Here is a 141,629-nt window from a genome sequence, read left to right on the forward strand (position 1 = left end):
AGAACATTGCGTGCAGATGTGCGTGCACACGGCTTTATAAATCAGGATTTTTTTTGTGCGCACGCCATTTTCGGCTTTTGAGCGCACGTACACTTTTAGTATGAATCCTACACACACTTTTATAAATGAGGCCCCTGGTTAATTAAAGGCTAAATAAGTAAACTGCTCACATTTTTGTTTGTGAGCAGTCACATGTCACATGTTTGTTTTTGTCTATTAGGACCTGGAAACAGAGATGGGATGCAATAAAAGGAAAAAGTTGTCCTTTTTTTTTTTTTAATAAGTAACAGGTAGTGATCTCTTTACATATTTTAAGAACACAAGCAATTAACAGCGTTTAGGTCACGAAGACCACATGAACATATTATTTACATTTAATCATACGTAGAAAGGAAAAAAAAAATGTAAAAAAAAAATTAAAATCAAATCCTAATGATTCCCACTAAGACATCCTAGAGCCTAAATAGTTCTGTTCCATGATGTTAGACATTTCCAACTCCACTGAAACGCACACATTGTAATTATAATGTTAAATAACTGAATTATGCTGAATCAAAAAACCCCCACAAAAATTAGGTCTAACATGAGCGTGTATACAGTTAAATTTATGTCCTGATTGTTTGTGCAACTTTACAAATCACAGAGTTAAAATAGGCTCAGGGTTTTCTGCATTCTCGATCAGTTTATTGGTGTCGACCACATCCGGCTGAGGCTGATCGCTGTTGAAGTAGAGTGGATTTTCAATGGTGGTTAAGAGTTGCGGAGACTTCTTGTACAGTAACAATCCAGCGACTATCAGTGTGGAGGTGATGGCAACGAGTAGTACCACTACCACACTTGTGTGGACACGACTGCGACTGTCCGGATGTGGAGGTTCTACACATTTAACAGACAGACAACCATCAGTTACAGTTTTTCAAAATAAAATTCAAAACTTTAGTAATCACTGATATATATAAATGCTTTCTTTTTGGCAATACTAAATTGATTTAGATAGTGATTAAATGCTGCTTTAAATGTAAAATATAACGATAAATAAATAAACAAACAAACATACAATTTGTTAAGTTGCAAAGGTTTTTAAACTTACCAGGATTAACAACTGAATCTGTGCCCAACACTAGTGGGAAGACAAAAGAAAAAAAAGGTCAGGCAACAAAATCTCTTTCAAAGGATCGAATTGTGTAATTTTACTAGCTCTTTCTTCACAACTTTACAGTGTCCAGGTCAAATTTTCAGTCTGCAAGATTCCAATATCAACGTTTTTACATTTATAAAGAAAAGCTGTAAAATAAGAGTAACAGCAAATGATCTGAGGCCAGAAGTTGTTGCAAGGGAGCTAATGAAGGATGAAGGATGATATTTTCAATGTCAACAAGTTACTTGTTTGGATATTTATGTAGAACTAACTGTTGTACATCTACTATTAATCATGCACATTTATACTTAATTAGTGTTGGAAGGATTTCTACTTCCTCTTTCTATTTGTTCTATCTCTTCGTTCTATCAAAGACAAACTTTGCTGGTTAAACACCTAAAACACTGACTTAAGATAGAAAAAAGAACATTTGAAAAGCTACTCAAAAAGTTATTAAGCATCCTACTTAATATTTATTTGTTGTCCAGAGTTAGATGGACACTGGTTTTTGGCTTTAAAAGATTGCTTAAAAAGAAGGGAAGTTTGTCACATTCATTTTGTTGAGTAAAGTAACATTCCTGAGTTAAACAACTCTAGGTGTATCTTCAGATGGTAATAAAAGTAAACTTTTCCTTTGGGACCAAAACAATATTGAAATATTTGAGTTAGAAGTGTGTAAATCCCCTGGATAATCCCCTCACGGTGACTTCTTCTTTTTCACTAATAAGCCAAACTCATGTCAACTGCTCAGGGAACAAAACAAGTCTAGACAGATTATTTAACATACTGTAACTTCCTCAAAGGCACAAGTGTGAGGAATGCTCGTGAAGTATTTTACCTTTGGGGGTTTTACAAATGTATGAGCGGTCGTGCCATCTGCGACCTGAATTCCAAGCCCCACTCACGGTCGTGATGGCACCGTAGTCAGACTCAGGCTCGTCTACGTCCCAGTTAACGTAGTCCATGACCGTTTGGTCCAACCACAACCACGTCCCTAGAGCCCAACAGAAATCCGTTATGACTTTTAGCATTTTGAAGTCTCATTATCAAGTATCTTGGTGTATTGCTATACCTTTGTGTGTTTTGTACAGGCCGATCCAGAAGGACGTGTGGCTGTCTTGGAATATCTCTATATTGCTTTGGATGAATTGTTGCTCAAGAGGATCTTCAATGCTTGCGAGGGTTCCACCTTTACAACAGAAAGTCATCAAACTGTTGCTAAACGGAACAGACATTCATCACACCGCTATACGCTGACCATAAAGTCAGTCTACAGCAGTTTCTTACCGTGCCTTACACAGCTGGTTGCTGCATCTGCCCATTCAATTTCATCCGTGATAAACAGATAGCAGTGACCCTTGTATGGCAGCCAGGTGTAGCTCTGTTGGGACTCCAGATTCGTATCTTCGGGACAGCGTCCAGGAAAGGTGGTGGAGAGTGTTGGTGGCACATCTGCAACGAGTAGGGACAGTGTTGATTAATTAATTAAAAAATAAAATGAGGCCATCGCTGGTGTGTGAATGTTCCTGCCGTGGTCGGGGAGGCCGTTGGCGTGGATTGGCGGCCACGTTTCTGTCAGTCTGCCCCAGGGCAGCTGTGGCTACACTTGTAGTTTACCATCACCAAGTATGAATTAATAATGTCGCCATAATGAGCACTTTCAGTGTCCAAGAAAATCCTAATATAAATCAAAACCATTATTATTGTTATTATTATTATCAGCTCTGAGCCTATTTCTAAAGGTCAGCATTGGATGTTACTGTTGGTATTTTATATATATCTAATAGGAAAAAAAATAAAGTTGTTCATTTTCAAGACAAAAATTAAAAAAATCAATATTCGGTCACCTGAAACCATTTTGTTTATGATAAATATTTTTCTGCACAGGACTCACATCACATCAATTTGCAGTTATGGCGCCCAGCTGGCCAACGTTGTCAACATTTGGACATAGTTTTATATGAGCGGCGGGTAACTGACTGTAATCAATAATGTTTTGTTTTGCTCTATGCTCATGATTTTATTCCACAATCGCCCCTCTGATATTTGGCTGGAAAATCCATTCCTCTGCAGATTACGAGGCCATTTCAGGTTTCTGTAAACCCCAGCTGTGAAAGTCTCACAATTCTTAAATATGCTACTGTTACGCTCAGTAAGACTCAGACTTCTGAAAGAATAGGTTCATATTTTCAGCATTATGCTTTATAATTTTGTACTGAATGCTTGGCTGGGCCTGTTTTAGCCGTATGGAACAACTGAGCATGAACAACTACTTTGACGGCTGTGAAGCAAGTTGCAACCATTTTTTCATGGCTTGCTAAGAGTCGTACTGTACCTGTGGACTGCATACAGACACTCTTCATGGACTGGTTGCAGAACGCCGTTCTCCATGCTCCGTCCTCATCTATGTAAACACAAGGTCTGTCTCTTTGTGGTTCTGATTCAGCCCAGTTGGCAGAGCTCATGTGCCAGCCATCAATATACCGAAAGTAGCCTCCGGTCTGAAAGCAAGAGTGGATCAGATTTTTTTTAATGCTCATTCTTCTGTCTTTTGAATGTCAGAACTTTCATCTACAGTCACTCACTAATTTTAGAATATCTCATTTGAATATGACTAAAGGCTTCTTTACCTGCGCTTTGTTGAGTCCGATCCACAGAGGAGCTCTGAGGTTTATAGCCAGGAGCTCGACATATGCCCGTGTCCATTCGTTTCGTAGGCTGGCCAGGTTGGCCTTGTCACCTGTGCAGCGCTTCATGGCATCTTCCCACGTGAGATTTTGAGTCACGGCTTTTATGCTGTCGTTTCCCAGACGGACGTAGATGTTGGGGTCTATTGGTTCTGGTTGATCCGGGATAGATGAGTCTGTTCACAACAATAAAAAAAAGGCATGGTATTTTTCCATCACTGTTGTAGCTCTTTATTCACAAAACCTTATTGTATTACTGTGGTAGACTATAATGACTTGCAGCCCTGAATGGAGCTTTGCACCGGTTTCATCACCGTTCTTCTACATCGTTAACACGCGTGAACTCACCCAGATTTTTATGACAGACAAATCCGTTGACGTCCGTGCAGGACTTAATCCACCATTTACCGATCCCGAAAGCAGAATTGCTGGTCATCGCTACACAATCTTCCTGGTAAAGAGTGACGATATTTTCAGGATAACGTCTGAATTCATAATTTACAGTTATTTTTGCCTGTTCAAGATAATAACAAAAGTGAGGAATTTTGAATGTGTTTACCTCGTTCCATCTTTGATAAAATGTTCCAGGTCGACGTTGATTTGTCTAAAGAGGAAAGCCAGATTTAAACAAAAATAATAATTAAAAAAAAAGTGATGCACTTTACTCAAAGTTCACAGATGAAACACTGAACAAGGGGACTTTGCAATTAATGTTTTCCATGTAAAAATATACACTAAACTTGAAATTATATTGTGTCTACTCACAGAATAACCCCAGTTGGTGTATTTCCGCACTCTTCCATCCGTCCAGTAAAATCCATCTTGTCTTAAACTATTTAAGCCAATCCACAAGTCTGTTGCTCCCACGTCAGCCATTCTGATGGTCAAAAATGCTGAAACAGCGTAAGAAAACAAAGAATAATATTGCAGTTATGCAAACAGGTAATCATAGTGGTTTAACTTACAGTGTATACATCATTTTGTGTCAAATCATGATGGATATACTTTCCTCTATGCCAGGGGTCGGCAACCCAAAATGTTGAAAGAGCCATATTGGACCAAAAACACAAAAAACAAATCTGTCTGGAGCCGCAAAAAATGAAAAGTCTTGTATAAGAATGAAGGCAACAAATGCTGCATGTATCTATATCAGTTATAACTGGGGGAAGATTTCTTTTTCATTATGCACTTCGAGAAAAAGTCGAAATGTCGAGAAAAAATTTAAATGTCGAGATTAAAAAGGAAAGGAAAAAGGAAGAAAAAATAGAAAAAAAGGAAAAAAGAAGAAAAAAGTTTTAAAAAAAATTAGAAAAAAAAGAGAAAAAGGGAAAAAAAGAAAAAAAGACAAAAAAAAAAGGTCAAACATTTTTGAAAACGCTCCAGGGAGCCACTAGGGCGGCAGTAAAGAGCTCTACTCTAGAGCTGCGGTTGCCGACCCCTGCTCTATGCCATTTACAATGAACACGGCCAAAATCGACCAACAAAGAAAAACAAAGCAAACCTTGCACTTGTCTCGAGGGAATGGAGACCAGATTTCCTCGCATCATGACACACTGTTTCCGCGCATCTTCCCAGGTGATCTTGCGTTCAGTAACAATGTTGTAACACTGTTATTGGGAGATTAGATTGTAAAGTTTAGATGTTAAAACCTGGATCGATTCTCTTCGCCCAGCTTAGCTGCTATCGCCAACAACCTCATCAAACAACAAAACAACCACACACAGATTCCTCAATTTAGAGGCAGCTTTACTTACTTTACTTGACTTAACCTTGACGATGCCTATTGGCCACATATCCCACTACAACCCAGTCACACTAGGGATGGGCGGTATGGACAAAAAACATTTATCACGATAATTTCTGGCATTTATCCCGATAACGATAAAAACAATATCAATACAAAAACGTCATCAACGGGAATTTATCTTTCTTTCTTTCTTTCTTTCTTTCTTTCTTTCTTTCTTTCTTTCTTTCTTTCTTTCTTTCTTTCTTTCTTTCTTTCTTTCTTTCTTTCTTTCTTTCTTTCTTTCTTTCTTTCTTTCTTGGCTTATTTCTTTCTTTTCTTTCTTTCTTTCTAGGCTCATTTCTTTCTCTTTCTTTCTTTCTTTCTTTCTTTCTTTCTTTCTTTCTTTCTTTCTTTCTTTCTTTCTTTTTAGGCTCATTTCTTTCTTTCTTTCTTTCATTCTTTCTTTCTAGGCTCCTTCCTTCCTTCCTTCCTTCCTTCCTTCCTTCCTTCCTTCCTTCCTTCCTTCCTTCCTTCCTTCCTTCCTTCCTTCACGTACATTGTGCGTGGATTTAACACAGAACAATAAATCAGCTTTACACAAAAACATCATCAACAGGAATTTATCATTTTTACCGCGAGATGACAAATTCTCACCGTGGGGAATTTTTTTGATGGTTTATCGTGAACGGTAAAATATCGCCCATTCCTAAGTCACACACACACAAACATGTATCCGCCATAAAAAGAAGGCCATGTCAACTTCTGCAGGTTCGGGGGAAATGGAAAACTATTTAAGGACTTTATTAATTTATTTATTTATCATACAGTTTAACGCTCAAAAGAAATATATATTGCATGTGGTTGACGGTCATTCAACAAAAGAAAATTTGATTATCATCAGATTAAAAAAGAAACTGCAGGCCTTACATCGACTTAAGAATGTTGATGAATGTTGATCTACATGTGATGAATTGCTTGTTTATTTCTTTACTGAATTATTTTCTATTTACACTTAAATTGTGGAGTCGTCATTGCCTTTAAAGCAGCCCAAACAAACTTTTGTCATTCACTTTTATGCAACTAAAACTACTCTCTTTTGGTCTCCTAGTCATTCTCTCTTTCTGTCTTCTCCATATTATGTGATTTTGATACCTATTTATATTGATGACACACCTCTCTGTACAAATGAGCTAAATCACATCCCAATGGGGGCAGGGGAGGACTGCACATGTGGATGGATCATGGGCGGGGTTAGTTTAGACTCTAGAGGACCTGCACATGCAGCTCAGTAAAGAGAGTTGTTTTGAAAAATGTATAAAAGTAGAAGTCCCTGTTACGCCTGCCCTTTCAAAAGTTTTATGTCGAATTGAACTAATCATGCATCTCTCAAAATGACAGCTGACAAGCTGAAAATTAAATATGTTACGGTTAAAGTATATTTCAAACATTTAAAAACGGCAGGGAAAGCATGATATAAAGCATGAGACCTGTTAGTAATTGTCGTAATTGTGAGTTTGTGAGACTGTGAGTTAAAAGAAAAAATTCAATGAACTACAATAATTACATTCCCAGCCATAAGAATGAATTTAGGAGCTGAACAAATGTGTGTAATGAAAATAAAGTGCTCAGCAGACAGTGATTTCTGACCTTTTTGCCAAATTTTCTCCATGGGGGTGTGCAGCCGCCTTTAGGAGGAGGCGTCGGGGCTGCGGTCGAGTTGACAGGAGGTGAGATTACTCGTTTACAGATGGACTGGATCTCTCTTCCACAGTTAGTAGTTCCCCAGTACCCTGTTTGGAACAGTAAATATTCTGTAACTCAAGGGCATCAAGGGATCAAATGAACCTTATCCACAGATCTTACGCGGTTTGAGTTTAATCTGCGGGCAGCAGATTGCACTTTTACTCACCCATGTGATAAGTCAGAATGACACAGTTCTCATCAAAGGTTTCAGAATTCGGCTGATTCTCGTCCCATCTTTGAAATGTCTGTGGCGTACCATCCATCCACCTTCAAGCACAGAGGTCAAATTATAGACTCAAATTATAATGACTGGTTATACTAGCTCAATCAGCTAGAACTCTGCTCCCATTGTGCCTCTCCTGTAGTTGATCCAGGTGGGGATGCTGAGTAGTACTCACCAAAATGACCCATCGAGATCCACCGACATACCGATATAAAATGACCCATAGCTTCTGGACACCTGTAAACACCCAGATGTGGAAAAACATAGTTTTAACCTGGTAAACGGTGCGTATCTAATTCAAATGCGTTTTAGGTAAACTGAGAAGTTCCTACCTGTTTCCATATGAAATTATTTTCATCTTTGCTCTCTATCGACACTAAGTCCCCGTGTCTTTGCTGGCAGAAGTAGCGAGCTTCCTCCATGGACTTTGAGACTCTGTTAATGAAATACTGCTTCCCTCTCCATATAAGCCAACCATCCGCTGTGGTGTTATATTCTGTAAAAGTGGAGAGATGAACTGATTATCCTAATTTGAAAATGTTAGTTGTTACAGAAAACAAATGAATGCCTTCAACTTTATAGATAATCTATTTATGTTTTGTGTCATTTTAAAGCAAAAACAATAGGATTTACTGTTTACATTTTCGCTGTGTGATCCACTAAATGTGGATTTATTGCACTTTTGCACGGCACAATCAACACAATTTAACAGCTTTGCAACTTTGTATTTTAAAATAAGACATTTTTTTTTGTTTTTTTTTGCTGTGGCCATCAGAAAAACCTAATTCCATCCATCCATCCTTCAACTTCTGCTCGTCCAGTTTGGATCACAGCAGCAGGCTAAGCTGTGAGGGCCAGACCTGTCTTTTCCCAGCCAACTCCTCCAGCTCTTCCAGGATGACACCAAGGTCATCCCAGGCCTGCCGAGGAATATAATCTCCCCACTGCATCCTCGGTCTGCCTCAAGATCTTCTACCTCTCAATTTATCTCTAAAGGAAGACCTGCCACCCTGCTGAGATATCTAGTTTCAGCTGTTTCCATTTCACTGCACACAGTTTATGATTTTAGGTGAGGGTAGGAACATAAACTAAATAATAAGCACAGAGTCTTTAATTTATGTTAAACTCCACAGCTGACTGGTACAGAATCCACATTACTGCAGATGTCGTATCAGTCCACCTTTCACTGTCCTGACTCAAGAAAACGCGGTGTCAGATTCTGAGGTGCTGATTCTCCTTTTCATTGCTTTATACACTCAGTTAAACTAGTTGGCAGTTGTTAGATCTTAATATCATCAATAGAATTGGCTCAACTGTAGAAATGTTATTAACGTAATTATTTGTCACCTTGAACCTGTGAACTTACCGACCACTGTGTCATTCGGAGGTGGTTTTGGCGTCACTCCTGTAAGAGGACAAACAGGTGTTAGGTTTTTAAAGAAAGAGAAGTAAGTAAAAAATAAACTGTCATTTTCTCGGCTCTGTTTGTTAATGTCAGTCTAGTCTGATCTCATACTCTCATACTTTTGGGTCACTGAAGGAGAATCTGGTCCAAATACACTTCTTTTGTCTGTTGTAAAGCGGGATCCGAAAGAAGACATTTTGACATAAAAATGCTGTAACCAACATTCATATGCTTTCAATAACTTTGCTGAACATTGGTATTAGTCTCAAATGAGCTTTGAAATGGATCTTCTCGGAGGGGGGACTGTGCGGCACATCACTAAGACTCAAATGATATCAAACAGGGTTGATTAATTCATGTTAGTGCTATTTGACATGTTGTGGATAAGCTGATTTTTTGTCTCAGTCCAGGCCTGTGCTCTGTTTTATATATATATATATATATATATATATATATATATATATATATATATATATATATATATATATATATATATACACACACACACACACTACAGACTTGGACACACCCTCTCATTCAAACAAATGGGGAAGTGTGTCCAAACTTTTGGTCTCTACTGTGTGTGTGTGTATATATATATATATATATTACTACTTCATACACTACAATATACTTTAAGAAAAGGCATAGAGCTCATTTTCTCCACTATACCTGCGCGGATCTGACACAGCCAGTCATTGTAACTTTCACAGTTCAGATCATTCCACGAGCCTTGCTCATCCCAATTGTGTATGACAAATTCAACACAAGATTCGTCATTATTAAAATTGTTTGGCTCCCCATCCTGCCAGTGCTGGAAATTAAACTGTCAGGGCACAAAAAGAGAAAAGGAAAAACAGCAAGATTATGTTTTCTTTCATAGTTATTAACTAAAATAAGAAATGATATATGATATGAAACGCATCAACCAACCGGGGTTCCATCAGTCCATGCATAACCAATGTTTGTATCAGAGATATGAAGGCCAATCCAACCTTTTCCACCCCTGAAGTAAATAAAAAGAAAAATTTAAAAATGTCACACAAATATAGAGCCTTTCACACTTGCTTACAGGAGTAGTGTCCAGGATGTAGTTGTGTCAGAAGCTCTTGTTTAAGCTTCAGCTGTAAAGTTTTAGCTTTAACCTACATTATCCAGAACTAAAACAAAACAAAATCCTTATTTGGCTTGCCCTATTGGTGCCAACACTGGAACATGACTGCAGTATAGATTCATCCTTAATGTATCACCCATAAGGTGGCTTATACTTCTACGTTGAACCGATGATGTATGTTCGCTGTAAGGAGGCTTAGGAAGTATACAGTTGAATAGACACAACCACATGGTGCATCAGATTAAAAATAAATCCATAGATAATTAGGTTATTAAAAGAGCTCGGTCACAACTTCAGTACTTTTGGAAGCTACATATGTGTGGACAAGTGTCTTGAAAGATCAGTAGATACAGACTTTGTTGCCACAGTTATTCGTAGACCATCATCCATCCATTTTCTATAACCGCTTTATTCTTTGCCAGTCCATCGCAGGGCCCAATATATACAAAAAACCAGACATACTCACACTCACACACCTACGGGTAATTTAGAATCATCAATTAACCTACTATGCATGTTTTTGGACTGTGGGAGGAAGCCGCTGAACCTACATTAGTGTGTACAAATGTCTTGTCTTTCCTGTAGTTTTAAAATGTCATATATTATAACTTAAAATCATTCTTTATGAATTCATGATTATCTGATTTCCCTCTAATGCCTCTATTTCTGTAAAGCAGCCAAAAATCTGCTTTAATGGCCCATTCAGAAAGGGAGTGGCGTCATCATTTGTGTGCAAGGTACGTACACAAAAAGTCTTAAAAGGTATGAGTGTGGTCACAGTCATGTCCGTTTCATATTCAGTATATTTGTCATGTGACCATGAAGAATACACGGCTTGTTCTCTTATTATAACTTCCTTCTTCTTATCTTACCTTATGTTGGACTATATGCTCTTTGATTCTCAACAACAACAAAGATCCACGCATTACGCACTATTTCTTTTCAAACATAAAATGGTGTTTTGATTATCAGGCAGTGTTTCACTGGTACTTACCGTCCCAAACGCAGCTCAGCAGCGTTGTGGATGCTCAACAGATCTCCCCCAATGGCCTTGCAGTAATCTCTGGCCTCAAACCACGTTTTCTCCTGTGAGCGAGGCCCTGTGAAAAACTTTAGACAAGAGGAGATGCTTCTGTTGAAACATAAAGATGTACTGTATGACTAACGAGCTGTGTGAAAGCAAGCGGGCACCGGAAAGTATTTATACAATATATGTGCTCATCTACACAGTAAACCCCAACCAACCAACCACCACCGGTATTCATACTAGAGAGAACGGCATAATTGTAACACACTTAATTCCTGCAACTAGAAACACGCTTTTAAAAAGACTATCTCTCAGTAAGGACGTCTCTCTACCTGCAGAAAAGGAGCAGGTCTGCTCCTTTGCAGAAGAAAGTTTCTACAAAAAAGATTGTGTAGATGACAGACAGGTGAGTGACATGTTGACATTTGCTGACAAGGCTATGTTATATTTCCTGTTTACCTCCTGTCACAACTCATGCCTGACTAAATTTTGTTAAATTAATTCTTCTAGTTAGACATCTCACTCTTTACCGCTTTGTACTACTTGTTTTCTGTTTCATCACCTTCCTTTGAATGTTTTGGTGTTTTAAAATGCATTGTTCTTTGTTAGTTTGCTATCATTATAACTCCTGATCTGCCGCTTATAAACACACTTTCTCAGAGTATCCCTTAGAGATAATGGTAAGTGCATTAAAGCAATATTTTTTAGGCAACACAACATACACTTCCCCAGCTATACAGATGATACTCAGTCATAACCATCCATGAAACCAATCAGATAGACCACAAGCCATTCCTAAAGTCACTCTGGATGACATTAGTGTGGCATCTAGTCCTATCTATGACTGGCTTTGTAGATATCTTCCTTTTTTCTTTTCCTTTTTTTAATGTTCTTTAAGCGACACAAACAACAAGTCTTGAGAACTTCGGAAGATTGCCAAAAGTAGGAAAACCTTATAAGGAAAAAAGCTGTGGACTCTGGCCACAGGCTTAGTTGTGGTTCCAAGCACTTCCCACAGGAGGTAGAGCCGTTACTTATCGCACCTCTCTCTGGTCGCGCAGCTTCCCACTTGGATTCATGTGCCAGAAATACTCTCTGCCTTAAGGTTCCCTTTAGCCTCAAGACTTTGAATTTTAGTAAAGTAGTTGGGGTGAGCATGAGCCAGGCCTTGAGTGATGCTGCTAGGCAGCTGGGAGACCTTTGATGATGCATGGGACACTCTCAGTAAGGGACATCATTGCTGATTGTTTTGTGTTTTTTATTTTTCTTTGTATCATAGCAACTATCACCAGCCCTTTTTTTGGCTTGTGTGTTGGTGTCTGTTTCCAGCATTCTCACCCTCTACCTGGTCGATGCAGAGGGTTTCCCTCCCTGAGCTCGCTGTGCTGGAGGGAGACTCTTTTAACTTTAAAATTGACGTTTGATTGTACTGTACCTTCGAGCAGACGCTCCTGGTTCCCACTTGCTTCCAGCCTTCTGGACATTGGGGAGGCTTTTGAGTCGGCGGTGGATTTGTTGAAACTGCGCCCTCTGCTAGGTGCTTGCAGATGTATTTTTCTGTATTGGTGCATGGCAGCAAATCCCAGAGTCCAGCTGATGTCCCAGTTGCCATGGCAACACAGCCTTGTTGGTAACCTTGATGTTTAGGTAAACAATACTCAAATTTAGGCTTTTATGTTTGCCATTTATGCCCCAATTGGAAAGATGAGATTTTGTATATTTGCACACCTGGCATTCCAGAGTTCCAGTGGGTAAATGTCACAATTTGTTTGTTGGTCCAGATGAAAATATCAATGTTTTTCTGATTTGAAAGCCCAAGCCAGAAGTGCTTCTCCGCTCTCAGCCCCACCAGGCTCACAAGGAATGCATTGTCCACCCTGCAGAGATTTTCAAAGTTAAAAGATAACTGGTAAACTTAAACAAAATATACCTATAGCTATAAAATATATCTAGAGTAGATATGGACCTATTAAAACACAAAACATTCATACCCATTTGAGACATCTGCTAAATAGGATTCATAGCTCATGCAGTCTTCTTTAGCTTCATCAAATGTCTTTGTCTGCGTTCCTACAAGATAGCAAAAGGATCCGTGTCTTCTCCAACCCTGAAGGAAATCAAGCACTTATTAGAACAGAGGGGTTGCATTTTAAAACTTGACATATACATTTTGAAAATAAAGAGTCAGTCCCCTGCATCTGTGCAAACAGTACATTAGTAAAGTAAGATGTAGGCCTTAAACAAACATGTCTGACTCTGGGCTGACCAATGGGGAAGCATCCGCCCACTGCGAGATGTTTGTGTCAAAATGATTCAATCAAAAAAAAAAAAAGAATTCAAAACCTTTTTCACTTCAATCAAAAAAGAAATCACTTCAAATCGAAAAAAAATATTTTCAATCCAAAAAAAGTGTTCAGATGCAATTTTTTGGGTCTCAAATATTTTTTTGCATTCAAACACTTTTTTTCTTTGATTGAAAACGTTTTTTTTTAAGTGATTTTTTTTTATTGAAAATATTTTTTTCTTTTTTAAGCAAGTTCTTTTTTGATTAAATGATAAAGACACAAATGTCCTACCCATAATATGGCCTAAACACAAAAAACACTACTTCAATCAAAAAGGTTGCTTCAAAAAAAATTCACTTATATCAAAGAAAAAATTTCCAATCAAAGAAAAACAGTGTTCAAATGCATTTCTAAAATATTTTTTTGCTTTCAAACACTTTTTTTCTTTGATTGAAAAAAATTTTTTTTGATTGAAGTGACCATTTTTTTCTCCATTGAAAATATATTTTTTGATTGAAGCAATCTTTTTTTTGATTGAATAATTAAGACACAAATCTACCTCCATAATCAACAACTGATTAACTCACAGCTTTGCAGCCAAAATCCCTCTCTTCTTCCGGTCCGGTTGCTTCAGCGGCACTTTGTTTCATACATATAGAACCATGTTTGTCATCACACGTGCCATCTGCCCAGTTTCCATTCTGCAAGAAAAAAGGGTGTAAAAGGTTTGCATATTTTTTTATTGCAAGTTTCAACCGGTTAGATATGTTGCAACATTTAAACTCCTCTTGATTAGTGCCTTTCCTTTTTGAAAACAATGTCACAAATAGTTGGAAGAATTGTTGCATAACTTGCATGGCTACTTATTCAGGTTAGTTTTTGCTTATGCAGAGAAAACCATACAATCCCCTATAAGTCATATGTATTATTTAAAAAAGAGACTGTTGCTTCCTTTCATGCGTTGACAATATTTACTTTTTCATGTATTGTATTGAACTTAAATATTGTCAGACAGGTCAAATATGTTGGTAAATCCAACATATGATTTCCACATATACAACTTGTTTAAAAGATTCAATATGCACACTCAAATCCATATGGTGTTTCTTACCTCCCCTCTGATGAAAACGCAGTCTTCTGTCTCTGAGGAGGAGATCGATGGTTCCCCGTACTCCCAGGTAGTAAAGCTGACAGTTGTGTGGTCAGTCCACTCAAACAGTCCCTCTGTCTTCCTGTCATTCAGTCCAATCCAAAGTTCATCACTGGCTCCTGCCAACACAGAGAGTTACAAAAAATGTCAGTCAGTAAACGGTGCATCTGAGTTTTTGGTATCGTGCGTCATAGCAAGGACATCGTGAAATCTGTCAGCATATCTCTTCATCTCACTTCACTCAACTCTTCTGCAACTTTTCTTTCCAATTCTTCTCCAGACACGTGGAGAGAGGAGCTGACATTATATGTATTAAAGAAATTAAATAGCATACTTTCTAACTATTTTCTAACTGGCAATAGATAAATATGACATGGGACTCAAGTGCATCATCTGCTTATTACTTGGTTGCAACATATAGCTATATTTTATTAGTTCTGTCTCATGAGCTCCTCATGTTGATTGTTAGAAGCATATTGTTTTGCAGAGATCGATTTTTGGGCCACACGCAGGAAGAGGAAGGAGAGAGAGCTTGAGCTTTCTGCATAAACTACATAATGCAATTAAAGAAAAATCCAACAGACAGCTGGATTACATTATTAATTGGATTTGGTACTAAATAAATACACATTCATGAACTCATTAATGAACTCATCAAATCGTCAGGAGTTGAATGGTGAGCAACTTTCTCACATGTCTAAAAGCACACTGGAACAAGTATTAGCCTACAGATATGATGACTTAACACAATGTTTGGTTGATCCAGATCCAGTTCTATCTCCTTCTAAACATATTTGCTATCAGAATTGTGTTGTTTTGTTTCAAGGTAATTTGGTTGTCATGTACCATATCCAAGTTGAGAGATGACAAAGCTTTGGTCTTCCACATCACGGATGCTCACAAGGTCAGCTCCTTCCTTTTGGCACTCTGTCCGAGCATCAGACCATGTTTGAGATGTGCGCTTCAGATGGAAGCAGTGGCCATTGTAAGGGATCCAGGGGCTTGAACAAAATCCTTGCTCAACTGAAGATAAAAAAAGCCACACATGGACTGAGTGAATAATATTACACAGTCGATTCTTACTCTAAACAAAACGTTACAGCAGCAAGACAAACGTATCATAATGTGCTATTGTTTTCATACTGTGTGGTGGAGCTGGCGGGGCACCGCCTTTGTAGCAGATGTATCCCAGTTTCTTGGTGCAGGATGAACTTTGCCATTTATGCTGGCCAGTAGAGTCAAGAAAAGCACAGTTGTATCCTGGATTTGGAAGTGGGTTGCCTAAAAACAGATGATGATTTCATGATTTGTGGCATGATTTCCTTCCAAAGAGTTGCATGTCAACAGTATCATGATCAAATATTGCACAAAATCAGTTGGGGAGCTTTTCTAAATCATAAAAGTTGTAAGTATTCTTGAGTGATACATTTAGATCAACTGTATTAAAGATTGATTGACGAAAGAAAAATAACAACCATCTAATCAGTAGTTTTATCAACTGTTGAAACAATCAGCAAAAACATGATACCATTCCCTAAATATTCGTGTAGGGTGAAATATCTTTGTTTGGTATGTTGCTTTCACACACATGCTGCCATGCTCATGAATCATACTAACTGAAGTGTAATTTCTTAATTACTGGTAGACTTTTTTTTCTCCATAAGCTATGTTTGATTAGTTGCTAGATCAAATCATGTTGACACATGAATTAAAATTAGTCACATTTTGGGGCGGTTAAAGTTTCACAGTGAGACCCCCACCCCTCACAACTTTTCTTCCTTTTTAATCTACATCTGTATAGTTCAGATATAAGAAGCAGTGACAGATTCTAATTTGTTCATGTTAATTATGTTTCTTCTGCACATGCAAAGATTTTCTGGTGTCCCACAGGGTTCAATGCTAGGGCCAGGCTTGTTCAGTTTATACATGCAGCCCTTGAGAAGTATTATCCAGCGTCATTTTTTTATTGCTATGCTGATGATACACAGCTGTATTCATCTATGAAGCCAGGTGTAACAGAACAGTTAGCCAACCGTCAGGTATGTCTTGAGGACATTAGATTATATATCTGTATTGTCATTGTACAAGTACAATGAAACACTGTTGGAGCAATCCAATAGATGCCAAGTCAAAATATACAAAAAAACACTGATCAAATTAACAAATAAGAATATGAATATGGATCTCTAATGCAGTGAAATTGAGGTGTGGATCTCTACAAACGTTTTGCTTTGTTAACTCTGATAACACGGAGGTTAAACACCTTAGGAACAGATTACACCATTTTGTAATGGTCTCTAGTACAACTGTGAGAGACCTTGGAGTTTTTTTATCAGGATTTGTCATTTAAACAGTATATGAATCAGGTTTGTACAACAGGCTTTTTTCACCTCTGTAATATTACCAAGATTAGGAGCCTCCTCTCCCAGAGTGATGCTGAAAAACTAATCAACCCATTTTTCATTTCAAAGCTAGATTATTTGTTATTAGTAGGACACCCAAGAAATTCTCTGAATAGCTTCCAGCTGATCCAAAATGCAGCAGCGCGAGTCCTGAGAGGAATCAGCAAGAGATCACGTCTCTCCTGTGTTGGCTTCCCACCATTGGCTCCCCGTAAAATTTAGAATCCAATTCAAGAGCCTCAACCTCTGATCATCCCAGTGTTTACCTCTACTTGTCAATATAAATGTGTCTGTTGGATACCTACTGACATCCTGACCTGCAGTCCCACCCTCTGAACACCCCGGTGTCTGCTGTCTACATCTGTTTATATAGTTGTCTCTGTAGTTCACCAGCTAACGAAGCTTGAAGACTTACCAGCATCCCATCTCAGGTAGCAAAAAGGTTTCCCATCGCTCCACTGCCAACCGTGTTCAGGATTCAAAACTAAGCCGATCCAAAGTTTATTTCTAGCTGGTCCGATTAATGCTGTGCATTTGTTTATTCAAAGAGAGACAAACAAAAAAAAAGAAAAGCAGAAAGTAAATGGTCTATTACTCTTTTCCATTCATCCATTATTTCTACCTTTTATACCTGGTTCTTCCTTTTCAGGGTTAAAACGTTTTTTTTTTTTGCAACATGAATATAAACATACTGTTCTTTTAACCAAATGATGAATACATAGACAAAATACATAATACCTAGGCATTAATGCATAGAGAAAAATAGCTTGTCAGGTATTGTAGTAGTTTGTAGAGCCTTTGAATTTTTAACTAAGATCTGTATCAGATTAAAATTATGTTTTTCTTTTTTAAATGAACCCATTTGAAAGATGTAATACAGTGTAGACAACTGCCATGTTTCTGTTTCAGTGCCTGCAAGCATCCAACAGGTGGCACCATACCTGAGACGAAGGCCTGCTGGTTGGGGCTGGTGATGCTGAGCAGGTAGGCAGACTGCTGTTTGCAGCTGGTTTCAGCCTGTGCCCAAGTCAGAGCAGACTGCGGGTTCATCTGGTAATATGCTCCTGTTACCACGTTTTTGCTCCAGTGCTCTGTGGCTGTGCAGTCACACACAAAAAGATTAAGAAACCTTCATGTCATGTTATGCTGGGTTTGTATCTCCAGAGTAATTTATTTGATGCTATTTTAGGCTTCCAAATCACGGCAGGGAGGTTATAAAAAAAGATTTACTAAAAACTCACAAGAACTTGGGCAGTATCCCCACTTTTCATTTTCATATTTGGTTTCCACTGCACACCAGGCACGTTTCACTGAGGAGTCATATGTAGTGCAGTCTGCAAACCAGCGGTCCTTGTACATGAAGGGAAACATGCAGATCCTCCCGAATGCATTTCCACCAATGCTGTAAAGCACTGGAGGTGGGGAAAAGGAGGTTAATAAATCTAAATTAAAACAAAAAACCTAATTTGACCATCAAAAACAATGGAATACTTCATACACAGACTATTTTAACTATTTGTCTTGGATAAATCCAAATAATGTCCTTTCTTTCTCAACTGGAAACACATTTGTTACACACCCAAAAATGAACCTTACCTTCTTTGTAAAAGTTAATATAACAGCAGGAAACGGAAGCTAACAAACTTTATCAGATTTGGAGATAGGAATTTTGAAGGGCCACTTTGAAGAAGGTGAGTTCTCACCAGAGTACTGCCAGCCTCCTTATGCAGTATTATTAATATTTATTTTTACCTCTGTTTGTTCTTGAACAGGCACCACTAGATGTCCCAGTGATTGTGAGCTGATTATTTGGCCCAACAGTCCTGGAAAGCGCCATCGATCCATCAGCCTTGACTTCAATGAAAAGCTGCTGATCTTTGAGAGCGAGCAGCGTTCCGTTCTTGCATTCCCACTTTTGGAGGTAACTCTTGTTGTCACAGTCGTACTGGTTCACTTCACTGCCCACGCTTTTGCCCTGCGCGCCCAGGCACTTTCTTGTGGTGGTTACAAAAATCCTGTTGCCTGTCGTCCAGCGCATGTCAAGGCAGCGGGACAGTTTTTTCAGCATGCAAACTCCAGAGGCCCTATTAGTGAGTGTAAATGGAGAATCTGCAGGAAAAAAGTAATAACAGACTTATTTCCAAATGTGCTTAGAAATGCATTGATTAACTAAACCCATGCACCTATCACTGCTTTAAATCTTATGTGGGAAGCTTCTAAACCTTTTTGTTGAATAATAAGCCTAACAATCTCCCCCCAAATGCAAACAAATTAAAGCATTAATGTGTTACAGTTGTATTGAATTATGTCATGTAATTGTCCAGGGTCCATTTTTAAACTTTTCTCTTCTGTTTTCTTTTCAAAACATCCCCTCTTCAGTGCACTGTTTCCTGTATAACTCAGAGAAGCTGAAGATGCACTCAAAGCATCCTTAAATCAACTGTTAATGCAATTTTGCTGTATTTAAGCTTTGACAGTTTGTTTGATTCCAAAAGTTGGTTTATGACCTCCAAGACCAAGATTTTATTTGCTTTTTTTTCTTGTAGCCTATGCCATAAAGCTGACATCAGTACATCAGTAAGAATAGTAAAGGGAATATTAATATTGGAAATGTAGGCAATGTCAGGTCAAGGTATGTGCAGTAAAACAAGTAATTATTTTGCCACTACGTTGGCTACAATAACTGAGCCTCAACATATGACAAATATCCATGAAATGCAAGGAAAAACAGTAAGTAACATTAAAAAGCACAAGCTTATACTGTACCATTTGTTACAGAACACCGGTATGCAGGGATGAGGAGCATAAAGGCGGCCAAAGTCAGCATCTCTTTGGTAAGTCTCACAGCAGCAGACATCGTCCACACACTGCAGGCAGAGGACGTATGAGCACGGACGTGAAAAGGACGAAATCTTAAGAGCACACTGACATGATCTTTTTTTTTTCCTTTTATATGAGAAAGAGTCATGTTTCTGATTGGCACACTTCAACAAGTTGTGACTGGTAAAAAAAAAAAAAAAAAACAGAACGCATGGGGTGTTGTAGGCTGGGGGAGGGGAGCCTTTGGAAGGAAGTAGTGGCAGCATTTACACAAACATGCAGACAAGCTTTCATCCTTGCACGAATGTGCGGCTGTCAAAAAGTTCCCTATAGTTCCTTCCCCTCAAATAAAGAAAAAAACATCTAAGAGACAGTAAACACCAATCCTGACAATGCAGTATTCATCCTTGTGGCTTTGGTGCACATTCATTCATAAAGGCACTTTTTTTTTATGTCCAGTCTATCTAAATAAAGACCAGCGGACACGAAAGTCTGATCAATTATTCAGTCCGATTGACGGATGGATAGATGGAAGCAGTGGTAGATGTCAGTCATTATTTGGAGCCATTGATTTGAAGAAGAGAACAACACAAAAACACATTGCTTTGAAAATAAATGACTTACGATGAGCAACAAATGTGCACGGATGGGCAAGATGAAAATAAAAAACAAACAAAACAATAACAAAAAACCAATCGCAGGTTGTTATTAACTACTTCCATAACTTCCCATTTGGGGGCAAACGTTATTCTTTTACAACTTCACAACTCAAAGGCTTTAGAAACTGAAGAAGATTATTGTTGCAACTGGAGCAAAATCTGTGAGATTTGCCCAGGAATATGTCAGAAGTCATCAAACGCTCTGCAAACACCATGAGAACCAGCCGTTAGTTCATGAGTTGTCAACAGTAAATGATCTTGAGCCATATTTCTTCAGCAGCTTTTATAGTTTATATCTTTACAATTGTTGTATTGTATTTTTCTTTGTCACGTCCATAACTGCCTGTACACCAGAAATCCAACAATAAATGCCTTGAGGTGAGATTATAGGCCAGACTAATATTTCACCCTCACAGATGAGGAGAACATTGTGTTCATCCTGAATGTAGCAATACAATATCCTGTGTTGGGGTGGAGACATTTAAATGTCCAACTATTCCTTTACATTTATCATAGCATTTTGTATTTTCACTTCCTCTTTGGCTATTCTCCTTTTTTGAGCTCTACACTGAAATACAAAGCTCTCTGACACATTATCTGTTTTTGAGGCTGCTGTACCAGTAAACATCAAACCGAAAGAAAGGGAAATCATTTTTTTAATTTACAACCCCAGACAGATAAAAGTTGTAAAATGGAAATATCTTAGTTTGACTCGTTTTTTATAGACAGCCTAACCATAATTTAACATGATAATATGCATCAATGTATGCAATAGATTTGAAAAAATAAATACATTAATTAAATGGGACAATAAAGACAATAAAGTAAATTAAAAAGTCAACATTAAAGATGCATTCAGACCATTGAGATTTGTGCAGTTGATGATTTGATACTATTTTCTTGAAAAGTGTGTGAATGCCCCTGAAAACGCAGCAAACGTTTCCCTAAACTCCCAATGTTCTTCTCTGTCTTCCATCACAAAGGTGTAAATCATCTTTAACAAAGGTACTTATGAAACCCTGTGTTGTTTGTGAAGGAAACATGTTGCCCATTTCTTCCAAAAAGGTTTGCTTCATCCCAGAAGCCTCTGAGCCTCATGATGTTTACATCGGCTTTAAACCAGGTTAATGAAGATTTATGAGGAAAATCTGCTATGACTGTCAGATGACAAGTGGGGGGTGAATTTATTAAATACTACAGAGTAAAATGTGTAAAAGGTACATTTAAAATTTAAAGATATGGTATCAATAACATTTTTTTAAGGAATATCTAGAATATGAAAAGATAATAACCTTTTATTTTATTTTATTTTTTAATAACATACTTAAAGAAAACAACCTCGCTGGGTCATTTTTGACCCACTTATACATGTGAGGGCTAATGTAGCTCAATACTTTAGTGCTTGACAACGGTTTCCCAAGTTAATCCGTTGTTCAAGTGGTTACATGAGTTGTCGACCAATGACAGCTTGAGCTTTAGCCCTTCCTCTCTACGCACTGCAATCCCTCCAGATTTCTTGAATCTTTCAGAGACATTATGCACTCTAGAAGGATATTCTGATTTGGGGTTGTACACAACTAAAAGCTACATTACTTCAACCAAATTTTACTAGACAGATGAAACCTTAGACACAAAAGGTTCACCATTGGAGTCTGTTTTAGTTAAACAACAAAGATCTTTAAGAGATTGTGCCTGCTGTAGCCTTTCTGTTGGTGAATTTACCACTGATTCCAAGGACATGCTGCTGTCTTCAAGAGTGTGATGTCATCAGTTTTATTGGACAAATGTCTGGATACAGCCGGTGTAATCGTACAACCTCTGACACAACTCATTTTATATCTCCTTGCAAGGAACGTGTCGGAGATAAAGGTTATTTTGAGCATGTTATAGCCCTGCAAGATCCCGACTGAAACGGTATCACATACAATTTGCAACAGAGAATATGGACGTAACATTTTGGGCCCCTTTTAAAATGTAGTTTTGTTTTTTTTTTTAGAGGATGATTGTGAAGTATGTCTTGTGCAGTGAGAAACATAGAAATGACACATTCTATAGCGAGACTGTGTTAAGCGCATTATATGGAGGTGTTATGTAGTACCACAAAGTAAACGTTGACCTCTGTTTTCTACTTTACCCTCGCTTCTTGTAGGAGTCACATTAGTTCAAGTACAACCTGACCTTTGCAGCATTTACTGCACAGGAAGAGCCAGCCATAAATTGTCTCTGCGCAATTTATGTGATACTTTATAATTAAAACGTGTCAGGTTTAAAAAAAAAAACAACAACAAACAAAACAATCACACAAGCATTTATTCTCAGTTCCTTATGTTTACTGGATGTCAATTTTCTTTCAAATTAACATTTACAATGAAACTCCAATCAGCAAAACAGCTTATATTCAAACATGTATCAGTCATAAGGATTGCTTTTTTTTTCTAATCTGGAGTTCTGCTTAACAAAAATAAAAGAAGTGCGGTAAAGGCAAGTGACGGAAGTGGAAGGTTGCTGAGTGCAAACTGGACTTTAGGCTGGGGTTTGCAGATAAGGACTCGCTGCCTTTGCTTGGTTCTTGTAATAAAACTGTCATTCTGTTAATTCACATACAAGCTACTCAGATAATCAGTGAGTTGACCCGTCTGCTTTCTTTGAGGATCGTGAGGTTCCTTTGGATTGTCTGCTCCGTCTCATGACTCCCCAGACATGAAGCAATTATTCGTGCTGCTGTCAGGTAAGAAGCATTAAAGCAAAAATATCATATGTGTAATGATATTTCATTACAGGTTTTAGCTGCTGTGAGGGTGTAAAGATGAGAGAGATGTCACCAGAGTTGTCACTTAAAGACTGCAGAGTTGTCTTATTGGCGTGTGTTTGTGATAAAACTGTCATTCCAGTATTGTTGGTCCCCGTGTCTTCATGTCCCGATGGGACGTTTAACTGCACATCAGGAGAATGTGTTCCTGCTCAAGTCAGACAGACAGATTGTAAAGATGGTTCAGACGAGGAAAATTGTGGTATGTCTGCATTTATTTATTTTTTTTGCTTTTAAAACACAATAATTGTCATCTATCTTTGTTTTTCCCAACTTTCTGTCACAAGTATTTCATGTAGCATACATTTCTTGACCTTGTGTTGAGGTAAAACAGATTATCCTTTGATTTGAAGGTCAGTGGTTTGACTTTCAGACTTTCTGGGTCAAAATGTGTATATGACTTTAGAGAAAGTGCTTAACAAACTAATTTAAGCCCAAAACACCTGTGTACAGTATGTGCAACATCATCCACGAATCTTTCTTAAAAATACTAAGGTATTTCCTTTTCACTGTTTAATTTGATGTGAAATAGTCTTGATGTGTTTAAGGCCGCGTTCAGACTGCAGGCAAATATCCGATTTTTAGCCCATCCAGATTGAAACTGGATGACTCTTTTGAAGTCTGAACAGTCCCAAACCGCATGATATCCGATTTTTGCAAACCAGATCGAAACCACCTCCGGGAGGTAGTTTCATATCCGATCCATATCGCATTTGGGCAGATGCGTGTCAGTCTGAACAGCTCCAAACACTCAGATCGGATATGACTGTCCCAGACGCTCCAAACCACCCACCCATTTCCAGTTGTGGAGCTACTCATCCTTTCACAGAGAGCATGTACAATCTCTGATGTCACGTCAAAAACTATTATTTGTAGTTTAAGTGTTGCAAATTCACATTACAAATCATGTTTTAATAGCAGAAAAAAAGACCGCATTTCCACGTAGGCGCGCGTCGCCGCGTACCCTACGCCGTAGGCTCTGCGTTGGTGTAACGCAGAACCATAAATCAGCCTTCAGTCGCGCTGTGAGCCTGAACCTGCAGCCCGTCAGCCCCTCTCCTCCTAGGAGGAGAGGTTATGGAGCGGGGCTGCCAGTTATTAATTGCTGGTTCGTTTTGTTAACTCTGAGCTTTGTTGGTTGGTTTGTTAGTTTGCTGGTGGTTTTGTTCTGAACACCTTTCTCTGTTTCTCATTTTGCTGGTACGCCGGGTCCCTCCACCGAGACACAACTTTTGCGGTATGCGTTTATTGTTATGTCTAAAAATGATGCGCAGTGCCCACCCAATCAGGAACGGTACAGATATTTTGAGATTTTTTTATATATAAAGAAAATACATGACTTCACACAATACACGCGCTGGGTGACGCCTCCGCTCCGACGTCGTTGCTAGTACGGCAACCCGTCAGATCAGTCAATGATGTGGCCCAGTCTGAACAGAGCCAGATCCGATATGGACACTTGCTAAAAACAGTGTGGACAGTCAGCCCTGAAAATCGGATATGAGAAGGAATCAGATATATATCAGATTTGCCTGCAGTCTGAACGCGGCCTAAATGTCTTTTTGTTGAACCTTCATGTGAGAACATATGGGTAAAACATATCGACAAATGTAATTTTTCATTGAGGCTCATGCGACTTTGAGGATGGCCCATGCGGCTGGAGAGACAGAAGTGAGTCCTCCTCTTACACCTGGAAGTGGCAGATGGCAAACATCACCTCGGTACCTGGACAGGACCACACCACAGGAAGCCCTTGGGGTAATCGTCATTTTTATCTACAGTGACCTTTTGGAAATCAGTGTTTCACTTGATTATAAGATCCAGCTTGAGATGATGATCTTTTCTGTGGACTTTTTCTTGCCGGACACAGGACACGTCATGCATCTAAACGGTAGTGACAGTGGCTTTATGCGGACGGCCATTTTGGAGTATTCTGTTAACCACACGGCTGCTCTGGGATGCCAGATCAGGTATTGAGAGCAAATATTTAAAAAGAGATACTTCAACATTTTAGAACCTTCCTCATTTGGTCTTGATGAGCTTTTGTCTCACTACGTTGCTTACTCACACTTTTTTTATGATTTGTCTGTTTCTCTGTTCCAGCTTTTGGTACTATCTTTATTACGACGATATATATACATCCTATTTTAAAGTGAAACTTGTCAGAGGCCATTATTCTAACCAATTACTAAGAATTTCTAAACCTACCCAAAATTCCTGGGAGAATGCCACCGCCTTCATCGGTAATCAACCAGGAGGATACAAGGTCAGCAAAAAATCCCAAGTGTCTGTACAGACACAAACATCCAAAACTATTCATGCCGAGGAAGTGGCTAGACTTCACCTTTTGTTAATTATTTTGCAACTGTGCATTAATATGATTCTCTTTCATGTCATGCTATGTCCTACTGGTTTTATCTTTACCTTTATCTTTATCTTGCATCATGTGCTTGTGTAACACCTCATTTCCACTGCACAACTTGATTAAACTATAGGATTTATTCTTTTAGTGCACATTATCTTGTGGTATAAGCTCCCAGTCAGATCAGAGGAGTCATGGTACATCTCCTCCATGCTGGCACAAAATCCACCTGTCCAGAGATCTTAACCACCCTCATTAACTGCTTTCAGTGTGTTACTACACATGCCCGTCACTGGATATTTGTTGAGAATGCAAGCAAACAATTTCACAAATGGTTTTTAAACATTCTTTCTAAATTAAAAAAAACGTGATAAAATAAAACTGCATTATCAACCCCCGCAGACACTGAAAATCCCCAAAACAACTCAAAATGGACCCATGTGACATGTATACTCACCGTCCACTTTATTAGATATACCTGGTACACCAAAAAAAGTGCAAAAACATACTGTACATGTTAGACTAATTTCTGTAGGTAACATGGCCAAGTTGGTGTATGCACGTGCCGTTGTGTCTGCGCGGACAATGGATAGATGGATGAGCAATATTTATGTTTTTCTTTTCTTTTTACAGCTGCAACTGTCATACGAACCTTCCTATTCAGAAAAAAGTGACATTATGCTGGACGATGTCAGCTTTGTGAACTGTAGAGAGGAAGACATACCGGATGGATCAGACCATCTTTCGTGTGATTTTGAGAATGATATCTGCTCGTGGTACAATGACTACACACAAAGTCTTCTGTGGAAAAGAAACAAAGATTCGTATGAAGATTTAAATGGGAATGGTGAGCATCACAGTCTTCCAAACATTGAACAGAAAGAAGGGAGCTATTAAAACTATATTTTTTCAGATCAGGGTTGTTTTTTAAGACTATCAGTGCTTAACCAAAAAAACTACACAACTCAGACACACAGTCGAGCATTTGTATTGGAATATTGAAGTGACCAACTGAATAATATATGCAACCACATCTGCACTTTTATTTAAAGGCATAAGTTTAAGTTAATACCATTTATTTTATGTCACAGCACTGACCACTTTTATTCCTTGTTGAAACTACCTCCACAGGCACCTACATGCTCATAAAAGCTGCATCAAACCTAAACACATCCTCTGCAGCCAGACTCGCCAGCTTCCCTCAACCTGCTGGTCAGGTCATATGCGTGAGCTTCTTCTACTATATATTTGGAAACAGCATCGGTACGAGTTTTGCTTTGAGCAGCTGCAGTCTTGGTCAAAATTAAATAATATTCTCAGCTCTTTTTTGTTTTATCACTACTGCAAATCATGATGATTTTCTCCTCCTGTTAGGCTCTCTAAAGTTCATAACGAAGCGTTCTGGTGAACCAGAGACGGTTGTATGGATGAGAAGTGGCACTCAGGGACACAAATGGCGATTTGCAGATCTTACTTTCAACAGTGACAAACCGATACAGGTAAAGTGGTTTTCTTTGTGTGTATGGGTCTGTTGTTGGGTGTTGGTGAGATTCAGATGTTTAATCTACTGTTAAAAGCCATGTCGTCAAGAATTGCTGAAAAGTAAAAAGCTTTTCTAATTTAGCCGTTTTTATGCACATTTGAGTTATTATCTTGTCTCACCCTGATCTTTTTTCATGATGTGGTCAAAACTGTCCGTGAACAACATCCAACCTGTTTTCCAGTTTATGATAGAAGCTGTGGTGGGTGGTACACAAGGGAGCATAGCCATTGATGACATTGTGGTGTCCAGCAGCGTTAATGGCTCTTGTCCTCCCGAGAGAGAGTGCACCTTTCAGGGCTCCCTCTGCGGCCTGCTGCCTCAGCCATCTGCAGACTTCAGCTGGACCCGGATCACCGGGGCGTCTCAACATGCTAACTCTTCAGGTCCTGTCGCAGATCACACGCTGGGGACGGATCAAGGTTTGTAACTCAGCGTCATAAGATCAAAGCTACGTCATCATCACTGAGCAGTCTGGCTCATTTCAGGTTAGAACAGTAAAGGTTGGACCGGAAAGTACACGGGCAGCAGTTCCATTAAGGGTCTTTCACATAGAACGGGGTTTGCGCAGCGCACACCGCCGGGGTGGTGTCATGGTTGGTCCTCCAGCCTTCAGTGGTTTTCCAATCCACTCTCTCCTGCTCACTCCATCTGCCGGCCACGCCCACCTCGTCACTCACTCCTTTCACCTGCTCTCCCAGCTGCAGCTCCTCAACAATCAGGACAGCATGAAAGCTCCACTCTCCTGCACTCTCGCTGCCAGATCGTCACGCTATGTTTGTAGATGCAAGACCCTACAGCATTCCTTGTCTTGACCCCCCGTTGCCGACCCTGCATGTTCCTGGTCTCTGTCCTCCGGTTCCTCACCTTGTCTTCCGAACCTGACACCGATTGCTGCCTGATCCTTGTCTTGCATTCCTGCCTACTCCTCGTCGCTGTTCAGGGTAATAAAGCAAACCAGACAAACTACCACCGTGTGCTGCATTTGGATCCAAAACCTCACTCCATAACACAGTTGGTCCAAGCCTCAGCAAGACAACTGCAGGCAGCCCATCACTGCAACTGAACGCCTGGTCTCCCTTCCTCTCCTTTATATATCTGTCCCTCAAGTTTTTCAATTTTTTCTTCAAGTCATCCACTGTAAATATTTAAACAGATTTTATTAAAAAACCTTTCTGAACTATGTCATCTAGATTTTTAGATATACTGAGTGAACATGTAAAGTATGTGCTTCAGTTTACAAAAGTATTGACACGTGGTCTTTTCATAACCATATATTGATAAAGGATTCAATTTGATCATGATATGAGGCATGGAAATGCTATTTTATTTTAAACTAACTTTTTATTGTTAAAAGAGCAAAAGAATTTCTACCACTTTTAAACACACCTGGTATGTCCAAATTCTGGGAGATTTCTCTCCACTTTTGTCCCTTTTTATTGATGTCACGATAGGCCTGCAGTCTTGTATTCCACAGCTCCTCACACAGACACACAGACTCACAGCCAAGATCATTTTTTCCTCCATGTTAATCATCTCTGATCTGCAATTTTTTTTTTTCTCCCTCCACCACCTTCTCTCCTATTGGACACCGCCGAGATGTCGTCACAGGGCGCATGTTGAATTCGCAGCGGCAGCCTGCGCCCTCTTGCGCCTTTGCCGCCACGCAAACCCGGCGGCATGCGCCCTCTTGCGCGCCGCCGAGCTCGGCGGCAGCACATACACAATGAATGGGAAAGCCGCCGCCGCTGTGCGCCCTGTATGTGAATCACACTCCAGTGAAACAGGACAGGGGGCCGTGGGTGACTTCACTAATAAAACCAAGTTGAAATTAGTGATTTTCAAATTTGTCATATTATATTGTTTAGCCAAAAATAGATACATTACCTCTTCGCTATCCATCCTGCAAACGACCGCTGAAAACAGAAAAGTAGTTTTGAAAGTCTGTCCCGTCTTATTTCATTCACTATCAAAACAAATGCACGCAACAGGGACAGGAGTTTTCCGGCAGTACGCGCTGGTGCTCATGGGAAATGTAGTGTTCTTTCTGGTAAAGCACTACCGCTTTTGTCCAAAGGAGCCGCCAAACTCAACAAAAGCTGAAAGTTACTTTGTGCTGCTTTAAGTAAATAGAGCTTCAGTATGAGCGACAAGTTGAACTAGGTCGCCGACATTTTAGTAACAAAAACAGGCTCCATCATCAAACCATCTTTTTTTCATGTTTGCATTACACCTGTTATTGTGGGATTTCATTCTTGTAAATGCTCCACAACTTCTTAAATGTATTGTGGCACTCCCCAGCTGTCCTCGGGACCCCTCAGCGGCCGTTCTTCCCTGAATCTGAACCATTGACTGTCAGAAACAATGGGCCCTCTGGTTTGTGAAGAGTGGTTTTGAAGCCCATTTTTCCTTGCACTGACCGCAGGCATGCTGCTCAGGGAGCCCGGAGGGATATGCCAACAAAATGTGAATCAAAGTTTGCTTTGGCTACCAGCACCTTCAGCGGATCCCCACCTATATAGCTTCAGAGTTGCCGGCAGACGTTTACAGCAGAATATATAACGTTTAACGTGTTGATTCGACAGCAAACTCAAAAGTTACTGTCGCGTTTAGCTGATGCTGGGTTAGTAGAAACTGCTGGGTGCTTCGCTTAGCACGGGAGCATGATGATTACAGATGCTTTATTTAAATTCTCCTGGCTTGGCAAAAAATTCATCCCCTTTTCATGGATGCGACATCGAAAGATTCAGACTAAAACGTTTTTTTGAACCAGGCTGTAAATATGTTTTTCTGCTCTTAAAGTTGGACATTTTAACATGGATGTCAGGGGAGATTTGCGTTTGCACCAGCCTCCAGCGGTCAGTCGAGGAGCTACAACCAGTCTCAGTTCCATATGAGCCTCAGCCTGAAAGTTAGATGGTTGGCGTTTGGTCTGAACAGATTCTCGTTTCTCATTGCCCTGCCATCCCCCATTTTGACTTCTTCTTTAATGATCCTAAAAAAAAGCTCTACACCTCTTAGTTCGTCCAATCATCATTACTACATGCTGCCATTGCCGCATTAAAAACAGTCTCAAGCTCAGTAGGACTAGTTGGACTGCAATGATTGCTTATTTTGGTAACTTTAGTAAAACCAAATCATTTCATATCACTCAGTGGAAATGTAGAATCGACACTTCAACCGCAGAGATCATGTAGCAAAACTCCAAATTCTGTGCAGGTTATTACCTGAGTGCTGAGTTGTGGAGGCACCCTGCCGGGTCCAGAGGAGCAATGATGACTGCAGTAATGGGGCCCACTCCTTCTGACGGGGAATGCCTGATGTTTTATTACTACATCGAGGGACAAGGAGCGGGTGAACTCAATATTTACCTTCAAACTGCTGACAGCCATGAAGACTCCACCAAGCTGTGGACCATACAGGGAGATCAAGGGACGCGTTGGAGGCACGGAAGAGTTACGCTTTTCAGCCCTGAAGCTGCCTACCAGGTAATCTCAGAACGGACATGGTACCAAGTTCTCTCACAATGATTTCTGAGTAAGTGCAAAATATAAAAGCATCTTAAAAGGCATGGAAAGAAATATCTGCAGGATGTTAAGTCTACCTTTACTTGTCCCCATGAAAACACGTCATGAACTCTTCTGTAATGGCAGGACAAATAAGAATCAGGCGCTCAGGACGTCTCAAAGGTTTAAATGAAGGTATTTTTTCTTCTTCTGGATGACAGGTCATTTTTGAAGCAGTAGCAGGGGATGGATCAAAGAGGGACATTTCCATTGATGATCTCACCGTCCTGAACGGCGCCTGTCCCCCAGAAGGTTGGTGAACACTGCAAATGTTCAACTTTAAAGTGAGAAAAGCACTTGAAATGCTGAAAGCTGATCACTGGTGTATGCATGTTGTGGCGCCCGTGTTATATCTTGAAGGTTTTTGTGACTTTGAGATGGACTATTGTGGTTGGGTCAACAATCCCCCACCGGGGGGGACTGGAGTGGACTGGGAATGGCTTTCAGGGAAAAGTGGCGGTTACTTCGCTCCAGGAAGGGACCACACCACAGATTCTGCTTTAGGTAAGAGGTCACATACTTACTTAAAGTACTGAAACAGCAGTGTAACTTAACTTTTTAGCACTTACTGTGCTTTATAATGACACTATTTATCAAGTTGGTGTGAATAAATTATAGGGTCAATGAGTGACTACAATACTAATTTTGTCAATAAAAATACTTTTAGATACAAGTTCTGTAAACATTTTTATTAAAGGAGCTACCTGAAGTTTTAATGTTTTATAGTTTGCATTATGTACACTTGTTTTGAGAGAAACTCACTTTAGGCTCGGGAGCAGTCGGCTGTGCAAAAATGAATCACACACACACACACTCGCTTTTGCTATAATGATATATGAACCTTTATTACCAGCCAGAAAAGCAAGCATCTGCATAGAAGACACACACACAATTACTCTTTTGCTAGGACAAGGTGTCAAGTTATCCCCCACAAATGGCAGAGCAATATTACGCACACACAATTACAAAGGGCCAAGGCCTTATACTCTTACCTCGACACAAGAGACTGTGAGAGCCGAAACAGTCCTGATACAGAGTAGGCCAAAGGAACCCCGCTGGGCGTCCGTGCACTAGACCCGCAGCTGACTCTAACCCAGACTTCTGGCTCTCGCGTCTTTATACCTTTTTACTCAGCACCTTGCGGAGGGGGCTGAAAGGGCCCCTCCAACCCCCGCCTGCCAGTTCTCACGCTTCTCAAGCTCTCAAGTCTTGGTTCACACGGGAGCCAAGCGCCTCTCTCACAGTTACATTAAACAACAGGTGCATAGCTGATATGACTGTTTTGAGAATTAAGGACATTTCAGGACACAAAACTTATTTTTTCTTCCTTCAACACTTAAAGATGTGTTTTATGTCTACAGGGCACTTTATTTATTTTGGCTTCAGACGTATTTATGAAAAAAAGGTTGCCCAGCTGGAAAGCGGGCGTATGGAGGCTGTAGACCAAGCTTGCCTTGAGATGTGGCACTTCGCCGAAGACTGGGGTTATATGGGTGAGTACGCTCTTTCATATTTCAAGACCATTTCACATCTAATACACAGGTTTGATCAACCTGCAGCAGCATTAGTGTTACTTGTGTAGTACTGGTAACCACTAGGGATGCAGAGTGCTGGAGTGACCGTAGAAAAAGAAAATATGTTGATATATAAGCATGTCGGAGTACTCGGCCAACTTGCTGATGCAGGATGCTAAACTGACACACCCAAGGAATAATTATACAAAAAACATAAAGAGAATAATGCTTCAGACCAACCTTCCTGCTTCGTTTTCAGCTGAGTCTGGTTATAAAAAAACTTTTGCAAGTCAGGAAAATTAGCAAGAAAAAATATTTTTCCTTGTGAAAAGTATTTAAATAGTGACAGTAGAAACTAATTCTATTGTTTCTCTTGGCAAACGCAGTTTCGCTTGTTTGTTGACCAAGTTTTGATTTGGTCCTTTTCGTTTGCAGCATCAAATGACTGGAACTTATTACAAAGAACAGTGGAGAGTTAGTGGGTTTTTTTCTGTTTCTGCTTTTCACCGCTGGCTAATGGGAATTTTTTATGGAATTTGTAAATATTTTGTTTGACATCGTTTTAATCTACATGATATTCTTTGTATTTTGTTGTTCTATGTGTTGTTTTCCCTTCTCCCTCACTTAGTTTTCATTTTTATTTTATTATGGCCCAACATTTTGAACAAGAACTAGTTCTAAATGTTCTTCCTTGGTTAAATAAACTAATTATGGCATGCATTTGTCATGGCATACTTTCAATGAGTTTCTGCAGTGTCATTATATACATTTCCACAGTGACTTGCATTAGTTTTTCTTCAGGATCTGGATGCTGCGGCACAAAAATATCCTGAACGGGAATAAAATGTGGAGTCTGTGAGCCGATTCACACGTGAACAGGATGTCTCACCATTACCTTTTTCACAATTGCAGCCTGTTAAATCCCAGAAATATCAATTTGGAATATTCTTGTGACGTCAGGAAAAACAAAATTGTAAAGATTAAAAATAAATACTGGTCATTCAGTGTATTCAGGTGGTGAGCTGCCCTTATTTCGCGAAGCAAGACCTGACCAACAGAAGCCCCCCCAGATCATGACACAGACCCCAACAGGCTCTCACATTAGCATTAGTACATAGCAGTAAAACAAAGCATGTTAAAATAAATGGACACGTCCCGACTGGGCTGAAACATGAATATTTTTGTAATTGTTCTGGTAATTGTCGGTATGAATAAGCGTTTTTTCGACTCAAAAAATGTAATTGTCATACATACATATCTGTAAGATGTATTTAATTATTTTTCTCTGCCTGCAGGTCCATCGGTCATTACACTTACAGTGTTTGTCAATGAGACTGCTGGACTACGCCCTGTGTGGGTTACCAACGGCCATACGAACAACTCCTGGATCCAAGGCCGAGTGGATTACAGTGCATCCGGTCCTCACAATGTACATTTTATTTTATACAAAAACCCTTGATTATTTTTTAAATAGTTTCCCACAAACAATTGAAATTCAGGCTTCAAACAAAGTGACATCCTTTATTGCAGATTGTTTTACATGCCAGGCTCCCAGGCTCCGAGAGTGGAGGTGGTTTTTCGTTGGATGACATTCACATCATCAGAGGCAGGTCTTGTAATGACACCATCGTCACCACCACACCGATCCCTGCCACGACCACGGCTGCTCTTCCCTCCGCCATGGACTGCACCTTCCAAGAAGGTTAAACTGGGGATAATGGAGTTTAAGTAGGGTGTCTGCAGCTTCTGCAGGGGCATTTGGAAATGTGGATATGAATACTGATGCTGACTTTTAAAAAAAATGCATTTCTTACAATACAGGTCTGTGTAACTGGGTCCAGGAGATCAGCGATGATTTGAACTGGACTCTCAGTCGTGGACTTCAGGTGGAGGAGCCGTGGAACGGACCTCAGTATGACCATACTCTTGGAAATAATCAAGGTATTGATCATTGCTAAATGCACAAAACTAAAAGAACATTTAAATAAAAGAACATTTATTACAATCAGATGATTTGTGGGTAATCTGACCTAATAAGTGACTATTAAGTTATTCGAGAAAACGTCAGATTTCGATAAATAATTTTTCCTGTTGAAGGGCAAATATGAACATACAGTATATTGCTGTTTAGTCCTGAATGCACAACTATGGAGAGTTTACCTCAAAGACTTGGATAGTTTATTGTTTTGTCTTTGTTTTGTTTTTTCTTTTTTTCAGTGATGTAGCTATATTTTAAGCTATTATAGGCACAGTCTTGTACATGGTGTAAATGACAATGAAAAATCTATGAATCCTTGACATATGTGAGTAATACTGAATAACCTGTTATTTTGGAACATCTGGTTTTTGTTTTTGTTTTGCTATTCTCCTCTTCTGTCAATAACGTTCATCCTCCTTAAAACACCAGCCATTGAATTATTATCATGAGTTTGTTGATTTCTTGTGGTGGTCATGTTTTTGTTTTCTTCCAAGGTTTCTTTTTACTGCTGAATGGATCTGGATCAAAGGATGGCGAGCGAGCAGTTGTCTCTGCCCCCGTCATCAGTCGCCAGTCACAACGCTGCGTCGCATTTTGGTATTACATGCTCGGGCCTTCAGTATCCACTCTGGATCTGCTCGTTGAGACAGTATGTAACTGAGTTTGCGCTGCAACAAACGTTTCGTCAAACACTTTACATTAGAGCATGTCAATGTAGATGTATAATTATTTCCTTTGTTGTAGATATCCTCTGAGAATTTAATGTGGACTCGTCAGGGGACTCAAAATCCAGAGTGGATGAACGCACAAGTTACCGTCAGTCTGAACGATACACTTCGGGTAAACTTCAAAGCACAAATATATAAAAAAACAAACAAAAAAAAGTTTAACCCTATAATATAGCCTTGCTCCGGCTATATTTTAAACCTGATGGAGATATTTGATTGTTTTTTTGCCAACACCCTGCAATGAAATCAACAACAAACAACATAACTTAAACACTTCTGGTCTGGATTGTAAATTATTGTTGATTATGGACGCTGATACATATTTGATAAGCTGAAGTTCATTTAGGATAATAGATGGAACAAAAATAGAAAAGGTTCTTAACTTTCAGATATTTTCCACCTACGGAAAAATGTCTTTATGCTGTTTCTGTGTTCGGTTTGAACTTAATTTCTTCCTCCACAGATACGCTTGACCGGCCATAGAAACATCCGCAGCAGAGGATTCATAGCTGTCGACGATGTTACAGTGAGAGAAGGCGCCTGCAGTTATCAACGTATGTCAACATTAGCGTTAATATGAAGCCAAAAATTAGCAGAGATTGTTTTAACTCTTTTTTTTTTTTTTTGCTCCATATCAGATGTGTGTGGGTTTGACTGGGACATGTGTGGATTTGAGAACAGTGTCAATAACAGGGGTCGCTGGGGTCGCGTGAAGGGAACGAAGCATCATCTGGATCACACCTATGGAACGGAAAATGGTGAGTGAAAAGCCGTGTCACCCGTGTGCAGCTGCAGAAAGTAAGTCGTGTGCACACATGATCTGTTCTGGACAACAAAGTTAATCAGCAGCAAAGTTCAGCAGAAACTGAAACTCAACATTAACCAATCGTGACGGAAAATTTATTTTCAGTCCCTCTGTGGGTTACATTCACTTCAGACCACTATTGTGTCTGCGTAGTTTGGGTAAAAGCCCATGATCTGTTTACTCCACTAAACATTAGGAAGACCCATCCCACAATTTAAGGAGATAGAAAGAAAAAAAAAAACACTCCAAAATCAGTGCCACACCTCAGAGACTTTGTTGTGTCTCTGGAAAGTTCTGAAAAGCGCCAACCACGATGGTCACATGACTAGCTTACATTTGTGCTGTAGCAAATAGGTTTTTACAGTGTTGTACTACGTACAATAAGCCCCGGACGAGTATGCATACTGTATACTACATTACATGTGCAGTACATACAGTTGGATGTGGTGCCTCCTTGTTTTCTGACCATTTTTGTTTCTCCTTTTCCATTTTGTATTTAAAACATAAAAGAGCAGTTCATTTTGTTTCATTGTTTTTCCTTTTATTTTCGTCCATTACAGTAATCCCTCGTTTTTCGCGGGGGTTACGTTCCAAAAAGAACCCGTGATAGGTGAAATCCGTGAAGTAGTAACTTTTATATATTTTTTTTACAATTATTATACAAGGCATCAAATTGCGGAGATCAGCACTGCCCCACCGTGACCCGAGTCATTGGAAATTTAACGGGAGAATCGGTGCAGAATGTTTTGCAAACTTAAATTTGGCAAGCTGTTTTACGTACATGTACAGTTCATATTAAACTGTAACGTTATTGACACACAGGAAGTGAAGAAGCGGGGACACCATTCAGAATGCAGAACACGATGCACAATGCAAATCCGTGAAGCAGCGAGACCGTGAAAGGTGGAGCGAGGGATTACTGTATTGTGCTTAGGTTTTAAAGTAAAAAACTTATTAAAATCATTTTGTGATTTCCCTTTTTCCCAAATAATGTGACACAAATAATTGTCAGTGTCACAACAGATGTTCTCCGCTGGGTGCTGGACTTCATTGTGTGATATCAGCTGCAGTGACGTCTCCGCTCGGTCACCAGGCATAGGCTACGCAGCAGGGATTGCTGCATTAGCATTAGCACATGTTCAGTGTAGAAAAACCTTATTCTGGGGGGTAAATGTTTGAACACATTCAGTTTAGGGTATGACTCTGGTACCCTGCTCGTATGCGAGTACACATATCTCCTTGCATTTAACAGAACCGCCTTAGTTCTGAGCAGATGTTGGCAGGCTAACCTTAGCATGTAGCTCAAATCAATTCAGTCGTAATAATGCCAAGACAAAGTTTGATGGTTGAAAGCAATCAATTTTTATTTTTTTTTGTAGGTTACTACATGACTGTGACGTCTTCAAATTCCGAACAGCCTGAGGTGGCTGAGCTGCTCACACCAGAGTTCACTTTGGCTGCAGAGATGTGTGTGCGCTTCTGGTGAGTCCAGTGATGCTATGACACTCTGGATTTAACGACTGTAAATTTAAAGTTTTTTCATTTTAGTTTCTATTTTCAGGTATTGGTTACCCACAGATCCTTCTGACACCCTTGCAGTCCATGTGCTGAGAAGCGGGGAGCTGGGCAGTGCCCTCTGGCAGCGGCCTGGTTCGCCCTCTACAGGCTGGGAGGTGGCAGAGGTCACCGTGTCCTCACCGGCTAAATTCTATGTAAGTTTGTCGTTTCCTTTCAGGCCGTTCATCACAACATTTCCCACTAAGACACAAACTGTGATTCTCTTTCCTGTAAGACTGCAACCTAAACCAGTCATGTCCTTCCTCAGGTGGTGTTTAAGGCCTTCAGTGTGCCTGGCACCAACGAGTCTGTGAAAATAGATGATTATTCTGTGAGGGATGGGGCCTGCAGTCCTTCAGGCAGCTGTGACTTTGAATCTGGACCGTGTACCTGGGTCAACATTCAGAAGGAAGATCAACATGAGTGGGTCCTGTCCAACGGAGGATCCTACGGTCCACCAACGGACCATACCACTCAGACTCCGGAGGGTATGATCTTGTCTATCGATCCATGTTTGCAGTACCTTGCAGAGGCTATGACAATCATGCTTATTAAATCCAGTTCATTATAATCCATATAAAATCTAATTCATTGCAATTCATGTTTATGTAAGGCCTAGGGGTTCGGTACGGTTCGATCTGGTATTTTGTGTTTTTCCATTATAAAATGGTCCGATCAGACCCAACTATACCATACTATGTTAAGGCCCCTGTTGTTTGTAGGTCCATAGAGAAATGGCAATGTAGCCTACTGTAAGGGCAGAGCTACTGGCGTCACATGATACAAACCATTGACATCACTACCCACGACTAAAAGGGCAAAAACCAGCACAAGCGTTTGTAAACACTTTTCGCCGCCTGTAATCTTCTCTCAAACAACGTGGCATAGATTGTACATATATACGATTGGTAGCATCTCCATGGTAGCTTTGCTTTTGTTGTCGTCGTACTGCTATGATGCCACGCTAAGTTTTGGTCTACACCCCCCATGGACTGTGGCGGTCCAACTTGCAGCGGAAACCCTCGACTGAATTAACTGGATCATTCTAAACCGTACCGAACTGTATCGGACCGTACCGAACTGCTCAGTGGAAACGGGACTTAAGTGATAAATAGTAAACCAAGCACATCTTTGTAGTAATCATGACCTGTAATTAAAGCTAGTGTTTAACTGACACAGCTTCTTAACTTTAATATTTGTCTATGATCTGTTTCCTACTGCCAGCATCACTTCCTAATGCCCCTGCAAACTATTCTATTGTGTCTGCAACTTGCATTGAATTACTCATAAAAACATTGCTGTTTCCAACAAACTTTGAAATATCTGCAGTTTGAAACATTAAAAACCAGCCATAATTGACACCACTGTTAAGCATTAATATCTGACAGCTATTACAGCAAAAAAAGTATAATAAGATAAAGCGCATGATAAAACATATATAAAGCAAAACAGTCTGGTAGGTCAATTTTTATTCAACTCATTCACAATAACTCAGAATATCATTCAGTTTGAACAATAGTACAAAAAAATACACTCACATTTTATATAATTCGTCTTCAACGTATCCACGAATAAAAAGTGGTGAGCGTCGTACTACTTACTGGTACTGTTCTCTGATTGGTTGATCGTTGACAGTGATAGCCGATACCTAAAGTTAGTGTGAGATTGGAACAATGTTGTATTTCAACTTTTTTTTCTTCAATTTATACATTTTTTCCCCTTTCTGTTTTCTTTTTTCTTGTGAAAAGGGTAGGCATCATAAGCTTAGGCTTCAGTCTACACCTTTTGCTCCTTGGTTTTTAGTTAAAATTGTATATATATATATATATATATATATATATATATATATATATAAAGTTAAATAAGTTATATATATATATATATATATATATATATATATATGTTTTATTTTTATTATTTATTTTTTTTGTATTACACTGACGATTTACACCTCTACTTTGGGTTATTTGTGTTGTGGAAATTGAAAGGACCAAATATTTGCTGAACGTCTAATTATAGTAAGATGGACTAGAGGTTGGATGATGGTTGCTTGCCAGCATTACATAATTAGTTTAAAGTTGCAACCGTATTCAACCAAGGACCAACTTTAATGTGTCAGCTGAATGGTCCGACAATCAATCAAGCGGAGCGGCTTCATTCTCACCAAATTTACACTAAAACATTTTGACAGATTTTTGAGCGCAGTGTCCCACATTAAATGGGTTCAAAGTCAGTAAGCACAACTAAATCCATACATGAGGTGCACCTGATTATAGGACACACTGCCGATTTTTGAGAAAAAGTAAGGACTTTAAGTGCGCCTTGTAGTGCGGAAAATATGATAGATGTTTGTTTGTTTGTTGATTTGGTTAAATGTGGTCTTTATTTGTGCATGTAGGTTGGTTCTTATTGAGCTCTTCACCACTCCAAAATCACCACAGTGTAGCACAAGTAGTGTCTGAATGGATCCAAGTGAAAGACACCTCCTCCTGTCTCACCTTATGGTACCATATGGAAAACAGGTCAGCAGAAAAAAACAACAAAGTCATGGCTTTTGTCCCTGCATAAATATGTGACAATGCAGTATATTGATGCACTTTATCCTGTAATTTGGTTTCCTCATTGACTTCCTCAGGAAGTGTGCACAAATGTCATTTAGTCATGAATCACCTCCTGCGCTTTGTGCTAGACTGATCAAATTCTGTGGAAGAGGTCACTTTCTACACCAGACTTGCTATTAATATTAAACTAAATACAAAAATGGGACTTTGGAGAATATCATGCCACACATTTTGCTTAAGTGTAATTAAAAACAATGTGGAGCTTCCAAGTTTTCCATTATTGAGAGGATCATTGTCACAGATTACTGAGTTTTGTGAAATCAATCAATAATGTTCGCGAAACTAACTTGTTTTTACGCACCAGACAAGATCCTGTTACTTATCTGTTGTTGCCAGTGACTCCGGGATCCTGCAGGTGTTCACACGTTCAGCTCCATCCGAGGAGAAGCTGATATTCCAGGGCAACAGCAGCGGGAACAGCTGGACCAGGTTCTCAAAGTCTCTGAACATGACCAAACCTTTCCAGGTACCCAAAGACTTGTAATGAGCATAAAGTATAGAAATACTGGGGAAGTAAAGTGTGCTATAACATAACTAACATCCATTCACCAACAGCTGGTGATCGAGGCAGAAACCAGCAGCAGAGGATTCATTGCCATTGACGACATCAGTCTCACATCTGGCCTTTGCCAAGGTAGTGAGGCCGTCTTGGTTTTTTTTGTCCTTTTCCATTTCTTTATTTGTTTTTCTAAACAGACTTCTAGATGAAAAGTAGACCAAAGTAACTGTGTTTCTTTTAGTTAATGAAACCAGTTCAGGATTTGTGGGCTGCTCGTTTGAAAACGGGACGTGTGAGTGGGAGGACATCAGTGTTGGCCAGTTTCAGTGGGTGAGAGGAAGGAATGCCACTGGGAACGCTGGACCCACTGTGGACAACACACTGGGCACTGAGCTGGGTAAGGAAGTCATTACCCAGTCATGTCAAAACCAACACATATACGCTGATTCAGTTTTTGATAATACAGGAATAGATACAGTAAATGTACAACATCAGACGTTTGTAAATCAAACAAGCTTTGAATCTTTTCATAATTGCAGCTCACCAGTGTGGGAATCAGCAGGGTTACATTTGTAACCTAGCTGTTCTGTTTGTTAACAAGCAAAAAGAAGCTGAGTGTGTAACTGTGATTCCTCCGTTTCCTCTTTTACTCTGTGTATTTTAGCAGCAAGCAGATGAGTGGTTTTAGCCACAGTTTCCTCATCCTTGCTCTTACATCCTAACCCCCGCCTGAGTTTGGATTGCTCCATTTAAAACTCATGCTAAGCAGGAAATATGCGCTCCTTTGATGTAGTTCTGCATGTCCACAGCACATTTCCATCCCCCTGGAGTCACAAAATAAAGTTTAATAATTATCAAAATGTCAAATGGTTAAAAAATCTCGTTATATCCATGATCACATGAAAAGTATTGCTCCTTGCCATCGAGCTGCTGAAACCTCCCACCATCACGGTTAACAGGGTGTCCATGATTTCTGGTTCTTTCAGGTTGGTATGTGGCGGTAGAGGGGGATCGGGGGGAGCACATGAGCCCTGCTGCCCTGCAGAGTCCCACCATGAGCCAGGCCAGCGCAAACTGCACATTATATTTCTATTACAACATGTACGGCGATGGTAAGTTCTGCATTCATACCTGTATGTGTGCAGAACTGTAGAACAAAATCTTGGACGTGGGTCAGCATGTGTTTAACTGTTACAGACACAGAGCTCAATGTGCTGCTGAAGGAGGGCTCCAGGACCACTACGCTGTGGTGGTTATCTGGTAACCATGGTGATTCGTGGCACCGTGGGGAAGTTACGGTTGGCCGGGTCCCTCTTGGCTTCACCATCCTCTTGGAAGCCTCCAGGGATCTGAATAAGCCGGGACACGTCGCCGTTGATGATGTTGACTTCACCAGCTGTTTCCCACCCGGTGGGTTACCAACCTTTTTGGACTCGTGTGCCTTTTGTTTTTTTTACAATATTGAAGCAGCTTTTGGTTTCCCTCTACAGAACCGCAGCCCAAGTGTCCTGAGAGTATGTTCACGTGCAACAACAGCGTCTGCGTCGACCTAAACCGCGTGTGCGACTTCAGTGATGACTGCGGGGATTGGTCTGACGAGAACAGCTGTGGTGAGATGATAAGTGCTGTGTAACTTTTTAAATCAACGTTTATCTGGGATGAATTAAGCTGGTTGTCCTAACTTCTGGATATGTAACAAGTGCCCTCCTCCTCCCAGAGGTGTCAAGTAACAAAGTACAAATACTTTGTTACCTTACTTAAGTAGAAATTTTGGTTATCTATACTTCACTGGAGTAATTATTTTTCAGACGACTTTTTACTTTTACTCCTTACATTTTCACGCAATTATCTGTACTTTTTACTCCTTACATTTTAAAAACAGCCTCGTTACTCTATTTCATTTCGGCCTTTAAATAAAACTATCCAGTTAAATTGCTCCATCCGGATAGAGTGAATTTGGTTGTGGTTGTTTCAGATGTTCTTGTCCAGTTTTGTTCTTACATCCGTTCCCTCAGATTCCTGCAACTAAACTTGGATGTACATTCCAATAAAGGTTAGGATAAATGATAACATGCCTCTGAAGTTTGACTTTTTGCACCATTACAATACTTATAGGCAACTAGTCATCATATCTTCTGCTCTCTGAAACACATGTTAATGCTCAATAGTACACATATATGGTTCTTTAATATATTTGCATTATACTAAGATGCATTCATTTTCAATGGCTTTTGTCCTTAATGGCTTTTTTCCCCATTACATTACTTTTACTTTTATACTTTTAAGTAGTTTTGAAACCAGTACTTTTATACTTTTACTTGAGTAAAAAACTTGAGTTGATACTTCAACTTCTACAGGAGTATTTTTAAACTCTAGTATCTATACTTCTACCTGAGTAATGAATGTGAATACTTTTGACACCTCCGCCTCCTCCTCCCATTTACCTGCCACTGATGCAGATAAACAAGGTGTGACGGAGCGCTGTGACTTCGAGCAAGGCTTGTGCTCCTGGGCGGAGAGCAGCGTGGACACACCTGGACTGGAGTGGACACAAAGCAAAGGGCAGGAGGCCTGGCCGAGCCACGGCCCCCCCAGGGATCACACCCAAAACTCTGATGCAGGTCTGAGACTCTGAGATGCTCAACAATGAAACTAAATTACCGACTCCTGGACTAATTGTGACGCTTCAACTTGAGCCTGCTGGGACGTTTTGTTGCAGGTCACTACATTACACCTGCGGCTCATCTGACTGCAAAGGGCCAGACATCTGAGATCCTGTCTGAAACGTTACTACCCAGTTCAGACTGCACCGTGAGTGTCCTCTATGACCTGAGTCCTGACAAGTCACTAGTTTGCACCGTATGTTTGGTTATGGTTTATAAAAGGATAAACGGAGAAGCAGAAAGACAGAAAACTAGAAACTAATCTTTGTACAAACTATTATTTATAGTATGTGAATGTTGTCTTTACATTAAACATTTACATTAAAAGACATTAAAAGATGATGGCACCACACATTTGCAGAAATTGTGGTCAGTTATAAGTCAGTAATGAAACGTGATGTTTTCCAAAGTAGCATAACTTTGAGAGATCGAAAAAAAAAATATCCCAATGCTATGGTTCAAAACCACTTTTTTTAACTGTCTTTAACTTGTCTTTCTGTTAATGGCACCCAGTAGTGAGCAGTTAAACCCCTCTTCTCTCTGCAGGGGGGTCTCTTTGCCCACTTCTCATGAAGCGCAGTATATTCCACAAAGATGTGAAACTGGGTGGAGATCCAGATGTTTAAGCTGCATAATTGTCCTTTCACCTGGCTTTGCAAATCTGCACCGCTCAACTGATCAGTGACCCAAAACATTGAAAACTTTATGTTATCTCAATGTTTTAATGAGCTTCAGAGATAAAAAAAAAAATGCATTAAGAAAAAAAATCATAATATGTCCCTATTAACTTTATATTTGTTAATTAGTTTTCTAAAGTGGTGTGAATTCAGTTTCCTCAGGTCTTTGGGAAAGTCTGTGACATCCTTTGGACAAATGATCGTACTACTACCGCACTACGGCTCCCTTATCAGTCTTATGTTTTATATGGGGTGTGCCTCTTTTAAAATCAGTGTTAAAGTTTCCTGTTATTGACTTTATAGGTTCATTAAATGCCACTTTATGTGAAGGACTCGCTGTTTAAGTCTGTACTGATGTGGACCTGTGATGTCACAGTACCCGACAAATGTGAAGCATCCATTGAATGTTATGTTGGTGGGTTTTTTTTCATAGTGTTCCTTTTAAGACTTATAAAGATGGCTTAAATATGTGACTCAGTATCATTACAGGCAGTCAGAGTGAAATAAGTATGACGATGACCAGTATTACTGGGGAAATTTTATTCGATTTTTATGTTTTCTCCGCTGCAATTAAAAGATCATTTTCCAGTAACGTCTTGCTGTAAAGTCTCCCTCGTGTGCCGTTGATCACGTTTCTCCTGCTTATCTCTGCCCTTTGAAGGTGTTCATTAACTCGTCCTGCAGCCTTATCACATTTCACAAGATTATTTCAACAAACTTTATCCCCCCTCCCCCCTCCCCCTTCCCGTTCTGTGTCCATTTCACCGTTTAAATCCGTAGGTGAGATTCTTCTACTTCAGCATGGATAATGCTGCAGCCACGCTGACAGCGCAGTCCAGGACACTGACGTCCGGCAGCAACGACAAAGTGTTGTGGAAGAGGGAAACTTCCCCGAGCTACAGCTGGAACCGAGCGGAGGTCTCGTTTTCCTCTTCAGTCAGCAGCAAGGTTTGGGAGTGCACAGCTAACAAAGAGGCCTCATTCATGAAAATCCTGCCAGATTGCAGATTCGGTGACATAATACCGTAGAAAGTGTCAGAAGCAGGTGTTTTAAGTTTGTCTCCTCGTCAGATTGTCTTCAGGTATGAGCTTGGGGACGCTCCCAGGGGCCTGGTTGCGCTTGATGACATCTCCTTTTCCAAAGAATGTGTTTTTGACCCTGACAACAACGATCTGCCCGACACACCACCCACACCTGCCCCCACGTCCCCACCGGTGAACCCCTGTCAGGTAAACCGCAATATCAAACGTTTACCACACTCACAAAAAAAAGTACCTGTATTTTCTGGACTATAAGCCGCACCTGTATATAAGCCGCATCTGCTCTATTTTTAAAAAAACAATAAAAAAAAAGATATACAAGCCGCACCTGTATATAAGCCGCATCCGCTCTATTTAAAAAAAAAGATATGCAAGCCGCAAATATTTATGTTGTTAGATTAGATATTTACTACATGTACAGAACAATTTTGAACTGTAAATGATGTACATGTTTGTACCTAAATAGATCCTTTCCTAACAGTGTCTTTTAACACGGCAGCAACTTTGCTGATTAAAACGGGACAGAACCAAGAGAAAATAACCGCTATTTATTTATCTATTTATCTGTTTGAAATCTGCTTCTACCTACTTCTATCTGCTAAAGAAGAAGTAGTGTATTCTTATTTTGTCTTAGTTTTGATTCTAATTCCGGTTAGAGCGCCCGAGCGGTGGAAGAAAAATCCACAGAATAGCCGCACCTTTGTATAAGCCGCATGGTTCAAAACCTATGAAAAAAGTAGCGGCTTATAGTCCAGAAAATACGGTAGATGAAACAATACTCTGATTCTGTTTCTTTGATGCTTTAGGATGATGAGTTTTTTTGCCACCTGTCAGCGGGGAAGGTGTGTATTCTGGCCACGATGCAGTGTGATTATCTTCCAGACTGCCCCCTCGGAGAGGACGAGGCCGGCTGCGGTGAGAGCTGCATGTTGTATTCACTGTGTTCACTGAGACTGAATTGGGGTGGAAGGGGGTGCTTTCATTAAAAGCAGAGTCTACTATAGCAGTCCTGCCCCGCTCTGGTGTACTGTTAGTAGTTTGTAAGTGATCATCATTGCTGCTTCACGCACTGCAGAAATGGAGACATAAGTTGAGATCAGTTGTGAGATTTTGCAAAACAGTGATGTGACATATATCACAAGTAAAGCTCCACAACAAAAATATGGTTGGTATGTCCAGCATTGTTTTTTTTTTTTTTTTAAGACAGGAAGAAGCGCGAAGCAGAAGCAGAAGGTCTGTTGAAATTTAGAAAGAGTGGCACATTTCATCCACTCAGAGTCGAGCTGCCCTTCAACCCCCTTTCTCCCGGATCAGGGTTTCCTGAGTCGGTATCCATCTCCCTTCTTTCTGCAGCTGTCTCACTCACACGTTTACTTTCATTCTAGGTCCGTGCACGTTTGAGAACAACCAGTGCCAGTGGACTGACATCAGTGATGGGCAGAGCAAGTGGCAGAGGCAGAAAGCTAACAACAACACTGAGCCACCCACAGATCACACGACAGAGACTGGTGATTCTCCTGGTTTATCGGCAGATTCATTGATGTCGTGGATCTAATATAGATCCTATGAAATGCTTCTAACTGGTCTGCTTCCTGTTCATGTGTGGAGGCCAGCTTTGTTCATTCACTCGTCCCTCATTCTCAGGCTACTACATGAGCGTGAATGTCACTGTGGCGTCTGTGCAAAGCGACGCCAGGCTCCAGAGTCCCCAGCTGCACCTTTCATCCCCCTACTGTCAGATTTTGTAAGTCATAATCACCATTGAATTTTTCTGATTATCAGCATAAACGTCTGTTGAAAATATGAATTTTTGATGGAGAGCTGAATGTTTTCGTTTATGAATTGCTCAATGCTCCCTCCCCACCACCCTCCCCCGCCTTTCTGCCATGCAACTCTCTTCCTAATCCTGCATTCTCCGCTTCTTCCTTCCTTCTTTCCTAAACGCAGGTTTCACTTCCACATCAGTGCAGAGAGTGCTGGGTCACTCAGAGTGCTTATGCAGCAAGCTGAGGGAGGTGAAGCAATCCTGTGGTCACGCAGTCACAGCACTGTCTCTCGATGGACTCCAGAACATCTGCCTGTCAGCCTGTACCCAGAGCCTTACAAGGTGTGCTCTACACTTTGCACTAAACTATTTAGTATTAAAACTTAAAGTCATCCAGAAACAGTCAAAATAATGATCAAATTCGATCTCTCTTTAGATTTGCAGAATACTTAACACTTATATACAGCGCAGATTCACAACAAAATTCATCTCAACGCACTTTTGAAAGAAAGCTAACAGTTAATGCAGTTAAAATAAATGAAGGTTAGTTCTGTCCAATTTAATTTTAGTCTAATTTGCTGTTCTCAAAATTTTAACAAAGCAATTTTATTGAGCAAAAGTAGCCGCAGGACCATGCACAAGAAAACACAAAGAGTACATGGCGTGCATATGAGCAGGGTGTGCATGAAGGATGAGGCTGGAGAAAGTCTCTCAAACTCAAACTGTGAATCGGAAATTGCATTTTGCTTTTCAGTATTTGTGTGGAGACAGGAAAAGTGTGTTCTATATAGCCAGTAAAATGCAGCGTTTTCTTTGTTTTTGGTGGGACTGATCATTTAAAAGTGTGTTTGGTCATTTGTCTTGTCAGATTTCGTTCAGTAGCATAAATAGAGCAAACCAGGGAGCTGCCAGAAAACATGTTGTTGCTCTGGACGACATCTCTTTTCTTAACTGTGAAGCATCCTACAAACCACCAGGTAAGTACAGCTTCATCAGATGTCCTTACTGTGCGAGTTCCTGCGGTTTCAGGTGGTGGTTTCATCCATATTTGTACCTCAGCGGTGGACGACATTTGGTTTACTAAGAAACTCTTTCATTATCTAGCTCTGTCCTCCTTTGGCTGTACTTTTGAAGATGGACTCTGTGTTTGGGTTCACGGAGCTGAAGAAAACTTGAACTGGATCAGCGGGTCAGGTCCAACAGAAACCCCCAACACTGGGCCAGCAGGAGACCACACCACCGGCGAAGGTCAAAACCGTCCTTAACTGCCCTTTTGCATGACATTTCCTTTGCAATATACTAATTAGTGCACAATTATGCGGTAATCACACAAAAAAAGTATTTCTTTTAGATAACTACTTCATATTTAAATTCAAATGAACATTATCTTTCATGAAAGATTTTCAATGCCAAGTCTTTATTTGTATATTGTCACAAGTTACCATGGTGACTATTTCTTCTTTGTATTGATGTGATTCTTTTAGTCTTTTATAATTGGCAAAATCAATTAAAAGGACAGCAGTGTGTCTTCTAAAGGAAGACATACTGTCTGACATGTTAGTACTTTCAAATAATTTTGATCAAAATATATAACAATACAAAGGGGAAGATCACTCGTCACAGGTAGATAGAGTCTGTGAACAGAAGATGAAATTAATCTTCTTTTTTTTTAATTATCACTATGATGTCAAAGGCAAGAAAATGGTTTGTGCTTCTTTCACAGGGAAATACCTTTATATCAAGAGCTCCCATCAAAGTGTCGGGGATACGGCCCAGCTGAAGTCATCGCTGCTGCCACCTGCTGGTGAAGGAGGATACTGTTTCAAACTTTGGTACCATATGTTTGGAGCTACTGTGGGTTCCTTGAGAATCTATCTACAAACAGCTGCTCCCTTTGAAAGAACACTGGTAAACCTCGCCTGACATTGATATTATTCTTATGATTTATGTCCAAATAAACAAAAAGATTACAGGTCATTGAACGCTGTGCCTTTTCAGTAATAATGTTTAAATCCGGACAATTTACTTCCTTTTGCTGCACTGTTGGCAAAAACAAAATGTCTCCGTGGCTGATTGGGAAATATTTGTGGCTATTTCCTCTAGATTTTCTCTCTGTTATTATACTTTTGTGATGGTTGTGAAATGCGGATTGCAAAATAACATCAATGCAGAGGAGAAAGGGTAGAAACTGCAGAGTTTCAGTGCATACCGCTGTGTTGCAAAAATCTCCTTACATCCTCATTGTGTCAAGTGAATCAGCCTGCTTTCTTTCCTGTAGGTGTGGCAGAAATCAGGAAATCAGGAGGATGAATGGCTGCTGGTTCAGACCCATGTGACCTTGCAGAAAGTCCACCAAGTGATTCTGGAGGCAACAGTGGGAGGCCAGGCGGGAGACATAGCAATCGATGACGTCTCCTTCATCCCAGGACCATGCCCTGCTTCCGGTAATAGAGCTTACACTGGAGAAATGTCCCCCTTAAGAAAGAAAATGCAACACAAAATGTCTGTTTTCAGTTGTGCAATTCTTTATTGATTCATTTTAAGTGAACATAAATATAAAATAACCCTGATTAATCTGGCGCCTCAGTCTTCAGCTCAAAGGTTTCCAGTCTAAGGTCCAAGAAATATTATAGGTTGTGTGAGGTTCTCAGTGCACAGTGAATTATGAAATATCTCTGTGACACTGCTTACACACTGAGGCGTGTCTATCGTTTTGATTAAATTGCGGCCAAAAGAAAGCAAACTAACTTTTGCACAAGAACCCTGGCAGTTGTGTGAAAATGCAGCTGGATCCTGCATTTACAATCAGAGCAGCAAATGTCACAGACACACAGATTCTCTCTGTGGCAGTAACAACTGGATACATGTTTCTAAATCAAACATCAGTACAAAATTACTATTCATGTGCAAACTGTATCACTTCAACTGTGACGATTAGTTCCATCTTTCAGTCAAAGAATTATTTCCATCCAATAAAAAGTTTGGGATTGTGAGAGGACACGCTATTACACCCAGACTGGCCAAACAAAAAGTTTCAGGGTAATCTCCCGCTCAGCACTTTTGGAACCAGCAGACAGGCCTCTGTGGCAATAAAAACACAGACCTTTACATGCTGCCACTAACACCGTACATGCATTTCTCATCTCCTCTTTGGATGAAGAGCCTGGAGCAAAAATGTAACTGGTGTGCTGAAAAGATTACTGAAATATTTTTAAGGAGGCTGAAAGGGAAAAAAAACAAGGTCACAAATTGTTTCTTTAGCTCTGTTGTAATTAAATGGTGAGCTTAAGAAGGATCTTGTCTCCTTCCATCCTGCTTCTCTAATCTGGTTTTATCTCAGATATTTCCCCTTAACATATCATGAAAAGGCAAAAGGTCTCAAACCAGTTCGGCCAACCTCTGGTTTGTGATTCCACTTGACTCGGCCACACCTCCTTTACAGCTCTGAAAAACACATCATTGAGCCACACCGTAACGCTGACTGATCGTGTTTTTTAATTTCGATTTAAAATTGTGTTACAACAGTGTCTTATACCCCGTTTCCTTCTTTATATGTCCTGTCAAATTTTAATTATTAGCTGTTATAATTGATAGCTTAAAGAAATATATGAAAGACAGTTTCCTGCATAAAAAAAGCAGAACCCATACTTTCTTGATGTTGTCATGTAGATTTCTGTGACTTTGAGGAGGGGTTCTGTAACTGGCAGCAGGAGACCAACCATGACTTTGACTGGATCAGACACTCGGGTCCCACTCAGAACTCCCACACAGGACCAGATAGTGACCACACCACCAACACAGCCACGGGTCACTACGTCTACCTGCCGTCCTCCATCACCGACAGAGCTGGCCAGAAAGCTTTGATGTCCTCACCACTTTACCCCGCAGGTGAAAGTCCTCATTTGATCCTGTATCTGAAGCTCACTGACATCAGCTACTTATTTATTTTTAGGTAATACTGCTCAGATGATAAGCACATCTTGGTGCTGAATAACATGCAGGAATTTCAGAAAGCTTTGTTAATGATCTGCTTTGCAAATGTAAAGATTTTTAATTAAATTCACAGACAGCCCTGGTTGATATGCTCACAGTCTGTATTCTTTGATGGATAGCAGGGGGAAAAAGTTCCAAAAAGAAGGCCAGCAATGAAAAGGTTTTGTGATATTGTGTACCCTCCGTTTTAGTAAAATATAATTTTCTTTTGTGTTCTCAGATAAAGGCTCTTGTGTGCAGCTGTGGTATCACATGTACGGGGATGGAATGGGGGAGCTGAATGTTTACCAGCAGGGTGAGGACGGGAAGGAACTTATTTTCTCGCGGACTGGAGACCAGGGCCGTCGGTGGAGCTTTGCTCAAGCTTCACTCCGTCCCCGAGTTCAGCCTTACAGAGTGAGTCACACAGATTCAAAAGTTCAATTCAAAATATGAGATAAAAGCAAATCCAGAACTATCACTTTTTTGTATTGATGTAACTCAGAATACCATGATGAGAAAATCCCCCACAATCTGTGAACATAGGTGTGTAAACACGCTCTGCAGACATTATGTTATCCCTCCTGGTATGTAGGTTTGACGTTTTATGTACTGTAATTGCTTCTCTCTTTTTTGAGCTCTCTCACTCTGAAGCTTTTGGCTCAACTCCCAGTAAAATAAAGCAGCATTGCTCTGCTAAATCACGCCATGGGGAGTTTTTCTTCCATCAGTAAGACTTTTATGAAAGCTAACTTCTACTGTATGTGGTCTCTAAAGCCAAATACATAAAACTGCATGCCAAGATATAGAGTAGTTGTCATTTACAACTAGGGGTGGGTATTGGGAAGGACCTCACGATACGATACGCATCACGATACTTGAGCCACGATACGATACACATTGCGATATCCCGATTATTATATTCTACATAGTTCACCGAAAAATTTAAAAATGCATTACACATCTTAAAATCCAAGTTGTATATATGTACATCAGATGATAGTGATGGATCTTAAAATCCTAGTTGCACGTTCATCAGATTATAGTGACAATTCATGGGACAAACTGAGTCAAAACAATGTTTTATTATAACTATACAAGCTAAAGTTACAACATATTTGTATATGTTTTTCATATTATTTACATCATATGAAATTAACATTAAATTTAGTATGAGGTTGCTTTAATTATGTGGCAAATGATAATAAACACAAGAAAGATGGGTACTAAAACCAAGGACAGGCACAGTGATCAGTCAGTATAGATATAAATCCATAAATAAATAAACCTCTGTCCATTATTTTTTAAGGACAGGCAATTGTGTTATATAAATTATAAAGTGAAATAAAACCTGAGCTCAGTGCAGGGCCCTCCCAGGGTTGGTAGAGAGTGGCAATGCCCAGGACTGTCACTTAGGTAGGAGCACTGGGTGATATAATGGGAAAAAAATCGGGGATAAAAAAAAAAAAAAAAAAAAAATCGATATTCAAATTTTTAATATCGATATTGAATCGTCTGGAAAAGTATCGCGATATATTGCCATATCGATATTTTTGCCCACCCCTATTTACAACCAACTTTGGTCAAGCTTTGAGTATTATCCTGTCCATTAAATCTGTCAAGGATGTAATTCGACTGATATGATTATAATACATTTTGAAACGCAGTTCCTAATCGGGCTCTGTGTTTCAGATTGTGGTGGAGGGTGTAAAGGCTGGTCCCACTCAGCAGGGAGACATGGCCTTTGATGATGTCCAGCTGTCGGACGCTCGGTGTCCTTCCTTCTGCGACTTTGAGAGCAATCTCTGTAGCTGGAGTAACGTCGGAGGAGGAGTCGATCAGGCAGACTGGCTCCGCGGCTCAGGAGCTTCCCAAAACCCACACTCCGGGCCCGCTGTGGACCACACCACCAACTCTTCTCACGGTAACGGACTATGATATAACTGGTATCACAGATGGAAGTGAGGGGGATTGAATCCCCCCCCGGACACACCTGTTCCTGATTTGAAGTACAGTTACAAAGACCATCAGGTATGGCTGGCTTTATAAGAGCACCATCTCCTGACCGATGATGTCTTATCTCCACTAGGTCACTATGTTTATGTGGATAGCTCAGTGGGTGAGTGGGGAGACACAGCCTTTTTAATCAGTAATGTGTACCAGCCGACCAATGGAGGTACCGCTGTCACATTCTGGTACCACATGAAGGGGAACCACGTCGGAACTCTCAAACTCCACGTGAATGACAGGTCTGAGCATCATCAGCATTAAACACGAGCTTTGTATCGCTCTGGATTTGCAGTCCACTGATTAATACTGGTCTTTTGTCTCAGGAAAATGCATGCTACTGGCTCCAACACGGGACTTGAGAAATGGGTAGAATCTGAATCCGAGGGAGACCTGTGGCAGCCAGCCACTGTGCACATAAAACACGAAGAACCATTCTGGGTAATCATGAAGCTATGATAGACGTCATCAGAATACATGCATAAAGGATCTGAATCATAACCTTACCACGTTTTCTCAAGCATTTTCTGTAATGGTTGAAAATAAAGCTGGAATGAATCTCGTGAATAGAATGTCTGAGCAGGATTTGGAAAAAGACTCATGGGACGTCGTCTTACCAAAGGACAGCACCAGTAATTCACGGAGGGTTTATAAACAAGCATGACGAGTGTTTCGGGTCGGCTGAATTTACTCTCTCTTTCTTCCACAGTTTGTGTTTGTGTATGAGAGGGGGATGAATCCAGGTGGAGACGTTGCTCTAGATGACATCATCGTCATCCAACACGTAATCTGTCCTGTTGAGGAAAGCGGTAACTTTTTTAAATACTTCAAGTAAACATAGATCAGGAATATGTTACCGTGGTTAATATAAGCCCTATTAGCACTGGATTAGTAGCTGGGGGCACGCAATAACTTAAAAATTAGACCCTAAATTAACAATAGCCTGGGTGGTGTAAAATAACACACATATTACGATAAACTTTGAATTACTTAGTTGTGGTAAAGTTTTGGGAGACGTGTTGAATAGGAAGTGTCCGGTCATACAGCACAGTTGTACTTCCTTGACCACAAGTAAAGTTATGCAGGTGAAAACCTGAAAAAAAATATTTAAAAGTAATACTTGAACATTAGTTGCCATGGTAACGATAAACAGAACAGTAACTGGAGCTGTAGTGAAGGCGTTATACTGCCACATACAGTAGATCACATGGTTGCTGATATTTCTGTGATTTATCTCATCATCGCTCTTCTGATGACTTTGATTCTTGTTTTTTTTTTATAGTCTCTGTGCTGAAAAAAATTATTGTTTTTAACAAAATGTAATGGATTATTATTATCACCACATTTGCTACCATTATGCCAGGGAAGAGGCAGAAAAGGCAGCAAGAGGCAATTAAAAAAACACACACACACACATCCCACCCATATATCACTGAATAACTGAGATTGAAATCATCCCATGACCTCTGTGTTTGAAATAGAGTAGGTCATTTTGTCATGAATTGGTAGAGCTGGAGCCAGATGCAGGAGAGAGAAGGAAGCAGGAGTTCCCGAAAAGGTGATTTATTAACTTAAACAAAACCAAAAGCACTGCTTAGCAGGATTGCAATAAAAAAAAAACCCAGACCTTAAACATGACCAGAACTGCAGAACCTGACCTGGCACATGGAGGGAGGAAACAGTAGGGACCAAGGCAGAGACAAGACAAGATATACACAAAAGGCTTGACAAGAAACAGGTGCTCAGGATCAGGGCAGATGGGAACAGGAGAAGTCAAGACATAACTGAAACACAAGGACTTGGGGTTTCAAAATAAAACAGGAACTTTAAATACCAAAATTGTGAAAAACCGTGAGCTTAACTCAAAAAACGTTTCTGGTGAAGGTTTTACTTTCAAATCACAGACATGTTGCACTTGCACTTTTTATCATTTATACAATTATCACAGGTACCTGTGATAAATAACCTATTAGTCAGTTCATTCCTTCCACAAATGTCAAAAGTTCCTTCTCAGTTATTGGTGTGAACATGAATGTGTTTCCCTGTGATTTTAGACTCGCTGTCCGTCGGCCTCGGGGTTGGTCTGACTCTGCTGGCCGCACTTGTCATCGCCGTCTTCTTCTATATGTTCAACCGGCATCGTAAAAACAAGTACATGAAGATTCAGTCCATAAACAGAGAAAACAATGCACAAAACAACACTCAGGAGTACTCACTTATGTTACTGATTTTATATTTGTGCTTTTGTGTTTTAGGAACCGGTCGATTCTGAACGATGACGGGAATGACCAGAACTCTGTGCTGGACCTCTTTGACCGCAGAACAGCTGTAAGCAGGATTTGGTGGCTGAATTTCTGAAATCCCTGCTAATATCAGATGACTTAAGTATATATTTTGTTTCAGGGCACACAACATGGATCTGAACCCGAATCTCACCTCTCCTTCTTCAACAAGCTTTATTCTTCATCGCCAGATACACAGAAGCCCACTGTGGTCTCATCTGATGCTTAGTCTTAGACATTTCTCCTTGATGATGCCATTGAAACAAACCACTACTACATACCCATTCATTTTTACTTGAAAATGTTGTAATTTCACTAAAGAATGACAAAGAACTTATAATGTCTGACATTTTTTTTTCCAAAAACTAGGAAATAATAGGTCAATGGAAAGCTTTTCAGTCTCTGTTTTAATTACTTTTAATAATTTTTTCACTTTTTATCTGCAAATGCAGGTTAAGAAACAGGAATCAAGACGAAAGAAAACTAGTTTTATAAAGGAGCTTGATTTACAGTGCCTTGCGAAAGTATTTGCCCCCCTGGAACTTTGTGACCTTTTGCCACATTTCAGGCTTCAAACATAAAGATATAAAACTGTAATTTTTTTTGAAGAATCAACAAGTGGGACACAATCATGAAGTGGAACGAAATGTATTGGAAATTTCAAACTTTTTTAACAAATAAAAAACTGAAAAATTGGGTGTGCAAAATTATTCACCCCCTTTACTTTCAGTGCAGTAAACTCTGTCCAGAAGTTCAGTGAGGATCTCTGAATGATCCAGTGTTGACCTAAATGACTAATGATGATAAATGGAATCCACCTGTGTGTAATCACGTCTCCGTATAAATGCACCTGCACCGTGATCGTCTCAGAGGTCCGTTTAAAGCGCAGAGAGCATCATGAAGAACAAGGAACACACCAGGCTGGTCCCAGATACTGTTGTGGAGAAGTTTAAAGCTGGATTTGGATACAAAATGATTTCCCAAGCTTTAAACATCCCAAGAAGCACTGTGCAAGCGATAATATTGAAATGGAAGGAGTATCAGACCACTGCAAATCTACCAAGACCTGGCCGTCCCTCTACACCAGGGGTCACCAACCCTGGTCCTCGAGGGCCGGTGTCCCTGCAGGTTTTAGATGTTTCCCTGCTTCATTGCACCATGATACAAGTGACTGTGTCATCAACAGAAGTATCATGACTTTGATGACAAGCTGGTGACGATGATTAATTAGAATCAGGTGTGTTAAAGCAGGGAAACATCTAAAACATGCAGGACACCGGCCCTCGAGGACCAGGGTTGGTGACCCCTGCTCTACACTTTCAGCTCATACAAGGAGAAGACTGATCAGAGATGCAGCCAAGAGGCCCATGATCACTCTGGATGAACTGCAGAGCTCTACAGCTGAGGTGGGAGACTCTGTCCATACGACAACAATCAGTCGTATACTGCACAATTCTGGCCTTTATGGAAGAGTGGCAAGAAGAAAGCCATTTCTTAAAGATATCCATATAAAGTGTTGTTTAAAGTTTGCCACAAGCCACCTGGGAGACACACCAAACATGTGGAAGAAGGTGCTCTGGTCAGATGAGACCAAAATCAAACTTTTTGGCAACAATGCAAGACGTTATGTTTGGCGTAAAAGCAACACAGCTCATCACCCTCAACACACCATCCCCACTGTCAAACATGGTGGTGGCAGCATCATGGTTTGGGCCTGCTTTTCTTCAGCAGGGACAGGGAAGATGGTTAAAATTGATGGGAAGATGGATGGAGCCAAATACAGGACCATTCTGGAAGAAAACCTGATGGAGTCTGCAAAAGACCTGAGACTGGGACGGAGATTTGTCTTCCAACAAGACAATGATCCAAAATATAAAGCAAAATCTACAATGGAATGGTTCACAAAAAACATATCCAGGTGTTAGAATGGCCAAGTCAAAGTCCAGACCTGAATCCAATGGAGAATTTGTGGAAAGAACTGAAAACTGCTGTTCACAAACGCTCTCCATCCAACCTCACTGAGCGCGAGCTGTTTTGCAAGGAGGAATGGGCAATCATGGGAAATTATAACAAAACTTCTTTCATGTTGTCATTATGGAGTATTTTGTGTAGAATTCTGAGAAAAAAAATGAATGTATTCCTATTATCAATAGGGCTGTAACATAAAAGAATGTGGGAAAAGTGAAGCGTTCTGAATACTTTCCGGACTGACTGTACCTCTAAAACAGTCTCTGACTTTTGCTGTCAAGGTCCAGATGCTACAGATGTTTCAGCTTTCAAGCAGTGCAGGAACTAAGTTAAGTCGTTGCAACCAGTTAATGAAAAGCATCACAAACAGATAATGGTAGTTAAAGAAAAAGGAAAGAAATTGTAACTGCATGCTCTCTGAGAGCCCTGGGGCAACATAAATCCTTTGAAAAGCATGTATCCTAACAGACAGACCAGTTCCACACTGAGGAAGCCATCTCACCCCCCACCACCCCTGGTCATGTAGGAGTTTTTACCTGCCATTGTTTCTGTAATAATTGCTCGGGGGTCATGTTCTGGGTCTCTGGAAAGCGCCTAGAAACAATTTAAGTTGTAGTAGACGCTATTTAAATAAAATTGAATGAATCACCCCCTCTCTTTGGTGGCAGCTGGAGGCGCTATAATTACGTTGACTCTTGCTGGTGTGAGGAGCATTTACAGCTCCACGGCTCTGCAACAATACTGATCTTGAAAGAGATTAAATATATTTTAGATATGGGAGCTGTAAGAGCCCTCCCTCCTCTCCTCTTAGTGTAGCCCCGTCTTTCTCATCATCAATGATTCTGTCATTCTGAACAGTCTGTTCAGCGTGTTCTGTGACCCAGCTAACATCCAACACCTTACGCACGGAGCAGGCCAGCTACACAGCACATATGTGTTCCCGTTTTTGAGAGGCCTACTGGATTGCCTTGCTGGTAATCGGAAGATCTTTCTTGTTGGTGATACTGTAGCAACTCCCCGCTTCAAGACCACGATTGATGAATAAACAGACATGTTTGTCTAGTTCTACTCACAGACTGTTGTGCTTCTTCAGCTGGAGAACACTGTAGTGGTTGTAGCCTGGCCACAGCTCGGGATTTTAAAATAAATAATCTATTGAGTTCATACTTTACAGGTTTAAGCCGGCCCTGATGAGAAACAATGCCTGACATCTGATCATTGGATGAAACACTGCCAATCAACACGGCATCAAGGCAGAAAGAGCTAAATGAGACTATTGATAAATATCATTTATCCTGACATGTCAAAAATGTTTACTAGAAAACCAGTGGAGCACTTAAAGATGTATTTGTATCTGATTGCGCAAGGAGGAGCGAAACACATTAGTTTAATCTAAACTTGACCAGCAAGCTACTGTTATGGGGCATCTGATGGGGATTACTGATATTCCAGCATCAGGGACAGGGTTGTATGTTACAGTTGCCTCTGAGGCAGAGCTGGTTGGTAAAACACAATGGATCTGATGCACAAATTGAAGTTGAATTTTTTCAATCGTTGACTTTTCAACTCTGTACATTTTAGAGAGGCGTCTGATGGGAACCGGCTGAATCATTTCAGACCTCATACGCGTCATAGATGGATTACACAACAACAGGCCCCTTGGCAAAGACATGTAAAAGCCTCCCACTCATCAAACTGAGAAGCAAGACACCTCAACGGTTTTCACAAATATCATAGACATAAACTGGTGATGCTGTAAGCAGCAAAATCTAAGGAATATTTTTTAAAAGACTTTCTGCTGGGTTTAATATGCCAGGTTCCAGCCACAAATGAGACATTTGATTGATAATCAAGAAAACAATGTTTTTGCTGCTTTTGCAAATCTGTACATTTGCATTCACTTTTTGAATGTAGCAGCTATTTCAAGCTAAAAGTGTGAAAACTGCTTTAAGCTGAAGGAGGAATGGAGCAATCACAGACTTGCAGATGATAAATGTAACCACAGAGCAGCACGCTGGCGTGGTGGTCAGCACTGTTGCCTGACAGCAAGAAGGTGCCTCGCTTGAAACCCGGCAAAGGTCTTTCTGTGCTTGTGTGGGCTTTTCTCTGGGTACTCCGACTTCCTCCCACAGTCCAAAAATACATACAGTATGTCAAGTTAATGCCATGTTAATCTGTGATTCTAAAATGCCTTTTACCCAAAGAGACTTGGGATAGACTCCCGCCGATCCCGGTGAAGAATAAGTTGGTAGATAATGAAGGGATGTGTACATAATTAGGATTCCGCAGATAGTTGCACTCTTTTATGTCACCTTGCAGATAGGTAACATCTCTGCAGACCCCTCACACCCAGGACACAGTACTGTACGCCAAAACCTCCAGACACAGAGACAGTTTCTTCCCCAAGATGTTGCTCTGATGAACTGTCATTACTCAAGAGTCTCAGAGTAATCAATCACTGTACAATAATAATAATAATAATAATAATAATAACCACAATCATATTCTGTAACAATGCACTTTTCAATAACCATGACTACCTCATACTGCTGCACCTTTCACTTTAAAAATAAAAGTATATATGTTAATAAGAGCTGTATTTGTCTATTTACTGTACAGTGAGCGAAAATAACCGAGTCAAATTCCCTGTCTTGTTTGATCTGACTTGGCCAAATAAACCTGATTCTGATTCTGATTCAGATGGTAACAATGCCTTCAAGAACAAAAAGAAAAGAGTGTACAGTTTTTTCTTTTTCAAGCCTTTGAGTTACCAGTCTATACCATTGGGTACTGTTTTAGTTTCCGGTCCATCCATTTGTCATCAATACCTGCTTATTCCTATTTATGGTAATTTTTTTTTTAGTAATTGTACATCTCTATATTGTCTTTTTTCCCTGTTTATCTTTATATCTCTTATTTTCTTATTTTCGAATATATACATTTGAACATATTTTGAATGAATGTAAGCTTTATTCCCAACATGAGAAAACATAAAAACAACACACAAGTCAAAATAGTCAAAACAACAAAAAATAAAACAATGTTACCATGTCCGAAAAGGAGTAGAAAGAGGCATGTGCTTATTTAATCCTACCCCTTCTCCCTTCTCAGTAACTAACAATCTTCTTAATCTTCTGTCTTAACACATTCACAAATTACTGCATATATTGTGTATCAACACCTCATGAATATACATAGTTACATATTTACATTACATATGTACATATTTACAAACAAAGAAAATAAATAATGTAAGTAAACAAGTGAGTAAATGATGTGTGGAAACAGCTGGTGATTGTGAAAGCCCTTCATCCTCCCTATACCCTGTGAAAACCATCTTTTTGTACCGCTGTTTGGGCTGGCTCATGCTTGGACATTGCTTGAGCTCCGCACCCAAACTGTTCCACAACTTCACTCCACATATGGAAATAGTAAATGTCTTTAGTGTTGTGCAGACACAAATGTGTTTTAAATTGTTTTCCCCTCTCAAATTATAATCCCCATTTCTGTTAAAAAACAATTTTTGAATATTTCCAGGAAGCTTGTTGTTTTTTGCTTTGTACATAGTTTGTGCTGTTTGAAAGTGAACAAGATCAGTAAATTTTAATGTTTTGGATTTTATGAAGAGTGAATTTGTGTGATTTTTGTAACCGGCATTATGAATGACCCTTATGGCTCTTTTTTGCAGCATTGATAGTGATTGTAGTGTACATTTATACGTATTGCCCCAAACCTCCGCACGGTAATTTAAATATGGTGAAACCAGTGAACAATAGAGAATGTGGAGTGATTTGTGGTCCAGAATATGTTTTGCCCTATTGATTACTGAGATGCTTCTTGATAGTTTGTTTTGTACATGTTTTGAGTGAGATTTCCAGTTTATTTTATCATCTATTATTACACCAAGAAACTTATTTTCATGAACTCTTTCAATATCCACACCTTCTACTTGCACCCGCACTTGAGTATCCCTTTTACAATTACCAAATAACATTATTTTAGTTTTACTTAAGTTTAATGATCATTTATTTCTGTCAAACCACCTCTTTAATTTGCACATTTCTGCAGTGATCATATCCAGTAGCCCCTTTAAATCCCCCCCAGAACAAAAAATATTTGTGTCATTGGCAAACAATACTAATTTTAATATTTTTGATACCTTAAAGAAATTTCATTTAAGTTAATTCATAAATTCTATCCTACAAATGATCACATTGTAAAAAGATTCAAAAGAATGAAATATCGATTCAAACTGTACTTTTTGTTCTGCAAAATCTGAAACGATAACTCACTTATTCTGGCTGTGCCCCATTGTTCAAACTTTTTGGAGTGATATGTGTAATTTTGTGTCTGAAAGAATTGAAACTGATTTTAAATGATTTTGGAAGGATGTTTTGTTTGGTGATTTTGACCATGTAACAATTAGAACAAAGCCAAAAGAAACATTATTAATTTGTTGATTATCCTCGCAAGATTCCACATCCACAAATCCAAATTCTTACACAAAAAACCCTCTTTTTTTACTTTTCATTGTGAATTAAAACAGTATCTGGACTCTATTAAGTTTTCTACTAATTCAAAAGCAATCAAAACCATAAATGTATGTAAATGTTTTGGCTTTCTGTTATAATTTCATCCCCCCTGGCTGGTTATAATGTGTTGTGCTTTTTGTTATGTTTTTTTTTTGTTATAATTCAACGTGAATTTGCATAATGTGAAGTTTTGTTATTATTGTACTGTTTGCAAATGTTTAAAAATAAAATAAAATAAATATATATATATATATATATATATATATATATATATATATATATATATATATATATATATATATATATGATACCTTGCAAATATCATTGATGTAAAGGATAACCAGTTTCGGACCCAGTACTGACTATAAATAAATGATGTGTGCTCCCGGGGCCCGGTCCAGATCCTGGAACCACGTGACTCGGAGCGCACTGAAGTCTGATTTATGGTTGCGCGTTACAACAACGCAGGCCTACGGCGTAGGTTCTGCGTCGATTTACCGCGGAACCATAATTCAGGGCTTGACGAGGACGCGGAGAGCCTGCTCTGGTGAAGACGGCAGCAGCAAGAACAATGGGAGTAGACGTGGAAACCCTCAGGCCAGGAGACGGTAAATACTCACTATTTTCACAGTTTTTTTGCTTCCTTTTAGTACTATATTTCGGTATAATCTAAGTCTTGAGTTTTTCTGTTTTGTTCCAGGAAAGACTTTTCCGCAAAAAGGAAAGCAGGTTTCCGTCCACTATGTTGGTGAGATCCCTTTCCTTTTTCATCGTTCAACTGTTTCTTGTGTTTTTTTGTTTTTTTTAATTGAATTGAAACAAAAAAATGCAACACAAAATTGTAAATAGGACAATATGTGTGTGATTTCTCTGACGAGAACGTCGCCGCTAATGGCGTGATTGTCGATACAAAGCTACCTTAGCTTAGCATTGAGCCAGCCGTCATTCGCACTCGCGTGGTCGAATCAGCCGCTCCTCAATCTCGCTGCGCTGCTATTTCAGTCTTTACGGTACAGTGTGAATGCGGCTCAAAAACCTAAAGATATCAAGTACTGAGTTTGAGGTAATGCAGATATATTTTTTTTTCATATTTGTTTAATTGCCTTGATTACACCTAATAATACTTCTATTTCATGTTGTTTTTGTATGTTTGTATAGATATACGTATTATATTTATATCATAGTCATATTTATATCATAGTCATATTTATATCATAGTTACTGTATATAATATTTATGATAGAGCTTACATTTGGTATTAAACAGGTTATTTTTGTAAAAATTATATATATTTATACAAATTAGTGTATAGTATAAAACGTAAATACAGGCATATAATTTATGTTTAGTTGTGGAAAGGGGGTGGGATTAAATAAGTTTATACTTCCTCCCACTCCTTTTCAAACATGTAACTGAAATGTTTTTTTTTCTTTATGTAGTGGAATGCCCACCTGTATTTGTTTCTCTTATCTTTTTTTATACATGTTCGAAATAAATAAAACAACCGCATACTTCCACCGTATGGTTTACACACTATTATATTTACACACCCTTACTATATAAGAAAAGGATGAAACACTTTTTTTCTTTTCTTTTTTTTGCTTCAGGTTCTGTGTGGCAGAAACTGTAAAAACGAATTATTCCATAATTTCACCTAATACCTCTCTTCAGGACTACAATCACTAAAAAACATGCTCAATTTTACTGTACATATATTAAGATCTAAACGTCAAATATTTTAGTTTCCTACAAAGGTCAGTCGGCTGCTTTGCTTCAGGTTCTGTGTTGCAGAAACTAAAAACTATAATTCCATAATTTCACCTAATACCTCTCTTCAGGACTACAGTCACTACAAGCATGCTCAATTTCAAACACCTAGGCCATAAAGGTGACTGGCCTTTGTAGGAAAGTCAAATGTTTGAAGTTTAGATCTTAATATTTGTACAGTTAAAGTGTTTGAAATTGAGCATGCTTGTAGTGATTGTAGTTGTGAAAAGAAGTATATGAGGTATTAGGTGAAATTATGGAAGAATTAATTTTTACGGTCTCTGCAACACAGAACCTGAAGTGAAAAAAATAAGTGTTTCATCCTTTTCTTTCATAGTAAAAGTGTGTAAATATTACGGTGGAAGTATGGGTGTAATCAAGGTAATGAAAAAAATATCTGCATTACCTCAAACTCAGTACTTCATATCTTTCTGTTTTTGAGCCGCATTCATTCATTCGCCGTAAAGACTGAAATAGCAGCGCACATGATTTTCACGAGCGGCTGATTCGAGTACGAATGACGGCTGTCTTCACCGCAGTGAAATACGGGGGCGGAAATTAGTTTTACTAATACATATACTCACTTGTGTACTTGTAAAAGTAATCTGGCAGTACACAAAATTGTGAACGCCGAAGAGAAAGCAACGCAAGTCAGCTTTGGGTGTTCCCTTCGTTCACAATGAATGTGCTAAGCTAATGATGCTAACCATTTCCTGACAGCAGCGTCCCTGTCCGCGGGAGCGCGCATTCGTTCGGAACATGCGCGCCCCCGTCATCTTACACCCACATGGACGGGAAACAGAAACCTGCATCTGTTGTGAATACGTGAGACTGCTGGAGCTTGAAGCCGCAGGGCAGAAACAATGCAAACGTTATTTTGTTCTGTAATTGTTTCGGGTGCCATGAATGAGATATACACGTGCCATTTTTCTTATTGTGAAGGTGGAATTGAGCGGTAGTAAATCTGAGCAAGTGTCCAACGAGGGACACACTTCCTATCTTGGAAAGCTACTTCAAAACAATGAGCTGCTTCTGTTCAATTCTAGGGCTGCAGCTATAGAATATTTTAGTAATCGAGTATTCTACGGAAAATTCCATTGAGTAATCGGATAAAACATATTTTTATTTAGTTAAAGAGCAATTATAAATAAGATGTTAGATGTTATTTGACATTACTAAGACTAAATTATATAATCCAGTAGGTTCATGGCTGTGCATTTAAAAACCCTGAACTTACACCAGCTGACCAAATTCACAGCCTTCACTCAAAAAAAACTAAGGATCTTACCAAGAAATTTTCTTATTTCTAACCTAAAAATGCCATTACATCGGATAACACACATCACTTAAAAGGTTAGGTGTTTTTCCCACGTATTTCAATTGAACTTTCATTTGTGTCAAGCTAATTTTAAGTTTTTAAGTTGAAGTCTTTATAAGATTTTGAGTTTTGGCAGTATTCAAAATAAAATTATGAGACCTGCTGTATTGGAGCACATTTTCTTTTAGTTAAAACTGTATCGGGAACAGATGTTTAGAGGAACCTATTTATGTACTGGGTTAGAGGGGGAACGTATAGGAGAACGGACCAGAAGAATATAGAGTGAATTGAAAATAAAAGTTAAGCACTGAGCTACATGTGTCTCCGTCTGGGCCATTGCAGACTGCCTGAGCATGGCATGTTAAAAAACCAAACATATCCGCCGCCTCTTTCTTCCTTTAAGTGCGTGGCGCCAGCGCGTTTTGCCGCATTAAACGTAGTCCGGGCGAAATACCATGCTTTGGGCTGGCAAAATTAAACGATTCCTCGAGGCAGAGAAAATTCCTCGATCATTTTTTGTAATCGAATTACTCATATTATTCGAGGAATCGTTTCCGCCCTATTCAATTCACTCAGCAGCTCACATTTTAACACATAACTACATTGTATTAATAAGAATTAAAAAAAGAAACTCGCTGCAACACAAACGTGTCAACACCTCTGGCTGCTTTTTCTCTGCTGCTATTGAACAGGCACGCTGACAAACGGGAAGCAGTTTGACTCCTCCAGGGACCGAGGACAACCCTTCCAGTTCACGCTGGGAGCTGGGGAAGTGATCCGTGGTTGGGATGAAGGTGTAGCTCAGGTAAGGACTGGAATCGTACGGCTGTTGACAGGCTGCCCAGTATTTGTTGGATAAGAGTGTCTGTTATCTGCTTATTGTTTAGATAGCTGGGTGGCCAGAGGTCACTCTGTTTCTGACTGACTAGATGTATTAGCTGGACCTTATATACGAAAAAAAGGAACTTCTTTACTATATTATTTTACTCTTCAGCCAAAGAATAAGATGAAGCAGCTATATTAAATACAGCTTTCCCTAACAGTGTTAATCTGCAGATCACAGCCTCTGACTGCTTCCTAAAGAAGAATCATTTGTAAAATTGCCTCAGATATTTCCTCATAAACCACTGTAGTACATCTGTCTGCAATACAGGATTATTAGCAGATGCACTCTCATTTTCTTGTTTGCCTACTTACCCAGCAACTCTGTTCATCTCAGGCAGCCATTTTAAAACAGCAAATTGGCATCCAGACTCCAACTAAGCACACAAGAGGTTTTGTCTGTTTTCATCCGTTAAGTGCGGCATGGCACTCATGAGTATAATTATTATCCTGATATGATATGAACACATGTCTTATTAGTTTTCTGGCAGGAAGGTTCAAACTGAGCAACATACGATCTGCAATTTATGTTTATATTCTGTCATGGCTTAATGTCAAGAAGGCAGATAGTAAGAGTGGAAAGTTTTCCACAGTATTTATCATGTAGATGGGACCTTTGGACGGCCAGTGCCAGCTGACCACGGGGAGTCACGACGATATGCAGCAAGCACTCGTATGCTTTAATTTATCAAACTGCTCTTGAAAGCACAGTTGAGTCATCTGAGCAGATGAGACAAAGTGGGTTGTTTTGGTAAAGAGACCAGATGTACTCTCAATACGGTTGTATAATGTCCTCAGTAGCTCTGGAGCTCTCTTTTGCTGAAGTCTTCATCGCCATCAGGGTCATTTCGGCTTGTGTTTAGACGCGAGTAGATGCAAGTGAGCTACAGGATGCATGTATCGCTCAGAGGGGGTCGAATGAACGCTGTCTGCTCCTAATGCGATGGCTCACTGGCAAAAGCCAGCCATTTCTGTCACATTATGACATTCACGTACTGCAACTTTTAAAGTATTAAGTAGCAAGTAACGAAAGGATTTCACCATGTCCCGTGTAACTTCTTCACTTCCACAGATGAGCGTCGGTCAGCTGGCCAAGTTGACCTGCTCCCCGGACTACGCGTACGGCAGCAAAGGCTACCCGCCCATCATCCCTGCCAACTCCACCCTCATCTTTGAGGTGGAGCTCCTCAAATGCTGAGTGTTTCCACTGAAAGTTAATACTGAATTTTTATTTTTTTTTTCCATTCCACCCACCTCTGTTATATATAATTGCTTGCATAAAGGTGCTGTCAAAGATTTATAAACATGAATAAATGATTTTAGAAAGAATATTTAAAATTTGTTATAAACTAAGAAATGAGAGAGAATTGGGACTTTACTATTTCAGTTGATGATGGTCGTGCCTGGGAAACTTGAAAAGAATATTTCACCAGTTTGGGGTAAATGGATGTTGCTTTCTTGACAGTCTGAGATTGACCATATTGATTTTAAAACTATTGAATATGAAATATCGAGCATCAACATGGATTTAAGCTTGCATTCATCCAGCGGGTTATGTCACAATCACATTTTTAAAGTTTCATGACTTGATCTTAATCTAACATGTCTAGTGTCCTTAAGAGCGCGTGGCAGCTCTGGAGTTATTGTGAACAGTTGTTCACTGTAACTTCAGATTTACAATCATTGTTGCCCATAAAAGACTTGAAACAGTTTAAATCTCATCTCTCTTTCAGTACCCCCTCCAAAGTCTCTGTTGAATCCTATTAAAATATAGTTTCATAGTCCTCAAATTTAAATCTGTAATATTGAATTTGGTCAGTTTTGTTGAAGTGTTCTATTCAATGCGGCTCGTAACATAATAATTTGAGGATATCGTTATTGTTTTACTTGTTAAAACTTATTCACATTTCACTAATTGGTCTGCATAAAAGTTGTACAATGAAGAGCAAAAAAAGCAACTGAATTTAAGGGAGGAAAAAAAAGTGGAACGAGTGACAGTAAGCACACGTTGGCTACCCATCTTCTCAGCGACTCTTAATTTGATCACAAGTGTTTATTCTCGTCTTTCAGAAGTAGTGTGGTAGTGGTTAGTGATGTTAAAATCCACAAGTGACACCTTTTTTTTCCAAGACTTTTTTTTTTTTCATGGATAATTTTATTCCTGCTGTAGGTGCATTTAGATGACAACTTAAAACAATCGCACAAGTCTTGAGAAAAATAGTCTTTGTATGAAAAGAATCACAGCTTAAAACTGAACTAACTTTGGCTTGTTTCTTTTGTGTTGCCACGTTTACTCTTAAAAGCAGATTTTGACACCTGTGTTCCTTAAACTCGCTTTTTGGTCCTTTAATCCAGGTTTTAGACCTGAAGTGTCCTTGTGTTACATCGTAATCAAAACACTGTTTTGTGTTTATTTTTTTCTTTTGTATTGCCTTTTTCCTTCATTGTATTATCAGAACTCTTACCTGTGGCTGTTGCAGTCTCACATTAAAATCAGGATACTGTATAAATGAATCACTGTCTCATCTTTGACATCATGGTAACAAATCTTTGGTGCAAATGACTCTTCAGTAAGAAGTTGTGGCTGTATTTTTCTTAATTCTAGATTCAAATGGTTGTATCAGAAAATCTAAAAATAATGTTAAAATTGTTTATAAATTATTGGAACTGTTATGGAAGCGCAATAGGAAATAAAAGGCCAGAGAAAAAAGGTGCATGCTTAAATATGCTGTGAAGGTGAGTATGCCTAAAAGTTAATTTTTAAGTTGGATAGGTTTACTGTTGAACTGTCTCATCGCTTTTAATATGTTTAGATGCTCTGAGCAGTTTTAATGTTGCTCTTTTTGTTTGCAGCATCAGAATCAGGTCTGCAGCAAGTCAATATATACTCATGTAATTGTTTTTTCTTTTGATTTGCTTTTGACAATTTTTTAAAATTTAAGAAGTGAAAACTACATTAATATGAAAAAAAACCTATATGAATTAGCTTGCATGAGTTAATATTAAACTGTAAAAACGAATTATTCCATAATTTCACCTAATACCTCTCTTCAGGACTACAATCACTAAAAAACATGCTCAATTTTACTGTACATATATTAAGATCTAAACGTCAAATATTTTAGTTTCCTACAAAGGTCAGTCGGCTGCTTTGCTTCAGGTTCTGTGTTGCAGAAACTAAAAACTATAATTCCATAATTTCACCTAATACCTCTCTTCAGGACTACAGTCACTACAAGCATGCTCAATTTCAAACACCTAGGCCATAAAGGTGACTGGCCTTTGTAGGAAAGTCAAATGTTTGAAGTTTAGATCTTAATATTTGTACAGTTAAAGTGTTTGAAATTGAGCATGCTTGTAGTGATTGTAGTTGTGAAAAGAAGTATATGAGGTATTAGGTGAAATTATGGAAGAATTAATTTTTACGGTCTCTGCAACACAGAACCTGAAGTGAAAAAAATAAGTGTTTCATCCTTTTCTTTCATAGTAAAAGTGTGTAAATATTACGGTGGAAGTATGGGTGTAATCAAGGTAATGAAAAAAATATCTGCATTACCTCAAACTCAGTACTTCATATCTTTCTGTTTTTGAGCCGCATTCATTCATTCGCCGTAAAGACTGAAATAGCAGCGCACATGATTTTCACGAGCGGCTGATTCGAGTACGAATGACGGCTGTCTTCACCGCAGTGAAATACGGGGGCGGAAATTAGTTTTACTAATACATATACTCACTTGTGTACTTGTAAAAGTAATCTGGCAGTACACAAAATTGTGAACGCCGAAGAGACAGCAACGCAAGTCAGCTTTGGGTGTTCCCTTCGTTCACAATGAATGTGCTAAGCTAATGATGCTAACCATTTCCTGACAGCAGCGTCCCTGTCCGCGGGAGCGCGCATTCGTTCGGAACATGCGCGCCCCCGTCATCTTACACCCACATGGACGGGAAACAGAAACCTGCATCTGTTGTGAATACGTGAGACTGCTGGAGCTTGAAGCCGCAGGGCAGAAACAATGCAAACGTTATTTTGTTCTGTAATTGTTTCCAATGTGAATAAGGGTGCCATGAATGAGATATACACGTGCCATTTTTCTTATTGTGAAGGTGGAATTGAGCGGTAGTAAATCTGAGCAAGTGTCCAACGAGGGACACACTTCCTATCTTGGAAAATGCTACTTCAAAACAATGAGCTGCTTCTGTTCAGTTCTAGGGCTGCAGCTATAGAATATTTTAGTAATCGAGTATTCCATCGAGTAATCGGATAAAACGTATTTTTATTTAGTTAAAGAGCAATTATAAATAAGATGTTAGATGTTATTTGACATTACTAAGACTAAATTATATAATCCAGTAGGTTCATGGCTGTGCATTTAAAAACCCTGAACTTACACCAGTTGACCAAATTCACTGCCTTCACTCAAAAAAAACTAAGGATCTTACCAAGAAATTTTCTTATTTCTAACCTAAAAATGCCATTACACCTGATAACACACATCACTTAAAAGGTTAGGTGTTTTTCCCACGTATTTCAATTGAACTTTCATTTGTGTCAAGCTAATTTTAAGTTTTTAAGTTGAAGTCTTTATAAGATTTTGAGTTTTGGCAGTATTCAAAATAAAATTATGAGACCTGCTGTATTGGAGCACATTTTCTTTGAGTTAAAACTGTATCGGGAAAAGATGTTTAGAGGAACCTATGTATGTACCGGGTTAGAGGGGGAATGTATAGGAGAACGGACCAGAAGAATATAGAGTGAATTGAAAATAAAAGTTAAGCACCGAGCTACATGTGTCTCCCGTCTGGGCCATTGCAGACTGTCTGAGCACGGCATGTTACAAAAACCAAACATATCCGCCGCCTCTTTCTTCCTTTAAGTGCGTGGCGCCAGTGCGTTGTGCCGCATTAAATGTAGTCCGGGCGAAATACCTGCTTTGGGCTGGCAAAATTAAACGATTCCTCGAGGCAGAGAAAATTCCTCGATCACTTTTTGTAATCGAATTACTCATATTCGAGGAATCGTTTCAACCCTATTCAATTCACTCAGCAGCTCACATTTTAACACATAACTACATTGTATTAATAAGAATTAAAAAAAGAAACTCGCTGCAACACAAACGTGTCAACACCTCTGGCTGCTTTTTCTCTGCTGCTATTGAACAGGCACGCTGACAAACGGGAAGCAGTTTGACTCCTCCAGGGACCGAGGACAACCCTTCCAGTTCACGCTGGGAGCTGGGGAAGTGATCCGTGGTTGGGATGAAGGTGTAGCTCAGGTAAGGACTGGAATCGTACGGCTGTTGAGGGGCTGCCCAGTATTTGTTGGATAAGAGTGTCTGTTATCTGCTTATTGTTTAGATAGCTGGGTGGCCAGAGGTCACTCTGTTTCTGACTGACTAGATTTATTAGCTGGACCTTATACGAAAAATATATTATATTAATATACTATATTATTTTACTCTTCAGCCAAAGAATAAGATGAAGCAGCTATATTAAATACAGCTTTCCCTAACAGTGTTAATCTGCAGATCGCAGCCTCTGACTGCTTCCTAAAGAAGAATCATTCGTAAAATTGCCTCAGATATTTCCTCATGAACCACCGTAGTACATCTGTCTGCACTACAGGATTATTAGCAGATGCACTCTCATTTTCTTGTTTGCCTACTTACCCAGCAACTCTGTTCATCTCAGGCAGCCATTTTAAAACGGCAAATTGGCATCCAGACTCCAACTAAGCACACAAGAGGTTTTGTCTCTTTTCATCCGTTAAGTGCGGCATGGCACTCATGAGTATAATTATTATCCTGATATGATATGAACACATGTCTTATTAGTTTTCTGGCAGGAAGGTTCAAACTGAGCAACATACAATCGGCAATTTATGTTTATATTCTGTCATGGCTTAATGTCAAGAAGGCAGATAGTAAGAGTGGAAAGTTTTCCACAGTATTTATCATGTAGATGGGACCTTTGGACGGCCAGTGCCAGCTGACCACGGGGAGTCACGACGATATGCAGCAAGCACTCGTATGTTTTTAATTTATCAAACTGCTCTTGAAAGCACAGTTGAGTCATCTGAGCAGATGAGACAAAGTGGGTTGTTTTGGTAAAGAGACCAGATGTACTCTCAAAACGCTTGTATAATGTCCTCAGTAGCTCTGGAGCTCTCTTTTGCTGAAATCTTCATCGTCATCAGGGTCATTTCGGCTTGTGTTTAGACGCGAGTAGATGCAAGTGAGCTACAGGATGCATGTATCGCTCAGAGGGGGGCGAATGAACGCTGTCTGCTCCTAATGCGATGGCTCACTGGCAAAAGCCAGCCATTTCTGTCACATTATCACATTCACGTACTGCAACTGTTAAAGTATTAAGCAGCAAGTAACGAAAGGATTTCACCATGTCCCGTGTAACTTCTTCACTTCCACAGATGAGCGTCGGTCAGCTGGCCAAGTTGACCTGCTCCCCGGACTACGCGTACGGCAGCAAAGGCTACCCGCCCATCATCCCTGCCAACTCCACCCTCATCTTTGAGGTGGAGCTCCTCAAATGCTGAGTGTTTCCACTGAAAGTTAATACTGAATTATTTTTTTTTTTTTTCCATTCCACCCACCTCTGTTATATATAATTGCTTGCATAAAGGTGCTGTCAAAGATTTATAAACATGAATAAATGATTTTAGAAAGAATATTTAAAATTTGTTATAAACTAAGAAATGAGAGAGAATTGGGACTTTACTATTTCAGTTGATGATGGTCGTGCCTGGGAAACTTGAAAAGAATATTTCACCAGTTTGGGGTAAATGGATGTTGCTTTCTTGACAGTCTGAGATTGACCATATTGTTTTTAAAACTCTTGAATATGAAATATCGAGCATCAACATGGATTTAAGCTTGCATTCGTCCAGCGGGTTATGTCACAATCTTATTTTTAAAGTTTCATGACTTGATCTTAATGTAACATCTCTAGTGTCCTTAAGAGCGCGTGGCAGCTCTGGAGTTATTGTGAACAGTTGTTCACTGTAACTTCAGATTTACAATCATTGTTGCCCATAAAAGACTTGAAACAGTTTAAATCTCATCTCTCTTTCAGTACTCCTTCCAAAGTCTCTGTTGAATCCTATTAAAATATAGTTTCATAGTCCTCAAATTTAAATCTGTAATATTGAATTTGGTCAGTTTTGTTGAAGTGTTCTATTCAATGCGGCTCGTAACATAATAATTTGAGGATATCGTTATTGTTTTACTTGTTAAAACTTATTCACATTTCACTAATTGGTCTGCATAAAAGTTGTACAATGAAGAGCAAAAAAAGCAACTGAATTTAAGGGAGAAAAAAAAGTGGAACGAGTGACAGTAAGCACACGTTGGCTACCCATCTTCTCAGCGACTCTTAATTTGATCACAAGTGTTTATTCTCGTCTTTCAGAAGTAGTGTGGTAGTGGTTAGTGATGTTAAAATCCACAAGTGACACCTTTTTTTTTCCAAGACTTTTTTTTTTTCCATGGATAATTTTATTCCTGCTGTAGGTGCATTTAGATGACAACTTAAAACAATCGCACAAGTCTTGAGAAAAATAGTCTTTGTATGAAAAGAATCACAGCTTAAAACTGAATTAACTTTGGCTTGTTTCTTTTGTGTTGCCACATTTACTCTTAAAAGCAGATTTTGACACCTGTGTTCCTTAAACTCGCTTTTTGGTCCTTTAATCCAGGTTTTAGACCTGAAGTGTCCTTGTGTTACATCGTAATCAAAACACTGTTTTGTGTTTATTTTTTTCTTTTGTATTGCCTTTTTCCTTCATTGTATTATCAGAACTCTTACCTGTGGCTGTTGCAGTCTCACATTAAAATCAGGATACTGTATAAATGAATCACTGTCTCATCTTTGACATCATGGTAACAGATCTTTGGTGCAAATGACTCTTCAGTAAGAAGTTGTGGCTGTATTTTTCTTAATTCTAGATTCAAATGGTTGTATCAGAAAATCTAAAAATAATGTTAAAATTGTTTATAAATTATTGGAACTGTTATGGAAGCGCAATAGGAAATAAAAGGCCAGAGAAAAAAGGTGCATGCTTAAATATGCTGTGAAGGTGAGTACGCCTAAAAGTTAATTTTTAAGTTGGATAGGTTTACTGTTGAACTGTCTCATTGCTTCTAATATGTTTAGATGCTCTGAGCAGTTTTAATGTTGCTCTTTTTGTTTGCAGCATCAGAATCAGGTCTGCAGCAAGTCAATATATATATACTCATGTAATTGTTTTTTCTTTTGATTTGCTTTTGACAATTTTTGAAAATTTAAGAACTGAAAACTACATTAATATGAAAAAAAACCTATATGAATTAGCATGCATGAGTTAATATTAGGTAAATATTCACAAGATAAATGATGGGATGTTGTCCTACACTTGCACTTAAAAGGGTACACCTGGAAAATGTCAGTACACCTGATAAAGTGGCTGGTAAGTGTATATTTCAAACTGCCAAAATGTAAGATGATTTCAGTCCAACGTGCATACATTTTGGCCCATTCTTTACATTTAAGTTCATTGCTGTCTTCGGGTCACAGCTGAAGTCTGGATGAAGCCACTGATTATTTTTTACTCATTCTTTTATAGATTTTCTCGTGCTTGGGATCATTTTCCTGCGTCATAACTTCAGTTTCACCCAAACTTTAGCTGACTGACCTCACTGGACTGGACATTACTTTGGTGCACAGAGGAATTCATAGTGAACCCAGTGACGGCCGGGTGTCCAGGTACACTTATTGCAAAATAATGCCTCTAGCGCCTGCCCTTCAGTTGGTGCAAGGTTTTTCTGTTTACCTTTTTACCACACATGGCCCTTGGATTAAAGCCAAGCACCTCCAGTTTGGTTGTTTGTGTTCCAGAGGTCTTGTTTGTTCAGATACAACATTGCAAACCTATACCCCCATACAATTTAAACAGTTATTACACAGTCAGAACACAGTAATATTGAATAACTGCCAGATATTGAAAGTTGAAGTTATCTTGGGAAAAAAAATGGACATGAGCACTGATTCTTTGCACATTTGACAATTATACAGCCATAAAATCAAAATAAATCCAGGCGGCCTGAATGTAATTACAGATATAGGAGGGTTAACATGCTAAATGATACTTGCAGAGATTAAGATGTTTCACTTTTTTAGTCTTGTAGTGTGAATTGTCTTACTTGAAGAAATGTTATTTCTTACTTGAAATGATGGATTTGGGAATGGATTTGTAGTCCGTACCAGTTTAATGTGCAGCGCCAAGCTCTTTGAGATATTTGCAGACGCAGCTCTTTGCGGGTGTTGTGTTAACACACCGGAGTGCTCTAAACTCACAAATTTAATTGATAGAGGGGATTACACTTGCTGATGGTCAGTCAATAAAGATTAGCAGCGCCTGGCTGATGTTGATCCTCTTAGGTCCCATGACACAAGTTCCACACACGCTTCTGCATTTAGTTGTTGTCGAATCACATCATGGTGTAACATAATGCCATAGCTTTTTGGGTTGTATTCACCTCATCTTAAAATCTGATACGGGCAGGCCTAGCCCCATTTGTCACGTTTCTTTTTTTTTTTTTTTTTTTTTTTTTTAATACAAGGCCCTGTAGAAAAAAAACTCAGACAAACTTGAAACATGGAGAAATTTCTCTTTCGGGTGATTTTACATTTTCCACGCTGCTGCGACATCTAGTGGGGAGGTTTGGAATAACATTAATTAAATCAATTTTGTACAATTTGTTCTACAAATAATCTGTCTACTGTATGTCTGGACTGGGTTATTATTAAATAACGAAGTCTGAGTTATTTATGTAGTGATAGGTCGCTTTTGAAATCCCTTCCAGTTTTTGATCAAATTATCGATTACTGGGATTAATCTAATAGTTTTTGTAATTGGAAACAAGTAACTAAAATTATTTAAGCGGAATAAATTGAATGTAGGCCTATTATATTTTTCTTTTGACAGCATTTTTTTTCTTCAAGACTATATATTACCCAATGGTTTTGGCAACCTGACTAAATACTTTTATAACGCTAAATCATTTAAACAGTGAACTTTCTCTGTGACGGTTGCATTGGAGTGTTTTACTTTAGTCTCGTAAAGTAAAAATTCTGAATATTACTTTTACTCCACGTCGAGGTTCATTGATTAATTGACTAATCTTTTGGTTCCCAAGTTAAGTACACAGGTAGGGTTTTTCCCACTTTCAGAAAGCATAATGGATTTTTTTTTTAAAGCGCTAACTTAAATTAAATGTAGGCTAATAAGTCGTGAATAGTAAAAATTACGACGACATTGAATGTAGCGTTTGCATGATCAACAGGAGTGACGTCACGGCTGGACACTAAACTTATACAGACGAGTTTGACGGACAGATTGTTTTTTGCTGAAGACCAATTTAACAAACTTAGATAGAAGATGTAAGATACAGCATAAGAATAATTAAGGGTTTAATCGGTTACATAGTCATGCGGGTTTGTTTTGTTTATTTGTTTTTAATTCGTTAGAATTAAAACATTGGGAAACTCCGATTTGTTCCACAAACTCAAAAAGTTTGTGTTTTAGTTCATAATTTACTTCATGACGTAGTTTTCTCTCTCTGGAATATTTTGGAGATCAAATGGGGACATTTAAGACATTTCATCTTATTACAGCTCTGGTGTTTTTCCAGTGTCAGACAAGCTGTATGGAACTAAAAACTGCCAGAGGTAAGTCATACAATAAGTAAATATTTACTATGAAAATGTAACGTGGAAGCAGTTTAAAAAAGTTATTTGGCTCTAATGTTTGTTTTGTATTAATCTATTTACATTCCTAACTAGTTCCATACACAGTATGGGTCTGTAGAGCAACTATTCAGTAAACTGTTGTAGTTGTCAAGGTGGATATAACCTACTTTAATTTAAGTGGTGATATAAAAAACAAATATTTCTCATAGCACATTTACATGTGTGTATTTGGATTGAATGTGTTGCAAAAGTTTCTGCAAGTGTTTTAATTTGGATTCTGTTATATATTTGAACCAGAGGGATATCTGTCAGGTTTATCAATACATTTTTAACTCTATGTCTGGTTTACATTTATTTGGTTTCATTAACAGACAGGAAACACAACATCAGCTAAGTAGGATTTTCGGTGATAAATCAGATTTTTAACAAGATTTAACTGACACACACACACAGTTGCAGTAGCACTGTCTGCTCCTGGTTGCCCATAAAAACCCAGCCTTGTCCCCACATCTGGGCACATCAGTTCAGCGTCTAAGCCACAGTTGGATACAGACTGATTATGAAAGCTCTTCAGCCAGGGCAGACCAGCATGTGGCAGATATATAGACACAACACCCACTGCTTCCCGGCTTCACATGCCCGGTCCTGGAGCTGCTGGTGTCAAGAATGTGAAGCATGCTTTCACCCTCCTCTGTGAAGAGCAAAGATATGACGTACAGCACACTTGTCAGTGGTTTGGAGGAGACCATGCATGGTTACCACCTGGCACCTGCTGATGAATTGTTTCTATGTCCTATAACACGAGGAAGATGTTTGGGTGCATTTACAGGTTTCAAAACAGCTTTGCTCATGGCATACTGCAATTCTTATGTTTGCAATTTCCAGTTGCTCCAGTAATCTTCACGTCTTGTTACGAACCAACCATACTTTTTCAATCTTCTTGTTATTATGCTCTCATGGACTTAAACCTTCCTCGTGCTTACTGAGGCGTGTAGAGTCCCTGATGTTGCTACTGTATGTAGTGTTGTAGTTTTGCATTTCTCAGCACTACATGCTCAGATCTTGGGATAAATTTGATTTGCTGTCCAGTCCTGGGAAGATCTGCAACAGTCTTTTCTTATAACACTCTTGTTATTGTGATAGACTAAAATGATCTTTATGGAGTGTTATTATGTGGCTAAAAGCTTTCAGTATTAACTCCCTCCTTAGATTAAAAAAAACAAATAAGTAGAGAAGTGTTATCACAGAGAAAAACCATCTCTCATTCTCATTTCTGAATCTTGTTCTTGCACAGAGGAATGGTCCCACGTAATCTCTGAGGACTTCCTGCCGAGAGGGCGGCAGCGGACGTCCGAGCCCAGGACCGGAGCCCCTGACTGGGCAGCAGATAAAAGGGGCCTCTACAGGGAACAGCAGCAAGCGGAGGAGCCGGATCCTGAACTGCTGGTGGAGGAGGGACACAATAATTCAGCACAAATAGTAGTAAGATCATCACAGTTACAGATTTATGCTAAAAAGTTCAAACTTGACTAATGTAACCAAGGGACTTCCTTTTAACAAAATCCTTGATGGAACACCTTTTTTTTTAATTATATAAAGAGTACCCTTTCCCCCCCTCAACAGAGTAATAACAGGGTCAAGATATTATAAATGAATTTTCTTACATATATATATATATATATATATATATATATATATATATATAGTCTTATGTGTGAGATGTGCATATCGTGAACATGTAGACATAAATGAGAATTTGTTAATTGATGTATGACATTCTAGGACACTGATCACATCTATTACACCTCCAAAATATACGGCCCTGGAGACGCATGGGGTAAAGAGCTGTGGGTGAACATTGACGACGTGGAGGGCAGACGGTGGAAGGTCCTCGGCTTCCTGTCCAGCACACACAGGCAGGTGGAGGTATGGCAGCAGTTGGTTTGAATAAATGGGACTGTTGGTGGTTCATGAAAATTTAATTGCTCGTATAAAAGCTGTAGACTCTGTAAAAGATGGATGAAGGCTCTGAGTCAGAAAAGTGAGGTCAGTGTGGAAGTTTAAAGCTGCATCCTCCATATGCATCAGAGAGGGGGAAAATATGTCCATTTGAGAGGAAACTGTTTTTTTTTTTTTTTTTTTTTTACTGCTTGTGACATCAGAAGTGAAAAATGAAAAAGAATGAAATCAAGTAACCACAGTTTACCAATACGAATGAAACAACCACATTAGTTGTAATGCCATTGAGGTATTTATTTATTTCTGAATAACACCATCACGGCCTTTCTAGGGATGGAAATTGATACGATTTTTACGATTCCATTTCCATTTTCAATTCTGCTTAACAATTTGGTTCTTTATGGATTCCCTCATCGATTCTCATTTGGGAAAAAAAAGGACAACTGTGAGGCAAATTGCACTAATATGATAGGCAGTGTTCGTTAGTTAAATAGTAACCTGCAGTATTATTAGCCAAGGGCATGCTAACGTTGCTGCTGCTCCTGCTGGGTTGAGAATTACTGGCGTTGGTCCGGAGCAGATTGAAAACGTGACATGCATTAATTGTTATTGCATGCTGTGTGCGCAAATGTTTTTGTATGTTGTCAGAATTTCCTCCCTTTGATGAAATATTCACTTGGCAAGTATTGCAAGTTGCCCTGTTGTTGTCTTTTTTACTGAAATGTAACCAGACCTTTGAGCATTTGTGTTGCTTGGGCGCCATGTTTACTATTGACTGTTGGTTTACGCACAATCCAAGGAATTGAAACACTGGAAACCGGTTCCGAACAAGAACCGGTTCTCGATTCCCATCCCAAGGTAGAATTTCTTTGCAGTAGATGCTACTTCAAGACCACAGTCATATTAAGTTAGCATGTGCAATGCAAAATAAAGTCAAACCTGCCTAATAAGTATGAGGGACTTGAAGCAGTCAGTTGTTCTCCTGCTGAACCAACTGGGGTTGTTTTTTTTTAATATTAACACAACTCTGCAGTGATTGGCTGAAAGCTTCATCAACATGTTTTATTTTGAGATCTGTTAGTTGTATGTTTATTGCTCCCAGAGAGGAAAATGTCTTAGTTTGTTGTTTTTTAAATGTGACACTAGAATATTTTCTCTCACTTTTACTTATGACCGTACAATTTTCCAAATATATTTCTGTTCTCAGTCTTGAGATTTGTGTCTATTTTTTAAATAAGGCAGAGTGTTCATTTATTAAAATATGGTCGTGTTTAAAGTATAATAGACAATAAAGTAGATTATTGCTTTTGGGCGGGAAATTGATCGTGTAAGTACAAGCAAAGTGTCTGCAGGGTTTCTCTACTCTCTTTATGGATGTGGTGTGAAAAAGCCAAGATGACGATGGAAAGAATGCCAAACGTGTGGCTTCATGACAATGGTTATGAGTTTCATTCATATTGTTTTGAATGTGAGATTATAATGGGCAATCTGTTTTTCAAAATGTAATATTAGATCCATATAATGGTTCTGGCATCCACATGGGCATCTAAACTCATTCAGAGATTTGTGTTTAATGTCAAGTTTTATTTGTTCTATGAACGCCTGCTCTTTTCTTTTTCTGAATCGTACATTATTTTTACAGTTTATGTGTCTGTGTTTGCAGAAAGTAAATCTTTCTTTCGACTTTCCTTTCTATGGTCATCTACTGAAGGAAATCACCATTGCGACTGGTGGTGAGTTTGTATAAGTTGTAAGATTATTGTTATGAAGCTCGGGGAGCGTTGAAATATTTAGCTCCGTTTGCAGTGTGTATGAGTTATCTAGATACCAAGTTTGCACATTTTTTTATCAGTGTTGAAGAGAGAAATGCTCAAAGCTGCAGCACCATATTGACCTAAACATCTGAAAAAGTGGAGTCATTCATATTCATGGGTCATATTCATTTGTGGTCTAGACTTTTAAAGATCTAGATTCTTCCATCCACAACAGCTGGCGGGGCAGAGCCAGAATCTTTTAAACGCAACAACACAGGTTCAAGGGGGTTTAGATGTAGAACAAAGCAGCTCAAAAGAAGAGTGAGGGAGGAAACAAATACTAAGAAGCTTTCACGCTAACATTAAGATTATGGTGAGAATCCCCAGAGAGTTGGACACAGAGATGTCTACGTTTAATTTAAACCTCAGCTGGTCCAGATGAAGGCAGCAATGCCGCCATAAATCAACCAAACTCAGATAGTAAAACCTACACCATCACAATTTGACATCTATTTTAACCGTGCATAGATTTTAGACTTCTCAACACGCACATAGGTTCTCATCCAACTCGAGAGTTTGGAGAGAAGCTGCTGTTTTTCATCACTGTCATTAACTAATGAAAATACCTGGCATCCAAAAAAAAAGACAAGACGGGGACTGGTGCTCTTGTGATTTTTTTTTTCTTTTTTTCCCAAAAAGATTTATTTTGAATTTGGCTGATTGTCCTATAAATGGAATTGTCTTATATATTTGAATCAATACAGTAATTCATTGAATTTATCTCTATCTGTATCTATCTATGTGTCATAACTGTAGTGTTTGTAACGTCTTAGTCGCCCCCTTGAACTAAAGCAACTTGACTCTTGATTGTTGCCGTCAGTATTTGAAAATCTCCACATGGCAACGTCCACACGTCTTTCTCTTGCAGGTTTCATCTACACTGGAGACACTATCCACCGGATGCTCACCGCCACACAGTACATCGCTCCTCTGATGGCCAGTTTTGACCCGAGTTTGTCCAAAAACTCTACTGTATTTTACTATGACAACGGTGGGTGAGGTTATGCGGTTACAGCATTGTCATGAATTGTTTGTTGGCTTGTTTTTGACTGTTTTCTCTGAATGCATGTACTTGTTACTTGACGGTATACATTTAACGCTAATGGTGTGTTCGTATGGGACCTTCAGGAACTGCCGTGGTGGTTCAGTGGAACCGCATCCACCTCCAGGACAACATCAGTCTGGGAACCTTCACCTTCCAGGCCATTCTGCACAGCGACGGGCGGATCGTCTTTACCTACAAAGAGGTGACTTACTTTCTGTTTTTTTTCTCCGAGATCGGGGGGGATCCTTTTCCGAGTTTGAATTTGTTGTATTTACAAGTTCCTCTTGATTCAGATTCCCGTCGACGTCAGTGACATCAGCTCTGAGAATCATCCTGTCAAAGTGGGCTTGTCGGATGCTTTTGTGGTACTTCATGACATAGAGCAGATTCCCAGTAAGAGGCCGATTTATTCTTTAACCTCTCCTTTTATAAGAGTACATGGTTAGAGGGTCACGTTTGACTAATTCTGTACAAAATTAACTCTTTTCCCACATTTTTTAGATGTTCGTCGGAGAACCATCTATGAGTATCACAAAGTTGACATCCTCAAGTCCAAAATCTCCAATTCTACGGCCGTAGAGATGCTTCCTCTTCCGAGTAAGTCGTGTCATGGTTAGACAAAGAGTAAAACATTGTAATAGTAGCATACAGAGAGTTTCTGTGAAAATGCATTCCAGCTTTATTCACAGAGGATCAAGTATTTCCTTATTTTCTTTATTCTCAGCATGTCTGCAGTTTTCCAGCTGTGGCCCATGTGTCTCCTCTCAGATTGGCTTTAACTGCAGTTGGTGCAGTCGGCTACAAAGGTAAACTGGAAAAATACTCAGAAAACAGTGAAGAAATGAACAGCCCTAAAATGTATTAGGAAATATTCGAGAAATATTATTATTATAATGCAAATTCCCCCAAAATATGCACTAATGAGAAATGGTGTGAATTTTAAATGCATTCACCATGTTTTCTTGTGCCTCATTATTTGAGGATGTATTCCAAAATTTCCTCACTGTGTAGTAAATTTTTTGTACCAATTACAGAAATGCACCTTTGATTTGAGAGCATGATTCATTGCTTTCATGCTGCGTTTATCTTTTGCTCTGACCAGTCCCGATATATTATGGGGTGACACCATAACTATACTGTACCTTATAAAATTAAGTTTCATTTCTTCAGATGACCTGAGGCATATTTTAAGCACAATTTAACCTATATATCACCTGAATGCCTTCATCTTCGTCCTTGCATGAACATGCGCCCTGAGAAATCCGGTAACTAGTCACTAGCCAGCACTTAGCTTGTGTGTATTCCCACCTACCGTTGAAATGCGGATCTGACCTTCATGCTTCATATGCAAGTAAGCATGAATGTCATTTTTATTTGGCAAAAAAAAAGAGGAAGAGGTCAGAAATTTGAAGAGAAAACTTTTATATTTACATACAGTGTATATATACATATACATACATATATATACACTTAGATCTTCCACAAACACAAAGAATAAATCAAATGATAAAGAGCTTATTAGAGCCAAAATACATTTACTGATTAAAATGATTTGTTGTCATAAGGAAGTTCTTTAATGAATGGTGCTGTCATGTTCAGACGATGTAGATAATGTGGACTTGTGTATCCCAGAGCTTCTTCAAATGTGTCCTGAGTGTTGAGACATTGCATTATCGCTGGCCACTGGTAATCTGATTTTCTGGACACATTTTAATGCCAGGTGGAACCAGGCTCCTACAACATACAGTCAATGGGTTTGACTTCTGGTGACACCGTTTTATACTAATTAAAACATGTAAAAATAAAATAAAACAGAAAAAGTTCTTTTTTTTTTAATACCACAACAGCATATTCAAAAGGTTTTTATAATGTGCTGCTCTCATATGTGGGTCCAGAAGTGTTATGTAAGGTTGCAGATTTGATGATTTGCAATCGAGATGTTTTGACTCGTGGAGGAGCCCAGTATAAATGTAGCCAGTATAAATGCAACCCACTCTACCGTCTACGCAAAGGCTTTTCCTTTTAGAAAATCTTGCAAAAGTTTTAGACTAAAAATATTTGGCTGTGAATGAGTTTAGCACCTAGAATTCATTGTTTTATAGCGATTTAGCAATAACAACAAGTATTCTCTTTCTCAGATGCTCCAGTGGGTTTGATCGTAACCGGCAGGACTGGGTTGACCTTGGCTGCCCAACAGAGGTTCTCCTTATGTTTCCGTTTTTAAAAACTACAGAAATTTAAACTGATTCAGACCTGAGCACCACCTGTTTCTCTGAACACAAGCTGATTGGTCTTTGCTTTCCTAGAAACGCGATACCCAGTGTTTGCAGATGAAAGACGTCCCAAACGGCTCATCACACCACCTGACGCACACGGCCACTCCCATTACGACCACCTCAAAGCAGCGGAGCTTCAGCGCAGCTCCTACCGTCGTCAGCAAGACTCCCGCCATCCCCAACCTCTCAGCACACAACAGCACCGGCAAGAAAAACAAACCAAGTGCACAGCAGCCAACAAACAAATACATGGACGGTAAGTTCAAATATACTCCTTTTTTTTTCCTATTAAGACTTGGTTAGTAAAAAAGGTACAACATTTACAAATGGAGATCTTCTATTTGATCTATTGATAGTGCAGTAAATCACAGCATCATGACCTTTTTGTTGTTGCTGCTCGGTACACAGCGTGTTCTGTGATGTCTGATATGAGAGTGAAGTTAGTCAGCCATATCCCAGACCTCCGTTAGATCACAGCTGAGCTCTTAGAGCCCCGGTTAAATACTGCAGCCTCAGCACCTGATGCATTTATGCGAAGCCGTTCACTGAAAATGACACAAGACTTGTTTTATAAGTCAAATAATTTATAGTGCCCTTGTGAAAGCTTTAAAAGCATCTGCAAGTAATAAATACTAAAAGAAGTAATTAGGCATGATTATGTGAATAGGACGTGCAACTTTTAACAACAAGGCTTAAATCAGTGTTATTGTTTTTGTTTCCTAGATGATCCAACAATATCTTTCCAGATCAACGAAGGACGTAAGTCATTTATGTTCCCCCGCTCTTTTTTACTACCTGTTTGTGATATGGTTTGTGATATTTTCAGCCCGTGTCAGGTTTTAGACAAAGTTTACATGTTTGCTCACAGCCAGCAGGATTCATTTAACGATGAGGACAAATTCAGGAGTAACTTCAGCCTCGTCTCTGTACAGCAGGAAACAAGGGCGGCAAACAGGAGAAAGATGAGGGGCTGCAGACTGGTCTCCTGGCAGGCATCCTTGTGATGATGGTCGTCATGGTAGCAGCCGTTTTTATATCCATCTACATGTACAAACACCCCACCTCAAGCGCCAGCCTCTTCCTCATAGAGGTGAGTGTTTCTGAACTAGTTCTCCATAATAACTTATGGTGACAAAAAGTCAATATCAATTAATTCTAAACACACTTGAAAATTAATTGTAAACGTTTGTCCTGATAACTACTTTGAGATTACCCTGAAATGTCTTGATTGGTTCATATTAGCAGCGTCTGCAGGACACTTCAATCACTTTCATGACATTTTAAGATCCTTAAAGATAAACACTCACATTTTGGGCAAAATTTAAATACTTGTATTTTGTACTGTAAAACTTAAGAAAAAGACCAACATGCAAAGGTTTAGGCACTCAACAATATCAACTTTAAAAACCTTTCCCACGTGTTTTAACCACCCCACAGCGACGTCCGACCCACTGGCCGATCCTGAAGTTCAGACGAGGCTCCGGTCGTCCGTCCTATGCTGAGGTCGAGGCTCCCGGTCAGGACAGAGACGGCACAGTCGTCATCGACATCAAACAGTCTTTTGTCTTTTCAAGCAGGAGAGAGAGCGAGCAGAAAGAAGGATTCATAGTTCCGGATCAGAGGGAGCGCTTCCTTCGCTCAGAGAGCTACTGACCACAACTACGTTACCCATGAAGCTTTTGGACATAACTGGTTCTCTATGCCAGCTCATCCTTTCTTTTCTCCTTTTCCCGTTAAGCTGATGCTCAGGTTCACTTTAGGAACGAAGCTGGAGCATTCAGAGACACCAACACATCTAACCTCCATGAGGATTGTAACGAGATGATTTTATGAGGCTTCCTGTCTGGACGGTGAGCCATTGACGTATTACATTTTTATAAACTACTCAGGTTATTCATGTCGTTTACTGCGGGTTCACCGGGAGTAGGAGTTGATGAATGTTTTCAAACCTTTTCTATCAAAGACACGCTTTATAATCCAAAGCCGCCCTTCCCACACCTACTTCACAAAGAGGAATGTCGTATCTGGGTGTCATTTCCTCATCACAACAGCCACCTTCATCTGACAAGCTAACACAGGCCCACAGTGTTTTCAGACCCAGTTTTTTTGGGGCCAGGACATTTCCATGATGTGTGCATGTTTTAATGATGATTTTCCGTGCTTGAAATGCAAAAAGTAAAATTTACTGATTGTATTTTTATACAAAAATGTACACAACATAGTTAGTTATTAAAATATACAGGTATAGTTTATTTTTTTCTTAAATAATTTTAGACAACACAGTTTCACACCATTTTTCTAACATGCTTGCAGGTTTTATCGAATAGCTGCTCCTACTCTTCTTAAATTTGTGCCGTTTCAGTCATTGTACATAATCTGTACAGTTTTATGAACCAACTTAAATTGTCACTAGCAACAATTAAATCTCAAAGTACTATTTTTATTAAAGGAACAATTTGTGTTTTTGCATACTTGCTGTATAGTAATTGCATTGTCTGTAGCAAGTAAAAGGTCTTCATTTTACTTTTCCCAGCATGATCAAACCTGATTGATTCCCCCCCCCCCCCCAAAATATTTGTTCAAGAGTAAGAAAAGAAACAAAAGTAGTTCTATCTATTGTGCACTCTTGACTAGACAACTCAAGAATCAGCTGTTTCCTATACGATCAACTTACAGACTGCTTGTGTTTCATGTTGTTTGAGGCATTTTTACAGCTGGATTAAGGCAGATGGTGTCACCACGGATCATTTAAAACTGGCCTGTTGGCTGCTGAGTGATGGGATTAAGGCACTGCTGTAACGGAGGGTCTGCAGACGGCCGATGGCTTAAGTCTCCTGGTCTTCTAAGAAACAAAAAGGGACAACCATTAAGTTGTTAGGTGAGAAAAGCACAATACATGTTGATGGGGAAAATAGAATGAAAAGCAACAGAATTGAACAAAACTGTTTTCCTTTCTGCATTTATGTAGTTGAATCATTATAGTGTGCGTACACTGAGCTTTATCTAATACTACTCTCTGGTCCAATTACAACACTGGTGGATCATTGCTCTTTTGTTTTACTTTCAGAATTGTATGAAGAACTAGTTCTCATGTGGATGACCCTTTCAGACCCTTAAAATGAACAGATCCTTAAAGACAACTTTCAACGTTTTGGCCTGCTTTCGCTTCTATGACGAAAAAGAAATTGGTACATTTTTGCCATTTTATGGCTTACCAACGACATTGACACTGAGCAATCGTAATAGCAACAAAGGAATTTGCATTTATGTGACCCTTTGTTTCTTAGGATTATACAGTTAATTCAAATTTAAAATGGCATCAAATATATAAGTTATAGACATGCTGTACTATTATACTATCTCTTAAAACTACAGTGAAAACAGTATTTGTGCAACATTACAACCCTGGATTTTTAAATGTCTGAAGCAGGAAGCAGGAAAAGCAGTAATGCGAGGTAAAATAATTTCCTTTTTTCTCAAATAAGAAAAGGAAAGATAACTTAAAAACAAAAGAATTAGAATGCGAAATTAAAACACTAGAGGAGGCCTTCCGGACCTCTGCAGATGAACATATCCTTAATAGAATAAGGAAAACTAAAATAGAATTAAATAAAATAATTGACGCAAAAACACAGTTTCTAGTACAAAGGCTTCGTCTGGAAAACTTTGCACACGCTAACAGATTGGGGAAATATTTAGCCAATCAATGAAAAGTAAACAAAGAAAAAACAACCATAATATCTATCAAGGACCAATCAGGGGAAGTTACACATGATCCCTGTTTAATAAATTCAGTTTTTAGAGACTTTAACTACAAACTATATTCATCACAAATTGAACCATCTGACCAATCCATCGATCAGTTTCTTGGAGAAATGAATCTGCTGAAGTTACATCAGGAGCAGGTTACGTTTGTGGTTTTTGTTGCAGACTTCCAGTGCTCGACGTGTGTTCTTGCTTCCTGGTTTAGCAGTGGATGTCACCCCCCTCCCACATATAAGGCACATATATATGCCTTAGGTTTTTACCAGCATGGTATCAACCATTAATCGTGCAAGTTTCTTTCTCAAACTGAGCAGAACAGAACATTAGAAGTGCGTCGTAGCGCTACCTTTTGTTGGTGGTGCTGGTAATCGTCTTCTCATCTGTCTGGAGGAGTCCAGGGTTACAGACTGGAGATGACAAGCAGACGTGACATGTTTAAATGTATTAGAGAGGCCAGCATCCTGCTCTGCTCGTTGGATTGTACTAAGCTTAGGTGTGTACCATATCTGTTGTCCTCGTCTTTGTGAAACGTGATTGAGGGTCCACGTCGAGGCCTGCGCTCTTCAAAGCGGCAATCCTTGTGGAGATGCCGGAGACCTACAGCGGATGCAGAAATATGAAAAATATGTCCAAGCAAACTTTATTTATAAAAGCACTTTAAAAACATAAAATCACAAAGATAGAAATTAACAATTAAATAAATGGGATTCAAATAAAAATAATGAAAATATATTAAACTTAAAGCTGCAAGCAGCGATGAACGGGCCCTCGCGTGTGCAATTTTCACCAATAAAGGTCAAGGACTCAAAACCATGTCCGATGACACAATCCCACGAGTCTTTATGTCAAACCATTTAAAAGTTATTGTAGAAAATAGGAACTATCACATATCGACCAATCAGAAGAAAGGGCGGGGCTAATTTGCACCAATTATGTTCAAGGACTCAAAACCGAGTCCGATGACACCACCCACGACTCTTTATGTCAAACCATTCAAAAGTTATGGCAGAAAGTAGGAACTATCAAATATGGACCAATCAGATGAAGGGGGGGCGGGGGGCGGGGGGCGCTTTTTGGCATCTATCGTCGCCACGGTAACGCTTTTGACTTGACTTTTGAGAAAAGTAATGTCCATTGTCGCAGGACCGAGACGCACATTTTGATGTATAACACACCTAGGTGCACGTTACGGTTCGGGCGAAGAAACGGCCGAAGAAATTACATAAATTGCACCAAAATTACATGATTAATTCAAAATGGCCGACTTCCTGTTCTGTTTCGGCCATGGCGCCAAGAGACTTTTCTTTAAGTTGCGACATGATACAGGTGTGTACCGATTTTCATGCATGTACGTCAAACCGTATTGTGGGGCTTGAGGCACAAAGTTTTCTAGGGGGCGCTGTTGAGCCATTAGGCCACACCCATTAATGCAAACCATTAAATATCAAATTTTTCGCCAGGCTTGCGTGTAAAATTTGGTGACTTTTGGGGCACATTTAGGGGGCAAAAAGGCCGTCATGTCGTCGGAAGAAAAACGAGCACGAGGAGAACGAGAACAATTCCTACGGATACAATAGGGCCTTCGCACTGTCACTGCTTGGGCCCTAATAACCTAAAGTCAACATCTCATAATGGGTTAAAAGCCTGGCAGCAAAGGTGGGTCTTAAGAGATGATTTAAAAAATGGCCATGGAAGAAGACTGATATTTACTGGTAACGTATTAAACAATATGGGTGTGGTAGTCTGGTGGTAGTAATTTGGGGGCTACATCACCAAATGCCCCATCCCCCCTGAGCAAGCAACAGCTGATCCCTGTTACATCCAGGATCAGCTGGTCAGCTGATCTGAGTAACCGGGAAGGAGAGTGTAAATGCAGCAGCTCAGAGAGGTAGGGCAGGACAAGACCATTTAGAGATTTAAAAACAAATAAAATGAACTCTAAAATAGGCAGCCAGTGCAGTGAGGATAAAAGAGGAGTAATATGTTCTCTTTCATGTTCCTGTTAAAAGCCATGCAGTTTTTTTGTTTTGCACCAGCTGAAGACACGAGACAGGGCGGACTGACTAACCCAGGTCAGTTACAATCGGCTTCACATACTGTCCTGGGGGGCTAAATCAGGAGGGCAGAAACCTCTAGTGACACTAAAAATGATCCTTTCTGTCTTTTTTTTTTTCATCAAAAACTAAGAAGTTTAGAGCCATCCAGGCTTTCAATTCTTCAAGGCACTTTGATATCGTTTACAAGGAGTTAGCATCATCCTGTTTTAGGGGCACATAGGCCTGAGTGTCGTCTGCATAACAATGAAAGGCTATATTGTGCTTTCTAAAAATTAAGCCAAGATGCAGCAAATACAAAGAAAAAAGGAGAGACCCAAGTATTAAGCCCTGCGGAATGCCACACGACAGACACAGAGGAGGACACGTAATCGTCGAGACCAACACAAAAATATTCTCTGAACCAGGTAATCTATATACCACTCCAGGGCCATTCCATGGATGCCTACGCAATGATTTAAACAAGTTAATAAGATAGTGTGATCCACAGTGTCAAAGGCAGCTGTTAAATCTAAAATAACTAGAATTACATAATTCCCTGAATCTGTAGCCAAGAGGATGCCGTTAAAAACGCTCAACAGCGCAGACTCTGTGCTATGAATAGGTTTAAAACCAGATTGAAAAACCTTGAGGATATTATTTTTATCCAAGAATGCTTTCAAATGAACACATACAACCTTCTCCAAAATCTTTGAGAAAAGGAAGCTTGGAAATGAGCCTATAATTTGAAAGGACAGCGTGATCCAGTCCAGGTTTTTTAATCAGTTGAACTACTGCATGTTTAAAATCTTTTACCAAACAAAGATTTGTATTGAATAGCACCTGTCCATTTTTCCTCCTAGTCTTTATTAACATCCAGATCAAGTGCACTAGTTAGTCTACCTGTCCTGAACTACTTTTATCTCTGTGGATTTATTTCATGGTTCATTATGGTCCATCGATAATCAACAGAAACTTAGTGTAAGCACCATGTACTGTATAGTTTATAGTTAACTCTTTTATTGCATAATATGCCTTGTTGTTTACAGAGAAGGAATATATTTCAGTTTAAGTTTTGAGAGTTATTATTTTATACTTTATTGATTAATACCTAAATTTCACTACTGAGATTTGTTTGCCTTAACGGTTTCGGTAGTTTGGGCCAGTGGGGCTTCTGTAGTGGGAGGAAGTGCGGAACTGTGTGTTTTTTGTCAGTTGAAAGAATAAACGAGTGACGGTGGAGCAACACAGCGTTTTACCGTTCTGTTGACGGTTCTGTCGGCGTACTCAACGCGTAAAAAATCTCCTGTCGTCATTACCATTCATGAAGTGAGTAAGATGTTTGGTCAAAAGAAGAAAGAGTAAGTCTAAAGATAGTCACTACACTTAGGACCAATCTTAAGACCATGTCCAGCCCTCTCTCCATTTTCTTGCATCTCCTGCTCACCTGTAGCTCAGATTGCTGAACTTTGGCAGCTGCTGCCGCCACCTGCTCCTCCAGGAAGGACAGCTCCATATGAGACGTGGAGGTGCAGATTTCTCTGGCACACTCCTCCAGGTCGCCGAGCTCCGCCTCCAGACTGTACACTGAACCAGCAGCAACATACACCTGCAGGAAGAGACAATTTTACTTTTAAAAGCAAGATTTATTACTCATCTCTTAAGAACTCAATCATTTCTGGAATGGAAATCTAATTCCCGAAGAGCTTCACTGAAATGTGTAATACATCATTTCAATTTGTAAAATCAAATTTGATCTCGGATTAGAATTTTATTGAGTACCTTTTTTAAGGTAATTTAGACTTTTTTTGGCACTAGTCGCCTTTATTCGAAGTAGGTGAGTACATTTTAAAACAGTGTTTTACAATCATAAAAGGTTGTATGTCTAAAGCAGCAATTTTGAATATACCTACTGTCTGAAATGACACCCAGATTTTTTGCCAGCAGATAAATTATATGGAAACTCAAGTGTGCCAGTAGAATTGCTGTGCTCAAACTTTCCCCCTAAAAAAGCATCTAAAAACTTAAAAGTAGTGAGTTTTTGTTGTCTAATGGACAAGTAAACCAGGAACATCATCAGCTTCACAATAGAGTAATACGTTTCCTAAAAATAGACCACAAAGGCAGGAAGGAGTAAAAACAATACTGGGCCCAACATGAAACCTTGAGGTTCCCCACAAATGATAGGAGCTGCAGGATAGGAGCATTCCCCAATGTGTACAGAAAGTCACACTGGACTTGAACCAGTTCAACACAATTATCTTCGATACGACAAACTAAAATTACTTCAATAGTTAGAGGGGATCTTAAAAAATTCAGAAGAGCATTTTCCTTGCTGTGAGTTGATATTTCTGTGCTTCACTATGTGGGGTCCTTAGTGCCAGAAAATCTTATTTACAATTTACATTTTTTGTTCAAAGGGAATGAGCCCCAAAATGTCTCCAGCCTGTAGGGATATCCTTTAAAACAAATAAAACGAATGATAAACTCACTTTTTCTTCCAGTCGGCTGAACTGTTGGTCCAGTTTCTCAGGGTCGGTGTTTGAGGGCAGGGAGATGGTGCTGAGTGGGACCTCGTCTCCTCCCTCCACGCCCTGCAGAAGCTCTTCTGTAGCATTCAGGACCTTCAACACCTCAGTAGTGATGCTGCGCAGAGACCCTGCTGAGTATCTCTACAGAACACAAACACAGGTGCCGTCTAACTCACAGCATAAGAAAAGAATTGAGAAGCGGCTAAATCTGTGATCAATCAATCATCAATCAAATTTTATTTATATAGCACCTTTCGTCCAGGTACATGAAATACAAGGTGCTTTGACATTTTGATTGAAAAATAAGCATAATAAACAAATAAAAACTGGGAGACCAAAAAAATAAAAACTGGGAGACCAATGCACCCTGACATACAATATAAAATATATAAAATTTATAAAAAGATAAAGGTTCATGGATTAAGGCTAAAAAAAATAATCAGTCCACAACAATAAAAATAATAAAAACATTATAAGAGATAGATAAATAAATAAAACAGATACCTTTAAAATTTTTTAAACTGAATAAAACTAAAACTATAAAATGTGATGCTACATAAAAGCCAGACCAAAGAGATGAGTTTTTAGTCTACGTTTAAAAATGTCCACATTTCCAGCTCCTCTCAGATCCTCCGGCAGGCTGTTCCACAGTTTTGGAGCATATTAGTGGCTAAAAGCAGCAAATGTTTTAGTTCTACTCTGTGGAACAGCTAGAAAGGAAGAGCCAGAGGATCTGAGGGGCCTTCCTGGTTCATAGAATAAAAACATCTCTGAAATATACTTTGGTGCAAGCCCATGTAGCGCTTTATAAACTAATAAAATAACTTTAAAATCAACACGAAAACTTACAGGTAGCCAGTGTAAGGATTTTAAAATGGGCCTAATGTGTGCTCTCCTTCTGGTCTGAGTCAGAACTCGCGCTGCAGCGTTTTGAACCAGTTGCAGCTGATTTATATTCTTGGGTAGACCAGTAAGAAGAGCATTACAGTAGTCTATCCTGCTAGTTATAAAGGCGTGTATTAGTCTCTCCGTGTTGCTCAGAGAGAGGAACAGCCTCACCTTAGAAATATTTTTTAGATGATAAAATGCTGTTTTTGTGACACAGCGTACATGTGATTTGAAATTAAAATCAGAGTCAAATATGACTCCTAGGTTTCTTGCCTCTTTGCTCGGGTTTACTCCATATGTATTTAGTTTAGAGGCCAGTTTCTCTCTCTGGGCTTTTGAACCGACGATCAGTACTTCAGTCTTTTCCTGGTTTAGCTGTAAAACATTCTGTGACATCCAGGCCTTAATATCTAAAATACAGTTAAAAAGTGAGTCAATCGGCCCAGTGTAGTCAGGAGACACGGCCACATAGAGCTGTGTGTCATCAGCATAACTGTGGAAAGAGATGCCGTGTCTCCTGATGACACTGCCCTGGGGTAACATGTATAAATTAAAAAGTAATGGTCCTAAAATCGACCCTTGTGGTACTCCATAGGTAGCCTCATAGTGTTTGGAGACATTATTATCTATTGAGATGAAGAATTTTCTTCCACAAAGATATGATGTGATATGATGAAGATGTGATGACACCATCCGGCATTAAAAAAAGCAGAAGCATGAAAAACAGTGCAGGTTTGTGAACAAAGTGGAATCCAGTCAAAGTCAAATTAATGATCTAGTCACATAAATAGTCTCAGTGTATTCTCGATTACGTCCAAACAAAACTAACATTGTCTTTAGAGATTAAAGAGAATCCAGCTCACGCTCACCTGCTGCATCAGAGATGAAATTAACTCTACAGTTTTGGAAAGCTCCACATCTTTGCCCTACAGTTTGCAGAGCACATAAGAGGAGAAAGCAACGCACACAGAGGCCGGACAAAGGTCAGTAACAAGTTAGTTGCAGAGAAAATCACGCTAATAACAGGCGTCGGGCAACGTGAACCGAAGTCCTTAGATAAGAGCTTTCAGGCTTTAGCTGACATTTAGCAGATGTCCATGCAACAGTGATTCCAAGTGGGGTTGCTTTACCAGCAGCAGACTGTTAGTGGAAAATAAATGTAAGGAACAGCGGACTACTTACATACTGAATCTCATCTGCCGACAGAAAACCCTCCTGAAGAGGAGAAGAGCTGCTCTGTTCAATTTTTTCTTCTTTCAGGTCTTCGGTTTCATCGAATTGTCCATCCATGTCTGTCTTCCCATCGTCTGCAGTGTCTCCCTCTGCCCACACGTCCTCCCACTCATCCACGGTGTTTCCTTTTTCACACAGTTTCCCCTCATCATCCACTTCAGTGTTTGGACATGACGGCTTGACCTCATCCTTCTCATGTCTCTCTTTGGTACTTATTTGTCTTTCTTCCTGCATGTTCTCATCCTCACCTCTAGTGTCTCCATTTTCTTCTTTGGCTCTTATGTCACTTTTAATTTTCTGACTCGCCTCTGACTTCTCATTTAAAACTTTCCCAAACTCCTCTGAAGCACCTTTGCTTCGTGCATCAAGACCGAACGCTCTGCATCCACTTTCCTCCCTGCTCTCATTGTTCTCTAGCTCTCTATCTACATTTTTTCCATCTTTGTCCTTCACGGCTTCCACCTGAATGTCCTCCAGAGTCATCAACAACATGCTGCTAATAATTCTGTCAAATTCTGGGTCTTCTTCGTCGCTGTCTGCAGCCATTTCCCATCCGCTCTCATTCTCTTTGCTGTCTTTCAGACACCTTTCTTCTTCTTCCTTTTCATGTGGCCTCTTTTGCTCTCGCTCTATGACTCTTATCTCGTCTGCTTTTTCTGTTCTTAACTGAATTTTTTGTCTTTCTTCCATCTCTTTTTCTTTCCCAGCTTTCAAGATTTCAATCCTTTTGTCACATAATTGCTCCTTTTGTATTGTTGCACCCCCTGTTAATTCCTTTTTCCTTAAAACTCTTTTTTTGTCAATTTCATCCTCATTTTCATTCTGACTTGCCAAGAGATTCTCACTTGTTACTTTTTCATCACTCGTGTTTTTTCTTTCTTCAGCCTCAACCTTCAGATCAAACATCTTCATGTTTATGTCTCCCATGGATCCTGCCCTCTCCCACAGATCCTCATCCACACCGCTGCTCCTCATCCCTCCTTTCTTCACCTCCTGCTCTATTTCTCCCTCATCCTCTCCAACCCTGTCCAGCTCATCCTCAGTGGAGGAATACTGAGCGGAGTTGACCAAACTGACCAAATCTCGCAGCGGCGCCCTCTCAGTCTGCAGCTTCCACAGCTCTGCTTCCTCAGTCACCTCCTCCTCATCCTCTCCTCTGCCTACTTTGTCCAGCTCGTCTTCTGTGGATGAAAACTGGGTGGAACTGATCTGATTAACCAACCTGCACACTTTCACAGCCAGACCCTCATTCCCGGCATCCTCCTCTTCTTTTTCTTCGATGCTGATTCTGTCCAACTCGTCCTCTGTGGATGAGTACTGAGTCGCTCTGGCCTGTTGTTCCAGCTTACAGAGCCTATAAGTGAGTCGTTCTGTCTTTTCCTCCCACTCTTCACCTTCCTCCTTAATATCCTCGTCTTTGTCTCTATCCCACTCTCCTTCACTCTGTCCTGCCTTGTCCAGCTCATCTTCAGTGGATGAGAAGTACGAGAGGCTGGACTCTGCAACAAGCCTGTACAAACTGTGTTTCATCGCTCTACCTTCGTCTTTCTCTTCTTCATCCTCCAAATCAATCTCCATCTCAAACGCCCTCTCTCCTTCATTCTTGCAGTTACTTCCTTGCCTCCCTCCCTCCCTCTGTCCATCACTGCAGTCATCCTTTTCTTCAGGTTCTTCTTCTCTAGTGGAGTCAGAAACCCCGCCTTCTATCTGACGCAGTTTTACAGTGAAATCCTCGTTGATCGCGTTGGCTTCATTCCCAGTGATGTCATCGGTGAGGTCAAACGGTTCAGGAGTCGTGGCTCCAGACGTGAGAGTATCAGGGGTCTCGGGATCAGAAGCAGGGGGAGAATAGTCAAGTTTGTTCTTTAAATCCTGCAAATATAAGAAATGTTACAGTTTAAAATATCACTAGCTCAGCTGAGGTTCACAGCTTGACCTTGTGTTAAACCCTTCAGTGATACAGTATATACTGTATAAGAAAGTCACGTGACTTCCCAAACCCTTCTGAACTGTTTAGTTTGATCTCAGCTGCCGTGTCCTGCATGTTTACTTGAACCAGCACAAACATGTTTTTTTTTTGTCCATAATGAAATTTCTACCCTTATGTCAGGTTCTACTTATACATTTAATACCAACAAAAAATAAACAACACATTTTTAAGACATGATGCAGTGCAGAAACGTGCTGCGTAGCTTTAGAAGACAGTTGATATAATTTACTTGTTTAGTAATTAGACGAGTAATTATATTTATGTTCTTTCTGCTTATAATTCTTGACCTTTGTTCTTAAACCATGGGACATATTTTAATAGCTCATAAAGGTTATTGGGATGTCCTGCCATGTCTTGCTGGTCAGTGCATTTCAATAATGACGATTTCATAACAATCCAGACTAAGTGCTTAGTGCAATTGGGAATTCAACAGATTTCCTTTACGTAATACTGTAAATAAATATAACTTTTTTGATATATTTTTTGATGTAAAATCACTTTTGCATATTAAACTGATTTTATGTATTATACCATCATAGCTTTGAAGAGACCTGTTGATTTAAGTATATTATACTTGTGGATACCAGTGTTGAATTGAGGCTAAATAAACACCTCAGTTTTTGTTTTTTTGGGGGGTAAAAACTGAAATTATCAAAATGTTCTCAAACCAAACATTTTAAAACTTCAAAGCACATAAACACAGAAAAATCATGTTTTCAGTGGCTCTTTAGTCAATAGAGAAGATCTAAATGCCCCTATGTGATAACAAGTACTAAATGCAGTGGCTATAAAAGAATTCTTGCAGCAAATACTGGCTGGATTAAACCTACTGGCAAAAAATAAAATGTAAGTAATCAATTGTTCACCCCATGTGTGCGTTGTTAAAAGTAATTTCCTTCTTACCAACACAGGAGAAGCAGCTTCTGGCTCGTTCTTACTCTTCCTGAGTGATTTCCTGATTTTTTCCATCTCTGCCTCTTGAGCCTCCTCGATCCCATCTTCTCTCAGACCTCCTGCACCTTCCAGGTTGAAGTTGACATCAATGATGCTCGTCCTGCGGGATGACGAAGGCTTCCTGATCTCTGCAGGCACCTTCCGCTTGAGAAGGGCCAGCAGATGTTTGTCAGCTTTCCAGTTCCCCTCAGAGTCTGAAGAGGGGTTGTCTCTGCAACCCTGGTGGCCCATCAGTGGGGGGATGCTGTCGCTGAAGTCTTGCAAGTTGAAGTTAGAGTCCATCATCTTCCTGTGAATCTCCTGCAGGACGGCTCCCCAGGAGCCGTCGGGCTCCGGTTTGCTTTGGTTTTCAGAGCCCAGAACTTCGTAGGCAGACACAACTCCGGCCTCTTTCTCCAAGGCACTGTAGACCAAGCTCTTCCTTTTAGTGAGGAGGCTGGGCCGGGACAGCTGGGCGCTCTGCAGGGCGATCCAGTTCCCGTCTGGGCTCGTCAGCACTGAGGACACACCTCCGCATGCGGGCATACACACACACACACACACACACACACACACACACACACACCAGGACACACAAGGTATCATGCAGAAAAGCAGAGACCATGTGCCACCCGGGAATCACACATGCAACCACACGAACAAAAACAAGCACACAGTGGAGGTGGGTGTTAGCTGACACACCAGAACTGGAAGGCGTCACCACATGAACCGTTTCAGCTCGTGACGCCTCGTCTCAGACTTTAATTCACTGTCAACTGCATTTTATTAAAATCAGCTCACGTAGGCCGTCAGGTAGACCAAAGAGAACTGAGACGATCCTCTTATAATCGCGTATAAGTCACCTGAAAAGAGGCTTTTGCAGCACATCACAAAGAAGATGAACGCTCACTTTTCAGCATACTGTGTTTTTGTCTCTGGAGTGGTCTGAGTCTCTACTAAAATTTGAAATTAAGTGTGGTTGAGTACCATTATGGTAACTGATCTTCTGGGGCTCATTTCAGGGAGTTTACTGTTTCAAATCAGAGGATTTTAATAAGTTCAATAAACTGTGACTAGCAATTTAATTAAAAAGAGCTATGATGCAATAACTCACTATGGCAAGGCTATCAGCAAGCTGAAGAGTACCTTCTAATTCAAGTAGTTAAATACATATAGATTAGAAAACCTCAAGCAATCACAAGTATCCGTTTGGGCATTAATATAGTATTTTTTAATTGAATTGTTTCATAATTCATTATTCTAATTGCATGGGAAAGGTTGTGGTTTTGGGCTTAAATATCAAGAGTGTACAGGCCGGTAGGTGAAAAAAGAATATGGAAGCAACTGAAAATGAAATATAAACATGAGTAACTCAGGAATAATACACACACACACTCTGAAAACGGCAACAACTCGTAGTCGATTGTAAATCCTAAAACAAAAAGACCTTACCGGAGTTGTCTAGTCGGTCTACACTCTTCCGGGCGGTGACAGCCAAACCAGCTGCCTCCTTCTTTAGAGCCGTAGGACAGTCCTGTACGAGAGCGGGAGGGTCACTGTCCTGCAGAGAGAAGGCTGAGTGTGACCTCTGGAAAAACAACAGTCCGATTTCGGTGTTGATTTTATTCTCTGAAGTCGGACTGATGTACTATTGAAAGCTATACTCCTCAAACATCTATGAAAGTACAAATGCAACATCCATACATGAAGCTATGCTTCAATGTGTAAAAAGCAGCATAGAAACAAGGTTAAAATGCAAAAATCTTAACCCTTGCTGGTTTAATGTTCAACAATGAATCATAAATGTGTTACGTAATCCACCACAGTTTCAAGTGTTGCTGATATTGATCGTGGTGTGTTGTTACCCAGAGGTTTGACTGCTGTTTCACTGAGCTGGAGGCCTGATCACCAGCAGGATGATGATGAAGGTCAGTGCTGCGCTCCAGGGTCCAGTCATGCTCATATTCTGCTCTCATGTCAGCCAAAGTCTTTCTCCTGCTGATGATCTTAAACACACAGAGGTCAGGATTAGCACCACACACAGCTCTGATCCCACACAAGGCAACGGATCAATTGGTTTTGTTTTACAGCCTCCGATAAAAGCCAAAACAAACAACATACTGTTATGCACAATGTAACCCTTTTTTACTTTTTGCACAATAGTTTTGGCCAGTTTTGGATGAGCTCTCCTTTATGCTCCCGCAGATAGTGCGCCTCATTCTGCTTCTCCTGGGAAATACACACACACACACACACACATAAGAAAGCCTTTCAGAGTCACACAAACACACACTCTAAGCTGATTATGCTCTGAAATGTGCATGCTGAACGTTTATATTTGCTGTACTGCGTTCAAAAGCTTTGGGAAACTTGCACAGATTACTGAGAAGGAAATCGTTTCTTACATGCAGTTTTAGATTAGTGATGCACATACCAAAGATGGTTTAAAGGATGAAACGTGCATGCTCAGTGTTAGAAATGTATTTCCATAGTGTCTCATGAAAGAGACCATTGATTTCAGGTTTATAAATATATAATTTATAAGAGTTTACAGTACAAGAAGTGTAATATAATTGCCTTCATCTTGCCATTTTGACTTTCTTGAGAGCAATAATCTTAAATTGAAGCAAAAGTTGTTGTAACTGCGGCTCAAGCACCCTCGTGCACTTTTGTACTAAACTGTCCTTTCAATTGTAGCATAATCCTGGTGGTTTCACATAATCGGATCCAAACTCTGGCTTCGACAAAAAGCAGAAATGCCGGATTAAAAAGGAACTTCACAAAAAGACTGTTAAAGACAAATAACTACATGGATTACTGTCTATGAAGATACATAGTGCAGCATCTCTGACAGTATTTCTGACAGCATCTCTGATACAGCACTGCATGGGCAGATGACAGCGCCAACACTGGATTAGTAGTAATACTAGAATGGATGTAATGTGGAAAACATCAAAAACCTGAGTGGAGGTGCCGTCCTCAGCCTTAGAAATGGCCTCGTCTATGGCCTCCTCTGCCACCCGCATGGCCACACTGAGCGTCTCCGCCATGCTGTGCTCTAAACTCCAACAGACACAGTTTTCATGTTGCAGATAAATCAAAACTGAGACGTTTCTGGTTCATCCCAAACCCCAAGATTACATTACCCGATCTGCTTGAAGACAGTTTTTGTCTCCGACAACAACTGTTAGAGATTTTAGTTTGAAAACATATGGCATTACAATTAAACAATAGACTGAAACATAACTAAGCCCTTTTGTTCTTCCTAGAGGACATCATGTCTTCTGTCAGATAGTGTGTATCGTGTAACATGGTAATGCAAAGACATCAAACTGTCATTAATAACAGAAACAAGTGTGCAGTATAAACCAGTGCCAGTGAAGCAATAACAAAGTCTGTGTTCACCTTCAGTTTGTCTGTAAAAAGCAGAGTCGCTCCCGCAGATGCTTCCCTCATTGCAGATGCTCTCCTCGCAGGCGCTGCCCTCTGCAGACACACACATGTTGACATGTATGCAGACAAACAGATAGGACATCTACAAGAGTTTCATTCTGCAGCCTGAAGTTATCAGTGTCCAGCTTAAAGCCACTCTATGTAGCAGTACCACTTCTGACCACACGGGGGCAACACAACACAAGAAGGTTAATGTGTCAGCGGAAGGCAAAAAGTGACAACGATGAAGTGAACTATTAATGAGATAAAGTGGTATTACAAGATACACCGGACCATCGACGCTCATTAGCACAGTATTGTCAGGGGTTCTTTTGTCAGCACAGCTGAGCTAAATACCCCCATGCATGGGCGTGGTAGTGGGGGGAAAAGTGGACCTGACTACCCAGGGCCCGAGTAGAGAGAGGGGCCCATGAAAATCCAGATTTTTTTTTTTTTTTTTTTTTGTGATGTTTTTATTTCGAATGAATTGGGCCCTCCAATTAATTGGTGTCATAATTTATTTAAAATATATTGATAACATCAAATGAGAGAATGAACTTAATGTCACAGTTCTCCCAACATATTAGACATTCTGGGCCCCCCCCCCTTGAAGATGCAAAATGGTTTAGTCCGCCCAACAGCGACCAGCAACAGGTCACTGGTTAGACAGTGCGCCCAGAGATCAGAGACCTGTGTGCAGGACATCATGCTGCCCAAAAAACATACATCGGGCTATCAGAAAAAGAAAGAGAGGAAACAAAAAGAAAGACGGCAGAACGAGGGGAGGCAGCTGCTGACAGCTGCTTTCTTTCCCAAAGGTGAACCAAGCTTGTCATGCAAAGTCCAATTAAAGTATCCCCGCGTATCCTACGCCGTAAGATCTGCGTTGGCGCAACGCGGAACCATAAATCAGCCGGTGTCGTCACTCATCTGCAAGACGCTTCTCTCTGCTGCTCCATTAACACAAAGTAACGATGGATATTCGGAAGTGGTTCAAGCACTAGTACGACTGTCTCAGAAAATTAGAATATTGTGATAAAGTCCTTTATTTTCTGTAATGCAATTAAAAAAACAAAAATGTCATACATTCTGAACATTCTGAAATATTGCAAGCCTTTTATTATTTTATTATTGCTGATCATGGCTTACAGTTTAAGATTAAGATTCCCAGAATATTCTAATTTTTTGAGATAGGATATTTGAGTTTTCTTAAACTGTAAGCCATGATCAGCAATATTAAAATAATAAAAGGCTTGCAATATTTAAGTTGATTTTTAATGAATCCAGAATGTATGACATTTTTGTATTATAGAAAATAAAATGAAACTCCGTGCTGAGATTTAATGAATGATCCATCTAGCAATATTGCTGCTGCATATATCAACATGTAAATAACATACCAATATCACTGTAGGCTCAAGTGCACATTAGTAATATAATAATTGAGCAATAACGCAATTTATTATTTTTGTCTGGTAAAAAGCCTTAGCATTGCGGTAAAGTGCTGTGCTTCAAAGCTATTGTCAATGTTCAATAAATTCATGGTGTTACCAAAGCCAATGAATAATCATGTTAAATAACTGTGATCTCACTATCAATCAAAAATGATTGTGATTGTGATTTTTGCCACAGATAGATAGAGAGAGAAAGAGATATGTCTGGGTGGTGAGAACAGAAAAACAATTAGCTATTCTTCTCAATCTGGCTGAAAAATGGCTTAAAACATTTTTGCCTCTGCAACTTATTGCAGCCAGATGTAGCCTAATGTTTTAGGTATTTGAGCACAAGTAGGCCAAATGCATCAATTCAGAACCACTCATCAATATAATCTGATCTGATTGTAGTTGATTGTATAAATGCCCCCCCCCCCCACCCCTTTTTTTTTCTCTCTCACGCGCCTCGCGGGCATGGATAGGGGCCCACTGACATTGAGAGTGTACAGGGCCCAGAATTTGGTGCTACACCCCTGCCCCCATGTGGTCAGAAGTGGTACTACTACATAAAGTGGAATCATATTTGATGATTTAAGAATGAATTGCCTCTTTCATTCATTCATATTTTCAATATGCATAACTAACCTCAGAACTCAGGGCAGGGATAGTAATTATACTGGACTTTTCTTTGGTTAAAGTTGATATTTGAACTGTATTTTAGAAAAAAATACTAAGAAAAGAAAGACAAATGAGTTGGCTATAAATAACTTGTGCTGTAAACCATGTTACAATTATACCGCAGAGATCTCAGTCACACTGTAGACACTTCCCCTCCACCTCTGCGCTCTTTTCACGTCATGTAAGTATTCTTGCAACAATGCACCCATTTGTGGTTACATAAGTGCATTAGAGCGGCCTCGTGTGCAGCATTACCAGTTGACCGGTGCTCTGTACAGCGTTCTCAGGGTCACGTCCAATCATTTTAATGGCCAAAACCCCACTTTAACTAAGTGGTATTAACTGTGCGAGTACTTTGAAAAATGCGACAAGGAATTCACTTCTGGGACCGTTCAATCCAATAACCTCTGAATAAAAATGGGGGCTCACTGATGTGGAACATCTCTGCAAACTAAAAGGTTTTCATTTGCAGTGTAAGACAATATCTGTGTTGGGGCACTGGAGCCACTCTGCTGAACGACACAGACCTGTAGAGGAGTTATAACGGAAACAGCAGCTGAAGGTGACTGTAACCCTGCAGGCACCACATTTACAACCACAGTCGTATTTAAAGAGGTCATAACTATCCGTATCAGTCTTTTTCCTCCCTTGAATGGGATTCAGATGCTGAACTCCACGCAACACTAATGCATCCAGTGTCTGATGTGCAGACATTCTGTATTTTTGTAGTATTTTGATCAAAATACCTCAATCATGAGATTCAAGGCTTTTGCATTTGTTTTGTTTCCTTTGATGATTATCACATACTGTAGAGACGATCCATGAGGGCTAGACAACGATTCTTCTGAGTGATCAAATATTCCCTAATTTGGACCAATCACACAAAACATGGAAATGAATATGAGGTCATTTCAACTCTTGATATGGCCCCGTGTTATGATTTCTGTCGACGTCCCATCACAGATTATTTGACAGTGAATAAATTGATGATGACTGAAGATTTTTGGCTTTTGGGAGTAAAGATTCTTCTGGGTTGAGGACACCTTCTTTTTTCATTTTTTTTTTTTGGCCAGCAGTAAATAAAGGAAATACTAGCCTGTTTGAAGAGCATTACGCTGCTCCCAAATGTGAGCTCTGATGCTATTCATGCAGCGCAGGTCTGCTATAAACACGTGAATATATGACTCAGCTTGTGATATATAGTGTTTGTGAGCCAACAGAGGAGGGGTGGATGTCAGCCCACATCAGTCCTCTGCCCACAGGGGCCACAGCTCTGCATCATCTGCAGCAGCAACCTCTCCTCCACACAACATAATTCTCTGAAATCCTCCTGATTGGGAACTAATGGTCTGGATAAGGGCTCATCTTCGTCCCTGACGGGATAAACATGCTGGAACAGCTGTACTTTGGGCGACCAATGTGTAGTACCAACAATTTATTTTCCACATGGGTGGCTCTGTGTTTGTTCTTCAGAGTGACTCTGACGGCCGAGATCTCCCCGGAGGTCAACGCAACGCTTTCATTACATAAAAAGTCCTAAGCTTGTTCCCTCAGTGGAATGTTGTGTTGGGTACTGAATGAAACCATCATTTTAATAAATAAAACAAGCTGTACACATAAAAATGACTATTTTAGATAGCATGTTGTTCCTATTACATGACAAACTTTTGATCAAACTTTAAAATCTTGTAGAAAAAAGTAAAAAAAAAAAAAAAAAACATCGACGCCATGTCTAAAACCTTGATTTTCATAATCTTATTTTAAATTGATTCATTTTCTCCTCCTCCTCTCCGTAAGTACACCAAGGAATCATGAGCTGCAGCAGATCCACTAAAGCCCCCCTCAAGTTTCAGTTTTTCCACTCACAACTGTGTCTGAAATGACCACCTAATCAAAAACTCCAGCGTAGCACAGCTCTGTCAGTCTGGGGCAGTGAAACCAGCTGCTCTAAATAGACTTAACAGAAAGGTTCGGTTCCTCTGTGGTAGTTTGGTCAAAACATGTCACCAACTATTTCTAAAAATGTGCCAAAAGGACACGCTCTGTCTCCTTTGAAAGAGAGCTGCTCACGAGTGTGCGGGAGGTGAGGGGGATACCTGTGGATCCACAGCTGGAAGGTGGAGGTGGAATCAAGCGGCAAGCAGCTCCAGTGAGTCAGGGACCTGAGGTACTTTGGACAATTGAGTTTCATGTCTGTTCTTCTTCTCTTTCCTTCAGTCTCAACATTTTAGCTACGTTAAATTCCTTCTTCGACTTGTTTGTTCCAAGCTGATACTCAGTAGAAACCTCATGATGCTCATTTTGCAAATCTGTTTCAGTTTATCAGTACGTTTACATGCACTAACAGAGAGTCGAAATGTTGCCTTAATCCGACCGATATCGAATTTTTAAAAGCCATGTTTACACCTTAGCCGGGCTGTAGTCGACCTGAACTGAAACTCTTAAGATCGTGATATTAGTGCCAGATAATCCGAGTTATTCCGCCATGTATACGCAACCCACGCTTAGCCGAGCTAGTGACTGCACGGGACTCCGACACTGCGAAAGCCGGAATATCAAAACAGTAGGAGGAGAAGACGAACAACAGAGAAGGAACCGGAAGAACGCCAATGCAAAAGTGCGTGTGGCGCCACCTTAGCATCGCAGGGTCGAACGCACCTCACTCAATAATCGATTGTCTTCTTGTGCATGTATACTTGGATTTCTCTGAAACTCAAGTTTAATCCTTAGCTAGATTATTACCAAAAGCTTGATTTGGATGTGCATGTAACTGTTTTTTTATTTTTTTATTTATCAGTTTTAACTGTTTGTGCTCCTGTCAGATGAATCATTATGAAGGTTCAATATGCGACCTTGTGTCACACAAGAGAAGCAGAGTCTGATTTGTCTCATATCCTTCTGTGTCAGGAAAACCAGAGTGATGTGGTCTCACTTTTTATTCACCTCTTTATGCCATGTGAGTAAAGAAAAGTGGTGGAGGAAGCCTGGTCACACACAGGCAGAATCAAAGTTTAATTAAAGGAGAAATCCTATTTGGGATTTTTTTTTTTGGGCCCTGAGCCAATCACACACATCAACATTCATTTTATTGATCTGAACCTTTGTTCATATGAGAGCGCTCATTAGAGCGGTTTAAAAATCTGAATTCTGAATCTTGCAGCCAAAAACGTGTCACAAGACAACATAAAATAATAAATTAAACTTCAAGCTGGACTATGATTTAGTTGGAGCCTTGCTATATTCTTGTGAGCATTTATTACGTGTACAATCCACACATCCTTGTTTCTAGTGATGAGCTGATCCAATCATTTCTGAAGGATCAGAGGGAAATAACTGGATTTTAAACTTTCTAATTGAATTAAATCACATTATTTATTAACTTATTGTCTGTCCTTGAGTTTTGCAGTTAGTAGCACTGATGTCAGGTGAGAAGTGGGCCTGACTTTCAACCTAGAGGAGCTGCAGTCGTCAGAGAGCTGACTTAAACGTAGAGTGAACTTGAAGTGGGCTCCTCTGCATTTCAGAAATGTCTGCAATTTGGAGATATTTTAAATGTGACAACGAACGCAGTGTTAGAGCAACTTTGGCTGTTTGTGTGATGATGCTTAGTTTTTTTTTTGTCCATTGCCAAAGAGTTGGATTGGGACTCAGTATCAGTAGACACTCAGAATCAAATTATTGACTCGGGAGCAAAAAAAAAAAGATTAAATTGGAGCATCCCCACTTGTTTCATGAACACGATACACCCAGACAGGGAAATACTGACTGTCTTGAGAATGAAGAGGAAAAAAACATCACAGTGTTGTGGGAGCTGAGTGACTTTCCTAACTTCCTGCTGCTTCGACATTTCAAATCATTTCAAAACTAAGGAAAGCTAATTTTGCTGAACAGAGACAGGATCATTCTCCGTCCATTCAGGGCAGGATGTTGCTGGTTGAAACACTTTCAGATTTCACGTAAACATTCAATACTTGCTACTTCCGTTTCTCTATCACACTCATAATCAAATACTGACTATATATTAAACTCATAATGAACAATGTACCTGTAAGCTCTGAGAGTGCACTGTGCTCGGCCAGGTGCTTCCTGTAGAGCGTCTTCAGCACTTTGGCGCTGCCAAACCTCTTAAAGCGCTTCTTTACATTTGCGTAGAACCACTCCAGTGACTGCGTCCTCAACAGCCTGAGACATAAAGACATAAAGCTGTTTATTTTGGGGATTTCTATCGTAAACTTGATAGGAGAATTTAAACAATTACAAGCGTTTCCAGATCAGATGAAGTGCAGTGGTGAAAAACAAAAAAAACACGTGTGGAGGGTGAGTGGGTTTGGTTTTTTTAGCGTGATGGAACTAAGAATAAAAAAAAAACAATTTTGCCATTTATGCATGATGGGAAGAAGGGAGAATTGCAGAATGATGGCTTTATTTCTATATTCCACATTGCCTCCACCAAAGTTCTGCCTCCTAAATTTTGCTTTTTATTCGGCCCCCATGTGGCCAGACGTGGTACTGTTCCACAGAGTGCTTGTAAAGCTACGAAGTGCAGGGTTTGTACATTTCTGCAGATCGTCAGATGGACCTTCATCTGAATGACTGGAAATGTTTTCACTGGGCTTTTCCCATTTCAGGCTTGCAGGCTCGAAGCAAAATGACTAGATGTAAACTCACTGGCTTTGTGTTTGTTGAAAATCTTTTAACTGATTAATGCATAAAGTAGCTTATATATGCCTTACGTTTAGATGAAGCATTTATGATAAACAGCTGTGGGATCATGCAGATAAACTCATGCCAGTGAGTTTAATGAGCTGCCATCTGTTCGCTGGGTGAACTGCGAGTGTGCACGCATCATGCATGACGCATGCAGGAAGCGTGTTGACGTGAAGCAGAAGCGCCACAGGCAGTCTGTATGTATGTCATCCTCTGGCTTCTTTGTTTAGGTTTTAAAGAACAAGCTGTGAAATTCTCTTTGATTTCTACAAGCCAAATGGAAATCAAAGATGATTTAATCCCGCTAATATCGTCTGTGTCGTAAATGCTACTTAAAAGAGCCAAAAATATGGTAATAAACACACAGCTTTTGTTCGGTTTCTGTTAAACTCAAGGGATATTCAAAAAAGATTACTCCAGCAAATTAATCACTCCCTTTGTTTCCTTTAAGAGTTCACTTATTGATCTGGCAGTGATATGAAACCATTCTCAGGTGGTCAAATAAGAGTCACAGGATATTGAACCGATAACTGGAGGGACAAACGTGGAGGTCAAAGAAGTTCTGCGCTGGTCTCTGGCTTGTCCCTCTACAGTCTCATATCACTGACCACCTCTGCAACTTTTTAGTCACATGTTTATCTAAAGGGTTTAATTTATTTAGTCACATTATGTACTAAAGACCTTCTTATCTTATGATAATTTTGTCCACATGTTTGCGTAATTATATAATCACAGCTTTGCCTCTGACTGCTGTATTTTCAGTGGACATAATATATGTCTGTCTAATTTAGGATATTTCTACACAAGCCTCACACTCCTCATATCCATCCATCCAACTTTTTTCACTTATCTGGGGTCGGGGGAAGTAGCTAAAGCAAAGAAGCCCAGACTTCCCTCTCGCCCACCGCCTCGTCCAGTTCATCTCTGTGGGATCCCAAGGCGTTCCCAGGCCAACTGAGAGACATAGACTGCGTTTACATGCAGTCAATAACCCTTTTAAAACCTGAATATTAGTAATAACCCGGTTTTGCACGGCCATGTAAACACCAATAACCCCTTTGAATAACCCGAATTTGCTCATATTCCGGTTTTAAAAACCCAAATATGACCCCTGGGTTACTCCTTTTAAAACCTGAATATTTGGTCATGTAAACGCCAAACAGAATATCCCCATCAAACGGAACAGGAATTTGTTTTCTGCACATGTTCTGTGCGCAAGGAATCCTGGTCTTTTGACGTACTTATAAACATGGAGAAACGCAAGACCACGCCACACTTTTGGAGTGAGGAGGAGACTAATCACTTCATAAATGCAATGAAGGATATGAACATTTTGGCATTTGTAGACGGTAGAAAGTACCGGGATAGCGAGATTTACAAGAAGGTGAGCGAAAAGTTGTGCGAAGCAGCATTTGTTTTGAATTTGGATACAGGAAGGAGAAGCGTAAATGACGGTAATTGCGTCATGATGTTCTCCGTGCGTCGCTGGTTTGATCCAGATATCCCAAATGATTAATTACCATGTATACAGGGATAACCCTGTAAGCTCACGCATGTAAACGGAATATTCCAAATGTTTCAGTAACCGGAATATTAGCAATAACCCGAATGTTTACTGCATGTAAACGTAGTCACAGTCCCTCCAGTGTGTCCTGGGTCTTCCCCGGGCGTCCTCCCAGTAGGATGTGCTTGACAGACCTCACCAGAGAGGCATCCAGGAGGTGTCTCACCAGATGCCTGAGCCACCTTATCTGGCTCCTCTCAATGTGGAGGAGCAGCAACTCTGAGCCTCTTACCCCGTCTGGGGAGAGCCCGGACACCCCGCAGAGGAAACTCGTTTTGGCCACTTCTACCCACACGACTTGTGACCATCAGTGAGGGTAGGAAAGCAGACTGACTGGAAAATCAGGAGCTCATTCTCATCCCATTCCTTATGCCTCAAAATAATTTATTATTACTGTAGAACCATGAAGAAAAATATTCCGAATAACAGAACACAAAGCTCCAAACAAAGCTGCGACACACAAAACTTCAAACAATTACTTGTTTTTTACACAATGACAATTTGAGAAATCCTGACATACAGGCTGTAAAATCAGAAGCCGAGAAATATTTGTTTCATCCTCACAACCAAATACACGTTTCATCCAGAACATGAAGGAAACAAAAAAGAAAAAAAACTTTTTACAAAGCAGAAGCTGATCACTCCTCCCTCAATACGCCATCTAAAACTCCTTCTTTAAATGAACATGGTCTCCACACTGTCAACACTATACCCACTATTAAGTGGGCCGATGTCATCATGATGATGACATGATGACTTTGTTGTTGTTTTTTAATTTTTTAATTTACGTTCTTTGTAAATTGATGTCTTGGGAAAAAGGGGCAGATTAAATAAGATTCTTCTTCTTTCTGCTCCCTTTCATTCACAATTTAGGAACGTTTGTGTTTATATTAAATTGTTTGTTGTTTTATTTTATCAATGAATGAAATAAAGAATAAATAAATAAATAAATGCATATCTGTCCTTTTCACCAAATCAATCAATCAAACTCTATATGTACAGCATTTTCCGAAAACTTGTGTTAACACAGTGTACTTTACAAGATAAAACAATATCTCATAAATGTTTTTTTATGAACTGACAATGATAGAAATAATTGTTGCCACATCTCAGATAAGTCAAAAGCCTTATCCGAAGCAGCCTGCATTTGTGCAACTCCCTGGTCTTATATTTTTCAGAAATCATATACATCTACGTTTTAAACTGGTCTGTATTCAATTGGAAGTTATTCATTTGGATGCACTCTGCAACTTTGCCAGTAGATGTCCCTACATTCTATAGAAACAGAAAAAATGAATCACTACACAATATCCAAATAGGTAATGTTATGTTCAGGAAGTGATTAAACTTACAAAAATATGTCAAATAAAACATGTGTTATATACATCTTCATGTTGCAATAGGAAAACATCAGAGCCAGAAGAAAGTTTATCCTCAACAGTATCTCAGCACTCAGTCATCTATCAAGGAGCACGATATGACCTTAATATTCTTTGACGTTTGTGTCAACCTCTTATCCTTCACTTAGTCTCCTGGTAAATCACACACACACGCACACACACTGCGCTCCCGGCTGCCACCATGCCGACCTTACCTGCTCTTTTGGCAAGCAGTGCAGAGCCAGACCTTCTCCGGCTTGCTGTAGACCCGGCAGGCTTTGCAGACGTTGTAGCTGCAGTCGCTGCAGCGGCGTTTGGGGTTGAGCAGGAAGGTGAAGGGCGAGCAGCAGCGGATGCAGCAGCGCTGGTTGAAGCACGTCTGCCGTGACAGCAGGAGGCAGCGACTGCCCTCCTCGTCCAGCTCCTGCTTCAGTTCACTAAAGGGAGGAGGAGGAGGAGGGAGGACGGTCAGAGACAAGGATGGAGAAATCAAGTATGTGTATGTGTAATTTGTCATAAATAAGCTACTAAAAAAAAGAAAAAGAAAGCATGCCTATGTGTTAAAGTGGGTAGGAAGAGAGATGCAGCTTGTGTCGTGGGTTTACTGTCAAATGGAGTGATTATTAAAAAGGAGGACACAGTGAACACACACACACACACACACACACACACACACACACACACACACACACACACACACACACACAATCTACCTCTGTTTAATAAAAATGGGGCAGAAATTTAGGCATTTCATCGAACACAAACATCATTACAGTGACAGCTTTCCTTCATGTACATAATACCCTTGAAGCTGATAAAATGCCTTCGGGCCATAATAAAAGAGAAATCACTTACATAAATGTCTGAACATTTCAACGGAGCATTAATCATTTCAAATCCACGTAAATACCGAGTGTAAAGGTTAAAAGAAGATACCAGGATGAATAATACATGAGTGTGTTTCCTCCCCTGTGGCAGCAGCAGCTTTTCAGTATAAAAGGCCCAGATAGGAGAGGATCACAAACATTTATCATTGGCCTGCAAACCTCATCATAACATAAAGTCAATTACATAAGTGACTGTGCTGGAGATTCTTCTGGAGTGTTGACGTCAATGTCCTCACAGTCTCAGATTCTGAATCAGATTCTGTTTTGGTCAAATAAAGCTCTCAAAATCAACAGTGACTTTTTCAGCTGCTACTTATGTGAAGAGTTTTTTCAAACAAAATTCTCAGTTCATTCAGAAACATATTCAACAAACTTTAAGGAGGCTGAAGATTCAGGATCATGTTCCTTTATTCATAACTAACTGTCAGCAGGTTTGTTTTGCAGTCAGGTGAAGCCACCCATGCTGACGTAGAAATGCTACAACATAACTACTAAAATGCAAAACACATGACAGAAGATGCCTACAGCGCCAATAAAAAGATAAAGGAGAGTCTCTCAAGGCTCCATTTTAGGCCCGGTTCATTTCTCTTTACATATCCTTCATTTGGGATACTTTTTTAAAAAGGCACATCACTTTTCATTGTTTTGCAGATGATCTTCAGATCTATCTGCCTGTTTTGTCAACAGTCGGGGTCTGCTCAGAGAGGTTCAGGGATGGACTGGGTTAAACAGTCCGAGTCGAAACTAAACCAAAACAGAACCACGATTCTTTTTGGAAGGCCTAACTTAATAGACGGTTATGGAAGTGTTATTTGCTGGTTAGATTCTTATCGCCAAACATCTCCAAGGAAACTTTCTGCAAGTGTTGAGGAAAAGGTAAAACATTTGACTCTGATAAGTTTAAACAGTAATTTTCTTAATGGCATCATTAATAAAGATGCAAATAATAAATAAATAATAAATCCAGAAGTTGTGTCAAACATGAAGTCCTTTTAGATTTATTGGTAGAAAAGCTTGCTTTATCTTAATCTATTAAGCACACCAATGTAAACGTAAATAAGAAGTTAACTCAAAAAGGTTTAAAAAAACTGAGCAGAAACATCCGTTTAATGCCGATCAGGAACATGTCACATGAAAATGAACACTTTACATTAAACTGCTGTAAATATGAAGAACCGCTGCAAAATAGATGCAAGATTTATAGTCATCTCAATACAACATGCGCAATGTCAAGATTGTAAAAAGAAAGAAATATTGCAATAACACATTTGGTCAATCAAATGCAAACTATTCACCTATCTCTGGTAAAACCATGTTGCCACAATATATATAATAGATGTAGTTTCTTTAAAGTCTTGAAAGACTATTTACTGTCAGGGGACATAAATAGCACAAACTGAAGTGTTACGAGGGTTTGAGGAAGTGATACCATAAGAACCAACAGGAGAAGACAAGGATGTGTTTATTTAGGTTTAAATAAAACAATTAAACTAAGCCCAAAAGAACACCAAAATTCAAACCTGAAAACAAGATTATAATGACTAACAGAAACAACAAAGGCTTTCTCCATACCCAAAGCCACACTCTCCACTGAAAGGTATTTTGTTTTTACACCAACTACAGCTGTTCCACTGGCACCAGAGTGCTGTCCTCCTCCTTTTATACAGCAGCCGCTGATTATCCCCAACGAGCCACAGCTGGGGCAGCTAGCCTGCTGCAGCACTCACACACACACACGCACGCACGCACACACACACGCACACACTCACACACACGCATGCACGCACGCACGCACGCATGCACACGCACACACACGGACGTAACATGAAGTATCAATTTATATAGCACAACTAATATTGTGCAGCCTTAATATAAAGTCCTATATAAACCTCTTCTGAATGACTTCTATGGATTTCTTTTTTTTTTTTTTTTTTTTAAATTCAGGAACATCCGATATGCCAAATGTAGCATTTAAATCATCCTGCCCTTATGACCGTGGTGGGTAAGTATTCTGTAATGAAGCCTTACGAGGGATCTCTTCAGCATGGAAATTATTGATCAGACCCTCTGCAAACACAACCCAACGTCTTAAAAACTTGTAGTTTGTATTGTCCGTAATTTACAAACACTGAAGATGCAATATGTTCAACAGTTGCTTCAGTGAAAGGCCAAGAAAACTAGACGGGTACAAATGTTTTGCAGCAAAAAAACTCTGAAAAGCACACACTTAAGTGATGTCATGAAACGCATAGTGCATATACACAAAATGACCCAGAAGACCTTGAAATAGTTCATTAATTGTGTGAACCTGAACGAACATGAACAGACCTGTCTTTTGAATGAAACTTGGAAACACTTATCTACAAATACCAAGTAATACAAATCAAAGTAGCAATTATTCTTTCATCATATTCTCTACTTCAGTCAAGAAGTTATTAGTATAATCGCTAATAAATTGTTTCATCTTCCGCACAGAAAAACCAAGAATAATCCATATCTCATGTGTACCAGCAGCTTTCCTCCCCTGAAAACACGTGTTCTTGCATTTGGGATCAAGACTTTTAAACGTCTAGACTCTAAAGTCTAGACTATTACATCTACAGCAACCGGTGATGCAATGCCAGCATCCTGAATATGCACGTTACAATTCAACCTTGAAACATGCCGTCATAGCAGTGATGTCGAGGTGTTGAGGGGCTCAGAAGTAAGAAACAAACAATACGTTTTGATGCCATCAAACAACTGCCAAGCCGAAGCAAAATAGATACTGTACAGCAAAAATGTCATCTCAATATTAATATCCCTAAATCAAATAAACGTCTCGGTCGATGGTGGTCTATTGTTTTTCTAGTGCTATGCATTCACATTCTCAATGTCAGTAATATGCAGTATTTCCCCCAGTTTTAAACTCACACATACAATAACCACTAAAACAAATGCTGAACAAGTTTCATCCAGCGCTTCCCCTCAGACTCAGGAGAAGCTGCTGTCCTTTTTTAGCTCTACTATGGAAAAAGCTCTGACGTAAAAGACAATACGAAAGATGTGAAACAAGTGGGGTCCTTCTATGTGTGGGGTCATGTTATATTTGGGTCAATATGGTATTATCTTGTGTACAAAAGATTAAAACAAAAAAAAAAAAAGAATCACCAGTGGTCCCTCGGGGGGTCCGTACACCTCCACTGCTGCACTGGCAATATGTTTAGCATGCGTTTTGTAAATGACTGGTATTGACAGTCATTAGCACAGCACAGCGAACCAACACCTGCATGCATATAAGTACCTATAAAGGTTATTGATACAAACAAATGCAACTGTGTAAGAATAGTTCCATGTTAAACAAATACAGATACATCCAACTGGGACTTAAAGAAAATGGAATAATGATGAGAAAAACATGACGGGTTATCACAGAGTAAGTAGCAGTTGAGGGAAAGAACATGACAACAGGAGCACCAGCCATGACTGAATGATTTATAAATGATTACAGCTGGAGACTGATCAAGTCTGACAAGATGAGGCGCAGGCAGAAACGTGAAGCTGGAGCAGGTAATGAAAGATGATTTCCTTTTGCTTTCAAAGACTTGAAATATACACAACAAAGCAAACAGACCTCACACTTAATAACTGAATCAACTATATTCCCAGAGCGGCTGTAGCCTTTGGACCTGAATGTTCCAACAGCTGCCTTTAAACTGGGTTAGTGTGTAATGACAGGATTATAACAACAATTCTGAGTTGAGGATACCAAATGTAAAATGCTGTCTAGCTGCTTTTAATATTAGAGGGTGAAATTACACATGAAGAGGAAAATAAACCACCTTTGCTTGATGCCGATAATATTTGAAAAGAAAAAAAAGTGATCTTGTGCAATGATTAGTGTAATAAGTATTCTGACCAGCCTATCCCAACCCGACCCAAATATCATTATGAATCATTATTCTGATCAGCCCATTTATATATATATATATATATATATATATATATATATATATATATATATATATATATATATATATATATATATATATATATATATATATATATATATATATATATATATATATATATATATATATATATATGTATACACACACACACGTATCAGATAGCTGTTCTGCTTTTGGCCACTAGGGGGCACCTCGATGCAGAATATTTCAGTTTATCCTCAGTGTAACATTCACACTCTCTATTTGGTCAAAATAAAGTGAGGACTGATTTGAATATTTCAACAGACATTTTAGACTGAAAGATAAGCAAGAAAAATACAGGAACATGAGTCAAAAGTAACAATAAGGGGGACTATTTAAATGATCTGATCCAACCCAAATGTTAAATACATTTGACATGGGGAAAATGTAACATTTGTATCAATCCATTTTGAACAGTTTCCTGTTTGTATTTCCCGAAGCTAAACAGGAATATTTGAAGTTTTGTTCCTAACTATTTTGGATGGCTGTGTCCTCATTCAAGAATCCTTTAATTGTTGAGCCTGTTGATAAATGTGCAGACTGTTTTCACTGCTGGGGAAAAGAAAAAAGAAAAACCACTCCATAATCCACTAACACCTCATCATTCTTGTTCTGTTGACGGTAAATCTCTGTAAAATATCTGCTTTATTTTGGTGAGGGCTTTTAAACCCCTTATATGTAGCAATATCAATTTTGACCACATGGGAGCACATGAATTTGCCGTGTTAACAAAGGAACCACTAACATGACTGTTCCCAGGAGTGAGGACGCACTTTGTTGTTTCTGGCACGAGGCGCTTGTTCATGAGTCTCCTGTGATATGCTGCCCCCGCGTGGTCAAAAGCAGTATTGATACAAATAAAAGGAGAGTGGCTTCCACATCATTTGGTCAATGTTTGATTTTTTTTTTTCTCTCTTTAATAAAATACTTTCACCCTACTCAGAACTGCAGAGAATCTTGTTTCAATGACCTCAAACTTCTCACAAAACAACATCCAACAACCACTGATTTAACTTCACTCTTCTTTGTTTGTTCTGCTCTACGTGCCTCTGTGACACTAATGTGTCCTTCTCTTATGAAGGAGGACAGGCTGTACAATCAAATGTAAATGGTTCATTCATCAAAGGAAATAGAAGCAGTTCATGTACCAAATGGATCAGGTATTAACAGAAACAATGCTTTTACCATAATGCTTTCAAATGCACATGACTTAGTACCCTTGCATTTAATCCTATGGTTTTTATAGTGGAAAAGTATAATTAAAAAAATCACCTGATTGTAATAAGTATTAGTATCAGGCAAATACAACCTCATTTGGCAAATTTGCAGCTTTTAAAAAATACCAAAAAAAGAATCTTCACAAACAAGAAAAACTGTTGGAAATCTATTAACATATTTGAGCAGCTCAGACAAATGCCACAAGTCTAACCATTGCCCGGTAAACAATAACAAGATTAGCAGTTAGTAAGCGCTTTGCTGCCTCAAGCTCACTGCTCACCACACACCACCGCGGCTCACGTCACATAAGCTCAACAAGGAGCATTTACAAATATGGGTTAAAAACATTAAATATCAGTTTTACTTGTATCAGATGATGGTGACTAGTGTTGGTTCAACTCAAAAGAGAAGCTACACATGAGGATACAGTAAAATCACTGTAACTGTATGTCTTTATAGCAATTACCAATGTTTGCTTTTGCGTGTCATAGGTTGATCTCCCTGGACTGAACTGTATGTCTTTTAGGCTTTCTTTCTTGTCATCTCTCCAACCAGTGTTGCAGGTAGCTGCCTTCCCTGAGTCCGCTTCTGTTTGGTTTTTCCTTTCCACTATTGCCTCTTGCTTGCTCAGGATGCAGATAGCACCATATTGATGTTTTGGCTGTTGGTTATGCTATTTCCCCCTATAAATTGGCATTAAATTAATTTTGATTGTATTAATAAAATGACTCAATTCAATTGTAATATGCAGAAATTGAGTATATTAATTTGGACAGCATTAAACTGTTTTAGTGTCGTACAAATGACGTAACTGAGCTATTCTGACAAGAAAAACCAAGACACTTTTTAAAAATGAGAATACAGTACTCAGTAAAAAGAAATGATAGGATTCTTTGCAGATGTGTCGCCACCAATACAGAAGCACTTAAAGCCTGCTTTGCTGAGTTTGGAGTCTGGATAGATGTCACTTCAATAATGATAAACAGGAGGAGAAGAAGCTTTATTATATTTGGGTAAACCTAAACTGAACATAGTGCCTAAAAATGAGAAGGTATGATCACTTTTAAGACTAAAAAACAAGCAAACAAAAACTAAAGATAAAACTCACTTTGACACCCTAGACAAACATTTTCACATCTAGCTGGACAAAGTTGCACATGAAGGCCAATTGATGTTGCAATCTACAGGAAATTACAGCCAATTAAGTTAATCTTTCATCTGTGTGGTCCTTCTGATCGGGATCCCTGCTGACTGAAAGCACTTTAGCCAACTAAGAGGAATAATGTAGGAGGTAAGTGTTTGGTAAGTGGATCATGAGTCGTCGTAAGCGAGATACAGATAAATTATGTAAGGATATTTTTCGCAATTCAGAAAACTGAATATTATATAATAAGCAAATAATTTCCTGCTACTGTACTCCTCAGACTCAAACGTGCGTGAGAGACTTCATCCAGGACCCACCTAACTACCAGATTGTGTGACTGTGTTGTGTCTGGGCTCTGAGGCTGATGATTGTGTGTTTTAAAGCTGGTCTGGGTGAAACAGGAAGGAGCTGCACTTCCGTTGTACTGTTTTCAGGACAAACGTCAGAGTTCAGAGAAGGCAAAGGAAATCTCCACCAAGGTTTAAAAATGCCTCAAATGAAAACTGAGGGCCAGGGAAAATGCTACAATAAAACTACTGTCCAGTAGTCATACGTGCCTTTGTATATGTATGTATATGTATATGTATATATATATATATATATATATATATATATATATATATATATATATATATATATATATATATATATATATATATATATATATATATATATATAGACTATATATATATACTGTATATTTATTAATATATATATTTATTTTTAACTATTTTTACTTTTTACTATATTTTACTTATATTTTCATGTTTTGCGCATTGTTTTCCAAAAAAATAAACATTCCTCAGTGTTTAAGATAGTTTAAAGTCACCTTTGATAAAAAATGTGATGATGATGAACTAGTTTGGGCACTGCAAACCTGAATTAAAAACACTTTGGTCACTTGCGGGAAGCACAGCAGACAAAACAAAAGAAAAGTTCATAATTTTTCAAACCATTACTTTAAAATGATTGTGTTTGTCAATATTAGCCCATGAAACCTAGGTACAGGAAGGCAATGTCTGGCTTTGTGTACAAAACAATGGCAATGTGGGAAATTCAGCACTGGAACACCTGGCATGGAAACAAAACATGGAAACAAAACAAAGTCACTATAAAATGTGTGTGTGTGACATTGAGCTCTATGTATGGTCGGAGGTGTCCAAAGCTCGGGAAGAGATGAAGTCAGTACGAGCGGAGGGGGCAAAGGCGGCTAGAGAGCCAGAGGACGGCGACTAATCAAAATCTGCATTGACACACGCACCTCCATTGCAAAGTGGATTGCATGCAAAAAGAGGCTTGGACATAAAAATAACTGAACAGTGGACACAGTAGTAAATCACAGGAACGGTGATCAGGATGAGTGGACTGGACACGTGTACAAACATACATGCTATCTGGACTGTGAAGGATGAAATTAGACAAATTGCTATGTGGTAAACTATGTATCTTACTGAATTCTGTTGTTGATGTGATCATGAATCTTACATAGAACGGGGCGGGACTTTGATAAGCGTCAGCTTCTCCCGTACCCTTTTCGTCATGTGCTGAGTATGCAATGTATAATGTTCTGGAGATGAAATGTGTCTATATAAACATGCCGAAATAAACAAAATAAAAAAAAAAAAAAAAAAAAAAAAAAAAATGCAAGATTGGCATTCATTATCTAAAACTGCACCATTCATTCTCTTTCTGTTGTGTTTTCTTCCTCAATTTGGGCATCAATTGGGCTACGTGCAAAACTAAACTAACTACTTTCCATTTTGACCGGATTTACTCAGACTGTGAAGGTAAAAATGTCATGTTCTGACTCAACTAACCCTGCCCTCCAGGTCTTTATGAGCTCCCCAGTACGGTTCATATTAAACATCAATTAAGTGTAAAATTCAATATGACTTCTTTTTTAGCCTGAGCGTGTGTAAATTCAGTTACCATACCTGTGGTAATCAACGAAACTCAGATCAAACAGGTTTCTTTGCATAATTACCTGAGCTTATCTCTGCCATGAGCTCTGGGCTGAGACCGTCTGTTCGGTCTGAACCAAACACTAATTTATGTTTATGTTCATGTTTATGTTTATGTTCATGTTCTGGATCTCTGGAAGATAACATCTGTTGTATTAGACGCTATATAAATAAAATTGAATTATAAAATTGAATTAAATGAATTTACATGTTTGATCAGGCTGTGCTGGAAAGCCTCATAAAACATAGAATACATGCTTTGGTAGGGAATATATCTGTTCAATCAAACTGATGAGAACTGCCATGAAAATGATAAGGGAGAGAGGGACATCAACGTCTAAGAACAAACAATCTATGAGCAGCCTTATTTTACATTTAGATGACTCAGATGAGTTTCCCTATACAGTATAACTAAGTACATTGTATCAAGACATATGTAATTGTATTGTAAGTAAATAACTTACTCAATAACTCACACAATAACTTATCATAGAAAGTAAATGTTTGACTTTGGACTTAAGACTTTGTAACTCCCACCTGTGTCCGTGCAGAGCGGAGCTCACCTGAGTCTCTCCTCCTCCCTCTTGCGCAGCCTCATGTCTCTCTGCACCACCTGCAGCACGTGGGACGCCTCGTTGTCCGACAGGCCCGTCAGATCCAACTTCCGACCCATCTTCAGCACCTTTCTGGCTGTCAATCACGACCCAACTGATCAGCTTGTTGTCGTCATCATCTGCATAGAAAAGGGAATCAGTATACTGTACATGATCTAGAAAATAGCGATAAGAATTGTATGTAATGCCGAATATAGACAACCAACCAACTCTTATTCTCTTCACTCTTCACTTTAATTCAGAGATCTATTTGACTTTAAAGCGACACTACGTAACTTTTCCACCTTAATATCATATTTCCAGAGTCATTGTGATGGTACATCAACTTCCAACAGGTTTAATGACACCTCTGTCATGGTCTGAGGGGTCTGTATCGCCTTCACTGGCACTATGTAACTTTGAGGAGCATGGTAGGAACCCTGCCACACTACTGGTAAAGCACTACTGCTTTTGTCCAAAGGAGACGCCAAACTCAACAAAAGCTGAAAGTTACGTTGTGCTGCTTTAATATAGCACAATTTATGTATAAAATAATCAATCAAAAAGTGCCACAAAGTATCCAGGGGTTGCTTCATTTGAAGTAAAGTGCATATTCTTTACAGGGTGCATGCATATTAAAAACACCTATGATAACAACAAACACAGGATCACTGTATTACAACAAAACGAGTTAACTTATAGAATAAACTTAGTGGTGAAATGAAAACGTGGAACAATTAGTACATTTTCAGCTTTGATGTGTAATACTGTACGGACAGAGGCTATTTTCTGGTATTATTGTTATGGGACGAACATTTTATCTCCTGATTATTGTTATGGACCGGATGAAGTACATTTGTTAATCATGGAATCTGCCATGAGTAGATATGTGAGGTAAAATGACAGGGAAGGGGGCGGGAATATATCCAAAGTAAACTTCATTTTAAATATACTCAAAATAAAATGAAGTCAATAACACACTCCTCAGTATAAGCCTGTGTGGTGTGGTGAACTGTAAGGAGACATGACCTTTCTTAGAAAAGTACTTTACAACCTGTCTAGAATGGCCTTTACTCCCTTATCCCGGTAGCTATACTTACCTATGTACCTATGTTATTACATCCTCACACAAAAACATGCAACCTCAAATCAGATAGCGTTGGGTGAGGCCGATGGAAAAAATAACTAACTATATTAGATTTTAATAATTGTATGCTCCTCCCTTTGTCTTCTTATTTTATTACATTACTATTTTATATATTGCCGTTTGTGTTGGTTTGTTAACTTTTTACACGGCCCGTGGCCAGTTCGCTGCATTTCACTGCCCATCTTGTGAGCATGTGACAAAAATCTTTCAATCTTGAATCTTTTTTTGAATCAAACTTTACTGTAAGAAAGGAGGCTAACACATCTGGGCCTAGAGGATCCTGGGATGGACCATAAAAGAGTGGAAATGTATACTCCAAATATTTTTTGGAAGAAATGGGCATTAAAATCTTCCTGACTAAAGACAAAAAGGAGCATGCAGAAGTACGTCACTCAGCGTCTGGTGGTTTAAAGCAGCATCGTTGCCCTCGGCGAAGACATTAATGCAGAGAACTCATACAGTATAAACAATTTTCAACAGAAAGGGTAATTTTACCTTTTTAATACAATTCCCTGATATTTCCGAACTCATGAAGTCTTTTGAATGCATTAGAATTGTACAGAACAGGGCTTCTACACTGAGAAAGGTTTGACACTAGAAAAAATACTGAATGCACAACACGTGCATGTAATTTAAATGTCACATTCTTGTGTACATTAACTAACTCCTGCGACATTTGGGGTAATACTACAAATAATATAAAAAATAGTGTACATTCAAACCAGCAGTTAAAAGGCATTTTAATGTCGTGCAGAAAGGAAATGGGTATTAGCAAGGAGCAGGAGGGATTTTTTAGCATTAACATTCCAGAGACAAAAATTCCTCTTATAAAGTGAAGAAAACCTTTCAATGAGCTTGCATGGGCAAACATTAGTCATCCAACTGAAACATTTTAAAAATAATAGTTTGACTATTCCAATAAATTGTTCTGAATTCAAAAAACACATTTTATCCACATTTTCACAGACTTTGAGCTGTGATTTCAACAGTTGTGAACGGTATCATCAACTAAAGAAAACATGAACCTCATATAATGATTACACAAAACAAAATGTTTTGGTTGCCTTTGCAAGATTAATCACCTTCATGGATGCCGTTCAGTCCTCCAGACAATCATCTGTATCCTGTTGCTGAAACATTTACTAGAATCCAAAAGGCCTGCCATGTCCAGTTTCAGTTTCTCTGCATCGGTAAAGTTGAAGGAAAGAGCTGGGAGTCGCTCTCTGCAGGTCCGATCAGTGCAGATCCGGTTGGCCTCTGAGACACAAACAATACAGCCAGATTAGAGTCCACTTCCAGGGTGTTCCTGCCTGCTTGAGCGACATGGGGTCACCGCTTGTGAAGCTTTATAATAGAATAAATAGGATTGAGTTTACACAAATGCAATAAAAGAGATCATGACGAAGACTGTGACGTTGTTCTTTCTTGTAGGATACACATACTGTACCATCACTGTGCAACAATCAGACATATTTAATCTTGTTGACTCTTATTGAATAGATTCATGATTTGTTTAGTCTTATTTGCCCCTGCTTGGCAAACACTTCAATAACACAAAACCCAAGTTGTTTTGGGCTATATTTTATAATATTTGAATAAATCAGCGACTGGTGTGTACATTTCAAACTTTAAACAGTTTAAAAATGTTTTTTGATGGAGAAATATAAGGAACAGATTAGAGCATGTGAAGTGAGGACACCTGGTGGACGCATAGAGAACTACATAAAATGACCAAACATGAGGGGTAACAGATGCCATAACATCCCTCACAATCAATCATACAAATGTGGATTACAACTGGGGCCGACCGACAGGACAGAGGACACAGGGTTTAGTGCAGGAACTATTTATTTATCCAGACACACGTGCAGTCACCCTCAAGCCAGACCTCTGGCTGGTGTGCAGCCACTTCTTATGAAGGCAGGCAGGGTGGAGTGGCTGCTCCTCCACCCTGCCACACAAATTATAAATATTCACTTGAGGTATTTTGTTATTGCTGCAGTGATTTTGTATTTTAAAATGGATATATTTATGGAGAGTACATACAAATATATCCAGAAAGGGTATATGGACAAGCACAATCAAGTATGTAAAAGTATACATTATTGTTAAGGTGGTGTAAAATATTTACTGAATATGAATACACAAGTAAACTGGCCAACCAGTTCTTTTTCCACAACTGGATGCTCAGGCAAGAATGATTTTAATATAAACAGCAAAATTAAAAGGAGAGAAAGAAAGTGGATGGGTGGTGGTTCTACCCAGGCCTGGGTTATAAAGGTTATAAAGGTTATAAAGGTTATAAAGGTTATAAAGGCCTAATTGCAGTTTGGCCAAGCGTTCATGTCCACTCACATAAACAACCGTGATTGGAAATGTTCTTTTTGTTTCAGTACAACATGGGCAACACACATAACTGTAATTTTACAATCTAAGGTTATTTTCTCACTTGGGGAAAGCATGTAAACCCAAATTGGAAAACACAACTGTGTGTAATTTTAATTGTAGATTGTATTTTTATTTTTTGTATTTTTTTTTTTTTTTGCAGAGGTATATAAAAAAAACTGATTTTGCTTGTCAACATTATCTCATGAATGAAAGACTGGCATTCCTTTGCTAAAGTTACACTTTTAATTGTCTTTCTGCTCTGTTTTTATCTTCATTTTGGACATTAAACTGCTAAATTAAACCAGCTTAACTGTTTACTTATTTTTCTGACCAAACACACTCAGATCTTGAAGGTCAACTGTTGTAGGAGAACTTCTTTTTCTTCTCACCCTAAATTAACCAGCATGACTGCTCTGCAGGTCTCTCTGAGCAACCCAGTACTGTTTGCATGATACACCAATGAATGTGTCAGCAGCCATCAAAAAATGACCTATTCAGGTTTTCAGATGAAATGGCCTTTGTAGATCTTGAACATGTCAATTCAGATTCCTCTCACCAACCAACTCATTCTGAATTAGACAAATACTGAGAACGTGTTTGACATGATGAGCAATGAGATCATTGACCTGCGCTAACCTACGAAACTCAGTTCATACTGGCTTGTTCACATAATTACCTGAGCTTATCCTGACAGCCTGAGCTCTAGATTGAGACTGACCGTTCGGTGTGAACCAATTTACATGTCTTATCAGGCAGTGCAAGCAGAATACGAGGAATAAGAACTGCCATTAAAATTATATGGGGGGGAGGGACATTAGCCTTTCCAAACAATCTATACGTGCATCAGTACGTGCACATGCAGCGATTCAAGGTGGTTGGAGATCTGATCTGATAATGACATGCAGAAGATTGGATCAACTTGTCTGATTACACATGCTGTTCTGAGATCAGACTGAATCAGATTGAATAAACCACTGTAACCAGAGCATGGCTGACTCCGTGACACTAGGTGGCGCTGTACCCGAGGTAACCATGGTAACCATTTCAACAAAGAGCCACTTCCGGTTGACCTCCGCTTAACAACGAGGAAAGGAAAAAGTGCATTCTAAGGGCCAATCCCAATTCTCCTTCACTCGCCCTTCTTTTCTCCACTCGCACTTCTTTTCTTCCCTAACCCCTAAAAAAGAAGGGGGAGATTTTAGGGCACTTGAGATCTAGGGCACTTGGCCCAGGTGCCTGTCCCATTTCTCCTACTCCCCCTCGTTTTCATCCCTAACCTGATCAGGAAGCAGAGAGCCAAAAGCTGTTTTAATTTCAGCTGTAGCGCTGTTAATATGGCACTTTATTAAGTTTTAATATTTTTTCAGGTATAAAGGTAACCTTAAGATCCGCAACCGGGGCTCAGTTTATCCAAATAACGCCTGTTAAGAAATTTGACCCGATGTTTTCGGAGATGAGAAGAGCCGCCGCCCCCGGGGAGCAACCTCAGCTCACAGCCCGAGAAGAGACGTGTCCGCCGGGTCAAGCTGCTGCGTCAGCCCCGGGAGAGAAACTCTCTCTGGGACGCTGCTCTGTTGAGAATCACGCCGGCTGAAATAAATCATTTAGGAAGATGTTGGTTTAATAGATGAAATCTAACAGTTGTAGCTACGCCTGTTAAGAAATTTGCTCCGAAATTTAGAGATTTCTGTCTGCCGGCTCCGGAGTTTATGCCGCGTTCCATTTACCTCGGAAATCGGAAGTGGGAACTGGGAATGGCAGCCATCTTGGAATGGTAACTCGGGGGTGGTGAAGACTCTCCCACTTTCCCAGTGGGAAACCCCACTTTGAGGGGCGTTCCAGTTGAAAATTCCGACTGGGGACTGGGAAATCCCCACTTCCGAGGATAAATGGAACGCGGCATTAGGTCCGCGTTAAATAGACGCAGCCTACGGCGTAGGGTACGGCGTATTTTGTTTTTTTTATGCCACAGTTTGCAGATTGATTGTTGATGCGTGGGCTAACGTGTCTGCTGGGATTATTTTGCGAGCTTTTGCAAAAGCGTGCATTTCCGAGGCACCGCACGGCACGGAACGAGACTCTGACAGCGAGGAATTCGGACTGGCACAGCTGATTTAGCGGAGCTCTTTAATGCAGAAACAGGGGATGAGACTTAATGGGTTTGATTAATGTAAAAACTGAAATAAAGTAGCCTACAATCAAACAAAGTTTTGCTCCCGCTGTATTTTTAAATACGCACACTCCTGTGCTTGTGTGTGTGTGTGTTCTTGTGTGTGTGCCGTTTCGGTCGGTGCGCCGTGTGTGTTTTAAATACAGAAATATGACACATAAGACTGAGGCTATGCCTTTTCACATGGCGCCCGTATGGTCGCGAAAATACAGTATTTATATATGAAATGTCAGAATAGGAAATATTTTGACGACACCCCTGAAGCAGTCACACGACACCCCAGGGAGCTACTACTGAGCAGCGTTGCGTCGTCTCCTTTCACTTCCGGGTGAATCCCCTCCCCCGGGGGAAAACCCCACCCGGGGGAAATTCTCGAGCATGCGCAGACTGTAATATCCATGTCTCCGTACACATGGCATTAACAAGGCGGTTGCGACTGGCTTATCTAGGTGCTGCAAGCGGGTTGATGAATCCAGTCTGATCAGATTACTTGACTGACTTAAGGTGTTCACATGCAGTTTAAAAGTCAGTACGATGTGTGCAAATGATCTCCAACCAGTTTGAATCGCTGCATGTGCACGTATGAGCTTAACCTGGATAAAACATCCTTTGTAATTTTTTTTGTGGTAGCTATACTTACAGTTTGAATTATAACATTCTCAGAGAACAGACAGAAACATGCAACCCCAATCAGGAAACGTTGAGTGATACTAATTAAAGAAAAATGCCAACGGTGTGATGGAAAAAATAAACGTTATTTGAAACAGGTGATTTCAGCCGGTGGTTGTAATAGTTTGATGCAAAACTTGCATCAAACAAATTATTTTTCTTTAAAAAGCAAAGAGGTGCAGAAAATCGACATGTTGTCAACGAATATGTGATGATAAATCACTGAGATATTTAAAAATAATGTTTGTCAAAGAAAGAGAGATAGGAATTTGGATATTTCTGCCTTTGCAATTCATAAAATCCTTAAGCCAGGATAAAAGCAGTGATACAAATTACAAAACAAATAACATTGGATGAACAAAGAGAATACTTAAAATTACTCTTTATCTTGGTGGAACAATATACATAGCAAGAGACAACAGTAATCATAAAACTGGAAAAGACAGGGATCATTGTTGTTCAAAAATATAGATAAGTTAAACTGTCTGTTAGGAAATACACACTTATGGATATAACTTTTGGCTAACAAGAGTAACATACTAATAAGAAATTCACAAGTATCCGTCTTTTGCTTATTCTTGAGGAAGCTAAAAAGAACATGCTCAGTGAAATTTAAATAGATGTTACAGCAAATATACAAATAAAAAGGTCTACATGTGCTCCACATTGAGCTTCAATGTCAACAAAACTGTATGATGCTATTTCACAATTTCAGAGATTATTAAATAGTGATTTAAAAATACAAAAAGAAAACGTAAAAAGCCAAGGTGGCATTTATTTTTTCCATGGAAAAACAAACATTTAATTAAAGATAAGTGGGATGTAGGCAACAGCATTTACATGGCGTTTTACAGGACATTTGTCTCCGTCATAGAACAGCAGATAGCTGCTCTTCAAATGTTTACATACATTTATCTGATTCATGGAACGGCAAAAAGTTGTTACATGGAAAAGATACATACTAGGTTAAATGCCATACAAGGCATACAATGCATTCATCTATTTATCTTATGCACGACAAAGAAATAACTTTAAAAAAGTATATTTTCAATATCTTAGATGACTTACACAAATTGGCCCACTTTTCTGTCAAGGCTCTGTTGGCTCAGGAATAACAAATGACTCAGGAGACGAAATTTTAGAGTATCATTCGATACTTACTTTATCATGTTTTTAAAATCAAAGAGCCTTGCCGTATTTAAAATATAAAAATATCGAAACACCTTTAAAACTATTAAATTACATGGAGGCACAGGATTTTTTTTGTTCATAATTCTGAAACAAGTTTAACTTGGCTTCATCTGTAAAGAATCTGATTTCACAACATTTTAGATTTATTTCTATTTCTTCAAGATTATTGTGCTCTTGAATGTTGTTTTATTTCAATTTCAATTCTTCTTTCATTCTCTCATTATGAATATTCATGTGTTTTATAAACATACAAATATATATTATATATACAGTACCACACAAATAAGGAAAATGCAACATCCCCCTCAGAGATGATCTTGGTCCCTGTTTTCATTATTATGAAACGAAAGGACCACCTATGGACTCCCTGTGGAGTTTTCTGTTGAAATGGCAGTACTGTAAGTGGGAGAAAGAAACAGGTGCAGAGTAAATACAGCTGGGAACTCTGGCTGTCGACAGAAAACAAATATAGTAAAATAGTTTGAACATCATGCAGACGATATCAAGTTTTACTCCCCTGAAGAGTAGTTGCTGGCATGTCCAGGATACGCTTTTAAGTGTTAAGTCAAACTGTTCACTTCAGCTTGTATCATTTGATATCATCATTTCTGCTTTCAACAAGATGTACATTATCTGTTTTCAACAGATTCACATTTTCCTCTACCAAGAAAAACCTCTGGGTTGTCCTGTAAAGTGTATGAGAGAAATTAACAATTATTGCTACATCGGGGACTGTAAGTCTGCAATATTTTACCTCGATGCAGGGTTAGCAAAAGCTACCCGTTGCAGGTTGAAGATTTGTCCTCGGACCCCTCAAGGTCAAATCCCCAGCCAATTACGATGCAATCATGTGGACAAAATCTGCACAAAAACACAGACACAAAACCCCCATCATGCATTAAAGGAGACATGAAATGAACTTGTTTTCCAAGTTGAAACATTTCCAATATATATATATATATATATATATATATATATATATATATATATATATATATATATATATATATATATATATATATATATATATAAATATATATGATACATTTGTGACATGCTTTGTTAAAAAGAAAGAAAGAAAAAGAAACCCATAACTACAGTTCTAAAGCTCACTTTTCAACACTTTTCTATTGCTTTTGGCATTGCAGCTGTTTTACAGGGTGGAGTCAACTATTCACTTTATCCCCTTCCATCACAGTGTGTGTCTCTTTTGAGATCAGTCGATGGGTTTCCATTAGGAAAGGTCCAAGGTCAAATAGTTTGACTCAAATCTAGGAGGATGCAACTTTAACTGGACCAACCTCCTCCCCATCCGTTTCATCTGCTGTGTTTATTATAGACGTACCTGGTGGCGTCCACAGACTGGCACATGGTGGCAGTAGTGCACCACGTCCAGAAGGAAAAAAAAAAAAGAGTGCAGAACATTGAAGGAGCTGCGAAGATTGCAAAGTTCTGTTTGCAGTTTCAATGCACTGCAAAGGTGTCATTGAATGAGAAGAGAAGACTTGAGCTACAAGAGAGGATTGAAACAGCTGAACATAAATATCTTGTGTCCATTCACTGCCTACTGAATACAACACTGCCCCACCCCAAAATGAAATGCATACATATATCAAGACATTTTTTTGAGAGAAAAATGTTAGGAGGGACTTCCGTGGGAGGGCAGAAAGCACAAAAATTATTTATCAACTAAATATTTACGTGAATGTCTTACGCCTTCATGTGTTTATGTTGCAGACTCTACAGAAGGAACAACAACCAAAGCAGCAACTCCCTCATAAGTACAGGATATCCCCACTGTAGACACAAATATAAACAACTTAGACAATTAATTTCATCAGAGATGAAGAAATCTTACAGGCAATGAAAAATGTGTGGTGGGATCGACATGAAAATAAAGACTGCAAGCCTCTTTCATGGTTCAGTTTTTGTTTCTCTCTGATCCCCTCTTCCTACAACACTCAGAATTTGGGCTTCCTTTCTTTTTTTTTCCAGCAAAACAAAGCCAAGTGGAAACGAATGTTCAGTATCTAAACTCAAACATGTGAGAGGAGCACAGGCATATCTGGAGGATATTTTCTTACCCTTTGGCAACAGGGCGTTGCACAAACAAACACAGCTTTGTCACATATTGCATCCAAATGAGCTGTTACATGAAGATACACCTCTGCTCTTGACATGTTTTAAACTCATGTCCTTGTTTATTTTTGCAGCGTTTATGTATTTAAAGTGCTCTAGTAGAAAAGACTTCCATTGTTGGTAAAATGCATGCTGAAGGATTTTATGTGTTAGAATCTGACAAGGACTGGCTTAAGCAGTTCATGTAAAGAGTAAATTCATGTTCCAAACATGAAATCTTGTTTTTATTATTGTTGATATTTAACATTAAGGCAACTATACAGTTACTTATGCTAATTCACGATATCTACACAAAAGGGCTGTTAAAAGGTTAATACCTGTTTTATTACATATTTATACCATGTTTATGTCACAGAAGACAAAAGTGGCTCTTTATCAAATTAAAAATGAAACTTGAAGGCTCTTTTTTATGAGGTGCTATCTTACAAAGTTCATGCTGGCTCTGTTTCCGCTGAAGTTTACACTTAAAAACATTGTGTCACGGTTCAGCTCAAAGAAGGAAATGGTTTGTAATTCCCGCCCACTCGACTGCACCAGTGTGAAAACAAAAGCAGCCTCCTCTACAGGCAGCAGGCCGGCCAGACTGGAGCTCAAGTACAGCCAGACAGGAGCCACAGCTGAATGAAATACCGTGAGTATACCTTAGAATACTACAAGTTGTGTATTATCATTGTTAATGAGTCATCTCTTAAAAGGTTTATCAGCTGTTTAGACCTTCATAAAAAATTATTCTCTTATGAATCCACTTAATCCGCCTCTGTTCAGACGAATCAGCGTCAGCATTGGCTGACTTTCAATTCGTCTTCACAGGTCACTTTTAAAATGAACTTAATACAGTATTAATCATTTCTTGTCGCAGTAATACAAGTATTGAAGCAATTCTAACTCTAACTTTTAAATAATTATAATAAAAAAATACTAGTTAGGTTTACTAACTACAAAGTGTTTATATTAGGAAAACATTCAATTTAATTATATTTTTTTAAACACTTAAAAGTTCTGAAGTCCCTAATCAAAACCAGTCAACCAAATTAATGCAAGTATATTAATATACAACAATTTTATGGTTTTGGTCTACATCGCTAGATTTCTCATGCATAACTGCAGGCGATGGGGTGACACATTTTTGCTCCACATCAGGTAAAATGATATAAAGCAACTAATGTCTGCATAGTTAGGGCCGTGGACTTTTGATTGGTGGATGGTGCAGCCAATGGCTAGTGGTCATCACTTTAGCTCATTAGTGCTTAGCATTGTAGTGACTTCTGAGCGTAGTTTCTGTGCTGTGAATAAATACCTAACAGAACATAGTCATTCATATTTTAAAGAGAAATAAATATAGAGGCTGTGAATATGTTTGCTGGTTTAGTTGTTTTTTTGCCAAAAAGTTAGACATTTTAGAACGGCGGTCTGTGCAGTTTGACTTGATTGTGGAGGTCAGTCGAGGATATGACATTTTACTTATGTGGACAGTTGACTGGGTCAGAAACTTCTCTCCCTAAACTCTAAAAGACTGTGAACATATGTCATGCAAGATAAATGAAGTGCAGCTTCATGACTTCTGACTGGTATTGGATCCGTACATAGTATCAGATAATAACCTAAAGGCCAAAGATCAGAACTAATATCAGAAAGGAATTAATGGTATTGGAACATAATTACTTCCAATATGTTGAACTCTTATTGGCTGGTTTAGATTCACTTTGTCTGCCAGCCGATCCTTCCTGAACCATGTCATTTGTTTGATGCTCCCTCTAACCTTCAACTACTGTAGATGGGACGCTTTATTGTGGTAGGATGTATTTGTTGTCATGCTTGGTTTTTTTTTCTTTTGTTCTGAACACATCACCACCATTGCTGCATCATCACTGCCCCTCCTCTATGCCGTTCACTCTGTCTGCAGCTTATTAAATTATATTGGATTCATCAACCCAGATTTTTGTTGATTGTTTGTTTGTGTTTCTTATTGCCTCGGGAATTCTCAACATCTTCTTCCCCTTTGCCGATAGTGGTTTCTTTGAAGGCTCACTTTAAAAAATGGGTTCAGGGAAACAACCAGGGGTACCGTTGAGGTAAACTAGTCCAGGTGAAAGGGAAATTAGGCGAGCACAACAGACGGACTGACAACGGAAGGAGGAGGCATGGGGATATATAAATAGACAAAAACAGGAGCAGATGATACATTTGTGGCACGATCAAGGTAGACATAATACAAAGCTGGAACCTTTATGAAGAAAGGGATTTAAAAAAAGAAAGCTAAGAAAACAAGAAGATTGACAAGACCAAAATCCACATACCTATGCAGACCACAGAGGTCTGATTCACATTGCCTCTTCCAGACACCTGACGTTGAGCTGCCTCTGCTGCTTTGTCTTTGCAGAGCGTTGTCGTGTTCCACAGTCTGGGGTCTAGAACGGATCACAGCTCAAGTAAAGTGAAAACAGCTTGAACAACCGAGGCGGTGGTTCCCCACAGCCTCAGTTTCAGGAGGCTGTAAAGATGTAGTGCACATCATTTCACTACAAACATATATAATCAGAATGATTTCTAAAATGACTCAAACCAACTACAAAAAGGCTGGAAATAGTGTGAAACCATGTAAAACCCAACCTGCCTCCTGTAACCCAAGAACATTTAAAGGCTCAAAATAATGACACAAATACATGTAGGGAGAATAAAAGTGTTAGATGCTTGGCCCCATGAGTCATATTTACAGTGTGTGCTAAGAAGCATGCGACATGTGATTTCTCAAGCTTCAATGTTGTTTCCTTTGCAGCCGAAAGACCTCCTGGTCTTCTTTTTCTTCGTTTCCCCAGATAGTCCTTTCCCAAAAACACAATCAAGAAAAAATAATCCAGTTGAGGTAATTTTGAACTAAATGTCGTTTGAACGAGAAGTACAAATAATAAATACAATATTTCCAAGTTAAATGTAGTGGAGTAGAAATGTAATATTAAGTATGGAAGAAAACAGAGATCTCCAGGAAAATCTGATATACAATAAAAAATAAAATTAAAGATAGAAATAAAAAGACACAGCAAATAAAAACAAACATATGCTAATTTATGTTAAAGGCTTTAAATGTCAACAGTACCAGTGTCTCCAGAGCTCAGACTGATGGAGGGAGGAAATAAGATATTCTGTGCAGATTCTCAGTGCCGTTAACGTGTTTTTTATATTATAGCCTATTCATCTTTGTAATGATTCTCTGCCTTATAGTGAGAACATTAAATCCAGACATTAGTTATATCGTTTTGTTTTTTTTTGCTTGGGTAGAGTCATGGTACTAACTGTGATTTATTTTTGTCAATATCTTGCTCGTGATTCATGTTAAAGCAGCACAATGTAACTTTCAGCTTTTGTTGAGTTTGGCGGATCCTTTGGACAAAAGCGGTAGTGCTTTACCAGTAGTGTGGCAGGGTTCCTACCATCCACCTCCAAGTTACATAGTGCCAGTGAAGGTGATACAGACCCCTCAGACCATGACAGAGGTGTCATTAAACCTGTTGGAAGTTGATGTTCCATCACAATGACTCTGGAAATATTATATTAAGGTGGAAAAGTTACATAGTGCTGCTTTAAGGTATTCCTGCTGCCAATACATTATCAGTAACGTGTTGATGTGTTAGGCTAGCAAAATACTTAAAGAGAAAATGAAAATAAACTGTCTTCTCCTCTCTTTTTTTCCTTTGTTGACTTTGACTTTTGACTATTTTCATGACTATTTACAAAGGGCAACTGATACATATATTCATTTTAAGTGCCAAAATTCTTTAAACTCGTAAACTAAACGTGTGTGGGGGACCTTAACTGATGCAGTAAAGTAGCTTTCATTAATCAACATAATGGGTTTATGACTATATGTGTGCAAAAAAGAAACTAATACTTTAATCATTTTAGTCGTAATTTCTTTGGAGAAGAAAATGGTACCTGTTCCTTAAATATACAGTAATGGAATTAAAAACACGTTATTTTAATCTAAACAATTTTTCGCAAAATATTACACATGTAACATTTCGCTGACAAATGCGTGCACCGTCATGTTAACATGTTGAATGATTAAATGTAAGTAATTTTCTTCTGACACAGTGGGATAATGTGCCCATGTGTCTCCATGTTTGACCTACTGCCGTGTTCATACCGTACCTGATGATGTATAACACCAGATGATGCAAGTCTACAGGGGCTGGAGACCATGTAGAATGACTTAAGGAGAGAAATGTTTCGATGTGGATGCCGTCGACATGTTTCACTGGGGTGCCAAGGCTCTCCCATAGTAGCATTGTGAAAAAATGTTGGAGACTTTTGAAATGACTTTGGTTCTGCTTGTTAGCTACTATCAAGCCACGTCTAAAAGAGTCACGGTCCACAACTTAGTGCCAAGCTTTTTTCCCCCTTCAGTTTTAAAGAAAAATCCACAGCTAACCCAACGTGCCATGGATGGAAGAGGGATCAATCAATCAATCAATCCTGGATGCATGGTACACAGTGTTACCACATGATGTTTTTAATGAGGTGGCCACACAGACGCCAGGGCAACAGGACAACAGCTCTATCATGGTGCGCACGTGGCTTCCCTTCTTTACCTTTAGGTCTAGGCTAAAATTATTTGGTTAGCATAGGAAGGACTTATCGCCTTGGTACTATTGTACATCACCTTACCCAAGCAGTATAAGCTAAACATTGCATGCCAGCTGAAGCCTTTATTTGGCTCAATACTGAAAGGTTATTGAGTAATTGTTATTATTTAAAGTCTCGAAATAAGCAATTCTAACTGTTCTCCCTACCAGGGTTATCGGATCAGCATGAATGCCTCAGAGGAAGATGACTACTCCTACTTCTACCATGAGAACATCAGCTTCAACTACAGTGATGATGACTATCCCACCTTGTGTGAAAAGAGCAATGTCCGTTCTTTCGCGGCCCTCTTCCTCCCCATTGTGTACAGCCTGAGTCTGGTCGCAGGACTGGCAGGGAATGGTCTGGTCGTGGCCATCTACACCTACCACAAGCGCCTGAAGACTGCCACGGATGTTTTCCTGAATCACCTAGCCGTGGCCGACCTGCTGCTTCTCTTCACACTGCCTTTCTGGGCTGCGGACGCCGCAAAGGGTTGGGACCTGGGGGACGTCGTCTGTAAGATTGTGTCGGCCTGCTACACGGTGAACTTTAACTGCTGCATGTTGCTGCTAGCCTGTATTAGCCTGGATCGGTACTTAGTGGTAGCTATACTGCAGGGCAAAGACCAAAGAAGGTGGCTGCAGAGGATGTTCAACAGGAAACAGTGCTGGAAGGTGAGCCTCGCTGTTTGGGCAACAGCTTTCCTTCTTGGCTTTCCTGATTTGATCTTCTCACAAGTGACTTACGCCTCAAATAGGAATGTCTGTCACGCCATCTATCCTCAGGCCATGGGACAAGGTGGGAAAGCTGTGCTGGAGATAACTGAGGTCTTGTTGGGATTCCTGCTTCCTCTCCTGGTCATGGTGAGCTGCTACTGGATTGTGGGCCGAGCACTAAAGGACCTCCCTGTTGAGAGCAGAGGCAAGAGGTGGCAAGCCCTGCGGGTTCTTCTAGTGGTAGTGGCGGTGTTTGTCGTCACTCAGCTGCCCTATAACGTGCTGAAGGCATACCGGGCGATGGATTCAGTGCACATTTTAGTGACCCACTGTGAGACTAGTAAAGGGCTGGATCAGGCAGCTCAGGTGACTGAAAGCCTGGCCCTTACTCACTGCTGCCTCAACCCGATCCTCTACGCTTTCATGGGGACTTCTTTCAGGAGGCACGTGATAAAACTGGCCAAGAAAGTCGGGCAAAAGAGAAGGAAGCAGAGGGGGAGAAGAGAAAGTCCTGCAGAGCTAGAAGGGATTGAGATATCATTCAACTCTCATAATGCCTCCAGAGAGACAAGTACATTCTCCATCTGAGTTGATCTGTATTAATCAGTTAACCAGTAGAGCGCAAGAGCAGGTAGACAGCAATTTAGAGTGTTGATGATGAAAGATCTGCTGCAGCTTTGTGTTTAGAAATATTTGAGTTACAGTTTTAGGCACATTAAAAACTTTAAGTGTCACTTTTTCTATTGACTTGATGCAATGTATTGTTGACTGCTTTAAATCAGTAGAAATGTCGATATTGATGAATGTGTGATTGTTTTTTTTTTCATTTGTATTCTTTTTCCGTTGTATTTTTTTATTTTGCTCTGAAAAATGTTTTCAAGAGTTTTATTTAAAATGCTCATTAATTAAAAAGCCAGTAAGGTCGAGATTCTTCCTCCTTTACCTTAAAGGTTCAAGGTTCACTTTATTGTCAGATCAAAAGACCAAGTACAATTGGAACGAAATTTCGTTGCCGCTGGTTCAAAGCAAGCAATAAAAACAAAACAATAAAAACTCTAAAAACTCAAAGATAAGGACACTAGTCTAAAAACTAAAACGCTGCTTGCAGTACTGTAGACAGTCGTCGAGGGTAGACAGGAAACGGGTACTGTTTATTTAAACATGAGGTGGTTTCCTAATTAACGGTGATTTTGATCTATTTATTCATTTTATTTTTTAATTCAGAGCATAGGCTTAGGCATATGAAGTGATCTCAAAAACGGTGACACTGCAAAATTCATGTTGTTTGGGGGTGTCTAAATCTAAAAGTATGTCAGTGAGTTGCTCACTTTTTTCAGGGTACTGTGACATCACACACCCAAATCGGAGTGGAATTATCCATCAACCCCATCTTGATAACTACCTATTTCGCACCATTTGCTACACCTTGAAGGGGATAGCACTTAGTTTTAACACTAATTTCAAGGAAGACCCAGAGGAGGAGGGGTTTGGTGTAGAGTTGAGTGGTTGAATCCATGCCCTAAAACTGACTGCTATGGTACGGTTTAATGAAAAATAAAAAGGTCGTTTTGAACCATTTCTTTCTGGTACTTTGGACAAAGCATGTGAAAAATACTTAAGATCTCAGAAAATAGTTTCCACTGCAAAAACAAAGGCCATAACGTGTATCCTTTAAGAATGAAACTTACCATTTTGAAAAAGCTTATTAACTCAGTGATGTGTTGAAGGTGGTACGTCATTGGAAAGTAGGAGGAATTCTATCAGGACTGATACTAAATGGTCAGAGGACCCAAATGTACTCCTCACATGTTCAAAAAATAAAGCTTCAAGGTGCTGCTAGGCCAGGCTACAACTAAGTACTAAGTACTGTAGTAAAACAGAGGGCTATAGGACCTGGCACTGGACAAAGGAAACCCGAGAGTATAATAGCATAGATAGTCCATGGGCCAGACCAGATATCAGTACCACTCAGGGTGACAAAACTAACTTAAGATTTATGAAAATATCTATGTCTGTAGATGATAATTTGGTATGATAACCCTTGCTGAGTGGCAGCTGTATCATAGTTATCAGCTCATGAAGTTACCCACCTCCTTCAGAAAATTACATTTTAGATGCTGCTGCATATCTTGGTTTAGACTCATGTACAGGATATCTGTCAATGTTTCACAATATTGTCTTTGGTATCATTTTAAAGGGGACCTTTTAAGCATTCATTCAAGCTAAGATGTGAATCTTTCTGACCAACATAGAGGTCACTGCAGCTCTTTAAACTATATGATATACTATGTTTTAGCCCTGTGTCATCTAGGAACAACAGAGACACAAAATACAAAAACTAGAATACTCACAGGACCATAAGGATTCAGGAAATGTATAATATACCCCATACTATATCATTGTTACAGGTCATTGTGAGCCTTAAACTAGAAGAGCGTCATTAACTAGACCAAGATCAGTATAACGTCACGAATGGTGATTTCTGTGAGCAGAAATTTGTAAAACGGGATTAGCCTCAGTTTAAGTTAGTTAACAAATCATATAAAACACATAAGGTCCATAATCACACAAACAGAGACAAAAAAGTTTCAGTTATGATGAATGTAGCTAAATCAAAGCTGCTAACATTAAGAGCTTTACTGATAAGTAGCATTAGCCAATGTAAGCAGTATGCTACGTAGCTGAAGGTATGAGTTTCTTAAAATTGCAGCGATCCATCTGTTTCTCTGATAAATATGATACAGCTGCCACTCAGGAAGGGTTATCATACCAAAATATCATCTATAGACATGGATCTTTTCAAAAATCATAAGTACGTTTTGTCACCTTGAGTGGTACTGACGAGTGAAATTTTGGACTCTGGCCCATGGACTAAGAGTGTATAAAAAGAACTGGACAAACCCAACATGATGTCACCTATAAGCCTAACCCCAGTTAACTCAAAAACTGGAAAATGGACGTAACACTTTCCATTTGGAGCCAGCCTAATGGACCATCAAGAAACTGCAATTTTCATTTCTTCCAGATTGATTCAGACACGCAAATTAGATGTGGCCCTTTCAGAAAATCGGATGGGTATAATGTAACATGTTAAACAGGTGAGGTAATCAGTATATAAAGCAGCCCAGGTGTGAACGACACAAAGCAAAGCTGAACAGAATGCATGTATGTTCACAAAAATAATAGTCAAGCTGGCTAAGGTTCAGAAGATCACCACTTTCAAAATAAAACATTTCTCAAGGAAATGAGAATACTGAACACTGCGTTACAGCAAACACTTTATAAACACGGAACAGTTTACGAAGGTAATGAACATAGAAACAACAAGAATAAGCCAACAAAAACAAAACAACATCCAAACCCATTTCACGTATTCGACTTACGAAGTCGGAACTATGACTGACATCAAACCTGAGTTGACAGCATTCCTGTGCTAAAGTTGGAATATGAACCTTTCCCAATATCAGCCCTGCCGTTACCACTGCTAGCCACTGTTAGCAATGCTGATTCACAACATAGACTGTAGGCCCAAGTAAGGAACTCCTGCAAGTCCTGAAAGGCCCTCCCACTACAGTAAACACACAGGGTTGCCAGAAAGCTAATTGACAGTCATTTGAACGGTGACAACAGTAGTGTGGTTATGTATCATGAAAACAGAATGAATCAGCATGAATCAGTGCAGTTTCGATCGTTGCCGCAAAAGTCAAGATGCGTCAGTGCGACAGATCAGGAACGGGAGTGTGTGTATCACTGGCTGGATTGAGGAGGAATAATATTACTCGCACTTAGACATAATGTCACATGTCAGTAACTCAGAGACTGACGGTGTTCAATGTTATGTTTTATTTAAAAATAAGGGTGCGTGGTGTTCAGGAAGTACAGTAAAGTGCCTCTACATAATGTCACTTCCACTCCTTAACTTTGATAAAATTTTGGAGGGCACGCCAGGTTGGTGCCACGCGTAGATCCTATGAGAGAGAACAGATATTTCCGAGCCCAAAACAAACCACAGCTTCGAAAAACAAGCCATAACCCTGCAACTTCCAATGTTGTAAAGTGACTTCACAGGGGAAAAAAGAAGAAAAAAAACACAAAGTTGCTTATAATAAGTAAAATTGGCAACCTTTCACACACTGCAACAGAAACATCAAAACAATAACAGCACGGTGACAGGCAGAGATGGATTAATGAAGTAGGAGGAGGAGAATAACATGTTTTAAGTGGAGGACAAAGAAGATTTGTTGTTACTATTCACGATTACTGAGGAAATCGTAAAAAGAGTTGTGGCACAAGCTTTATCTGCACCAGACACCTCAGACACCACATGAGAGAAAGGTTCTGATGTGCTGATAACAAGCTGATAGAACTCCCAAACCTGAGCTGCTAGGAAAGAATGATGAAGAATGATGTGGGTGGAAGATCAAATGTTTTTGTTCTTGTGGAGTACATATCAGCCTTTACAGCGGTCGGGGGAACAGGCAGGAGGGGCGAAGGTTGCCTTCAGGAGGGATTGATGGTGGCTGGAAGTGGTGACACCAAGAAAGACAGAATATCAACACAGTAGGAGAAGAAGACAAACAGCAAAGAACTAACTGGAAGAACGCTAATGCAAAATTGTGTGTGGCGCCACCTTAGCATCGCCGAGTCGAACACACCTCACTCAATAATCAATTGTCTTCTCACGCATACTTGGATTTCATTGTTGCCAATAGCTTGATTTAGATGTGAATGTAACCGCACTGAATGACTAAGAGCAATTTTTAAATGATAAATTGCAATGTCACTATCCTTAAAAAAAGAAAAAGTGCCATGGATGTGGATTGCTTTTTTGCGGCAGCAACTAGTGGTCATTTGATGAAATGCAACTTTTTCCTACTTCCACAATGGCTTCAGATTTGAAAAACGGATGTTGCCCCTTGATTCACACGCTGTACGAGGCGTTTAGGACAACGCAAACAGCGTAGTGACACGTCCAATAATGAACAGCTAGTAGGACCAGGTGTATTCCAGTTAAATCTACAAATTTTAAATCCAAAGTACTGGTTTTGAGGGTGGCGGTAATGTTAAAAATAAATACATTTAATGCAAAACTTTGTGAATTATTTTGAGCTGAATTGATTGGATCAACCATTCAAAAAAAGAAGCTTTGTTTGAGAAACTCTTCTGGAAAGTACAGCTGCTATGACTTACTGTAACTAATTAAATGCTTTATTTTATTATAAACACCATAAGGAAATACACTTAATCTTCCTCATGTGTCACATCACATACAGGCACACATAACTTCCCCAACGGATCAGTGTGTAAAAACACGTCTTTCATGTTTCCCTTCTCTAATTGTGTGCTTAAATTTTCAGCTCTGCCTGAGTTTGACTTCCAGAAACTTAAAAGATAACAGCAATCAAACTGTTCCTCAGAAAGCTTTGAGATCCGCAGGGATTACATTTGGCTTGAAGTGGAGCACACATTTGTCATTTCCTGAATTCCAACGAACATCTGAAATCCACATTTTGCTCTTCAGACTTTTCCGCTGTGCTGACAGCAATGAACGCACAACAAAGAGAGAAAAACTTCAGGGGTTGTTTTATTCAAAGACGATGAAATATTGAAATCTTACTACAGATTTGAGATTTGAGATAGTTGAGGTCTGGGATTCTTCTAGGTCTGTGCAACATCCTAATTCATGTCTTTTTCAGCCATTCTGTTGTATTGGATCAGATTAGATCTGTTGGTGTTCTTGCGCTGACTGTCCTGTTTCATGAAACGGTCAAACTTCAGCTGTCCGACAAAAGGCTGCACAGATATTTAGAGGTTAACTCAGTTAACATCGTTAACTCAGGTCATCTAACTGCAAAACAAGTTAAAACCCACCACATGCTTCGACTGAGTGACGCATTTGTTCCAGCACTGTTTGGTTTTTCCCAGATGTAGCAGTGCAGCCAAATATCTTCACCTTGCTCTCATCCGTCCAAACAACATAATTCTACAAGCCTTGTGGTTTATTCAAATGTAATTTTGCAAATGTATTCCTTGCTGCCACGCAACAGGAAACAGGAGCAGAGAGAAGTGGAGGAGATGCGGCGAAGGGTTGAGTCAAACCTTGGCTGGCTGCACGAGGACTGCAGCCTTCAGATGGTCTGTCTCCTCTAGCAAGTAAAACACTGAAAATAAATAGATTTCTACTCACTACTGTTTAACATGCTGTGGCTTGTCTGAGATTTCACTCTGAGTATTACATGGGGAGGAACAGGAGGAACTTCATGTGATTTCAGCTATGCAGATGTTGACAAGAGTCTTGACTGCTTTTGGCTTGTGAATGATCTTTCTCACTTTAGACTGATGGACTCCAAATGAACAGGAAATGACCTCATAACCATCCCCAGGTTAATTCACAGTAACAATTTCTTCATTACAACAGTGCTGATGGCTTTAGCTTAGCATACACTTGAATACTTCATTTTGGAAACTGCAAAAAAGAAAAAACCCACAAAGAAACCAACCTCTACTTTCATAGAGGTGCTTTGACTTGCTGATGGATCTGATTAAAGGCACCTGGCTGCTACCTATCTTTAATTGTTGTGGACACTGACAGGGTTAAATTAATTTTTCTAACACTTCTCTACTTAGCTTTTGTAAAAAAAATAAATAAAAATCCTAAATAAATTCCTAAATTGCATCTATCAAGACGTGATAAAGGGCAGATTATATTCTTAAATCATGTAACAGCTGAAACTCTTTCAGGCAACTGTGGGACTAATTTGTTACTTATCATTACTGTACTTCTCATATCCGTCGTTATCTAGGGATGATTGCTTTTACGTCAGCTAGGGTTTGTCTGATCACAAATCTTTTTAACGAGATGTTTACAAAATTATAATTCTCAACTGTGAAGATTCCTGGTTCACTTTTTTTTTTTAAATGACATTATACCAGCTGAAATTGTCCAGTTTAGAGTTTATACTGTTCTCTGGCTCGTCTGCCATGTGGAAACCATCAGACTAAGGTTTACCATCTGTTGAGATAAAAGAGCAAAACAATTCCCTCAGCCAGAAGGAAAGAAGACTGTTTCCATCCAGAGCTATGACTGCTGGATAACGTGTGATAAATTCTGTCATCTGTGTGGTTTGGCAACTCCCAAACAAACAAGTCCTTTTATTTTTGATGCATGAAACTTGGCTGTGCA

The 141,629-nt window shown here is 39.4% G+C and overlaps 7 protein-coding genes across 7 annotated transcripts; 5 read left to right on the forward strand and 2 right to left on the reverse strand.

Annotated features, from left to right (window-relative positions):
• Positions 1-272: 272 nt before the first annotated feature.
• On the reverse strand, positions 273-19,789 carry LOC133452866 (macrophage mannose receptor 1-like). Its single transcript, XM_061732572.1, has 31 exons — positions 19,667-19,789; positions 18,653-19,009; positions 18,142-18,312; positions 17,842-17,997; positions 17,316-17,426; positions 15,642-15,779; positions 15,345-15,521; positions 14,460-14,617; positions 13,936-14,049; positions 13,055-13,170; positions 12,792-12,940; positions 12,499-12,698; positions 11,031-11,146; positions 9,856-9,928; positions 9,595-9,748; positions 8,884-8,922; positions 7,850-8,013; positions 7,693-7,754; positions 7,461-7,561; positions 7,199-7,341; positions 5,327-5,432; positions 4,591-4,718; positions 4,385-4,429; positions 4,174-4,276; positions 3,769-4,001; positions 3,474-3,639; positions 2,426-2,590; positions 2,211-2,327; positions 1,977-2,132; positions 1,091-1,120; positions 273-876 (listed from the first exon to the last, which is right to left on the reverse strand). The coding sequence occupies exons 1-31, from the start codon at positions 19,755-19,757 to the stop codon at positions 638-640; spliced, it is 4,278 nt and encodes a 1,425-aa protein (XP_061588556.1). The 5' UTR covers positions 19,758-19,789; the 3' UTR covers positions 273-637.
• A 3,190-nt stretch (positions 19,790-22,979) lies between these two features.
• On the forward strand, positions 22,980-55,460 carry si:ch211-106h4.4 (MAM and LDL-receptor class A domain-containing protein 2). Its single transcript, XM_061732573.1, has 51 exons — positions 22,980-23,107; positions 23,271-23,390; positions 24,815-24,946; positions 25,059-25,158; positions 25,292-25,454; positions 26,184-26,397; positions 26,682-26,813; positions 26,925-27,049; positions 27,275-27,512; positions 30,310-30,578; positions 30,818-30,908; positions 31,017-31,160; positions 32,018-32,149; positions 33,466-33,599; positions 33,701-33,872; positions 33,992-34,111; positions 34,643-34,797; positions 34,893-34,988; positions 35,340-35,430; positions 35,515-35,634; positions 37,061-37,163; positions 37,243-37,393; positions 37,507-37,726; positions 39,637-39,760; positions 40,196-40,325; positions 40,415-40,493; positions 40,600-40,755; positions 41,345-41,470; positions 41,556-41,768; positions 41,849-41,968; positions 42,818-42,979; positions 43,078-43,169; positions 44,479-44,646; positions 44,770-44,928; positions 45,546-45,654; positions 46,125-46,247; positions 46,384-46,483; positions 46,687-46,846; positions 47,373-47,481; positions 47,609-47,752; positions 48,228-48,412; positions 48,783-48,948; positions 50,174-50,392; positions 50,718-50,893; positions 52,169-52,400; positions 52,566-52,725; positions 52,810-52,924; positions 53,193-53,292; positions 54,538-54,634; positions 54,739-54,811; positions 54,887-55,460. The coding sequence occupies exons 1-51, from the start codon at positions 23,080-23,082 to the stop codon at positions 54,992-54,994; spliced, it is 7,155 nt and encodes a 2,384-aa protein (XP_061588557.1). The 5' UTR covers positions 22,980-23,079; the 3' UTR covers positions 54,995-55,460.
• A 6,310-nt stretch (positions 55,461-61,770) lies between these two features.
• Positions 61,771-67,746, forward strand: LOC133452868 (peptidyl-prolyl cis-trans isomerase Fkbp12-like). Its single transcript, XM_061732574.1, has 4 exons — positions 61,771-61,873; positions 61,966-62,013; positions 65,043-65,155; positions 66,305-67,746. Exons 1-4 carry the CDS (start codon positions 61,837-61,839, stop codon positions 66,428-66,430), a joined length of 324 nt encoding a protein of 107 aa, XP_061588558.1. The 5' UTR covers positions 61,771-61,836; the 3' UTR covers positions 66,431-67,746.
• Positions 67,747-68,472: 726 nt separating this feature from the next.
• Positions 68,473-73,099, forward strand: LOC133452228 (peptidyl-prolyl cis-trans isomerase Fkbp12-like). The gene is made up of 3 exons (XM_061731446.1): positions 68,473-68,503; positions 70,393-70,505; positions 71,657-73,099. The coding sequence occupies exons 1-3, from the start codon at positions 68,473-68,475 to the stop codon at positions 71,780-71,782; spliced, it is 270 nt and encodes an 89-aa protein (XP_061587430.1). The 3' UTR covers positions 71,783-73,099.
• A 2,553-nt stretch (positions 73,100-75,652) lies between these two features.
• Positions 75,653-85,368, forward strand: plxdc2a (plexin domain containing 2a). The gene is made up of 14 exons (XM_061732577.1): positions 75,653-75,951; positions 77,267-77,454; positions 77,755-77,898; positions 79,595-79,664; positions 80,614-80,736; positions 80,874-80,992; positions 81,084-81,183; positions 81,292-81,387; positions 81,515-81,596; positions 82,929-82,989; positions 83,097-83,322; positions 83,790-83,825; positions 83,999-84,156; positions 84,504-85,368. The coding sequence occupies exons 1-14, from the start codon at positions 75,864-75,866 to the stop codon at positions 84,717-84,719; spliced, it is 1,707 nt and encodes a 568-aa protein (XP_061588561.1). The 5' UTR covers positions 75,653-75,863; the 3' UTR covers positions 84,720-85,368.
• An 8-nt stretch (positions 85,369-85,376) lies between these two features.
• LOC133452869 (rab effector MyRIP-like) lies at positions 85,377-119,512 on the reverse strand. Its single transcript, XM_061732575.1, is given in 17 exon segments — positions 85,377-85,908; positions 87,178-87,238; positions 87,333-87,428; positions 90,312-90,473; positions 91,357-91,536; positions 93,153-93,209; positions 93,466-95,388; positions 96,410-96,957; positions 97,892-98,000; positions 98,305-98,445; positions 98,589-98,614; positions 98,617-98,668; positions 99,400-99,497; positions 99,845-99,925; positions 106,028-106,164; positions 109,848-110,069; positions 119,377-119,512. Coding segments are annotated over 17 exon segments (4,020 nt in total). The 5' UTR covers positions 119,487-119,512; the 3' UTR covers positions 85,377-85,891.
• Positions 119,513-129,666: 10,154 nt separating this feature from the next.
• On the forward strand, positions 129,667-135,251 carry ackr4a (atypical chemokine receptor 4a). The gene is made up of 2 exons (XM_061731185.1): positions 129,667-129,741; positions 133,901-135,251. The coding sequence occupies exon 2, from the start codon at positions 133,916-133,918 to the stop codon at positions 135,032-135,034; it is 1,119 nt and encodes a 372-aa protein (XP_061587169.1). The 5' UTR covers positions 129,667-129,741; positions 133,901-133,915; the 3' UTR covers positions 135,035-135,251.
• Positions 135,252-141,629: the final 6,378 nt, after the last annotated feature.

Source organism: Cololabis saira, chromosome 10, assembly GCF_033807715.1.
Source record: "Cololabis saira isolate AMF1-May2022 chromosome 10, fColSai1.1, whole genome shotgun sequence".
In the NCBI taxonomy this organism is placed as follows: domain Eukaryota; kingdom Metazoa; phylum Chordata; class Actinopteri; order Beloniformes; family Belonidae; genus Cololabis; species Cololabis saira.

Excerpts from the sequence above, each read along its gene's own strand:
- LOC133452866 (XM_061732572.1), bottom strand. The coding sequence starts at position 19,757 with ATGTCTGCTGCTGTGAGACTTACCAAAGAGATGCTGACTTTGGCCGCC. Across the intron at positions 18,313-18,652 it reads CTGTTCAAGAACAAACAGAG|TGCTTTACAGCATTGGTGGA; the intron begins GTAAAAATAAAT and ends CCCCACCTCCAG. Across the intron at positions 1,121-1,976 it reads CATTTGTAAAACCCCCAAAG|TGTTGGGCACAGATTCAGTT; the intron begins GTAAAATACTTC and ends TCTTCCCACTAG.
- si:ch211-106h4.4 (XM_061732573.1), top strand. The coding sequence starts at position 23,080 with ATGAAGCAATTATTCGTGCTGCTGTCAG. Across the intron at positions 41,769-41,848 it reads CACCAGCTGTTTCCCACCCG|AACCGCAGCCCAAGTGTCCT; the intron begins GTGGGTTACCAA and ends TTCCCTCTACAG. Across the intron at positions 42,980-43,077 it reads CACCCAAAACTCTGATGCAG|GTCACTACATTACACCTGCG; the intron begins GTCTGAGACTCT and ends GTTTTGTTGCAG.
- plxdc2a (XM_061732577.1), top strand. The coding sequence starts at position 75,864 with ATGGGGACATTTAAGACATTTCATCTTATTACAGCTCTGGTGTTTTTC. Across the intron at positions 75,952-77,266 it reads GGAACTAAAAACTGCCAGAG|AGGAATGGTCCCACGTAATC; the intron begins GTAAGTCATACA and ends GTTCTTGCACAG. Across the intron at positions 77,899-79,594 it reads GCACACACAGGCAGGTGGAG|AAAGTAAATCTTTCTTTCGA; the intron begins GTATGGCAGCAG and ends CTGTGTTTGCAG.
- LOC133452868 (XM_061732574.1), top strand. The coding sequence starts at position 61,837 with ATGGGAGTAGACGTGGAAACCCTCAGGCCAGGAGACG. Across the intron at positions 62,014-65,042 it reads GGTTTCCGTCCACTATGTTG|GCACGCTGACAAACGGGAAG; the intron begins GTGAGATCCCTT and ends GCTATTGAACAG. Across the intron at positions 65,156-66,304 it reads GGGATGAAGGTGTAGCTCAG|ATGAGCGTCGGTCAGCTGGC; the intron begins GTAAGGACTGGA and ends TCACTTCCACAG.
- ackr4a (XM_061731185.1), top strand. The coding sequence starts at position 133,916 with ATGAATGCCTCAGAGGAAGATGACTACTCCTACTTCTACCATGAGAAC.
- LOC133452228 (XM_061731446.1), top strand. The coding sequence starts at position 68,473 with ATGCTCAATTTCAAACACCTAGGCCATAAAG. Across the intron at positions 68,504-70,392 it reads CAAACACCTAGGCCATAAAG|GCACGCTGACAAACGGGAAG; the intron begins GTGACTGGCCTT and ends GCTATTGAACAG. Across the intron at positions 70,506-71,656 it reads GGGATGAAGGTGTAGCTCAG|ATGAGCGTCGGTCAGCTGGC; the intron begins GTAAGGACTGGA and ends TCACTTCCACAG.